General features: G+C 43.5%; 4 protein-coding genes and 2 non-coding genes across 10 annotated transcripts; 5 read left to right on the top strand and 1 right to left on the bottom strand.

Moving 5' to 3' along the window:
* Nucleotides 1-13,001: 13,001 nt before the first annotated feature.
* On the top strand, nt 13,002-13,076 carry trnaa-ugc (transfer RNA alanine (anticodon UGC)). Its single transcript has one exon. It is a non-coding gene; the product is annotated as a tRNA-Ala (tRNA).
* Nucleotides 13,077-15,267: 2,191 nt separating this feature from the next.
* On the top strand, nt 15,268-21,003 carry LOC106565861 (guanine nucleotide-binding protein-like 3). The gene is made up of 15 exons (XM_014133465.3): nt 15,268-15,478; nt 15,695-15,753; nt 16,008-16,148; nt 16,231-16,347; nt 16,430-16,522; nt 16,671-16,806; nt 16,918-17,021; nt 17,203-17,353; nt 17,747-17,834; nt 18,109-18,286; nt 18,393-18,535; nt 18,741-18,877; nt 19,744-19,889; nt 20,158-20,227; nt 20,507-21,003. Exons 1-15 carry the CDS (start codon nt 15,466-15,468, stop codon nt 20,605-20,607), a joined length of 1,677 nt encoding a protein of 558 aa, XP_013988940.2. The 5' UTR covers nt 15,268-15,465; the 3' UTR covers nt 20,608-21,003.
* Nucleotides 17,900-17,975, top strand: LOC123725796 (small nucleolar RNA SNORD69). The gene has a single exon (XR_006758309.1). It is a non-coding gene; the product is annotated as a small nucleolar RNA SNORD69 (small nucleolar RNA).
* A 9,579-nt stretch (nt 21,004-30,582) lies between the features above and the next one.
* On the top strand, nt 30,583-31,777 carry spcs1 (signal peptidase complex subunit 1 homolog (S. cerevisiae)). The gene is given in 4 exon segments (NM_001165262.1): nt 30,583-30,633; nt 31,122-31,181; nt 31,268-31,354; nt 31,559-31,777. Coding segments are annotated over 4 exon segments (309 nt in total). The 5' UTR covers nt 30,583-30,597; the 3' UTR covers nt 31,685-31,777.
* On the bottom strand, nt 31,558-37,979 carry LOC106565859 (serine/threonine-protein kinase Nek4). Of its 4 annotated transcripts, none has more exons than XM_014133462.3 (16): nt 37,674-37,979; nt 37,067-37,333; nt 36,705-36,902; nt 36,462-36,569; nt 36,230-36,384; nt 35,957-36,095; nt 35,130-35,792; nt 34,969-35,016; nt 34,702-34,842; nt 34,441-34,605; nt 34,174-34,243; nt 33,619-33,737; nt 33,432-33,520; nt 33,088-33,296; nt 32,575-32,708; nt 31,558-32,488 (listed from the first exon to the last, which is right to left on the bottom strand). In XM_014133462.3, exons 1-16 carry the CDS (start codon nt 37,758-37,760, stop codon nt 32,390-32,392), a joined length of 2,691 nt encoding a protein of 896 aa, XP_013988937.3. In that variant the 5' UTR covers nt 37,761-37,979; the 3' UTR covers nt 31,558-32,389. The 4 variants fall into 4 exon arrangements, with proteins under 4 accessions (XP_013988937.3, XP_013988935.3, XP_013988936.3 ...); XM_014133460.3 differs by having other exon boundaries at nt 33,432-33,523; XM_014133461.3 differs by having other exon boundaries at nt 33,432-33,523; nt 34,174-34,240; nt 37,674-37,978.
* Nucleotides 37,980-39,389: 1,410 nt separating this feature from the next.
* On the top strand, nt 39,390-111,094 carry LOC106565858 (calcium/calmodulin-dependent protein kinase type 1). Of its 2 annotated transcripts, none has more exons than XM_014133459.3 (12): nt 39,390-39,533; nt 46,470-46,583; nt 94,145-94,276; nt 104,370-104,444; nt 106,532-106,670; nt 107,273-107,399; nt 107,576-107,651; nt 107,869-107,981; nt 108,515-108,593; nt 108,747-108,834; nt 109,014-109,158; nt 109,574-111,094. In XM_014133459.3, exons 2-12 carry the CDS (start codon nt 46,498-46,500, stop codon nt 109,675-109,677), a joined length of 1,164 nt encoding a protein of 387 aa, XP_013988934.1. In that variant the 5' UTR covers nt 39,390-39,533; nt 46,470-46,497; the 3' UTR covers nt 109,678-111,094. The 2 variants fall into 2 exon arrangements, with proteins under 2 accessions (XP_013988934.1, XP_045547723.1); XM_045691767.2 differs by lacking the exon at nt 39,390-39,533 and adding an exon at nt 41,374-41,399.
* The last annotated feature ends 30,464 nt before the right edge of the window (nt 111,095-141,558 follow it).

Consider the following 141,558-nt stretch of genomic DNA (forward strand, 5'->3'; position numbering starts at 1 on the left):
TCTGCTGTTTCCAGCTTCAATAGTCATTTACAACATTAACAATGTCTACACTGTATTTTTGATCAATTCGATGTCATTTTAATGAACAAAAAATGTGCTTTTCTTTCAAAAACAAGGACATTTCTACGTGACCCCAAACCTTCGAACGGTAGTGTAAGTATTCAGACCAATTGCTATGAGACTCTAAATTGAGCTCAGGTGCATCCTGTTTCCATTGATTATCTTTGAGATGTTTCTACAACTTGATTGGACTCCACCTGTGGTAAATTCAATTGATTGGACATGATTTGAAAGTAATTGTCCGTAGAGCTCCGAGACAGGATTGTGTCAAGGCACAGATCTGGGGAAGGGTACCAAAACATTTCTACAGCATTGAAGGTCCCAAAGAACACAGTGGCCTCCATTATTCCTAAATGGAAGAGGTTTGAAACCACCAAGACTCTTCCTAGAGCTGGCCGCCTGGCCAAACTGAGCAATTCCGGGAGGTGACCAAGAACAAGATGGTCCCTCTGACAGAGCTCCAGAGATCCTCTGTGGAGATGGGAGAACCTTCCAGAAGGACAACCACCTCTGCTGTACTCCACCAATCAGGCCTTTAATGTAGAGTGGCCAGACAGAAGCCACTGCTCAGTAAAAGGAACATGACAGCCTGCTTGGAGTTTGCCAAAAGACACGTAAAGGACTCTCAGACCATGAGAAACAAGATTCTCTGTGGTCTGATGAAACTAAGGTTGAACGTTTTGCTCTGAATGCCAAGTGTCACGTCTAGAGGAAACCTGGCACCATCCCTACAGTGAAGCATGGTGGTGGCAGCATCATGCTGTGGGGATGTTTTTTAGCAGCAGGGACTGGGAGACTAGTCAGGATCGGGGAAAGATGAACTAAGCAAAGTAAAGAGTGATCCTTGATGAAAACCCGCTCCAGAGTGCTGAGGACCTCAGACTGGGGCGAAGGTTCACCTTCCAAAAGGACAACGACCCTAAGCACACATCCAAGACAACGCATTAGAGGCTACATGACAAGTCTCTGAATGTCCTTGAGTGGCCCAGCCAAAGCCCAGACTTGAACGCTGATCAAACATCTCTGGAGTGACCTGAAAATAGCTGTGCAGCGACGCTCCCAATGCAAGCTGACAGAGCTTGAGACGATCTGCAGAGAAGAATGGGAGAAACTCCCCAAATACATGTGTGTCAAGCTTGTAGCGTCATACCCAAGAAGACTTGAGGCTGTAATCACTGCCAAAGGTGCTTCAACAAAGTACTGAGTAAATGTTCTGAATACTTATGTAAATGTGATATTTCCTTCTTTTTTTATAAACATTTGCATTTTTGCTTTGTCATTATGGGGTAATGTGTGTAAATTGATGAGGGGAAAAATGATTTAATCAATTTTAGAATAAGGCTGTAACGTAACAAAATGAGGAAAAAGTCAAGGGGTCTGAATACTTTCCAAATGCACTGTATTTGTTGTAATATTTGATCTGGTTTTTGCATTGCTTGTTTTAGAAAAGGCAATACTTTGAACAAGGTTTCATTTTCAATTAACAAAAATGAGAGTTTGTAATCTTGATAAAGGAAAAGTTTGAGGGGCAAAAGCATTAAACCTCTCACTAAAAGCTTCAGAGGGTGAGCTATTCTTAATAATCCACTGGAGAATCAGTTTGGGTTTAAGTACAACTTTTGTATGACTGAAGCTTTTAGTGAGAAGTTTTATGCTTTTGCCCCTCACACTTGTATTAATTATATAAATAAGCAAGTTTAATTTTGTCTGGCTCACAGTTCCAAATAAAGTTAACATTTTTTGCTCATATAATTATAAAAACACGTTTTCTGAAGTAGGTAGCAACTTAAGTAAATATGTAAACGGTGATATGACAAATTAATTAATCAGTGTAATTTTATCATAAATAGACAGGTTTGTACCTCTCAAAATCAAATCAAATCAAATGTATTTATATAGCCCTTCGTACATCAGCTGATATCTCAAAGTGCTGTACAGAAACCCAGCCTAAAACCCCAAACAGCAAGCAATGCATGTGAAAGAAGCACGGTGGCTAGGAAAAACTCCCTAGGAAAAACTCCCTAGAAAGGCCAAAAACCTAGGAAGAAACCTAGAGAGGAACCAGGCTATGAGGGGTGGCCAGTCCTCTTCTGGCTGTGCCGGGTGGATATTATAACAGAACATGGTCAAGATGTTAAAATGTTCATAAATGACCAGCATGGTCAAATAATAATAATCATAGTAGTTGTCGAGGGTGCAACAAGCACGTCCGGTGAACAGGTCAGGGTTCCATAGCCGCAGGCAGAACAGTTGAAACTGGAGCAGCAGCACGGCCAGGTGGACTGGGGACAGCAAGGAGTCATCATGCCAGTTAGTCCTGAGGCATGGTCCTAAGGCTCAGGTCCTCCGAGAGAAAGAAAGAAAGAGAGAATTAGAGAGAGCATATTTAAATTCACACAGGACACCGGATAAGACAAGAGAAATACTCCAGATGTAACAGACTGACCCTAGCCCCCCGACACATAAACTACTGCAGCATAAATACTGGAGGCTGAGACAGGAAGGGTCAGGAGACACTGTGGCCCCATCCGATGAAACCCCCGGACAGGGCCAAACAGGCAGGATATAACCCCACCCACTTTGCCAAAGCACAGCCCCAACACCACTAGAGGGATGTCTCCAACCACCAACTTACCGTCCTAAGACAAGGCCGAGAAATAAATGAACTCATAACAACAAATTAGCCCACAAAGATCTCCGCCACGGCACAACCCCCCCCCCCCCCCCCCCCCTTGGTTGTGCCGTGGCGGAGATCTTTGTGGGCTAATTTGTTGTTATGAGTTCATTTATTTCTTTAGGGATATGAATACCAGGTATGCATACTTCATCATCAGACCATTTTATTGGTAAACTTCAGGGTAATGTAAATGTTGTGTATTTTAACGATCCAATATGTAATCCTTATCATAGTCCAGAGAGCCTAGAGGTGATCTAGATCTTCAATGAGACAGTGCAGGGGTCCAGATTGTGGATTTAAGAGAGAACTAGAATCATTGGCATACATTGACACTTTTGTTTTTAAGCACTGGATTTCTAACCCCTTGATATTATTGTTAGATCGGATTTTAATAGCTATTTTTCGATTGCCATAACAAATATATATATGGAGACAGTGGACAACCTTGTTTAACTCCTCTTGACAGTTCAATACTTTCTGATAAGTAGATTATTTACTATTTTACATATGTGGTTTCTATACATAACTTTAACCCATTGTATAAGACATTCACCAAAATGAAAATAGTCCAGGCATTTATGTATCAATTATATATTATAATCCATAATCATCATTGATTAGATAGCTCTTTTATAAAAACTATTACTGAACAATTTAGAAAAGTTCAAGGTTTGGGCAGGAGTGTTCATTCATAAAGGACCTGTCTGTCCAAGGCTCCTCATCAATATCTGTCTCAAAGCTTCTGTCAAAAGGAAAGAAGGAAATCAATGAAATGATACAGACACTGGTGTGACATCCTCTCTCTTGCAGAGCTGTATAAAAGTAGTTTCACACAATTCGATGAGCAAATCGCTGGTATTAAACACCATTATCACTATGTTCAGAGGGAGATAGTTACAGATGATGAGTTTTCAATTTCACTCCAGATGGGTATTGATTGACAGAGACTAAGAAATGTATATGCACTGCAGAACAGATGATAAATGTCGCTTGACTTAGAATAAGAATCAGTCATTTAATGGACAAGGAAACTCAGGCAATAACTGTGTCAACGATAGTGTGTTTTTCTTTTCTTTTGATCTGGTCAATGGTAATATGACAGAGGGTTGTAATTTCTTAACCACTGACAACCATCATAATGAAAACTGTACCATCAAGAGATGATGTGAAGTCCTCCCGAGTGGGGCAGCGGTTTATTAAGGCATTGCATTGCAGTACTAGAGGTGTTACTACTGACCCGGGTTCATTTCCAGGCTGTGCCACAACCAACTGTGGCCGGGAGTCCCATAGGACGGAGCACAATTGGCCAAGTGTCGTCCGGGTTAGGGGAGGGTTTGGCGGGTAGGGCTTTACTTGGCTCATCGCGCTCTAGCGACTCCTTGTGGTGGGCCGGGTGCCTGCGTGCTGACCCCGGTCGCAAGATGAACGGTGTTTCCTCCTACACATTGGTGCGGCTGGCTTCCGGGTTAAGCTGGTGGGTGTTAAGGAGCGCGGTTAGACAGGTCATGTTTCGAAGGACACATGACTCCACCTTTGCCTCTCCCGAGCCCTTTGGGGAGTTGCAGCGATGAGACAAGATCGAAAGTTGGGGAGAAAAAGGGTGTAAAATACAATTTAAAAAAAAATCGAATAAAAAAATAAATGATGTGATTCATGCATGAGTCAAAAAGGTAGTGCTAACCAGATCCTCTACTGTTTCTGAAAGAATAGTTCAAATAGATGGGGTAGAGAGCACGGGAGAGGAAGGACAAGGGTGAGAACATATGGCACGATGTGAAAAGGACGTTGATAAAAAATTCAGGTCCCTCCATATGACATGAGTTTATATGAAAATGTAATTCAGTTACATTGTTCCAAAATTACACTGACAATTTTGAATTGGGGACAGCAAAACACTTACAAAGCACTTACACTTGTATGAGAAGTCAATTACTCTACAATATGTTTTTCCTTTCAGATGCCCATTGGCTGTTTATAGCAATCAAAAATCCTCACACACTATACTGTTAAGGATTACAGATTCAATTAGAAAAATCCAAAGCATAAATCATCATCATAACAACAAATTATTTTTTACTGTGTTTATACCAACATAATATATCGGCAAAAAAATCCCCTCCACATCCACACCAACCACAACAATGGTTAGATACTCTTAAAGCTGACCTATCAGGCACAACCCATTTATACCTACAACTTTGGAGAGATACAGCAGTTAAATACTAGAGCTATAAAAGCAAACTGTTTACCTGTCCCTTTGACTTTTCACAGGGCTGTGAAGTAGAAAATACTTTTCATGCAAATGTTGACTCTGAATGTTTAATGAGCACATCTATAATACATGGAGATGCACAAGGCAGAGGAGCAGGTGTAGGAGAATCACTGTTCCTTATAACGTTGCACTGGCCACTCTGGTGCAAAACACAGTTCAAGAGGAACGTAAATGTTTCCTGTAGGTCGGATCATGTTGTTTTGCTGATTGTATGGTTTCACATTCCTAGTGTTATATTGATTGCTGTTCCTTTCTTGGGCAGGTTTCTCTTGCAAAAGAGACTATGTGTCTCAATGGGCTTTTTAAATAAAAGTTTACGAGAAAAAAAAAACTTAATTGGGTGGCATTGATCGTTTCCCATTTGGTGATCAGACACTGTTTAAGCATTCTGATTCTGAAGGAATGAGGGTATGTCACGACTCCTACCGAAGGTGGCTCCCCCTCCTGCTCGGGTGGCGCTCGGCGGTCATCGTCACCGGACTACTAGCTGCCACTGATCCCTTATTGTTTCCCCCCTTTCCGTTATTGTTTGCACCTGTTCTGTGTTGGGCTGATTAGCGGGGCTATATTAGCCAGTAGGCCCACCTGCTCTTTGTGTGGGATTGTTACTCTGTAATTTTGCTTGTGTACACGCTGATTGTGTTTTGCTCTAGTGCGTGGTTTTGCGCTGACTGTTTTTGGTCCCCTGTGTTTGCGCTCTGATCGCTGTTGGGGTGGCTTGTGTTTCGCCGTTGTGCTCATTAAAAGCCACTACCCTGTATCGCTGCTTCCTGCGCTTGATTCCTCACCCACTACGTCCAAGCCTTACAGAATCCCACACCACGAATGGAGTCAGCAGGAGCAGCTGCCAACCCCCTTCCCTCGATGGAGGAACGCGTTCTCCATCACACCTCAGTCCTCCATCGGATCGGATCCGCGATGGACCAAATGATGGAGAGGATGGACCAATGGGAGAGGAGTGGTCTCTTCTCTCCACCTCCGGCTCCTCCGACTCAGCCACCTCCTCCTCCCACTGCGTCCGGCTCCGGCGCGCTTCGTCTTGCGCTCCCGAGGGAGTATGATGGAGCGGCGGCTGGGTGCCAGGGATTTCTGCTCCAGCTCGAGCTGTACCTGGCTACCGTGAGACCTGCTCCCTCGGGGGAGGAGAGTGTGAGTGTCCTCGTTTCCTGCCTGACGGGCCGAGCTCTGGAGTGGGCCAACGCAGTCTGGAATGGTCCGGACTCGGCGAGGGATCACTATCCAGAGTTCACCCGCCGCTTTCGGGCCGTGTTCGACCACCCTCCGGAGGGACGAGCAGCGGGTGAGCGGCTGTTCCACCTCAGGCAGCAGACGAAGAGCGCGCAGGACTTCGCGCTGGAGTTCCGGACCTTGGCCGCTGGGGCGGGGTGGAACGACAGGGCCCTGATAGACCATTACAGGTGTATTCTCCAGGCGGACGTCCCCAGGGAGCTAGCTTGTCGGGACACCGCTCTCTCTCTCGACGAGCTTATAGACATGTATATCCGACTGGACAATCTGCTGGCTGCCCGCGGGCGTTCGGAAAGGGTCCTGTCCATTCCACCTCTGTGCACTCCCGCCCCTACTCCTATGGAGTTAGGGGGGGCCGTGCCGAGGGGTACCGGAGGAGGTGGCTCCTCCTGCACCAGCTGTGGTCGGAGAGGACACACGGCCGACCGGTGCTGGAGGAGTCAGTCTGGGAGTCGAGAGGGCAGGCAGAACACTTCTCAGTCACCCCAGGTGAGTCAGCACCAAACTCACCCAGAACCCCCTGTTGGTCACATGTTCATACTAATTTTGTTTTCAGATTTTTCTCCCTCTTCCCAGCATAAGGCGCTAGTCGATTCAGGCGCAGCTGGGAACTTTATGGATCGCGGACTCGCCATCAAACTGGGCATTCCGCTAGTGCCGATAGATCCCCCCTTCCCCGTGCACTCCCTAGATAGCCAGCCATTAGGGTCAAGGTTGGTCAGGGTTGGTCAGGGAGCCCACGGTTCCACTGGACATGGTAACGCAGGGGAATCATAAGGAACGGATTAGTCTCTTCCTTATCGATTCGCCTGCATTTCCGGTGGTGCTGGGGGTTCTCTGGCTGGCTGATCACAATCCCCGGATTTCGTGGAAACAGGGGGTTCCCCAGGAGTGGTCAGAGGAGTGTTCAGGGAGGTGTATAGGAGTTTCCATAGGTGCCACGTCGGTGGAGAGTCCAGACCAGGTTTCCACCATGCGCATTCCCCCCGAATACGCCGATTTGGCGATCGCTTTCTGTAAGAAGAGGACGACCAAATTACCACCTCATCGACAGGGGGATTGTGCGATAGATCTCCAGGTAAACGCTGCGCTTCCCAAGAGTCATGTGTACCCATTGTCACAGGAGGAGACGTTGGCTGTGGAGACATATGTCACAGAATCTCTGGGACAGGGGTACATTCGGCCCTCCATTTCACCCCGTCTCCTCGAGTTTCTTTTTTGTGAAGAAAAAGGAGGGAGGTCTGCGTCCGTGCATTGATTACAGCGGTCTAAATGCTATCACAGTGGGGTTTAGTTACCCGCTACCTCTCATCGCTACGGCGGTGGAATCATTTCACGGAGCAAGATTCTTCACAAAACTGGACCTCAGGAGCGAGTATAACCTGGTGCGTATTAAGGATGGAGACGAGTGGAAAACCGCATTAAGTACCAGATCGGGCCATTATGAGTACCCCGTCATGCCATATGGGTTAAACAATGCTCCAGCCGTCTTTCAATCCTTTGTAGACGAGATTCTCAGGGACCTGCACGGGCAGGGCGTGATTGTCTATATCGATGATATTCTGATATATTCCGCCACCCGCGGAATGGTACGCAAGGTGCTTGGGAGACTGCTGGAGCATGACTTATACGTTAAGGCTGAGAAATGTGTGTTTTCCAAACGAGCCGTTTCCTTCCTAGGTTATCGCATTTCCACCACGGGGGTGGTGATGGAGTGTGACCGCGTTAAGGCCATACGTAATTGGCTGACTCCAACCACGGTGAAGGAGGTGAAGCAGTTCTTAGGGTTTGCCAATTACTACCGGAGGTTTATCTGGGGTTTTGGCCAGGTAGTGGCTCCCATTACCTCACTGCTGAAGGGGGGGCCGGTGCATTTGCGGTGGTCGACTGAGGCGGACAGAGCCTTCAAAAGGTTGAAGGTGCTGTTCACCGAGGCACCCATGTTGGCGCACCCGGACCCCTCTCTAGCATTCATAGTGGAGGTGGACGCATCCGAGGCTGGGGTGGGTGCCATGCTATCACAGCGCTCGGGTACGCCACCAAAACTCCACCCCTGCGCTTTCTTTTCGAAGAAGCTCAGTTCGGTGGAGCGCAACTATGATGTGGGGGACCGGGAGTTGTTAGCGGTGGTAAAAGCCCTGAGGGTGTGGAGACACTGGCTTGAGGGGGCTAAGCACCCCTTTCTCATCTGGACCGACCACCAGAATCTGGAGTATATCCGGGCAGCTAGGAGACTGAATCCGCGTCAGGCAAGGTGGGCCATGTTCTTCACCCGTTTCAGGTTCACTATTTCCTATAAACCAGGCTCCCTGAACACGAGGGCTTACGCGCTGTCCCGTCTCTATGACACTGAGGACCGGCCCATCGATCCTACTCCCATCATTCCAGCTTCTAGGCTGGTGGCACCGGTGGTATGGGAGGTGGACTCGGACATCGAGTGGGCGTTAAGGGTGGAACCTGCACCTTCACAGTGTCTCGCGGGTCGCATGTACGTGCCGCTTGGTGTCCGTGATCAATTGATTTGGTGGGCCCACACACTACCCTCTTCGGGTCATCCTGGTGTGGCGAGGACAGTGCGGGGTCTCAGGGGGAAGTAATGGTGGCCCACCTTGGCTAAGGACGTGAGGTTCTACGTCTCTTCCTGTTCGGTATGCGCCCAGAGTAAGGCTCCTAGGCATCTCCCGAGAGGGAAGTTACAGCCCCTCCCCGTTCCACAATGGCCATGGTCTCACCTGTCAGTGGACTTCCTGAATGATCTCCCCCCGTCTCAGGGGAGCACTACGGTCCTGGTTGTTGTAGATCAGTTTTCGAAGTCCTGCCGTCTCCTCCCTTTGCCCGGTCTCATTACGGCCCTGCAGACTGCGGAGGCCCTATTTACCCATGTCTTCCGGCACTACGGGGTGCCGGAGGACATTGTCTCTGATCAAGGTTCCCAGTTCACGTCCAGGGTATGGAAGGCGTTTATGGAGCGTCTGGGGGTCTCGGTCAGCTTGACCTCCGGTTATCACCCCGAGAGTAATGGGCAGGCGGAAAGGGTGAACCAGGAGGTGGGCAGGTTTCCCCGGCCCGGGGAGTGGGCGAGGTACATTCCATGGGCGGAGTTGGCCCAGAACTCACTTCGTCACTCCTCCACTAACCTGTCACCCTTTCAGTGTGTTTTGGGTTACCAGCCGGTCCTGGCACCATGGCACCAGAGCCAGACCGAGGCTCCTGCGGTGGAGGAGTGGGTGCAGTGCTCCAAGGAGACCTGGAGAGCCGTCCAGGAATCCCTGAAGCAAGCCAGTGGACGGCAGAAGAGGAGTGCTGACCGCCACCACAGTGAGGCCCCCATGTTCATACCGGGGGACAGGGTCTGGCTATCGACCCGGAACCTGCCTCTCCGTTTGCCCTGCCGGAAGCTGGGGCCACAGTGTGTGGGGCCCTTCAAAGTCCTGAGGAGGATAAACGAGGTGTGTTATAGGTTACAACTCCCTTCCTATTACTGTATTAACCCCTCGTTTCATGTGTCTCTCCTCAGGCCGGTGGTAACTGGTCCCCTTCAGGAAGGTGAGGTGCCGGAGGTCCCTCCGCCCCTTCTGGACATTGGGGGGTCCCCAGCGTACACCATACGGGCCATTCTGGACTCGAGACGCCAGGTGAGGGCCCTGCAGTACCTCGTGGACTGGGAGGGGTACGGCCCAGAGGAGAGATGCTGGGTACCGGTGGAGGACGTCTTGGACCCGTCCCTGTTGAGGGATTTCCATCGCCTCCACCCGGATCGCCCTGCGCCTCGCCCTCCGGGTCGCCCTCGAGGCCGGTGTCGGCGCGCTGCGGGAGCCGACACCGGGGGGGGGGGGTACTGTCACGACTCCTACCGAAGGTGGCTCCCCCTCCTGCTCGGGTGTCGCTCGGCGGTCGTCGTCACCGGCCTACTAGCTGCCACTGATCCCTTATTGTTTCCCCCTTTCCGTTATTGTTTGCACCTGTTCTGTGTTGGGCTGATTAGCGGGGCTATATTAGCCAGTAGGCCCGCCTGCTCTTTGTGCGGGATTGTTACTCTGTAATTTTGCTTGTGTACACGCTGATTGTGTTTTTCTCTAGTGCGTGGTTTTGCGCTGACAGTTTTCGGTCCCCTGTGTTTGGGGCACTTTGTTTTGTGAGCGCTCTGATCGCTGTTGGGGTGGCTTGTGTTTTGCCGTTGTGCTCATTAAAAGCCACTACCCTATATCGCTGCTTCCTGTGCTTGATTCCTCACCCACTATGCCCAAGCCTTACAGGGTACTAGTATGTGGCATTCAAACATGTGATTATAAACCCATTTTAAACCAACTCCAGACTACTTCACGGCACGCCCATGTTTAATCCAGTAACACACACGAGAGGTCACACAACACAGAGTGCATGAGCGTCTGATGTAAGCTCTGTGTTCTCCTCTCATGCTCTGGTATGCAACATCTGTGTAGCCCTGCTGGCTCAGAGAAGACAGATGCCGCCAGCTCATTGGCTGCTAATCCTGCCACCGTGAGAGAATGGCAAATCAAGAGGCCATCCCCAAGGCCCAGGAAAATGGATATTGATCCCGAGCCATGCCTAAATGGATTAAATTACAGAGTACTGTTGCTAGCAGCAGGGATGTTGAGGGAGGGCTTGAGAAGGAGGGAGAGAGGCAGGGAGAGGGTTGTGGGGGGGATTGGAGGGTAACTCTACCAAGGCTTTGGCCACCCATGCCTGGCACCGGTAGACAGCTCACTCCCTCTTCTCCCCATAATCAATACTATTATCAATCATTCCCTCTGACTACCTTCTACATGAAAGAAGTCCCTAGAATACTCTCAGTCTCTATAACATGCCAGTCTTCTTGGTCAAGTCAAGTCAAATCAAATCAAAGTTTATTTATCACGTGCGCCGAATACAACAGGTGTAGACCTTAAAGTGAAATGCTTACTTATAGGCTCAAACCAATAGTGCAAAAAAGGTATTAGGTGAACAACAGGTAGGGTAAAGAAATAAAAACAACAATAAAAAGACAGTGAAAAATAACAGTAGCGAGGCTACATACAGACACCGGTTAGTCGGGCTGATTGAGGTAGCATGTACATGTAGATAATGGTAATGGTACATTTGATTCAGACTGAGTGTGAAACTGCGAGGAAGGTATCGACTACATATTGGAGGGAGAATATGCATCACAGACACAGGGGGGACTTGACTAACACCGTGTCAACATTAGTGGGCAAAGCTGTGTGGGAGGAGTCATTCACTAACCTGAAGTCATTAGTCTTCTTGTATGAGCAGTGATCCAGAGTCTTCACTCTTTCTCATTCACACCCTTTTTGTTCATGACCTGAAGAGAAGATGGGGATACGGGTCTGGAGAGGATATCTAACAGAGTGCTTCCCCTGCATGTTCTGAGCTTTAATATTCTGCATAGAAATGTGTCCAATGGCATGACCGGAATATCGAAGAGGAGAGTGTGAAGTAACGGATATTAATAGTAACATCAAGGGATGGCTGTGCTTTCTCAGTAAAATCCATATCTGGATTCGTAATAGCCATGAACAATTGGAAGATATTAAAAGATTTCAGTGTCTTTTTGAGTCCTGGTATTCTTCAGTAGTCATTTTCAATTGCACTTGCAATCCTTTTTGTTTTTAAGAAGCCCTTTTTTGTGTTCAGCTTTGATACCTTTGTACATCAAGGGCACCTCTGTCATACTGTTGGGCCCATAGACTTATGGTTGGGCCCCTATGTTTTAGGACCAGTTTCCCAGACCAAGATTAGGCCTAGTCCTGGATTAAAAATCATTCTCAATGGAAATTCTCTATTGAGATCACTTTTTAGTCCAGTTCTAGGCTTAATTTATTTGTGTCTGGGAAACCAGCCCATAGAGCTTCAGTCACAAACATTCTTCCCCACTCCACTTCATCCCCTTCGGGCAGTGCTCCACTTCATGGCACAATTGAATAATCATAAAGAACCCATTAGATTCCAGATGACACACGGACAACAACACATGCTCGACATATGTAAATGTGAATAAAAATGATGTCCATTTCAGTGCAGTGATGTTCCAATCCCTATGACATTATGAAGAGAATGCATCATGGTTCCTTAATGGGTGCCTGTGTCCATTAGATTGACACTCAAGGACGTCCCACCATGAGTAATACTTAAAGAAAAACTGCTGCTGATCTATGTACAGTACAGTCATGACACAAATATTAATTTTCACAAAGTTTGCTGCTTCAGTGTCTTTAGATATTTTTGTCAGATGCTACTATGGAATACTGAAGTATAATTACAAGCATTTCATAAGTGTCAAAGGCTTTTATTGACAATTACATGAAGTTGATGCAAAGGGTCAATATTTGCAGTGTTGACCCTTCTTTTTCAAGACCTCTGCAATCTGCCCTGGCATGCTGTCAATTAACTTCTGGGCCACATCCTGACTAATGGCAGCCCATTCCTGCATAATCAATGCTTGGAGTTTGTCAGAATTTGTGGGTTTTTGTTTGTCCACCTGCCTCTTGAGGATTGACCACAAGTTCTCAATGGGATTAAGGTCTGGGGAGTTTCCTGGCCCTGGACCCAAAATATTGATGTCTTGTTCCCCGAGCCACTTAGTTATCACTTTTGCCTCATGGCAAGGTGCTCCATCATGTTGGAAAAGGCATTGTTCATCACCAAACTGTTCCTGGATGGTTGGGAGAAGTTGCTCTCGGAGGATGTGTTGGTACCATTCTTTATTCATGGCTGTGTTCTTAGGCCTCCCTGTGGCTCAGTTGGTAGAGCATGGTGTTTGCAACGCCAGGGTTGTGGGTTCAATTCCCACGGGGGGCCAGTACCAAAAAAAAAAATGCATGTAATGAAATGTATGCATTCACTACTGTAAATTGCTCTGGATAAGAGTGTCTGCTAAATGACTAAAATGTAAATGTAGGCAAACTTGTGAGTGAGCCTACTCCCTTGGCTGAGAAGCAACCCCACACATGAATGGTCTCAGGATGCTTTACTGTTGGCATGACACAGGACTGATGGGAGAGCTCACCTTGTCTTCTCCGGACAAGCTTTTTTGAGGATGCCCCAAACAATTGGAAAGGGGATTCATCAGAGAAAATGACTTTACCACAGTCCTCAGCAGTCCAATCCCTGTACCTTTTGCAGAATATCAGTCTGTCCCTAATGTTTTTCCTGGAGAGAAGTGGCTTCTTTGCTGCCCTTCTTGACACCAGGCCATCCTCCAAAAGTCTTCGCCTCACTGTGCGTGCAGATGCGCTCACCCCTGCCTGCTGCCATTCCTGAGCAAGCTCTGTACTGGTGGTGCCCCGATCCTGCAGCTGAATCAACTTTAGGAGATGGTCCTGGCGCTTGCTGGACTTTCTTGGGCGCCCTGAAGCCTTCTTCACAACAATTGAACCGCTCTCCTTGAAGTTCTTCATGATCCGATAAATGGTTGATTTAGGTGCAATCTTACTGGCAGCAATATCCTTGCCTGTGAAGCCCTTTTTGTGCAAAGCAATGAAATGATGACGGCACGTGTTTTCTTGCAGGTAACCATGGATGACAGAGGAAGAACAATGATTCCAAGCACCACCCTCCTTTTGAAGCTTCCAGTCTGTTATTCGAACTCAATCAGCATGACAGAATGATCTCCAGCCTTGTCCTTGTCAACACTCACACCTTGAGAGAATCACTGACATGATGTCAGCTGGTCCTTTTGTGGCAGGGCTGAAATGCAGCGGAAATATTTTGGGGGGATTCAGTTCATTTGCATGGCAAAGAGGGACTTTGCAATTAATTTCAATTCATCTGATCATTCTTCATAACATTCTGGAGTATATGCATATTGCCATCATACAAACTGAGGCAGCAGACTGTGAAAATTAATATTTGTGTCATTCTCAAAACTTTTGGCCACGACTGTATATTGCTTCCCTTGATACAAGTAAATAATTCCGAATTTTTGGGGTACACTGCATGCCAATTCTACATAATTCCATAAAATGTAGGCTACATAATACAGATTGCTCACCAGCACCGATAGGCCAAGATATGTGGACTAAAGTGAAAAGGAATTTCAGAAACTATCGGGAGAGAGTGGAACTTGATAAAAATCCTTCTTGGTTGAAAAGCAGACTACTTCGGCCCTGGGGGTTTTACAGAAAGAGAAAGTAATTAGGGATTATTACATTTAAAAATGGCCTCTTATAGGTTTGGGACCAATCACAATGCTAATGCAACACAAAGCATGATGTAATTGGTAAATGAGTTGCAAAAATCTGACCAATCGGATTTGTATAGCCATTTTACAGCACAGTCAGACTGCATGAAATTTCAATATGCGGTTCCGACTTTTCTGGACTTCTATTTTGGAAGACTAAAGGTCCCAAAGCTTGTGTGGGATTCTTTACTTTACGGACAGTCTCTGGAGTAATAAATAGAGTGACAATGAGTGTAGAGGTGGATCAGATGAGAAATAATATTTCTGGTGTTTGTGATGCCCGCCGTTTGGTGAGACGTAGACACGGTGGAAATAGTGTGACTGAAGATACCCTGTCTGTCTTGTTGAACTTTGATACAGTTTCAGGTTGGGTTACATCAGCTATTCTGTGAAGGCCTTTGTTCCGAACCTGTTGCGGTGCTTTAGTTGCGAAGGATTCGGACATGTTGCAGCAGTGTGTAGAAGAGAGATCCCAAGATGCGAGAAGTGTGCAGGAGGGTATAGCCACAGGGAGTGTGAAGTTGGGGTAGAAAGCGCAGTGTGTCAACTCTGCGGGCACCCATGCAGCTGGGGATCTGAAGTGCCCTCACAGCCCTGTGAGAGAGAGACAGGTTGAGATTGTCAGAGTTTGAGTGGGGCAAAACGTTTCCTAGGCTGATGCATTGAAGAGTAAAGGATAGTCCAAGGGTGAGCGATTTTGACTTGGGAGATAGGGCTCACAAGTGAGTAGGCCTGAAGAGAGAGAGTGTGTAAAGTATGACTTCTTGCGTTTATTGCAAAGGTTATTAATTGTACTGCACTGATGGAAGTTAAATCCTATGAAATAGATGTGGTAGTGGCACCCACCTGAATGAAGTCAAAGTGAGTAAAATACTGCTTTGGCGCCATCTGCTGGGCACAGCTGCAGATGAGCAAAGATGACCAAACCGGAAGCGGAAACGTAAAGGCTAGCTTGTGGTTCCACGTGCAGCAGAATTTTAGTCACAGTGCCAGAACCATAGTCATGCAATGAAGCGCCCAGGTATGTGTAGCTAAAGTCTTTACATTTGGCTTGTACAGTCGTTTTTCTTTATTATTCAGAAATAATATTGTCTTCAGTTGAATATATATATATATATATATATATATATATATATATGTGTGTACATTGCCAGTTAGACTGCCAACACTTAACTAATGACCCATGCTGGCAAGCAAGCCAGCCCGAGACTTTCATGCGTGTTTCATGTTTTTCCAGGGTTAAAGAAAGCAAGTAAACGTGTGTCTTGCTCCAAACGTTACAAAATACAGAAAAAGGTATTGTGAATTGTATTCTTTACTGTCAATACTTAATTATATTTAGGCCACTCCTAACGGTAGCTGTTGCTGTCATGAAGTAGCTAACTAAGTTGGCTAGTTCGGCGGTTTTAAAACCTCCTGCGGCGACCGCCATACGTTACACAATTGTGAAGTAGCTCAGTATATTGTTCTAATAAGCTATGTACTTTTAATTATAGATATACTATATGCGCAAATGAAGTCTTGTCATGATTTATGTCATTTGATTTTAGGTCCGGGAACACAACAGAAAACTAAAAAAAGATGCAAAAAAGAAAGGAGCAGGCAAAAAAGCGAAAAAGGATATTGGAGTTCCCAACAAAGCACCCTTCAAAGAGGATATTCTGAGGGAAGCAGAACAGAGGAGGTTAAAGGTGAGTTTTGTGGTCCTCTCATATTTTAGGTGGCAAAATAATTAGGCCTAGATGAACATGTACTCATCTCTTTCCAACCCAGCTTGAAGAAGAAAAAGAGAAAAAAAAGTTGGCCAAGCAACAACAACGGGCTCAGAAGAGAAAGAAGGAAAACGCTGCCAGTAGTGATGGAGACTGCAAAGTGAAGAAAGCTAGAAAGGTATAGGAAAATGTGAAGGGCATCAAAAATCATGCACTCATGTAGCTTGACAATATTTTAACTCCACATTTTAACTCCACAGGAGTTACCGTCACAGGAGGACCTTGTGAAACAGATGGTGAAACAAAGTGACCCAAGGAATTCAAAAAAGCACTTTTGTTCAGAATTAAACAAGGTAGCTAAGATTAATTGGTATTAGGTGTCCAGGCAAGGAAAGTATAGCCCTTGTCTGGCAGAGTTGCTGTGCAAGACAGAAGCTTTAATAAAGACATGCCCTACCTGAGTGTCCCTATGCATTGATATTCAGTCTATATTTTCTCCAGGTGATCGATGCCTCTGATGTTATAATTGAAGTCCTAGATGCCAGAGATCCCCTTGGCTGCAGGTGTCCACAGCTAGAGGAAGCTGTACTGAAGAGGGTTGGAAACAAGAAGCTACTATTCCTGTTGAACAAAATAGGTAATAATCTTAGGGATAAGTCTTTAATGTCAATTATATGTAGATGTAGTGTTATCTTTATTCAAAAGGTAATTAAACTTAACTATAAAATTAATTTTCCAAATCCTGCAGATCTTGTCCCTAAAGAGAATGTGGAGAAGTGGCTGCAGTGTCTTCAGCTTGAGTTCCCAGCTGTGGCGTTCAAGGCGTCTACACAACTACAGGATAAAACAGTGGTATGGACTATGTACATGCAGTGCCTAAGATTTTAATGGAATTAATTTCACTGACTACTTGGGGAATCCATATTGATGACCAGGTTCGGTCACGCCTGCAGAATGTAGAAAATTGGTCATTACTTTGTAGACTATTTGAATATTGATCATAAATGCTTATACATGTTTTTTTGTTAAACAGCAAGAGAAGAAGGCTAGGTTTGCAACTCTTAATGGAGTAGTAGACCAGACCAAAGGAGTGGCTTGTTATGGCAGCGGCTGTCTTCTCCAGCTCCTGGGAGACTTTGCAAATGGGACAGGGAGAGAGGGCTCAGTAAAAGTGGGCTTAGTCGGTAAGGAAGCTACTCCCCTCACCATTATTTAGACATAAACTGCATCTCCTCTCGTAATTAGTATGGCTCTCAAGTGGTGGTATTAAAGTGTTGTGCTTACGAAATGATGATGATTTGTGTGACCTACTGATGTCTGTGACGACTACTACAACGCTGATCTCATCCATAGCGATCGCAGTGTCCTGTTGTGTACCCTATGTCATATTTTGTCTGATCTGTCTTGTGTTCATTCAGTTTATTTTATCCAATTATATTATCGTACTGTATGCACACATTAGCCTGTCTTATCTGTTATGACAACAAGATTATGAATCTTTTAAGGGTTTATCCTGAACAGTATAAATGCACGTTGTCTATTACTTGAACCACTTATGCTCTCCGATATCCCCTCAGGGTTCCCCAACGTGGGGAAGAGCAGTCTGATCAACAGCCTGAAAGGGATGAGGGCCTGTAATGCAGGAGTCCAGAGAGGGATCACCAGGTGAGTGAAGCTGAACCATTCATGATAGTGATGGGAGTCCATTCTATTCGCAGATGGTGAGGAATTGTATGAAGCATGATGAAGTTGAAGATCTGACAAAACAATGGAGTCTATATTCAATCCAACACTGAGCTTCATACACCTCATCGAGGTCTTACCAATTAGGGCAGAACAGTCCAAAACCCTTGGTCATGCCTGTTCACCTGAATTTGCTCAATGCACAAATGCCACTTGTTGCTTACCATTTAACATACCTCATTTCTGACTCTTGCAGGTGCTTCCAAGATGTCCACATCTCTAAAAATGTCAAGATGATTGACAGCCCAGGGGTAGTGGCGGCCCAGTCTAACCCAAAAGCTGCCATGGCGCTGAGGAGTCTCCAGGTGGAGGACAAGCAGGAGACTGTTCTAGAGGCCGTCAGGACCCTGCTCAAACAGTGCAACAAGCAACAGGTGAAACTGACATCACTGGTGTGAGGAAATGCTTACTGCCAAGTTTGAGATCAAGCCCTAGGTCTGCTGAGCCTACTAATAGTTCATCCTGGACTTTGTGTTTCAGGTAATGCTTCAGTACAATGTTCCAGACTTCAGAAACTCGTTGGAGTTTTTATCCTTTTTTGCCAAGAAACGTGGATTTCTGCAGAAGGGTGGAGTCCCTAACACAGAGCTGGCTGCCTCTACCTTCCTCAGTGATTGGACAGGGTGAGTGTTGTCATGATTTGTCACCAATCAAATTTAAAGTAGGGTGAGGCTAGCATGGAAATGAGGATAATTAACGCAATTCTTGAGTTCAAGTGAAGACTATAATCCAACTCTGATCCCTCTGCTGAGCCAGACTGAGCACTTTGCCTAGAAACTAGAATGAAAGGTATTTTTTTGTAAATACTTAAAATGTTTATCTTTTCAGGGCAAAGCTGAGTTATCACTGCAAAGCCCCTGAGAAGCTAAGCCTTCCCTCATACCTCTCTGAAGACATTGTAACAGAGATGCAGAAGGGCTGGGACTTGGACAAGCTGAGGAAGAGCAACGAGGAGACTCTAAGAAGTGTGTTAATTTAGTATTTTCTCTAATAGAAGAATTTTCTATATTTTACATTTCAGTCATTTAGCAGACGCTCTTATTCATCTAGTCGGCTCGGGGATTTGAACCAGCGACCTTTCGGTTAGTGGGCCAACACTCAACTGCCAGGCTACCTTCCGCCCAGTAATGAATGAGTTTGTTGATGTACACCAGTGTTTCCCAACTCCGATCCTCAAGTACCCCCACCAGCATACCTTTTTGTTGTAACCCCGGACAAAAACCTCATTCTACTTGTCAAGGGCTTGATGATTAGTTGACATGTAGAATCAGGTGAGCTTGTCCAAGGCCACAACAAAAAGATGTACTGGAGGACCAGAGTTGGAAAACCCTGATGTACACTGAGTTTACAAAACATTACAAACACCTGCTCTTTCCATGACAGACTGACCAGGTGAAAGTTATGATCCGTTATTGGTGTCACTTGTTAAATCCACTTCAATCAATGTAGATGAGGGGGAGGAGACAAGTTAAAGAATGTTTACGCCTTGAGACAATTGAGACATGGTTTGCCATTCAGAGGGTGAATGGGCAAGACAAAAGATTTCAATGCTTTTGAACAGGGTATGATGGGTAGCCTGGTTTGAGTGTCAACTGCAAAGCTGCTGGGTTTGTCACAAGTTTCCTGTGTGTATCAAGAATGGTCCACCAGCCAACTTGACACAGTGGTGGGAAGCATTGGGAGTCAACATGGGCCAGCATCCCTGTGGATTGCTTTCAGCAACTTGTAGAGTCCATGCCCTGACAAATTGAGGCTGTTCTGAGTGGAAATGGGTGCAACTCAATGTTTTGTACAGTAAGTGTATGTGATGACTGACCTACTCTCCTCCTAGGTGTAAAGTTCCCAAACCAGGCCAGCAGCATTGTCCTCCTGTCTAAAGGCCCCACTGCCGGAGTGCTGAGTGACAGTGACGTGGTTGAGGACAAACCTGCTCAAGGGCCCACTGAGGAGATGGAGGGTAGCTGTGCGAACCAAGAGGTAGCTGAAAATCTTTACACTTATTTCTCACCTGATAAATCGGATTAAAGTAGGATCAATCTGTTCTAGCATGGAAATGAAGACAAATAACGCAAGTCGAAGTTAATGAAGACATCTAATCCAACTCTGATCCCACTGCTGAGCCGATTGCCTTGTCTGGAATTTACAATCAATGTATAAAATGTCTAAACTATTCTTTTCAGGGAAAATCTGAGCTATTCCTGCAAAGAAATAAAGGCCTTTGTAATGGAATATCTTTTAATTTCAGGATGATGGGGTTGAAGAGGTGTCTGATGCAGATGAAACGGATGAACCACAGATAAAGACACCAGTCACAAGTAAATCAATATTAGAGACCAGCTTCATTCTTGTTATGTTCCTTATTAATATAGGATCAGTCTGTGTGGAAATGAGGATAATTAACGCAATTCTTGAGTTCAAGTGAAGACTTCTAATCCAACTCTGATCCCACTGCTCAGCCAGACTGAGAACCTTGCTTGGAATCTAGAATGAAATGGATGTATTTAATTTTTTCCCTCAGTGAATAGCTTAATTCCTGTTACATTCCCAAACAAGTCTGTCAATATCACTTAACTAATGATTTCTGATCTTTGCAGAAGAACCAGCCAAAGTGAGGTTCCAGGTTCCTGTCCCAGTCAACATTCTCTCCTCAGTGCAGACAGATGATGCCTATGACTTCAACACAGATTTTAAATGAACATCTATGACCTTCTGGCTGTGTTTGACAGGCAGCCCAATTCTGATTTTGTTTTTTCACTAATTGCTCTTTAAACCAATCAGATCAGCTCTGAGAAAAATTTGATGTGATCAGTCAAAATAACAATTGGTGGAAAGAATATTAGATTTGGGCTGCCTGTGTAAACACAGCCTTTGTTTCTCAACGCTCTCATATCTTAACCTTACTAGCTGTACTGGCACCATCTGAAGTTACTGTTTGAAGGCCTGTGTGTGTGGATGTAACCTGTAAAATTAGTTGGTAACAATGTTTTGCCTTTTGAGTAAAGGCCCAGCGGTAAATAGTTTAAGATCTGTCAATGTTCATTGTGAATTATTGTATATAGCCTGAACACAAATAAATTGATCCATATTTTGACTCAAGTTGTGCTTTCTCATTCCAGTTAAAATGGTGATGAATACAACAGCTCAACCCCACATAGGATGTTCAATTTTAGTTTGCCATGGTGTTAGGTTGACTTATCAGGACCAAGACTCAAGGTGGTTGACTGTTTTATTAAGCTGCTATTACAAAATGATGACAATTTGAAAATGTACATTAGTTAGATTAATCCTTTTGTACAAAGTACAGAAATGGTGTAACTTAACACCATGTTTAATACTTTAAATGAAAACCATAGGATTGTGTAAATAAGCTACTTGACGACTATCAAATTCATAACCATTTCAGCTGTTGCACATGTATCGACACTAGTGGTTTGTGTGTATGCCATCCATCCTTAGCGCAAAGGCTTGTCACTAAAATGCAATAGAGATAAAGGATAGTAGGCTTGTATAAAGTTGTGTGGTAGTGGTCCTGATATACAAATTACTTTTTTTATTTAACCAGGTAGGCCAGTTGAGAACAAGTTCTCATTTACAACTGCGACCTGGCCAAGATAAAGCAAAGCAGTGTGACACAGAGTTACACATTGAATAAACAAACGTACAGTCAATAACATAATAGAAAAGTCTATATACAGTGTGTGCAAATGAAGTATGATTATCGAGGTAAGGTAACAAATAGACCGTAGTGGCGAAATAATTACAGTTTAGCAAATAAACATTTGAGTGATAGATGTGCAGAAGATGAATGTGCAAGTAGAGATACTGGGGTGCAAAGGAGAAGGGAAAATACAAATCATATAATATGGGGATGAGGTAGTTGGATGGGCTATGTACAGGTGCAATGATCTGTAAGCTGCTCTGATAGCTGATGCTTAAAGTGGGTGAGGGAGATATGTGTCTCCAGCTTCAGTGATTTTTGCAATTTCTTCCAGTCATTGGCAGCAGAGAACTGGAAGGAAAGGTGGCCAAAGGAGGAATTGGCTTTCGGGGTGACCAGTGAAATATACCTGCTGGAGCGTGTGCTACGGGTAGGTGCTGCTGTGGTAACCAGTAAGCTGAGATAAGGCGGGGCTTTACCTAGCAAAGACTTATAGATAACCTGTAGCCAGTGGGTTTGGCAACTAGTATGAAGCAAGGGCCAACCAACGAGAGCGTACAGGTCACAATGGTGGGTAGTGTATGGGGCTTTGGTGACTATCGGTAGGATAGTCAGTTTTACGAGGGTATGTTTGGCAGCATGAGTGAAGGATGCTTTGTTGCGAAATAGGAAGCCGATTCTAGATTTAATTTTGGATTGGATATGCTTAATATGAGTCTGGAAGGAGAGTTTACAGTCTAACCAGACACCTAGGTATTTGTAGTTGTCCACATATTCTAAGTCAGAACCATCCAGAGTAGTGATGCTAGGCGGGCGGGCAGGTGCGGGCAGCGATCGGTTGAAGAGCATGCATTTAGTTTTACTTGCATTTAAGAGCAGTTGGAAGCCACGGAAGGAGAGTTGTATGGCATTGAAGTTCGTCTGGAGGTTAGTTAACACAGTGTCCAAAGAGGGGCCAGAAGTATACAGAATGGTGTCGTCTGCATAGAGGTGGATCAGAGTATCACCAGCCGCAAGAGCGACATCATTGATGTATACAGAGAAGAGAGTCGGCCCGAGAATTGAACCCTGTGGCACCCCCATAGAGACTGCCTTTTAAAGGATAAGGAGTTAGAGTGCAAGACAACCGTCAGTAACAAAATATTGATCCTTGTTCTAACAGCATCAAAGTGAAGGTCTAAGGAAAATGGTGATCTTGGCAAATTGTCACAGGGGACAGTTCCTGAACACATAGGCACACAATGTATTCAGTCGTCTCAACAGTCTTAAGTAGCTGCATCTGCATTGATGTGAAAATATAAGACAGAAGGAAGGTTACTTGACTATTGAGATGTAGCCCAATGGACTAAAGGAGCCTAGCAATCCTTATAGTCCAAGGACCTTACATGTTCTGTTTAGAGGGCAGATTGGCTTGGCAGCCAAAACAATCAAATACTCAATCTAAACGTAAATAGATTATATATTGCGGTACAGTTCTATAAACATAATGCCCTCTACTTTCAGATCACATCAAACTAATTTCATAAATGCAGAATATACACACACTGTTTAACTGGTTTTAACACAGTTGCTGGCGACAGTATGTTTCTATGACAGTGTTAACACCTTTGTGGCATCCGTTTACACACAGGTGTTCGGAGACGCAGATAGCTAATTCGCACAGGTAGGTAGTCGAATCTGTCTTCAGTCTGTTTTCCGTAAACACGCGCTGTAACATGGATATGGCCGTGTGGGAACCCTAACCCTATAAAGGTGTGTAGTAATTTAACCTTTTGTTTTCTGAAAATGATTTCTTGCTGATATGAAAGGTGCGTTCCTTATGTTTCCAAAACCGTACCACAAGCGATACGTGTTCAAGTTCTGACCGAGCGTTGGGACTTTTGAGAAAAAACCCTGGTCAGAACATACTATCGGTAATAGGTGCGAAGGTAGCTAGCGTTTATGAATGGGTAATTTAAATGTATGTTATGTATGACATTCATTTCTCTCTGCAACATCCTCTTACACCATATGGAACATGCCCTGTCTCTGCCTGAGATAAACAACACCACCGTACAGTAAACAGACATCACTCTGTTTGGAATGTCTTGTATCGTGTTAGGGTTCCTGAGAAGTCACTGGAGGACGGGCAGACGAGCTGTTGTCTGGTCACATCCCTGCGTTAGTCTATTTGTCCCCTGTATGTTTCTGAACTGGGTGGAATTTACCCGTGGGGTCCTGAATATACCTCTTGTCCCGGACTTCTGTGAATGAAGAGGTCCTGAACCATGGTTTGTAATGTTCGTTCCAATGGAGGAGTTTGGCAGCTTTCACAAACTGGGGAGAGTAGCGGTTTCCAGCACCAGTAGCCCCTGAAAATAGAGGAATACTGAATATTTCTATGCAAACAAAGGCCAATAGCTTGCTAGTTTAGAGGAGAATAAACTGTACAGGGCAATGATGATATTCTAACTATAACCTTTATTTGTACTTTTCCATACAATATTACACCACTAAGTGTGCCAGGGCTGTCTGCAGCTCATTGTTAGGGAAACATGGACAGACAGACCATAGTAGTACAGTTCTTACCTAATGTGCCACATGGGGTCGATGCTAGAGTGGTCTTTCTAGAAGACAATGAGCAGGGGAGGTGTGGTGATACTCTGCCAGAGTCTTACTGTACAAGTCTTCCCTGACAATCTTTTTTTTATACAATTAAAGCAAATGAAAACTCAAAGGGAATGCTTTTCAATTGTCTACAATGAATGTGAATGTCTATTTGGATTGATTTAATTGATATACAGTGTAGATTTTTTAGTTCTAAATAATCTCTGGAGTGCTGAGGGAATTCTGCTCCTGAGGCTGTCTGGCTCTGCTGGTGATTAACGGTGCGTTGAGCTCCATTCAGTGTTCCAGTTGGCTGGTGATGTTGTGATGCTTCCACTCCGTCAGGTTGGCTACGATCACCCCAGGATTAAAGGAACACGTGTTGGCCCTCATGCCCAGCTTCTCGATGGCCTTCTTTTTAAAAGCCAATATAGTTGTTCTAAAGGAATACATACATAAGATAATTAAAACATTTACATTATTTGATATGGTACCAAGTACAAATATGAAGGGGGAAAAAATGTTTTCATACCATTATGTAAAATAAGACCCTTTCTGTTCATTAATTTATTATATGGAGGTTTTATTTCCTTTGTGTGTCTTTGTAAAGTCTACAGCTTGATTTGTGTACTTGGTTCCCAGCTCCTCAAACTGTGTCCTTTGTGGATGCAGAATCACTGTCATCTGACAATGCAGCTGCATGCCCTGACTTTAGGCTTGTGTCAAAAAGGTCTTGGATGTCCCCTGCAAATATATCATATTCATATGTCTAGTATTCATTATAATCAAAAGTTTATTGGTTGCATACACAGATTTCCAGGTGCAGAGAAATTATTATGTTACTAGCACCAACAGTGCAGTAGAATGTCACTCAAATATAATAGAAATAGTAAAAAAAATAAAACACAAGAAAATGTATTCACTATCAGGAGAGAGATCATCTTACTGTGACAAACACGATCATTTTCAGTAAAGAGCTACCTTGTACAATGTTGTCATCATCCAAATAAATTGAATTTTCTGCATCTGGTATGAATACTGGCATATAAAATCTGGCAAAGGTCAACTGACTCAAACAAACAAGAGTAGTATTAACAATAGTATGTGTACAGTATTTAGGAATATCAACATCTATAACACTGCTAATACATGTGGTCTGTCTCACCTGGGGATCTTTGGTAATCTTCCCATTGAGAAGCTTGGGCTCAAATATGATGATCTTGTGCTTGACATTGTTAAGCTGAGTTTTACTCATCCACATCCTGGGGATTGAAATGGGCATTAAAAATGCTAAAATCATTCAGCCTCAAACAAACAAGTCTCTGTCATGCTTTTTATTAACAGCATGGCAGAGTTAACGTGTTAATCACTCACATGAGGTGATAAACAGTGTCGTTCATGGTCACAATGTTGAACACGATGTTGGCTTTGTTGTTCTGGTAGACACTGTTCATGGCAGCCACCACAGCTCCCAGTCTCTCCTCTACAGCAGTAATGATCACTGGGATCTCCTCGCCAGTTCTCACAGGGTCCGGTTTGAGCTCAGGAGAGAACTCAGACTCAAAGGGCAGAATCATACCTGGCACTACTGCATCTGTGAGCAGAACAATCAGTTCAATTCACTTCAGTTTAGATCAGGGTGATCTGTAATGCAGTCACTAGTATAAAACAAAACCCAATACAGAATGCAATGCATATAAAACACATTATCCACCAGCACCTTAAATGTTATTTGAATAAAACATAGTGTTGAAGAATTACCCCTCTATCAGTACAGAGGGGAACATTTATCTCTCTTCTAAGGAAGTCATTGAGATTCAGTAGATTCAATTGCACAATTATCAGAAATCTTCCGCCCGTGGTTTGTCTTACTTGTGTTTTGTTAGCGTTACACTATGACTCTGTGTGCATTCATTAGTATGGTGGCTTTTGCTGCCACAAACTGTAATTTACCTTACACAACTTGCCGACTGGCTTGTTCTATGTGTGTGTTGTGAATTGCTTTAACATGCTGCTTTAACATGCTTCTCTGCTAATAATCCTGCAGGGTTTTTTCTTGTTACTTCCCCTGCAGAGTGTAAGAGTATCGTGGTGGGCTTTCCACTACATTGAGACATTAACTTTGGAGTTCCTTAACAGAGTTACTCCATATGGTGCTGTTTTTTTGGCGTAAAACAAAAACACAAATAAATCAAATCCATTACCTGGTTGCTGTTTTTTTGTCTGCCTGTTTTTCCCACAGGGTTCTTCCCCTGTGTTTGCAGAGGTACTGGGTCATTTATCCCTCACCGGGTTCCTATTCCTCCAAGCGGGTCACGACATGGCTCTCCCAGGTGTCATCCCCCTGGGGATCCGCATACCTCGTGTATGCACTGTCTGGGTTTGAGCCACGCGGAGAGGGCGGTGGAGCGCCCTACTGGATGCCTGTTTGTGTGGTTTTCTCAGAACGCCTGCACATTGCGCGATTGGAGGCCATGCCCGAGTGGGTCGGCCAGGCTTGGGCTCAGGCTGGGGACGAGCTCCCTCCCTCAGGAGTGGTGCAGCAGCGAGCTGTTAGTCCCTCTATTGGGCCCAGTACCCCTCCCAGGAAGTGTGGCCGGAGCCATCGCAGGCAGAACCCATCTGTTGCCAGTCCTGGACTGGGCCATGAGTCGGACCGCTGGGACCACCTTGAACAGAGGGCGCATGCCCTGCATCAGGAGGTTGATAGCTTCGATGGCAACAACAGCTGTTCCCTGTTGGCCAGTGATGTTCCTGGGGGAAGATGCTGGCACTGTTCACCACTGTGAGCTGGGCTACCAAGCTGACAGGCCATCAGACGCCACCAGCGGGGTTTCATCGCCCCCAGCGGCTCGAGAGGCTATGAGGAGCCTACTCACATGGGTAGCCACTGCACTAGACATCAACTGGTGGACAGTGATGACTCTCCATCCGTCCCCATCTCTGCTGAGTTCCGCAAAGCCTTGCAGGAGAGCTGGGCCACTGCCAGGGCGGAACCCGCGACTGAAGGCGGGATCCCCCCAGAGTCTTTGATGCAGACTTGAAAGCCACATATGGGTCCCTCTGCTCTCTTGGCCGCCTTACCAACGCAGCCATGCTGATGAAAGGCCTACCTGCAGACTCTGTTTTCCCGGCTGCAGGAGGGCACATAGGAGCTCCTCCGGGAAGTGATGTATGTGTCTCGCCTGCTTTCCCTGCTCCAGAGGGATGTGGCCCGCACCAACGGACGGGCCATGGTGCTGGTGGTTACCTCCTGGTGGCATCTCTGGCTGGTCCAATCCCGTCTGCCAGCTGCTCTCCAGAGCACATTTGCCACTCACCCCATCACCCCAGGGCTGACGTTTGGCCCAGGGGTTAATGACATTCTAGAGCAGACCATTAAGGTTCGTAGGGACCGGGAGACCCTGAGACGGTTCATGCCGCCTCCTCAGGCCCCAGGTCCAAGGCAGATGGACCGTCGCCACCCACCTGCACCCGAACGATGGTGGGGTCCCTCTCCTGCCCCATCGCCTCATGCTAAGAGATGACAGGGGGGAGGGGCACAGCGTGAGGTGAAGCAACAGCCTGTTTTTCCCACAAGGGTCTTCCCCATTTCTTTCAGAGGTACTGGGTCATTTATCCCTCACCAGGTTCCTATTCCTCCAAGCGGGTCACGACATAAGCTCTCCCAGGGTGTCGGACCCCGGCTATGTGGCCTTGTTGGCTTAGCTGAGCTTATGGCTTCCCTTTGTGACAGGTGTGATGGTGTCAACCGTCACCCTCATAGGGACGTGCCTGGGAGACCCAGGTGCTCGGGGCACCAGAGGAGAGGCGGGCCCCAGCAGGACCCCTTGACAGACCCTTCCCCGGCTGCTTCTCCCGGTCTCAAAGTGGGAGGAGGGTGTGCAGTCCCCCTGGATGTTGTCCACATTGCTCGAGGGGTACCGACTCCAATTCCGGTGCCGGCCCCCGTCCTTCAGGGGCCTTCGTGTCACCACGGTGGCTGACCACCTGAAGAAAACCCTGCGGCTGGAGATTTCCTCACTCCTGGAAAATGGGTGCAATCCGCAGGATCGAGACATCAGAACGGCTAGGTGGGTTCTACTCCACTTATGTTGTGGAGACCTGCCACCTTGGGACTGGAGCCTACATCCCCAGGTGGTGCAGCACCTGTGGGACAAGTTTGGGAGGACGCAGATGGACCCGTTTGTCTCCCTGGGCAATACACACTGCCGCCTGTGGTACTCCATGTCGGAGCCACCAGGGCCTCTAGGCTTGGATGCTCTGGCTCACGATTGGCCAGGGCTGGAGCTTACACATTCTCCCCCTTTTCCCCTGATCCAGGCTGTGCTGGTCAGGACCAGGATGGCGGAGCATCGTCTGCTGCTGGTGGCCCCATACTGGCCCAGACGACCCTGGTTCAGCTTTCTCCTGTCCCTGTTGTCTGGGACACCTTGGCAACTGCCCCTGAGACCCGACCTGCTGTTTCAGTCCGGGGGAATACTGTGGCATCCGAGATCGCAACACCTCAGTCTGTGGGCTTGGCAACTGAACAGCACCAATGGTTGATGTTAGGACTACAGGAGGGTGTAAGGAACACCTTGCAGAGCGCAAGGTGACCAGCTACAACCGCGGCATATCAGTTGCGTTGGTGGTTGTTCTGCTCTTGGTGCACTGGTATTGAAGTTGTGCCAAGTCATGCAGGGTGCAGTTTGTCCTCCAATACCTGCAGTCTCGCATGGATGAGTGCTTAGCAGCCTCTGCACTGAGAGGGTATTTGGCTGCCATATCTGCCTGCCATGTGGGGTGAATGGACAGGCCAGTGGGGGCCATCCCTTGGTCTCCAGGTTTATGAAGGGGGTTTGTCACCTGCGTCCAGCTAGGACCCGCTCAATGGTGAGCTGGGATTTGAACCGTTGGGAGTCTGCCTCCCGAAACACCTCTCTATGAAGGTGGTTTTCTTAGTAGCTATTACTTCCATGAAGAGGGTGAGCAGCTCCATGCTTTTTCAGTTCTGAGTGCTACTGGATGGACCCAGGTGGGAGGAGTATATCTCTCCGCCCCAACCCATCATTCCTCCCAAAGGTTTTGTCAGACAGGCATGTGAACATCCCTTTTATCCTGTCTGCTTACGACCCCCCGGCAGTGGCGGGGGAGTCTGGGCCTCCCTCCAGCATGCTGTGTTCTGTGTGGGCACTGGCCACCTATTTGGAGGGGACACGGTCAGTGAGAACAGACCGGATTTTTGTCTGCTATGGTGAGAAGAGTCCTGGGGGGTGGGCTATCAAGCAGAGGCTCTCTCACTGGATCGTGGACACGAATACGACAGCATACCGCCAGGCTGGCAGGCCAGTGCTGGGATCTGTGGTGGCACATTCAACATGAGGTGTGGCTGCATCCTGGGCTCTACTGAGAGGAGTGCCCCTCGCTGATATCTGTGCTACGGCCCGCTGGGCTTCCTCTTGCATCTTTGCAAGGTACTATCGGATAATGTGGCATCTCCCTCTGCGGTTGGTTGTCTGGCCAGGTCCCTCTAGCACCGACTAAATCTGGTATGGGTATACCAATATATTGGAGTGATCCAATATAGTGAAACATAACGAAGTTAACAAAACACACTCCAATCCTCTACGGTGCTAGTGTCGCGGTTATGGGGTCTATATATAGGGGTGGAACCCAGCCTGTGACACAGGTGTACACGGGAGTGAATCTGTAAATCCTCACTTTGGATGTGGAGTGATACCAATATATTGGAGTGATCCATATAGCTCACATAACCGTGGTTACATACGTAACCTTCACTCTCCTTTGTTATCCTGCACATAACGTACAAATGATGTAAAATGTTATAATGATCCATACAGAAAACGAAGTACTTTGATTTATATAGTGATTTAACCACCGTCCCCACAAATAAGCACAATAACAAACCCGATGGTTACGCTATGATTTCTCAACCAAGTCAAATCGTTTCTTATTAAAACAACATAGACATACAATCTGGGGTAAAGGAAAGTGTGAGTATATGTTCTGTAACGTTTAACAATGACAAAAACATACAAAAACAATTCAAATCAAAAGCGAAGTGCCAACTCAACATCAACAAGTATGTCGCCTGTTAACTTGAATGGCCATAGTTGCCTACCTATTTGCCTGTATTTAAATCGCAAAGTCTACTGTAGGATAATCATAAATTACAATGGAGTTCACAACCACAACATCACTTTGACTTGTATAAGTATTTAGATATTTTTAAGTCGTTGAAGGGGTGGGATAACTTAGTAAGAGGACGAGAAGTAGTAACATTGTGTAGCTGCACAAGTCGCGCGCAGTTCTGATGCGCTTGAATGTATCAACAGTCTGGGGTCCTTCGAAATAGTACGTATGCTTTTTGAAACCGGAAGTCTAACCAGACAAATTGAAGGATTTTTCTTCTTTCATCTGATTATCCAACGTAGCAAGATGTTGTCAATATTCAACTCCATTCCAACACACATGGTAAGAGTTTGAATTATTAGTGAACTCTCCGACTGTTACAAATAGCTACCAATTTAAAAACGTTAGCCTGCTGCTACAAATATCAAGGTAACGTAGCTAGCTAACTTGCCAAGTGGTAATTGGCAACTTTCTAGCGAGCAACACAAGTTAGTTAGACCGATTCAGTAATCATATTGAACATGGTTAAGACAAACGTTATGATAATTAGCTAGCTCTTCATCACAACCATAAATCCATTTCATATTAATTGTTTGGATGCTAGCCAGCTAGATGCCCATATGGCACCTCTATGAACCTGTCGTAACCAAATGGATAAATGCATCCTCAATAACAAAGCTTAGATATAATATAAACAACCCTCTTTAAGTCACCACTTCGGATGAACCTTCCTGATTTGTTTTGATTATTGACACTTCAGATATTAGTTTTCCAGTTGTGATCAACCATCTACCAGTCCTTCCTCAAAAATAAAACGTGTGATGTTACAGGATTATAAAGGACAGAAACTGGCGGAGCAGATCTTCCAAGGAATCATACTTGTCTCAGCGGTGAGTGGCCTGTCAAACATACCTAATAAAATTGACTTCATATGTGTTGTTTTTACACTAGGCTAACCCCTTATATTACCCTCCAGGTGATTGGATTTGCTTACGGCCTCATCATTGAACAGTTTGGGTGGACTGTGTACATAGTGTTAGGAGGTTTCGCTGTGTCTTGTTTGGTGAGTTAAGTTTCATTCCATCCTCCTTGTATATGTTTATTAGACTTTTTTTTTCTTCAGTTGTGCCAAGCAGAAAATAATGTTGCACTTGTGCAAATAGTGCACCCACAGACCCACGTTGACTCCAATCTGCTTTTACAGGACCCAAACTAACTTCTGATTTACATCTCACAATCTCTCCCTCACTACCACCTTCTGTCTCAGCTGACCCTGCCCCCCTGGCCCATGTACAGACAGAACCCCCTCTCCTGGCAGCCAGCCCTACCAGAGACTATGGGAGAAACCCAGCAAAAGCCTCAGGAGAATCTGAAGAAGAAGAAGCACAAGTAGCTCATGAATGTTTGCCCAAGACACGTTTTGTAACTGAAAGCAACCATCATTGTTTGTCTGTACAATAAATACTTGTTTGAAGGACCAAGGGAAGGAAGTTTAAAGGAAGCCTTTGTTAACAGGGAATTTTCAATCAGTGGTGGAATGTCTCATGTGAAACTAATTTCTGCTACTATAGCTACTTTGTTGATTTCACACATTTTGATGTTGTCCCAACTGTTTAATCATGTGGATAAATCAAAAAACAATTCAAAGTCAGAGGGGTTGGAAATATCTACACTACAGTACTTCTACATCCTGCAACTTTTATATTATACAATCAGCAAATTATGGATTTCCTATGTAGTATTTATAGGTACACCTCGTTTCACTAGTTTGCATTCTAAATATTAACTCATTTTATTAGTATTTTGCTACAATAATCTACCTATCTGACAGGTGGACACAGTAACAGAAGACTCAAATTCATTGCATATTGTAACCTGTATGGAAAATTAGAAGACACGGCTGTGTGCGAAGAAAGAAAAGAAAACATTACAACCATGTCTAGCTAAAAAGGACTATCATGGATGCCATGTATTTTCTACATTTGCTTTTAAAGTGAGGTATAAAAATAGTCTACATGTACATAGAAATGGAGATATGATTGTCTATACAAAAAGTATTACATTGCTTGTGTGTAAATGCATTTTTGATTAGCTGATCCTAACCCTTGAAAGAAACGTCCTCAAAGAATTTTAGCTGCCGCACCATCAACGCATATGACTGGTACTTGTCCTCTCCCATCTGCTTCCGAAGACACAGCTGTGTGCGAAGAAAGAAAAGAAAACAGATTACAACCATGCCTAGCTAAAAAGGACTGTATCATGGATGTCATTTTCAATCCTAACCTCTCGTTTGTCCTCGTCATCGTCCTCCATAATGTCCAGGACTCTGTCCAACAGCTTCACCCCAAGTCCCTTCACCACATCTGTTTTCAGGTGCTCAATGGCTCTGCGGATCTTTGCCGGTCCAGATGTGGTGCCTTGTAAGAGGTGGGTTGAATACAAAAAACATAAGTTTCACAGAAATCCATTTATTCCTCCATTAGAAATACATGGATTTCTCACTGATAAGCCAGATCATGTCGACAGAGCAATTTTGCATTGAAACATGCACGTATGTAGACACCAGATAGAATTTACAAGGGCAGAGTTTGTCCTGGGTATACTTTTTTTTTTTTTCCTCCAAAAGCACTACACAGCTGATTTAAATAACCAACTCATCATCAAGCTTTGACTATTTGAATAAGCTGTGTAGTGCTAGGGAAAAAAACAATATGTGCATCCAGGGAGGCTGCAGGACCTAGTTTGGGCAACCCTGTGCTAGGGAAGCTCAGAGAGATTGTTTTGGCTGAGACTTACCAGTGGATAATTCACTGAAGTGGAACTCCTGCTCCTCTTTAGCTTTCCCATGCAGCATCAGGGTGTCCCTATACTTCCTGTTCAGCTTAAACTCAGCTAGTGGAGTAGATCTAACACCATCCAGCTCACTAACAGTATCTCTGCCATCCATTCGCAATGTCTGGGTCATCATCTGAACCAGGTCCTGCATATCACTGGATTCACTCTTTCTGCAATGTAAAAAGAGAAGAAAATAACAATGTCAGATTTAAATGTGAACATTACCAGCAACACAAAGGGGGTAATGTGCTTCTATGGGTGTGGTGTGGCACTGCTCCCAAAGAGCCACAATAAATTGCTTTTACCCCTCTTTGCAGTCCCCTTCTGAGTGATCTGTTGAGCTGGTGGAGGAGCTGCATTCGTCCTCGTCTGATGGGCGCCCCAAAAACCTGTCCTGCTACAGGAACACACACCACTGTTATAGACTGAAGCCATATTTTGAACTTTTAGCTTACTGAAACAGTAAGACAATGGAGATGAACCTATATTTACCTGGTTGGTTTCCTTTCCCATTTCAGATACAGAGCGAGTGACAGTGGGGTTCTGGGACTCTGGCTGCTTATTATGTAAAGAGGCAACATCATAAGACGCCCTTCTTTCTGCATTGACAACTGTGGGAAAGAAGAATACTACAGTGAGCAATAGTAAGCAAAGCTACCGCTTTATTGTTCAAATAGGCAGACAATACTAGACAAAATGTCCCTTGCTAATTCCTTCTGGTCCCATGGTCATATGAAATATTGACAACAGAGGTCGGAGGAGTAGCCTGGGGGTTAGGAGCATTAGGCCAGTAAACGGAAGGTTGCTGGATTCAATCCCCGAGCCGACAAGGTACAAATATGTCGTTCTGCCCTTGAGCAAGGCAATTAACCCTAATTGCTCAAGGATCGATGTCAATACTGGCTGATCCCCTGGCTGTGACCACACTCTGAGGGTGTCTCAGGGGGAGTGGGATATGCAACAACAACAAAAAAACATTTCACAACTCACACTTGTACATACAGTGAAACAGGATTATATAAGTGCCCCCTAATTATTATTATTTACTTGGTTGGCTGGGGTTCTGCTGGGACTGCCTCAGTCTTCTCCTCTCCCTGGCTGTCAGAGGACGCTCCTGCTAGCAGTAGAGATGTTATTAATGTTACCTGCCTATGTAACTACTGTGTAAATACACAGTATTAGGGGCACTTGTGAGTGGGACCAACACAACACACAATACACTTCTTCACAATATACATTCCATACCTCAAGACAGTTTTTTTGTGTGCAGTAACACTAATCTACCTTGTTAATTGTTTAATCTATTTAGCTCACCGGTGGCAGTGGAGTGTTGCCGTCCTTGGAGGAGCTAATGGTTATGAAGGAAGTTGTGATGGCCCTCTTCTTATCTGTGTTTGTCCTGCTTTTCTTCTTCACCTCCACTACCAGTGCATTAACAGGAGGAGGCGGCAGAGGTCTAGGAGCTGCTACTTTATTCCACTGTAGAAGAACATGCAAGGGATGGGGAGTCTTTTGTTACAAAGTACAGTTTGATAGCCCAAAGCCATGATAAAAAGTTCCTGACACTGTCCTCACCTTGTCCTGATCACTCTGTATCCGCCCCCTGTCCCTTTGTCTATGTTGGCAGGAGACAGAGGGTTCAGAGGAGGAGGGGGTACACAGAGGGGGCGTGTCCTGCTCTGGGACTGGGGGGAGGGGCTCCACATGACAGGGTGCCTACATACACCAATAAAACATAAACCAGTGTCAATGACCTCTAAAATATTGTGATATCTCAATAATGTCTGGAGTCTGGTAGAGTAGACTATGCATGATCAAACACAGGTAAAATCATGTTCTTACCACAGGAGGAAGGGGCTCTAAGAGCTTTTCTGTGGATACCAAGCTCTCCTTTAAAGACAATAACGCAGAGAGGCTTACTCTCATTCACCAAATTAATACCGTATGTGCACTGTGTGCAGCACATGATAGTATCATTCCCCATCCACAAGCCAGGCACTTACTTTGACAACGGCAGTATGTTTGTGTGCAGGAACCTCCTTGAGAAGATTCCTGGTGTCATCCTTGTTCTCTATATTTACTTCAAAGGTCTGTCCAGTGGATTCCACTTTGAGTTGTCCTGCAGACCTGAACTCAGACAAACTGGGAGAAACACCCAGACATATACTATGTCCAGTAGCTGGGCTCTCAATGACCACATCCTTGAGTAGCTCCATTGTGTCATCTTTATCGTCTGTGTTCACAGTTCTCTCTACAGAGGTTCTGACTCTGTCTCTGGTCTTTGGGGCGCCCTGCATTACAGGTGCTTTGGTGGTCTTGCTCTCCTCTTCCCTGGTACTGACACTTGATAGCAGCCTGCGCGGAGGAGACAGAAAGGGGGGGGGATCCGGATTCCCTCCCCTCTGCTCCTCCACAGACCTCTGACAAAGAGCGTCATTATCTGCCCTGGCGTTGGACACGGTCTGGGGAGGATCCCCTCTCTGGGTGTTTGTCTCCTCTTCCTGTGTCTGGAGATCAATGTCAATGTTACTGATGGTTGCCAAGGACACACCAGTGGTGTTGAGAATGTCTGGTGTAGGGGATTTGGTTGTTAGATGTGTCTGGGGTGGGGTGTCCTGTGTGATTCCATTGCGTCCTTTGTGCTCCTGTGTGTTGATCTCTTCCTTCTATGAATGATAACAAAAAACAGAACAAACACACCACAATTTAAAAAATCAAGACACTCGTGGGACTTGATGAGCATTGTTTTTACTTCATGGCCGCTCTATAAAAAAAAAATATAGATGTTATAAACTGTATTTTAGTGCTGTTCTGTTAGCTGTTAACTCACCCTTTTCCCTCTGGTGTTTGGGTCTGGCTGGGGACATTGTGGGGGGCGCTCAGGCCTTGGCTGAGATGAAACCACAGATGCTGCACTATTGGGTCTGCGACTGCCACCAACCGCTTTCTTTCTGGACTTGGCAGTTTTCCTGGAGTGAATCAAACAAACAAGGCATCCAAGATGAGATCAATCCAACACACTTAATTTACTTACTCTTGGTTCAACATACATAGACGAGAGAGAGAGTACTAGCCAGGTACTACAACAGATGATGCCACCTACTCTTTGGTGGCCTCTAAAAACATGGCGATTTGTCGTTTGATGTAGGGCTGACGTAGGATGAGTTTGACATCAGGTCTGTCCTCTGGTCTCTTACACAGCATGCTCTTTATCAGAGCTCCCAGCTGTGGGTCATACTTACTCGGCATCTGAGGCAGCTGGAAAAACATAGATCAATTAATCTAGTAGCAGACAAATAATCTGTCATAATTTGGGCAAGATGTAAGGGACTGACCTTTCCCTCTACAATGCGGTAAACGAGTGAGTTCATGTCCTTGGCATTGAAGGCATGTTTCAGGGTGGTCATCTCGTACACACAGCAGCCCAGCGCCCACACGTCAGACTGGGAATAAAAGGAGGGTTGAGTTAGCCTAGTGCACACAACAGCGTCTACCTCCTCAGATTCCTTCTGGCTCAACATAACTGGTACTTCAACAGTGATGATCTCAAGCATGGATCTACTGTATACACACAGTACCTTGTGGTTGTAGGGTTTGTTGGAAAACAGCTCCGGGCTCATGTAGTACGGTGTTCCTATTAGAGTGCTGGCCATGTCGTTCTGATTCTCCAGAACCCGGGCAATGCCAAGGTCTCCTACTTTAATGATGTTAGTCTTGGTCAGGAAGATATTCTGGGTCTTTAGGTCCCGGTGCAAGATATGCTCCTCATGTAGATACTACAATTCAACAGAGAACATGGTGTTGTCAATGTAACTCTCCTGTAAGTAAGCCTCGGCCTCTGCCAAAGGTAATGGCTGGGGGCAGAGCAGATGTTGCAGCATATCAATCAATCTGTATATAATATCTCAGCTATGATTTGATTAAATGCACTTTAATATACCTGGAGGGCCATAGCTATCTGGACGAACCACTCCACCACCTGCCTTTCAGGCAGGAGGTCCCCCTTTTGTTGCTTGAGTCTATGGTAGAGGTCGCCTCCCTCGCAGAAGCCCATGGCGATGTAGAGTTGGCAGTCTTCTCCTTCCCACGACTCCCTGTATGTCACGATGTTTGGGTGTCGTAGTCGCGAGAGAAGCTGAGCCTCCTGTTCCGCGGCTCGCCGCTCACGTTTCGAGGACGTGGTCAAGTTCAACTTCTTTATGACGTACTAAAAAAAAATAGAAAAAACGGGTTCGACATTTGCTGCACTATGCGAACATTCTGTCTAGATGCATTAGTGGCGAACATTCTGTCTAGACAGTTTTGTCACAAATGCGTCTAGACAGAATGTTCACCACAAATGCGGCAGTTATTTATTTCTAAATGGCAAACATTATTCGTAGATCCCTTAGTATTGGCAATATCAAAGTTGGTTGGTTAGCTTAGCTAGCTACTTGCTAACTTGTAATGTCCAAGATTCATGAAAGGGAAGAAATGTATCAGAGTCGACCAAACAAAGCTATTATAACATTATTGAAAGCCTGTTTTGAAGTGGATTGTTGGATTACCTGTTTACGGTCTGTTTTGTGTTTCACCAGATTCACCTCTCCATAACTCCCCTTTCCAACAACTCTGATAAACATGTAATTATTCATGACTTCAAATCGTCCAATCTTTGTAAATATTATCCCGAATTCAAAGGGTATAATCTAACTACTTAAATGAAGAAAACCTGTGAATATCTCCCATTTTCTGGACATAATAAATCCAGATATCTACCTTACTTTGCGCAGGCTAATGAACAACAAGACGATTGACAAAACAGGAAATCATCAGTAGCTTTTTCGTCACTAGGCAACTGGTACATCAACGTCGACGTTTGTTTGACGGGTGTACCACAGATAGAACAATGATACAGATATTTCACTGGATGTATAAATATGAAGCATCCGTTTGGCGTTTCCACTCACTACCAAATATGGTAGTGAGAGGAAGCCCACTGGCGGGTAGTGGGAGAAGATGGAACGATATGGATTTTGGCCTACATTCTGCACATTTTCTCATCGATGAAACATTTGATCTCAATACACTTTTCTACTCCCAAAACTAGACTATGTTATGAACTGAGTGGACTAAGTTTTGTAGACTTTAGCCTTTACCAACGTTTTTACAAATCGTGTTGTTTAGGAGTGCAAAGTCGAATTAAGTTATTGCACACGCGCATTTCACAGAGTAGGCGTTCCTTAAAGGAAATATGCAGATGTTGCTAGAACGGGCCAATGGGATCTCGCTAGCTCGTGCTTGGCTTCCCACCTTGCTTGTTCTGCCCACTATGACTCTTCTGTTCCCATTGGAAATGACAGGCTGCGGTCTATCTTGGTTTAGTTATTAAAAAAAATCACATATATGATTAGGGTCGAAAATGTGGTGGCAGTTGTTGTATGGAAGTGTTCCCCGGATATTGCACAACGTTTTTTGTGTGCATCTACCTTTCACACATTATTTTATAGCTCAATGCTGTCTGCCTTTCACACATCACTGATTTCTATTGCAATTGCATCGATATTCAGAAAATGCTTAATTACAAATAGTATTGCTTATAGTCATGCTCCCAACCTGTATTCAATTGCCTATATCGAGTCCCTATAATGTCGTGCATAAAGTCTCATGAATGAATGGGGATTTGTATTTGAGAGGGATGGAAAATAATGAGTCATCAATGAGGTAACGCCACTATCATATCATCCACGAGAGGGCAGTTGATTCTAACAAAGTTGGTGGTGCAGTTTGTTTGATTGTCATCTGGCTTTAGTCATTGACAACTTATGTTGTCTATTCTTCTCACCCTGACATTGTGTATAGCCTATGGCGACAATACAGATAGGCATATTGAATAAAATTCCAGTGGGAATGGATGTAGCCTACTTCTACGACATGTCATCATTGTAACACATGTCCTATCTAATGAAATATTAATTTGTTGGATGTCTTTAGTAGGCTTTATATAGCCTGTCTATCTATAGCCTAACGATTTATCTAATCATCTGGGACAACTTACCCGTCCAGATAGCCTTTTCGATTGCTACGTTTACCATTCTATTTAAATGAACATAATAACAAAAAAATGAATGGTGAAAGTAAAGATGTGTCCTTGGACGAAGAAGACACCGTTCATGACGGAATGCCAAGCAAATATAATAAACCAATTATGAAGCAGCTTGCTTACCTGTGTGCCACAAACAGGTTGTTGATTGGATGATTGACAAGAATGGTCGGCCCCTTGTGTGTTGGCCACTCCCTCCGCTCTTTGCCTGACGTCAGGAGAGTGCTGATTGGGGTGTCGAATCCAGTTTTTCGGCGAACGCCGTGAGTCTAAATTGGAGAAGCAGTGAAGAAAGAATCGACCTTTGAGATCGTGCAATTTACAGGTATGAGTCTCTGTCATGTTGATTGTAACATTGTGTGGACAAAATGAAAATTATTGACATAATCGAGATGTATTCGCTATATGGAAACATGCCCTAAACGCGAGAATAGTTGACATTTCTGGTCAGTTTGAAATGTTAAACTATAGCCTAAATAGTTTATTAAGTTTATAAATATAGTTTCTTAATAGTTGAAATTAATAATGTATGGAAAGTAATAGTGTAACGCAGCTGGTTGACATCACAGAATGAAACCGGGTTATGACTCTGCCGGAGAGACAGACAGTGCCCGTCATATGGAATGTTCATTCATAATATGCATGCTAATGTATTACATTAATATTAATAATGCCCAGATACTGAAGGGCATATTTGTTTATGGCACTCTGTGTATTTCTCAGTGGATATCAGAGGGACTGATGGAGTGTGTGGAAACCAATAGAACAAAGATAAACTGAAAGCAGTGTTTCATTTCCCATCAAAGTTATTATTCACATTTGAGCATGTGTTATACTTATTGTACTTTTTGTACATATGTGTTTAGTGCCTTACTGAACTGGAATGCTTGAGGTATTTTGTATTTTCCTCTCAGTCTCTTTTCTCTCTCTCTCTCTATCTCAACTTTGAGTGTTAATATTTTTTTTTAGAGTCAATGATATTCACACACACACACACACACACACACACACACACACACAGACACGACACACACACACAGACACGACACACACACATACACCATCGCTTTCTTTCCACATGCCAGCTCGGAAGGAGAAGGCGGCTTATCAATTAATAAGCTCATTTTGAAAGGGATTTGCTTAGTGTCCTGGACACCGGTGCCCCAGATGAGCGTGTGGTTCAGATCAGGATGTTATCATGACAAGGAGAATGTGATATCTGTGTACGGACAGTGAGATGTTACTGTAACACAGAGACACTCATGTGGCAGCTCTCAATGTGGATTTATCAGTAAGGATAGCCAATGTGTTCTTGACTTCTTGTCATAGGGGGTAAAGTTAAGTCAATAGGCCAAACATATAAAGGTGTGTTAACTACAGTGGATAAAAGCGACTAGGGACACACCATGTATTTGCTCAAGGCTTGTCTGGAATTACTGTTAGGCTAGAGCGATTTTTGAAAACTTATAGCATAATGATTGCCATAAGTATTGACTTTTATAATTGACCATGTTTTTAACCTGATTTGTTTTATTTTTGTTATGTCATACTTAGTTGCATTGTTCCTATGCGCACCTCTGTCCCTGTTCTCTGTTGGGGGCCAATATCATGCACACACTCACACATACACATAAACATACACATACACACACATCCCTGCTGCCTTTTGGCATTCTCTGCCATGCTCATATGACAGCTATGCTGCTAGGATAGTCCAGTCTAACTAGCTGTGTGTGATCAGGATATGATCCCTATCACTAAGTGAATGATGACATTATACAATAAAGATAGATAAGCTGGAGGATTTTTATAGACAGATTGTACTCAGTATGAGCTTCAGAGAAATGGCCAGGATGTTTTTAATTTTCCATTGCATGTTACTGAGGGCTTATTAAGCAAGAGGGCTTGCCAATGGGTCTCCCCACTTCCTTTGTGTCTGTGTGTGTACGTGTGACAGTGTGTTGATGTGCGTGCGTGTGGCTGTCACTATGTTTGTGTCTGTGCGTGTACGTGTGACTCTGTGTGTATGTGTGGTTGGAGCACATCTAAAAAGGGACCCCTTATCTCTTTTGCTGCAAGCCTGTGAGGTCACAGGTTTCAGAAACTCTCAGTTTGTCAAACTGCCTTCTCATACGTCAGCACTTTTCTGTATGTGTGTTTCTTCTGTCCACTGCGCAGCAATGGGAAACCAGTGAGTACAGTGCTTCTCTCAATAAGCTTAACAACGGCGAATGCTGCATGTCAAATAGCTCTTAGGAATGTGGTTATATCTTTTTATCCACAAAGCCTGCACAATCCTGTTGCCTCCCGGATATGTCGCTGGGCGTCTTGACGTTTCCTGATGAATGCAAACGATCTAATCAAACAGCAAAGCTTGTTTCTCTCAGAACATTGTTGGGAGCTCTACCTGCATGTGGTCCTCTTCAACTTCCCTTTATAACTTCTCCTATCTGCTCCTGTCCGCTCTTATGCAAGTCTCAAGCCCTACTGTTTTTATCTAAAATAATCCTTGTTTGTTTTAAGACAGTTATCCCTTGCTCTTTTGGAACTTTTTTTATTGATTTTTGTCCCTTTTGAGAGCTCAACTTCAGCTCTATAAGCCTGAATAGGTTAATATGTACATTGTATTGTGGGTCTTGGATAAATCTACAATTGTCTGTGTTCATTGGCTTGTCCTCTGTCCTGTTCAACTGAGTTGCAAATGTCTCAAGCATTTTGGAGCATATGCATATGCTGATACTGTATACCATAGCTGAGGAAGTAGGGGTGCTGTAAGTGCTGCAGCACCCCCTGATAAAATGAAATAATGTTTTCTAAATTATATAATTACTCCTGTCTGAACACTGACTGAATTTGGGCAGCACACGCTCCAAATAGCGAACAACTTGTTACCATGCGGCCATAGAAATATAATCCATAGAACCTGGCTAGCACATAACGTTCTGAGAGCCGTATAATTATTAGAGCTGGGTGAGAGCGTGATTGTCCTTTGATTATTTTGCATAAAACATTCCCATAACGTTTTCTACAGGTTTCCTCATGGTTTTATTTAAAGTAATGTTCTCAAACTGTTCAGATAACGTTAGCAAACAACGTTCTTCTGTGGGAATTTCAGTACAGCATAACGTTTCTTCGTGGTTCTATTTAAAGTCATGTTCTCAGAACATTGAGAAACAACATTCTTCTGTGGGAATTCAAGTACTTTAGCATAACATTTTCTACCGGTTTCCTCATGGTTCAATTTAAAGTCCTGTTCTAAGAACATTAAGAAAACTTTCCATAAAAAAAACATAAGAAAACATTAGTAACGTTCTTGAATGTTATTTAAAAACATATACATTCTGTTCTCAGCAACAACAAAACTCTCTCTATCGTCTATCTTGTTAAGTGTGTTCAGGTGTGTTGGCCGCGTCCACAAATTGGCCACACCTGATCTTAATGAGTGCTTATTTCCTTTGAAATTAGGGTCTGTTTGAACACACAAAAATTAACAGCTTGGTATGGGTTAAAAAAACAACAACATTGCACGCTAGCTCCATCCTGGTGGCGCAGTGGCCTAATTCCATGGATAAAGAGCAGAAGATCATAGGTTTGAATATCACTGACGCCATGCCACAATAAAAAAACAAAATGCATTATAAATGCTTAAGCAAATGTATTTATATCTAATTTCTAATGTGTTCTGTGTTCAAAACAGTTAACCCAAACTAGATGGCAGTGTTATTAAAAGTCTTATTTAAACATGTTCTCAGAATGTTATTTAATTACCTTCAAATAACCTATAATTTCTGTTATCAGAATGTTAAGAAAATGTCCTAGGAAAACTTTCAGGGAACCATAGAAAAACATTCTCAGAACCTCCCTGCAACCTAAAAATGTACATTCCAAAAACGGGCAACATTTTCACTTCTGTTCTCAGAACGTAAAAAAAAAAGGTTCGTTTTAAAGGTCAGGAAACGTATGGCTTCGTTCCCAGAACCAATGGGAAACCAAAAATGTACGTTCCCACAATTTCCAAGGAACCAAATATGCTAGCTGGGAAGGGTTTTGGAACCTCACCCTGGTAATTTAATTGGTAAATGGGTATGATCCAAATGGCTGTCAGTCCTGACTTGAATGGGTTCTATGGATTCTATTTCTATGGATTCAATTTCTCTTTGCACTGTCAGTGAATAGCTAAAGGCCTTTTGCAAATGTCATAATACAATAGCGGGAAATACCTTTGTAAAGCAAATGGCTGCTGCTAAAACGAGAACACTAATTTGTCAGTAGAAGCTACCATTTATTTTGTCAGCACCTCGGACGAACAGCACTTTTTTCCCCCAAAGTAGCTCAGGCCTATGTTGAGACCATCACCAGTACGGTGAGAAGCCTAGGCTACCCGTATTCATGCTATCTTCATCATTGGGTGAGTCAATGTCACTTGAAAGTTGATTTAGTAGCTTACTCTTGCCTATAATATTTATATATTTCCTCCTATTATTGTACAATCTGTGCGTCTCTCTTATTTTTATTGGCCCTGAGTCAGGTCAAGGCCAAGGCCCAGTTTGGCAAAAACACAAAGTTAAATTAATCTCAGAACCATTGGATCCTATGGTTCTAACAATGAACTTAGCTTAAGATGTTTTTGGGAAACCAGTCCCAGGGCGATTTTATTTATTTGTTTTTGACAGTGTCAGAGTAGCCACTCATTTTGGTCCTTTGTGTAGTATTAACAAATATTCTGATAATGTCTCCTAAATGATGTAGAATTGCATGAAATGCGTTTATAAAAGGCCACAGATTTCTCCCCCATTTGTGTAAATCCTAAAAAGGTTTCTCCGTAACTGTATGCCACTAGGCAAATGAAATGATAGAATGTGTTATTATAACAGGAAAAAAATAAACAACAGCACTTCCAACTCAAAACATCTTCTTGCGGCTAAGCTGTATATTGTATTGTATAAAACCCATCTATTTTGCCAGTACAGTGGATAAACATATTATAATACATTACATCGACACACTTAGACTTTAACAGTGGTTATGGTAGAGGTACAATATAAGAAGACACCCTTTAATAGAGAAATTATAATCCATGCCATTGCCAACTTTAACAGCTTTGATCTTTCTGATAAACATTGCTCTTGGCCTGTATCTCTTTGCAGTGCACCTGTGTCAACTAAGGGCCCATAACACAGACACTCAGAGAGCATATAGGCTAGGGCTGCATCAATACTTTCCTCTCTGCTTACTTTCCTTCGTCTGCTCTGATCTATAATAAATGGACAAGTTTTAAGCGAAAATACCCTTGTATATTTCCACCATGTTACTCTCAGCTATCCCGTCTTCTCAGCTCAGTGCAGACTAGGAAGAGGAGAGCAGAGGAAGCCACTAGACTGTTGAGATGCTGCACATGCTACCAGACCAGAAATGCCCAGAAGACTTGTGTTGCTAATGAGAGTAACTGACAGGGCTCTCTCTTTCTCTGTCACACATTTGACTAGACTTCCTCTTACTGCTTCCCCAAGCAGATTGCTTTCTATACGGGTCTATGATGTCTATTTCTAATTTCAGTTCCTTTTATTTGTGTAGCTTTCACTATCCATGTTTTTTCCATCCACAATTTTTATGCGAGTAAAGTAATACCATATCAAAATCACAGCAGCTGTGATAGAAACAGGTTGTTTCGGTACAATTCTATAAATGCCAATAGATAATTTGTTCATTTGAGATCTTTTTGTGTCGCAAAAATGAATTATGCATGAAATATTGATATAAAAACCATCCTATCGAAGTAAACTTTCACTCACACGATGATATGGTGTGTGGTCCTCCCACGACGACTCGGGAAACCATGCAGTTTATTAGGCTATAGATTAAATAATTTATGATGAATTTACCAGGGTGGTGAAAGTGCAAGGTGATCTTGATGCTCCTTTCCAATAAATATTGAGGGTCTTATTCTGGTGACATGATGATTGATGCTTGACTGCTGGTTGACAAATACAAATATTATCCATAATAATCTCATCATGTAGACTAGCCTACCTGCACAGCCTACCTGTACTGTATCTGCGAGCTGTTGGCTAGAGCTCACGTGCCAAGACCAGAGTAGGCATGTTTAATATTTAATGCAATAGTTTTTGTGACAAAACTATCGGTAGAGTTAAAAATGCGATGGAAAAACATTGAACTTTTAATTTTGATTACAATGTTTTAGCTAAGTGCTTAATACACTCTTGGCAATAAATCTCTTCCATCCGCGCAGACCTGGTGGCGTAGCAGGAAATTTAAGTCACTGGCAACCAAGAGGTTGTGAGCTCAAATCCCAGATGAGGTGGGTCCCAAGTGTGCTCACAGTGAAGAATTTAACCCAAAAAATACTTTTGACTAAAAGTATTAAGTTCACTCAACAAATCCTTAAATGCAAATGTGTCAGTTTCACTTGCTATACTAAGTTGAAATAACTTTAGATTAACTTAACTCAATATTAGATTTAGATTGTTCCCTGCTGCGTTAAAATCCAAACTTTTTAAAGTTGACTCAACCATTTTTTTTTTACAGTGCAGAAAGATTCTATCTGTGAGGACTAATTATAGTAACACAGAAATTGTATAATGTTTGACCTAGTTGTGGTTGTTTTATTGGTTGAATCATAACTACATCTACTATCCACAATGTTTTGGTTTAAAAGTATGCATTGCTATGCACCTGCAAAACTAGTCTCTGTTACTTCTCTTTGGTGTTAGGACTGGTAAGAATAGCAATGCGAGATGTTGAAGGGAAGCTTAAGTTTTGTTGATTCAGGATGATATGAGGTAAAGGAAGAATAGGACTGACAACCCTTGTCACCTGAAGCAGTTTGTAGAAGTTTGTCTGTTCTGTGTGAAATATTTATGGTTTTAAGTGCCTGACTCACCTTATCAAACTTAGTTTCCAGGTAGGTCTAACACAATTGTGTGTCAAACTAAAAAATGTCCAAAAGATGTCCAGTCCAGTGACTTTGTCCGTCATCCCTTATCTCTTTGTCTTTAAATCCTTTCAGTGTGACCCTGTAAAACAACACATTTCACTGCACCTATCCGGTGTATGTGACAATAAAGCATATATTTTACATTTTATTCTCTATCTTATTCTCAAACACAAAGAACTCTAATCGTTTCAATATCAACTCATACCTAGACAAATATTTGGGTATGCAACTATTCAGAAAGAGTGTGTCTTGTCTTAACAGTTTTTTCCCGTTGTTTAAACAATCAGTTTCTCTCCTCTTCTCCAGTATTGTAGCCGACCGACAGAAAAGAAAGATGCTTTTGGGTGATGATGGACATTCCTGGAAGAAGAAAACATCAGATGTGAAGGAAAACTACGACTTCAAGGAGATCCTGGGGACGTAAGTGCTGAAATCATATCTCATTTTGTTGTTGACAATATGGTTCAAGAGTGTCTGAGCCTTTTACAATCCCTCTCCTCATGATGAGAACACCCTGAAGAGTTCAGCAGTGTTATTCATATGCAGGCTACAGAACTTTAACTACAGAGGGACATTTGCAAGTGTTTTCTGTACCTGTACTTATTGAATTTGTATGTTTGACATGGATTGACTTGACTACCTCTTTAGGTATAATGGTCTTGTTTAATGCAGGCCACAGTGGACAGTATGTGGGTAGAAAGTGATTGGGGGATATCCTCTTCGCGTAAAGCCCTTAGATCAGGAATCTAGCTTGGTGATATGCCCATGGGTGGTCATCTACTAGCCTATTGTGAAAATTGGCCATGGTTTTAGATTACATTGTTTAGTTGTGTGTGCGAGTGCGTTCGTGTGCAAGTGCATGTGTGTGCGTGCGTCCGTGCGTGCGTTCGTGTGTGGGTACGTGTGTACATGCTTGCGTGCACATGCGTGTGAATGTGTGTGTGTATTTGTGTCTGTCTAGGCTCTTATGTCTCTTTTGTACATTTCTGTCTGGTCCAGTTGATAATGCATTCTAACAGCAGCTCTGGGGTATATATGCTGTATGATAGAACTTGCCTTGCTCCGAGCAGTGCTTTGGCGCGTCACACGTAATTTCACTGAATTATAAATGGCCCGGGGGATTTTACACTTCTGATTTTTATATTTAGCTTTTTATGCAGTTTCCAGAGTGTGTTGTGTTTCATGTCTTTGTGATTATAGTGGAAATTACGGTAATGGTGTGCTAGATATTCTGTACCACATTAAGTATGAAAGTGCAAGCTAAAATAGAGATTGTTTTTTACAGAGCTGGCATCAGCTGTTCTATTTTGACATACAGTGCCTTCAGAAAGTATTCACACACATTGACTTGTTCCACATTTAGTTATGTTACATCCTGAATTTAAAATGGATTAAACTGAGATTTTGTGTCACTGGCCTACACATAATACCCCATAATGTCAAAGTGGAATTATGTTTTTAGAAAAGAATACAAAATAAAAAGTTGAAATGTGTTGAGTCAATGAATATTCAACCCCTTTGTTATGGCAAGCCTAAATAAGTTCAGGAGTGAACATTTGCTTAACAAGTTACATAATAACTATAACATAATAACATATTACATAATAACTAATAACTGTGCAATAATGGTGTTTAACATGATTTTTGAATGACTACCTTATGTCTGTACCCCACACATACCTGTAAGGTGTCTCAGTCAAGCAATGAATTTCAACCGCAAATTCAACCACAAAGACCAGGGAGGTTTTCCAATGCCTCACAATGAAGGGCTCCCATATTGGTAGATCGGTACAAAAAATGGAGACATTGAATAAACCTTTGAGCATGGGGAAGTTATTAATTACACTTTGGATGGTGCGTCACTACAAAGATGCAGGCCTCTCTCCTAACTCAGTTGCCGGAGAGGAAGGAAACCATCCCCACAGTGACCGTATGTACATATCCCAACCAGAAGCCATAGATTACAGGCAACATCTGCACCGAGCTAAAGGCTAGAGCTGCTGCTTTTAAAGAGCAGGACACTAATCCGGACCCTTATAAGAAATCCCGCTATGCCCTCAGACTAACCATCAAACAGGCAAAGCGTCAATACAGGACTAAGATTGAGTCCTACTACACAGGCTCTGACGCTAGTCGGATGTGGCAGGGCTTGAACGTTATTACGGACTACAAAGGGAAACCCAGCCACGAGCTGCCCAGTGACGCGACACTACCAGACGAGCTAAATGCCTTTTATGCTCGCTTCGAGGCAAGCAACACCGAAGCATGCATGAGAGCACCAGCTGTTGCAGACAACTGTGTGATCACGCTCTCCATAGCCAATGTGAGCAAGACCTTTAAACAGGTCAACATTCACAAAGCCGCAGGGCTAGATGGATTACCAGGGCGTGTACTCAAAGCATGCGTGGACCAACTGGCAAGTGTCTTCACTGACATTTTCAACCTCTCCCTGACCTAGTCTGTAATACCTACATGTTTCAAACAGACCACCATAGTCCCTGTGCCCAAGAAAGCAAAGGTAACCTGCCTAAATGATTACCGCCCCGTAGCACTCACATCGGAAGCCATGAAGTGCTTTGAAAGGCTGGTCATGGCTCACATCAACACCATCATGAAGGAAACCCTAGACCCACTCTAATTTGCATACCGCCCCAACAGATCCACAGATGATGCAATCTCAATCACACTCCACACTGTCCTTTCCCTCCTGGACAAAAGGAACACCTATGTGGGAATGCTGTTCATTGACTACAGCTCAGCATTCAACACCATAGTACCCACAAAGCTCATAACTAAGCTAAGGACCCTAGGACAAAACACCTCCCTCTGCAACTGGATCCTGGACTTCCTGATGGGCCACCCCCAGGTGGTAAGGGTAGGCAACAACACATCTGCCACGCTGATCCTCAACACTGGGTTCCCTCAGGGGTGCATGCTTAGTCCCCTCCTTTACTCCCTGATCAGCCACGACTGTGTGGCCAGGCACGACTCCAACACCATCATTAAGTTTGCTGACGACAAAACAGTGGTAGGCCTGATCAACGACAACGATGAGACAGCCTATAGGGAGGAGGTCAGAGACCTGGCAGTATGGTGCCAGGACAACAACCTCTCCCTCAATGTGAGCAAGACAAAGGAGCTTATCGTGAACTATACGAAAAGGAGGGCTGAACAGGCCCCCATTAACATCAACAGGGCTGAAGTGGAGCGGGTCGAGAGTTTTCATGTTCCTTGGTGTCCAAATCACCAATGAACTATCATGGTCCAAACACACCAAGACAGTCGGGAAGAGGGCACGACAAAACCTGTTCCCCCTCAGGAGACTGAAAAGGTTTGTCATGGATCCCCAGATCCTCAAAAAGTTCTATAGCTGCACAATCGAGAACATCCAGACCGGTTGCATCTCCTCCTGGTATTGCAGCTGCTTGGCATCTAAACGTAAGGCACTACAGAGGGTAGTGCGTACGGCCCAGTACATCACTGGGGCCAGCCAAGCTTCCTGACATCCAGGACCTATATACTAGGCGGTGTCAGAGGAAGGCCCAAAAAATTGTCAAAGACTCCAGTCACCCAAGTCATAGACTTCTCTCTCTACTACTGCACGGCAAGCGGTACCAGAGCGCCAAGTCCAGGACCAAAAGGCTCCTTAACCTGTTGGGGATAGGGGGCAGTATTTGCACGGCCGGATAAAAAATGTCCCCGATTTAATCTGGTCACTACTCCTGTCCAGTAACTAGAATATGCATATAATTGTTTGATTTGGATAGAAAACACCCTAAAGTTTCTAAAACTGTTTGAATGGTGTCTGTGAGTATAACAGAAATCATTTGGCAGGCCAAAACCTGAGAAGATTCCAAACAGGAAGCGCTCTCTCTGACCATTTCATGGCCTTCTTGATCATCTCTAACCAAAACAGGGGATCTCTGGCATAACGTGACATTTTCTAACGCTCCCATAGGCTCTCAGAAGGCGCCAGAACGATGAATGGTGGCTTTGCAGGCCATGGCTGAAATACATTAGCGCATTTGGATAGTGGTCGATCTGAGGACAATGAGACTGGAGGCGCGTGCACGAGCCGACACCATGTTTACTTTCTTTCTCTTTGAACGAAAACAACGACTCCCGGTCGGAATATTATCGCTTTTTTACGATAAAAATAGCATAAAAAATGATTTTAAACAGCGGTTGACATGCTTCGAAGTACGGTAATGGACTATTTTGAATTTTTTTGTCACGAAACGCGTCGGGCGTGTCACCCTTCCTTACCCTTCGGATAGTGTCTTGAACGCACAAACAAAACGCCGCTATTTGGATATAACTATGGATTATTTGGAACCAAACCAACATTTGTTATTGAAGTAGAAGTCCTGGGAGTGCATTCTGACGAAGAACAGCAAAGGTAATCAAACTTTTCTAATAGTAAATCGGAGTTTGGTGAGTACCACACTTGGTGGGTGTCAAAATAGCTAGCCTGTGATGGCCGGGCTATCTACTCAGAATATTGCACAATGTGCTTTCACCGAAAAGCTTAAAATCGGACATAGCGAGTGCATAAAGGAGTTCTGTATCTATAATTCTTAAAATAATTGTTATGTTTTTTGTGAACGTTTATCGTGAGTAATTTAGTAAATTCACCGGAAGCTGGTTTTTGATATAAATATGAACTTGATTGAACAAGACATGCATGTATTGTATAACATAATGTCCTAGGATTGTCATCTGATGAAGATCATCAAAGGTTAGTGCTGCATTTAGCTGTGGTTTGGGTTTATGTGACATTATATGCTAGCTTGAAAAATGGGTGTCTGATTATTTCTGGCTGGGTACTCTGCTGACATAATCTAATGTTTTGCTTTCGTTGTAAAGCCTTTTTGAAATCGGACAGTGTGGTTGGATTAACGAGAGTCTTGTCTTTAAAATGGTGTAAAATAGTCATATGTTTGAGAAATTGAATTGTCTCATTGTCTCATTGTCCCCTGCCAAAAATAATCACACAGCCATTTTCAAAGCAAGCATATATGTCACAAAAACCAAAACCACAGCTAAATGCAGCACTAACCTTTGATGATCTTCATCAGATGACACTCCTAGGACATTGTTATACAATACATGCATGTTTTGTTCAATCAAGTTCATATTTATATCAAAAACCAGCTTTTTACATTAGCATGTGATGTTCAGAACTAGCATACCCACCGCAAACTTCTGGTGAATTTACAAAATTACTCACGATAAACGTTGACAAAAAACATAACAATTATTTTAAGAATTATAGATACAGAAGTCCTTTATGCAGATTTTAAATGAGCTTTTCGGCGAAAACACATTTTGCAATATTCTGAGTACATAGCCCGGCCATCATGGCTAGCTAATTTGACACCCACCAAGTTTGGCCCTCACCAAACTCAGATTTACTATAAGAAAAATTGGATTACCTTTGCTGTTCTTCGTCAGAATGCACTCCCAGGACTTCTACTTCAACAACAATGTTGTTTTGGTTCCAAATAATCCATAGTTATATTGAAATTCCTCCGTTTTGTTTGTGCGTTCAGGTCACAATCCAAGGGTGACGCGCGAGCGCATCTCGTGACAAAAAAAATGCAAAATATTCCATTACCGTACTTAGAAGCATGTCAACCGCTGTTTAAAATCAATTTTTATGCTATTTTTCTCGTAAAATAGCGATAATATTCCAACCGGGTGACGTTGTATTCATTCAAAGGCTGAAAGAAAAAAATGGAGTCGTCTCGTGGACGCGCATCTCCAGTGTCACTGTTCCCAGCCTGACCACACACAAATACTCCTGCTGTTTTTCGCCCAGAGACTGCAGACACCCCATTACACTTTCTGGCGCCTTCTGAGAGCCAATGGAAGCCTTAGAAAATGTCACGTTACAGTACAGATGCTGTATTTCTGATAGAGATGCCACAGAAGGAGAACAAATTGTCAGATAGGGCACTTCCTGTATGAAATCTTCTCAGGTTTTGGCCTGCCATATGAGTTATGTTATACTCACAGACACCATTCAAACAGTTTTAGAAACTTTAGAGTGTTTTCTGTCCAAATCTACTTATATGCATATTCTAGTTTCTCGGCAGGAGTAGTAACCAGATTAAATCGGGTACGTTTTTTATCCGGCCGTGAAAATACTGCCCCATCCCAAACAGGTTAATTCTATTTCTTGAACTGCATTGTTGGTTAAGGGCTTGTAAGTAAGCATTTCACGGTAAGGTCTACACCTGTTGTATTTGGCGCATGTGACAAATAAAATTTGATTTGATTTGAAACCGCTCAGGGATTTCACCATGAGGCCAATGGTGACTTTAAAACAGTTAGAGTTGTGATAGGAGAAAACTGAGGATGGATCAACAACATTGTAGTTACTCCACAATATTAACCTAAATGAAAAGAAGGGAGCCTGTACAGAATAAAAATATTCCAAAACATGCATGTGCCAAAATGCAAACTCCTTCCGTTTGAGTTATGTTATAAGTAAAACAAATTTGCAAAGAAATTAACTTCATGTCCTGAATACAAATCGTTATGTTTGGGGCTAATCCAACACATCACGGAGTACCACTCTTCATATTTTCAAGCATGGTGGTGGCTGCATCATGTTATGAGTGTGCTTGTCATTGGCAAGGACTAGGTCGTTTTTAGGATAAAAATAAATGGAATAGAGCTAAGCACAGGCAAAATCCTAGAGGAAAACCTGGTTCATTCTGCTTTCCAGACACTGGTAGAAAAATTCACCTTTCAGCAGGACAATAACCTAAAACACAAGGCCGAATATCCACTGGAGTTGGTTACCAAGATGACATTGAATGTTCCTTAGTGGCCTAGTTACAGTTTTGACTTAAATCGGCTTGGAAATCTATGACAAGACTTGAAAATGGCTGTCTACTAATGATCAACAACCAACTTGACAGAGCTTGAATAATAAAATAAGACTAATGTGAAAATAATGTACAATCTAGGTGTGCAAAGCTCTTAGAGACTCACCCAGAGAGACTCACAGCTGTAATCACTGCCAAAGGTGGTTCTAACATGTATTGACAAAATGTTGATTTTTTTTTTTTTTTTTTTTTTTTTTCACTTTGTCATTATGGGATATTGTATGTAGAAAAAAATTATTTTATCAATTTTGAATTCAGGCTGTAAAATAACAAAATGGGGAATAAGTCAAGGGGTATGAATACTAGAGGAGAACATTTGAGAATATACTGAGAACATACTGGAGGAGAACATGGAGGAGAACATTTATCCTAATAATAGTAATAATAATAACAATTATTATTTAATTTATTTGTATTTATTTTTTATTCTTCAGTGATGTTGTTTGCCTGCTCAGTGTGTCGACGTGTCCACTGACCCCTGACCCAGGAAGCAGTTAACAGAGGGGCTCTGGTGCCCTTTCCCTGAGAGCATGGATGAGAGAGACCGACAGGAACCAGAAGTTACAGGAGAGACAAACTATATCCATGCAGGAGCCAGTTCTAGTGAGGAACTTTACATTATTAAGAAGGCCTTGCAGTATAGTGTCAAGTGAGATAAAATGATAAATATTATATCCATATCTTCGCTTAGGTCAGGTCATTGGTAAAGAGGAATGAAAGGTTGAGAGAGACTAAATGTCTAGCATGTACAAGAAGCAGACAGAGAGAAGAGCCAGGAGTTTGCATGAGATACATGCAGGGGGCCAGCTGTAGCTCCATCAGAGTAGTGCCTGTGTCAGTGCTAGTTGTAGCTTCATGAAGCCATTCCTTTGAACCACTCTGTGTTTAGGTTCGAGGGGGTCTGCCTTCTACACCAAAGCGTTGACTAATCCAGTCGACAGGGCCTTTCAACAGGGTCTACTCTCTTCATTTAGCCCTGAGTGGTGGATAGATAGGTGGCTCTGTTCCTCCTCACAATACCAATGATGAGAATATTGTTCCCTGTTTGTTTGTGTGTGTGTGTGTGATGTAAGGAGGGTTTTATGTCTTACAATGTTAAAAAGAAATTGACATAAATGAGTGGTTAACAGATACATACCCTAATGGTCAGAGTGTGCTGGTTATTTCTTTAACATTTAGGTCAGGGGATTTCACGCTCAATTCCCCAGTAGTAGGCGTTGTAAGGAACTATATTGTGATGCTCTTTGGTTCTCAGGTATTTGTCTCTGGCCCAGCCTGTCTTCAGACTGCTGACTACTCTGTTCTGATCTCTTCCTGGTGCCTGGATAATGGAATCAGGCTAAACCTATTGTCCAGTGGAGGTGTTTAAAAGGCTTTTGTGTACCAAACAGTGCTATTCTCTCACCAACTATTCCCCAAGCTCTTAGGGAGGCTCTCAAACTAACACCTGTCTTTGCGTGCATTTGAAGTGAATTTACCTGGGATTATGTTGTCTCTATGCTGCCTGTCTCTTGACATTTTTTGTTATTACTTTACGTTCATAGCTTCTGTCAGTTCTGGCTTGAGCCTACTCTATTTTGTGCAAAGAGTAAAACATTTTATTTTATTTTAAATGTAACCTTTATTTAACTAGCCAAGTCAGTTAAGAACAAATTATTAGTTACAGTAACACTTAGCAATTAACTCTTTCAATGATACAGGATGTTTATCTAAGGTGCGCTTACATTAGACACACATACATTATATAAAGTGCCCGTTAAGTACACACATGGATTATTGTTAGTGAGGATTTAAACATCATCCATAACACGCTTTACATAATGTAGCCCAATGATACCTTGTGTTCCCCAGGCTCCTGTGTTGGTGTATGTATAAGCCAGTCTGTATTTGATTGGGATAAACCTACCGCAGTGCTTGTCTCATTCCTATCATTGTGATGTTTGTCAAACATTTTGGTAAACCACCTTTTCTCTCAGATCGCTTTGTTAGGAATGTGTTCCCCCATATCCCATGTTCTGCCAGTTGTGTTGTCCACACCTGTTTATGGAAAGATCACCGGATCACCACATCGCTCAGCTGCAAGTTCACCGTTGGCTGGTTGTCTTGGCAACAGGAGGAGACACTTTCCATATGGACTCTAACAGTCACTATGGAAACAACGTCTTTATCTGCTATTAATAATCCTGGCCTGTGAATGTGTGAGCATTGTGAGGGGCGATTAAGTCCCCTCATTGTATACACTGTTGTATGTGGGAGCAGAGCTAAATTCCTGGATCCTCCCTCTCTGACATTCTGTCACGAATAGGCCTTATGAGGGAAGAATCTGTGTGGTGTGTGTGTGTGTGTGTGTCTGTTCATGTGTGGAGTTCACCATGTAGTCCCCTGTTCACACGACTCCCATCCCACCCTCCACCCCCTCATGCCATCTCTTCGTAGCAGATGTTCTCTGATCACGGCCTAAACTTGTGTCCTCGCCTGTGTTTTCATCTTATTCAGCTCTACTCCACAGCACAATAGGACCTTGAGCATGGCTGAGGTGCACCCATGACCAGCTCTGAAACCAGATTGCACAGCGGAGAAGGTGCGTTGGGATTCGAAATGGTCGGTAATCTGTTTGTTGACTTGGCTTTCGAAGACCTTAGAAAGACAGGGTAGGATAGATATAGGTCTGTAGCAGCTTGGGTCAAGAGTGTCCCCCCCTTTGAAGAGGGGGATGACCGCAGCTGCTTTCCAATCTTTGGGAATCTCAGATGACACGAAAGAGAGGTTGAACAGGCTAGTAATAGGGGTTGCAACAATTTCGGCAGATAATTTTAGAAAGAAAGGGTCCCAATTCTCTAGCCCGGCTGATTTGTATGGGTCCAGATTGTGCAGCTCTTTCAGAACATCAGCTGACTGGATTTGGGAGAAGGAGAAATAGGGAAGGCTTGGGCGAGTAGCTGTGGGGGGTGCAGTGCTATTGACCACGGTAGGGGTAGGCAGGTGGAAGCATTGCCAGCCGTAGAAAAATGCTTATTGAAATTCTCAATTATAGTGGATTTATCGGTGGTGACAGAGTTTCCTATCCTCAGTGCAGTGGGCAGCTGGGAGGAGGTGTTCTTTTTCAAAAAAGTGTCCCAGAACTTTTTTGAGTTTGTGTTGCAGGAAGCAAATTTCTGCTTGAAAAAGCTAGCCTTGGCTTTTCTAACTGCCTGTGTATATTGGTTTCTAACTTCCCTGAAAAGTTGCATATCACGAGGGCTGTTCGATGCTAATGCAGAACGCCACAGGATGTTTTTGTGTTGGTTAAGGGCAGTCAGGTCTGGAGAGAACCAAGGGCTATATCTGTTCCTGGTTCTACATTTCCTGAATGGGGCATGCTTATTTAAGATGGTGAGGAAGGCATTTAAAAAAAATAACCAGGCATCCTCTACTGATGGGATGAGGTCAATATCCTTCCAGGATACCCGGGCCAGGTTGATTAGAAAGGCTTGCTCGCTGAAGTGTTTCAGGGAGCGTTTGACAGTGATGAGTGGAGGTCGTTTGACGGCTGACCCATTACGGATGCAGGTAATGAGGAATCGCTGAGATCTTGGTTGAAAACAGCAGAGGTGTATTTAGAGGGCTAGTTGGTTAGGATGATATCTATGAGGGTGCCCGTGTTAACAGCTTTGGGGTGGTACCTGGTAGGTTCATTGATAATTTGTGTGAGATTGAGGGCATCAAGCTTAGATTGTAGGATGGGTGGGGTGTTAGGCATGTCCCAGTTTAGGTCACCTAGCAGCACGAGCTCTGAAGATAGATGGGGGGCAATCAGTTCACATATGGTGTCCAGAGCACAGCTGGGGGCAGAGGGTGGTCTATAGCAGGCGGCAACGGTGAGAGACTTGTTTTTAGAGAGGTGGATCTTTAAAAGTAGAAGTTCAAATTGTTTGGGTACAGACCTGGATAGTAGGACAGAACTCTGCAGGCTATCTCTGCAGTAGATTGCAACACCGCCCCCTTTGGCCGTTCTATGTTGTCTGAAAATGTTGTAGTTAGGGATGAAGATTTCAGAGTTTTTGGTGGTCTTCCTAAGCCAGGATTCAGACACGGCTAGGACATCCGGGTTGGCACAGTGTGCTAAAGCAGTGAATAAAACACATTTATTGAGGAGGCTTCTAATGTTAACCTCTTACATCTAGACGTTCCGCTAGCAGAACACCTGCTCCAATATCCAATGATAGGCGTGGCGCGAATTATAAATTCCAGAAAAATACAAAATCTTCAATTTTTCAAACATATGACTATTTTACAGCATTTTAAAGACAAGACTCTCCTTTATCTAACCACACTGTCCGATTTCAAAAAGGCTTTACAGCGAAAGCAAAACATTAGATTATGTCAGCAGAGTACCCAGCCAGAAATAATCAGACACCCATTTTTCAAGCTAGCATATAATGTCACAAAAAACAAAACCACAGCTAAATGCAGCACTAACCTTTGATGATCTTCATCAGATGACAACCCTAGGACATTATGTTATACAATACATGCATGTTTTGTTCAATCAAGTTCATATTTATATCAAAAACCAGCTTTTTACATTAGCATGTGACGTTCAGAACTAGCATTCCCACCGAACACTTCCGGTGAATTTACTAAATTACTCACGATAAACGTTCACAAAAAACATAACAATTATTTTAAGAATTATAGATACAGAACTCCTTTGTGCAATCGAGGTGTCCGATTTTAAAATAGCTTTTCGGTGAAAGCACATTTTGCAATATTCTGAGTACATAGCCCGGCATCACGGGCTAGCTATTTAGACACCCAGCAAGTTTAGCCTTCACCAAAGTCAGATTTACTATTAGAAAAGTTTGATTACCTTTGCTGTTCTTCGTCAGAATGCACTCCCAGGACTGCTACTTCAATAACAACTGTTGGTTTGGTTCAAAATAATCCATTGTTATATCCAAATAGCGGCGTTTTGTTCGTGCGTTCATGACGCATTTCGTCATGAAATTGCATAAAAATCGAAATATTCCATTACCGTACTTCGAAGCATGTCAACCGCTGTTTAAAATCAATTTTTATGCAATTTTTCTCGTAAAAAAGCGATAATATTCCGACCGGGAGCGGTGGTTTTCGTTCAAAGATAAAACATGGAGTCCACTCGTGCACGAGCCTGAGTCTCACAGTACTGTGACCAGCCACTATCCAAACGCGCTACTTTTTTTCAGCCAGAGCCTGCAAAGCCACGATTCAGCTTTTTGCCACCTTCTGAGAGCCCATGGGAGCCGTAGGAAGTGTCACGTAACAGCAGAGATCCCCTGTAATGGATAGAGATAATCAAGGCCAAGAAATTGTCAGACAGGGCACTTCCTGCATGGAATCTTCTCAGGTTTTGGCCTGCCAAATGAGTTCTGTTATACTCACAGACACCATTCAAACAGTTTTAGAAACGTTGGAGTGTTTTCTATCCAAAGCTAATAATTATATGCATATTCTAGTTTCTGGGCAGGAGTAATAATCAGATTAAATCGGGTAAGTTTTTTATCCGGCCGTGAAAATACTGCCCCCTAGCCATAACAGGTTAATATGCAAACCAAGGCTATTACGGTTACAGAAGTCATCAAAAGAGAGTGCCTATGGAATAGCAGTGGAGCTAGGCACTGCAGGGCCTGGATTCACCTCTACATCACCAGAGGAACAGAGGAGGAGTAGGATAAGGGTACGGCTAAAAGATATGAGAATTGGTCGTCTATGACGTCCAGAATAGAGAGTAAAAGGAGCAGGTTTCTGGGGGCGATAAAATAGCTTTTAGGTATAATGTACAGACAAAGGTAAGGTAGGATGTGAATACAGTGGAGGTAAACCTAGGCATTGAGTGATGATGAGAGAGATATTGTCTCTAGAAACATCATTGAAACCAGGTGATGTCATAGCATGTGTGGGTGGTGGAACTGAAAGGTTGGATAAGGTATAATGAGCAGGGCTAGAGGCTCTACAGTGAAATAAGGCAATAAACACTAACCAGAACAGTAATGGACAAGGCATATTGACATTAAGGAGAGGCATGCTTAGCCGAGTGATCATCAGGGGCCAGAGAGATTCAGACAGCTAGCCGGGTCATAGGTAGCAAGCTGGCAGAAGATGGAGGGAGGTCTGTTTTAGCCACCTCATGCGTTTCCGTCTGTAGATTAGTGGGGTTCCGTGTGGTAGAGGGGACCAATCCAGTTGGCAAAATAGTTGTAGTGGCCCAAGAAATTGTCCGGTAGACCTATTCAGATAGCAGCTGATAAGACAGCTAACGATTAGCGGGCCGCAGATGGGTGTTCAGGTTACGTCGCGACGGAGGAGCCAAGTTGGATAACTCCCTTGGGCAGATAACGTCGGTAGTCCAGTCGTGGAGGTCCGGTGGGGCTCCACATCGGCAGTAAAACGGGTCCGGATAGGTGATTGTAGCCCAGGAGTGGCTGATGGAACTCTTCAGCTGGCTAGCTTTTGAAATAATTGATGTTTGCTCTGGGACCGACGTTAGCCAATAGTCACTCGGATAGCAGCTAGCTAGCTGCAAGATCCAGGTGTAAATCTCCAGAGCTTGCGATAGAAATCCGGGGATATGGAGAGAAAAATTGTTTCGGTATGCTCTGGTCTGAGTCGCGTTGTACAAAACTGGCGATAGCTAATCGAGCAAAGGGATAGCTGATGACCGCCAACCGTGGTTAGCTGAATACTAACGCTAGCTTCTGGCTAGCTACTGGCTAGCTTCTGGCTAGCTTCTGTTGTGGATTTCAGATTTGAGGTGAATAATACTTTTTTTTTTTAATTGGAGAGGCTGGTTGCAGGGGAGTGTTTTGAAATTGAGTTTTTAGAAAAAAAGATATAAAAAGATTTGCGAAGAAAATAAGTAAATATATATACACACGGAACACGACAAGACGAGGACAAAGGACGTCTGACTGCTATGCCATCTTGGGTTAAGAATAATGAATATGTGACTTCATGTAGTGAGTTTTTGAAGGTGACTTTTTCATAGACACATTGAAGAATACCTTTTTTGGGCTATGCGCCCTATGATAAACATCCCAGACTGTTGCTATCATTGTGTGTGTGTGTGTGTGTGTCCTGCTGCTGCATGTGTTTCTGTAATTAGAACAGATCTGGATTAATGATGCACACACAGTCAACATCACTGCCACTGCAATCAACTCAAATCCTCTCCCCCTCACTATGTTCATCTCTTTCTCTTAACCTTTCTTCCGTGCTCCTTATCTTAATTGTTTTCTTTGCTGTTGTTTCTTTATCTGTCCTTCCATCTATGTCCTCAGCTTTTATCGCTCTTTCATCTTCCCCAAACACAGCTTTATTTTAGCTCATATCCCTAGCTGCCTCTTAACTATCCTATTTGAAATCCAGCTCCATTTTGGCTCTCTTCTCCCCAAGTGCCTCATAATCAGTAGCAGTTTTCACACTGGGGTTTCTATGCCACTGGGCCTTGGAGTGTGTTGTGAAGCTGAAATGGGAGCTCCACTGTGCAGGCTGATGGGGGCAGTGAAACATAAAAACACATATTGATCATTTCCATAGCTGACAGACAGACTGTATGTAGGGTGAAATAGACAAGTATGATAGGCAAGTGTTCAATGGAAACAGAAGCACACTAACACACATACATACACGTGCACACAAAAAATAACTGGGAATGTTTAGAGCCCCCTGGCAATTTTACAAAGAGGAATATTTGACTACACCTTGAGCAAATTTGATTAGTTAATCGCCATTTTAATTTGTTGGCAGAATGTCTTGGTTGATTATGTTTTTGACATGTGTTGATATTTTAATAGCCGTGTATCTTTCATTGTTGTTATTGCTTTACTATTTATCAGTCTATTGCTCACACTGGGCCCACTGACTACATAGCACTTCCTAACCAGCATCACTCTCCTTGCTTAGATTGTACTGTGTAATAGTGGTTCTCTTTTAAAAGTCCATAGCTGTGTCCAGGGAACAGGGCAATCCTGGGTGTGTTCCAACACTCTCAGTGACCTTTGGGTAGACTGGGGTTTCTCAACAAACTGTTCATACTGTACAACTGCATTTGCCACTGCCATTTTGACTTCTAAATGGCCTAGTAATACATTGCAAGGACAGTCCGGGCCCCGGCAGTAAGCACAGGCCTCTAGAGGAAAATACTTTACAGCCCTTCAATACAGTTATTATGTGCAATCCCAGAATGCCTTGCAAAGCAGGGAAAGGGGGTGTGGGATGAGGAGAGGGGAAAGAGGAGAGGAGAGGGGGAGGTGGGGAAAGCACTGGAATAATCTAAAATCAATAGCGCTAATGGATCAACGTTCCCCAGTGTTGACGTTTAATGGTGGCCCAGTGTGCTCTGTCTCTCACTGGCTGCTATTTCTGGGATTGTTTCTGTGTGTCTGTGTCTGTGTCGTGTGTGTGTGTGTGTGTGTGTGTGTGTGTGTGTGTGTGTGTGTGTGTGTGTGTGTGTGTGTGTGTGAGAGAGAGAGTAAGGCTCTGAGAAAAGCCTGTAGGCTCTGAGAAATGCCTGAGAACACCAGCTCAGCATATTGTGCCTGTTATGGACACGGACAGATATGGGGACATTGTTTCCTCAATACCTTCATAATACAGGCTGCATATTAAATCAATAACATGTGTTTATTGTTTTGTTGCAGTATTTGGTTGAAGTGGAATTAAGTCCATAGCTATTTTTCATTTCCTAGTCAGGGCCAGTGATCTGCCTGTTCTCTTGGACACAGGGCAGTTGTCCCACTGGACCTCTTCAACAGGCCACTTCAGAGCTCAGAGACCTCAGAATGATGGATCAACCAGGTCTTTGAAATAGGGAAACTCTGGGCTCTGCTCCTCCTCCTGTCTTTCTGAGATGTCCTACATTATTCTTATCGCTTCATTTACATTTACGTTTACATTTACGTCATTTAGCAGACGCTCTTATCCAGAGCGACTTACAAATTGGTGCATTCACCTTATGATATCCAGTGGAACAACCACTTTACAATAGTACATCTATATCTTTCTTTTTTGGGGGGGGGGGGGGGGGGGGGGGTAGAAGGATTACTTTATCCTGTCCCAGGTATTCCTTAAAGAGGTGGGGTTTCAGGTGTCTCCGGAAGGTGGAGATTTGACTCCGCTGTCCTGGCGTCGTGAGGGAGCTTGTTCCACCATTGGGATGCCAGAGCAGCGAACAGTTTTGACTGGGCTGAGCGGGAACTGTGCTTCCGCAGAGGTAGGGAGGCGAGCAGGCCAGAGGTGGATGAACGCAGTGCCCTTCTTTGGGTGTAGGGACTGATCAGAGCCTGAAGGTACGGAGGTGCCGTTCCCCTCACAGCTCCGTAGGCAAGCACCATGGTCTTGTAGCAGATGCGAGCTTCAACTGGAAGCCAGTAGAGTGTGCGGAGGAGCGGGGTGACGTGCGAGAACTTGGGAAGGTTGAACACCAGACGGGCTGCGGCGTTCTGGATGAGTTGTAAGGGTTTAATGGCACAGGCAGGGAGCCCCGCCAGCAGCGAGTTGCAGTAATCCAGACGGGAGATGACAAGTGCCTGGATTAGGACCTGCGCCGCTTCCTGTGTAAGGCAGGGTCGTACTCTGCGAATGTTGTAGAGCATGAACCTACAGGATTGGGTCACCGCCTTGATGTTAGCTGAGAACGACAGGGTGTTGTCCAGGGTCACGCCAAGGCACTTAGCACTCTGGGAGGAGGACACAATGGAGTGCCCTCTTCCCACTCCTCCCACTCATCTTCGGAAAACACAACGCGATGTGTTGTAAAGTATCCAACCCGTTTTCCAGCAGAAAAAAATGGTGGATTTACTATAAACTCCAGTGGATTTACTATAGGATTGGACTTTCTCATTTCATTTAAACCCCCCCCCCCCCACTTAAAAATAAAACACCAAAATATATCCTGTACTGCATTCATGTACCATACTCACCTTTCCATCTACCACATGATACAAACCAACATCACAATACCCAAAACAATACCCACTTCTACAACCGTATATCCAAAACATCTTCCCCAGCTATACAGACAACCCCCAACACACCATATCTCCTGAAACATCTCCACACATTTTTATTATTCTATAGTACTCAAACTCAACCCTAAGGAGCGCAGAGACCATCCCATTAAACAATAGTAAAGGGTCTGTTATCCCCCCACCTTTGACCCTGTTCCTCCTTGTTAGCCAAAAAGCTAACTTCGCCTGAGCAAACAGAAAATTCAACAAAACACATTTGGCCTTCTCCTTAATCGAATACCTGTATCCCATTATAAACATCCCAACAGTAAAAACCACCCCCAACCCCTCACACAGACATTCCAACAGAGACATTAATGACATTAACCTGGTGCACACAGAAAACACATGAATCACAGTTTCTTTCATTACACAGAAAGGACACCCCTCCCCGATTCCCGGTTCAACCCGTGCCAACCAGCTGTTAGTGGCCAGGGCTCCATGAAGAACCCTCCACTGGAGGTCCCCTGACCTCTTTGGTACTGGGGTTTTGTAGAGCCCCCTCCATCTAAAACCCACCATACTCTCCGCCCCACATACCCCCTGACACTGATGTGCCTTCACTCCTATTAGGCTCCTAATGTTCCTAACCTTAACGCAGAGGTTGTAGAGGGCTTTACCTCCCACCCCTTCAAACTCCCCCAGGCTCGGAGTGTTAAAATCTAACAAGTTCTCCAGAGCCCCTTGCCAGTCTCCAGTCTCTGCCGTCACCTGTAGTGGCGGAAACATTGGTGGCCCCTCCCCCTTTGGCCGCTCAAACACCCCCCTTACCGGCTCAGATAGTGCCTCCTGGACCTCCTCCAGGAATCTCTCCAGCAGCCTAAGAGACGTTATTCCTGTTTGTTGTGCCAAGACCTCCGGGGTTTTCCCCCCCTCCTCTCCCAGCAGTCTCAGGTCACCCAGCCTTTGTAAACCCGCCGCCATCAGTTGCCTCTGCAGGGTGGCCGACTGAACCGATCTCAAAGGGATGGCTGGGTTGTTGAAGATAGGCTCCTCCCACACCCACAGCCCAGGCTCCACACCCCCTTCTCGTGTGGGCCTTAGCAGCTGCCAGGCCCTCAGCACTGCAGAGTAAAAATCTGAGAGACCTGCTGTACTCAGCCTCTCCAGCTTCATGAGGAACAGCTGCCGGTCCAACCCTAATCCGCCAGCTCTCCTCAGCAGCACGCATGCTGGTTCCCTCCAGCCAACATCAGTATGGTACAGCAGTCTCTGCACCGCCTTTAGCCGGAAAGCAGCTATCCTGCTCTCCAGTTCCACCAGGCCCTGTCGCCCTTCGTGGACGGTCATGTACAACACTGCTGCCCTCAGCCAGTGATGGCCCGACCAGAAAAAGTCCCCCAGCTTGCGTTGCAGGTCTGCGAGCAGACCGGAGGGGGGGTTGAGGACAGCCAGTTTATGTCACAGGGAAGATGCCACTAGGTTGTTGATTATCAGCACCCTCCCTCTATATGACACTTGGGACAGGAGCCACCTCCACCTGGCCAGTCTTGACACCACTGCCTGTGACAGCCCCTCCCAGTTCTTCCTTACCCACTTCTCCGAGCCCAGGTACACCCCCAACACGTTAAGCCCTTCACAACCCCACTGCAAACCCCCTGGAAGCAGAGGAGGGGCCCTAACCCCCCATGCCTCACATAACAGAGCTTTGCTCTTGCCCCAGTTCACCTTAGCTGAAGAAGCTCCCTCGTACACCTTCAGACTAGTCTCTAGTGCCTGCATATCCTGACCATCACAGAAACATCTGCATATGCTGACACTGCTATGCCTGTCACCACATCCTGTCCAGCACACTCCCTGCAGTGTCCTGCACAGCAGTCCCAAAAAAGGCTCAATGGCTAGTGTGTATAGCTGCCCATATAGAGGGCATCCTTGTCTAATGCCCCGTCTCACCCAGACTGGCCTACTGAGCCCCCCTCCCACCTTGACCATACATGACGACCCAGCATACAACAGCTTCACGCAGGTCAAAAAACTCTTCCCAAACCCAAACACAGACATCACATTAAACAGATACTCATGGTCCACTCTATCAAAAGCCTTCTCTTGATCTAAAGAGACCAGTCCAAGGTTCACATTAGAACCTCTCGACAAGTCCAACATGTCCCTAATTAACAACAGGTTGTCCGTGATTGAGCGTCCCAGTACACAATATGTTTGGTCCTTATGTACTATCGAGTCTAAATGGGACTTCAGTCTGTTAGAGAGGACCTTGGCAAATATCTTGTAGTCCGCACAGAGTAATGCCACAGGCCTCCAGTTCTTAAGTTCACACAAGTCCCCTTTTTTGGGCAGGAGAGTCAGAGCCGCCCGACGGCAGCTCATCGGCAACTCTCCTACCCCAACGCATTCACGCAACACGCAAAATAAATCCTGTCCAATTATTCCCCAGAATTTTTTGGAAAACTCCACTGGGAGTGCATCGACCCCCAGTGCACGACCGGGGCACGTCTGGGTTACAGCCTCTGCCAGTTCATGGGACAACAGAAGAATGTCCATTTCATCCCTCTGTGCCAGAGAGAGCTTAGGGAGTCCTGTGAACAAGACCTGAGCACACATAGGTTCACACACTTCTGCCCTATACAACTCAGTATAAAACTCCACAGTCCGCTCCCGCATCTCCCCCACCACAGAGGTCACCCGCCCATCAGACAGTCGTAGACAATGCATACCCTTGGCTTCACCGCTCTGTCTTTCCAAACCAAAGAAGAAGGAGCTGGAAGCATCCATCTCCTTGAGCATGGAGAATCTAGCTCTTACAAGTGCTCCCTTTGCTTTAACCTGGAAAAAACACCCAGGTCCCTCCGTAATTCAGCTAAATTAGCCTGAAGGCCTACATTGCCTTGCACCACCATCTCTACCGATCAAGTCGGGCTGCACTCACCCTAGCCCCAAAAACCTTCACCCATGTATACTGTCTTGTGTTGGGATGTTTAGTTCTCCAAACATCCACTAGATCGAACTGATTAACCTCTATGGGCTAGGTGGGACGCAAGCGTCCCACCCGTGGTGCACTCCATCAACAGCAGGTGCATTTCAAGAGCGGCAAATTTGAATCCAAATAAATGTCAAAATTCCAATTTTTCAAACATACAACTATTTTACACCCTTTGAAAGATAAACATCTCCTTAATCTAACCACGTTTTACGATTTCAAAAAGGTTTTACAGCGAAAGCATAAATTTAGAGTATGTTAGGACAGTACATTTACAAGAGTTGTGTGTAATGTTTTGTCAATTCAAAGACAGGGTCACCAAAACCATAAAACCAGCTAAAATGATGCACTAACCTTTTACAATCTCCATCAGATGACACTCCTAGGACATTATGTTAGACAATGCATGCATTTTTAGTTCTATCAAGTTCATATTTATATCCAAAAACAGCGTTTTACTATGGCATTGATGTTGAGGAAATCGTTTCCCTCCAATAACCGGCAGTCAAGTCAGCACCACAAATTAAATAATTAAAATTAGAAAACATTGGTAAAATATTATATTGTCATTTAAAGAATTATAGATTTACATCTCTTGAACGCAATCAACTTGCCAGATTTAAAAATAACCTTACTGGGAAATCACACTTTGCAATAATCTGAGCACTGCGCCCAGAAAAATACGCGTTGCGATACAGACTAGCCGTCATGTTGGGGAGATCTAAAATCGAAAATACTATGTAAATAATCCATTACCTTTGATTCTCTTCATCAGATGTCACTTCCAGGTATCACAGGTCCATAACGAATGTAGTTTTGTTCAAAAAAGCTCATCATTTATGTCCAAAAATCTCCGTCTTGTTAGCACATGATCTAAGCCCGCCGGACTTCACTTCATGAACGAGGGGAAAAAATATATTTACGTTCGTTCAAACATGTCAAACGTTGTATAGTATAAATCATTAGGGCCTTTTTTAACCAGAACATGAATAATATTCAAGGTGGACGAATGCATTCTCTTTTATAACGTATTGGAACGAGGGTACCCAACATGAACTCGCGCGCCAGGTGTCTAATGGGCCATCATCGTTCCATGGCTCTTGTTCGGTCAGATCTCCCTCCAGAAGACTCAAAACACTTTGTAAAGGCTGGTGACATCTAGTGGAAGCAATAGGAAGTGCCAAAATATTCCTCAGCCCCTGTGTTTTTCAATGGCATAGGTTTAAATGTAATACAACACATCAGGTATCCACTTCCTGTCAGAAAATGTCTCAGGGTTTTGCCTGCCAAATGAGTTCTGTTATACTCACAGACACCATTCAAACAGTTTTAGAAACTTTAGGGTGTTTTCTATCCATATATAATAAGTATATGCATATTCTAGTTACTGGGTAGGATTAGTAACCAGATTAAATCGGGTACATTTTTTTATCCAGCCGTGCAAATACTGCCCCCTAGCCCTAACAGGTTAATGATGTCCCTTAACACTCCCACCGACACTAAATGAGGATCTTCCCCATTTCTGTCTTTTGTCAAATCCATTGTACAGTTCCAGTCCCCTCTGACCACCCCTCTGACCACCAGCGTCTCCTCAGGCGCTACCTGTGAGAGTTCCTGTCTAAGACTCCCAAATAGAACCCCCCTCTCTCTCCCTGTATTAGGCGCATACACATTTCAGTCGGCCACATTTCAGTCGACTGGTTCAGTCGGCCACATTTATAAAGACAAAACCCATGTTGTTAATTTCTGCTTTTACAACAAGCAGCCTACCCTTACACACCTCCTTTGAGGAGCACATTTTTACAGACAGACCCAGTGCAAAAAGGACTGCCGCCCCTGCACAAAAATTTGTCCCATGGCTCAACACACTTGCCCCTTTCCACCAGAGTCCCCAATCGACTTCATTCAACACATCACTATCTCCTGCAGAAACATCACCTGAACTTTTTTTTGTTTTACATATTCACCCAACACACTCCTCTTTCCCGCATCTCTGGCGCCATTTATATTGAGCGAGCCTACCCAATGAGTCTCCATAAGAAGTGGGAGAAAAGCCAGCAAAGAAAGAGGTCAATAGCAAAGCTCAAAAAGCCCCAGTGTCAAGAAAGAAAATATACATCTAAACAGTGTCTGAAGGTAAACCTTTATGCACTGTTGTGAACCACTTCCTCAACATATACCATTTCCTGGGTGAGAGGACACCATGCCCCTCATTTTTCATAGCATGTTGTACTGATCTTACAAACTTTCTCGGATCAGAAAAAAACCCTCAAGATGAACTTTTTTCCCCTTGGTCTCATTCAGGAACCTTGTCAGTTCTCTCAATGTGTACTTTGACCCCTCTGCTTGACTGGCTGTCAGCTCCGGGCCCATTGAAGAGGAGTCTGAAAAAACTACCAAATATTATTTCCAAGCTAAACAGCTAATGCACTGGCAAACAAACAACAGAAACCTGAAAACACCATCCAACCTGGAACTGAGCGAGTAATGTTTAGTCTGAAGCTACTTTTAAAGCCAAGAAGAAAAATACATTACAATTACACATTATACTTCATAATGACTGAATTCTAAGTTAAGGCTACCAAGCTTGCTAGGACAGAACACAGATTGTACATACAGTTGAAGTCGGAAGTTTACATACACTTAGGTTGTAGTCATTAAAACTCGTTTTTCAACCACTCCACAAATTTCTTGTTAACAAACTATAGTTTTGGACATCAAATTTCTTGTTAGCAAGTCGTTTAGGACATCTACTTAGTGCATGACAGAAGTCATTTTTCCAACAATTGTTTACAGACAGATTATTTCACTTATAATTCACTGTATCACAATTCCAGTGGGTCAGAAGTTAACATACACTAAGTTGCCTGTGCCTTTAAACAGCTTGGAAAATTCCAGAAAATGATGTCATGGCTTTAGAAGCTTCTGATATGCTAATTGACATCATTTCAGTCAATTGGAGGTGTGCCTGTGGATGTATTTCAAGGCCTACCTTCAAATGCAGTGCCTCTTTGCTTGACATCATGGGAAAATCTAAAGAAATCAGACAAGACCTTAGAAAAAAAATAGTTTCAAGTCTGGTTCATCCTTGGGAGCAATTTCCAAATGCCTGAAGTTTGCACGTTCATCTGTACAAACAATAGTAAGCAAGTATAAACACCATGGGATCACGTAGCCGACATTCCGCTCAGGAAGGAGACACATTCTGTCTCCTAGAGATGAACGTACTTTGGTGTGAAAAGTGCAAATAAATCCCAGAATAACAGCAAAGGACCTTGTGAAGATGCTGGAGGGAACGGATACAAAAGTATTTAAATCCACAGTAAACGAGTCTTATATTGACATAACCTGAAAGGCTGCTCAGCAAGGAAGAAGCCATTGCTCCAAAACTACCATAAAAAAGCCAGACTACGGTTTGCAACTGCACATGGGGACAAAGATCGTAAGATCGTACTTGTTGGAGAAATGTCCTCTGGTCTGATGAAACAAAAATAGAAGTGTTTGGCCATAATGACCATTGTTATGTTTGGAGGAAAAAGGGGGAGGCATGCAAGCCGAAGAACACCATCCCAACCGTGAAGCACGAGGGTGGCAGCATCATGTTGTGTGGGTGCTTTGCTGCAGGAGGGACTGGTGCACTTCACAAAATAGATGGCATCATGAGGAGGAAGATTATGTGGATATATTGAAGCAACATCTCAAGGAAATTAAAGCTTGGTCACAAATGGGTCTTCCAAATGAACAATGACCCTAAGCATACTTCCAAAGTTGTGGCAAAATGGCTTAAGGACAACAAAGTCAAGGTATTAGAGTGGCCATCACAAAGCCCTGACCTCAATCCTATAGAAAATTTGTGCGAGCAAGGAGGCCTACAAACCTGACTCAGTTACAGCCGGCGCTGTCAGGAGGAATGGGCCAAACTTCACCCAACTTATTGTGGGAAGCTTGTGGAAGGCTACCCGAAACGTTTAACCCAAGTTAAATAATTTAAAGGCAGCCTTGTGTAGTATGAGAGTGTATGAAAACTTATGACCCACTGGGAATGTGATGAAAGAAATAAAAGCTGAAATAAATCATTCTCCCTACTATTATTCTGACATTTCACATTCTTAAAATAAATTGGTGATCCTAACTGACCTAAGACAGAGAATTTTGTATTACGATTAAATGAAATTGTGAAAAACTGAGTTTAAATGTATTTGGCTGAGGTGTATGTAAACTTCCGACTTTGTCTGTATTAGACTGCATCTTCAATTAGCACTGAGGTGTGGATTGAGAGATGTCAAAGTCCTTGAGCCCAACAATGGCAGGAGAGTTTCACAGCCAGGAGAGTTTCACAGCCTACCTGGATGTAAAAAATTATAAGGCAAAAACCTGAGAAGAGTACAAAAATAACCTCCTTATGGAAAATCAAGAGCTACTTCTTGCTGTCTATTATAAAAATGGGAACAAAAGCAACTTAATCTTCCACGCAGACCATCCCCTTGCATGGCGCAGTGCTATATTTACACACTACCAATCTGTTAAGAGGGGGGTGTTAGTGATGGAAACTCAGGATATTAGACAACGATGACTCTGAGTCAGCCAATGTTAACCTGTACAATTCTGAAACAGTAATGGTACAGGGCAACCACATTGAGGACTTTCACATAATCAAAGAGAGTTCAGCAGGATAAGCTCTCTCTTGAGATAGATACCCCTACCTCGAGCGTGTCAGATCAGACCTCATTATACAATCCCACAGACGAGCAACCCCAAGTGGAAAGTCAACCTCCCAGCACAGAGTACTACTCCCTCATTGAAATGAAGGATAAATTCAACCAGACCCGGAGAGCTGGAGGTGGAGAGACATAACTGCACTCTAGAATGTGGTGAGACAACATCAACAGGAGAAAGAGCAGGAGCAGGAGAAGAACAGAGCATTAGAGGAAAGGATCAGACTGATGGAGGAAAGGGTGAGGGGGATGGTGTGTGACAGAGAACCACCCATTAGAGAGCTGACCACCCCCACAGAGAAGCCAGCAGAACAGCTCACCTCAGCCCCTGACCATAACCTCGACATCACAACAGGGCAGATAAATGAAGAACCCCAAGCCCAGGGGATCCTACCCCCTCTGAAACCCCTGTCAGCCACCCTGATAGTCCTCCCCCCCCCCCCCACACCCACTGAGGACATACACAAGCCACAGATTGTTCTCCTTATGGACACAAACGGGAAATATATACAAGAAAATAAACGTTTTCCCAAATACACAGTGTCTAATCTCTGGTGTCCAAACACCCAGCTCGCCCTAGATCTTCTGTCTGAGAACCAACTAGGGTCACCCAGCCACATAATAATACACACAGGCACAAAAGACCTGAGAGCACAGCAGGAAAGGGTAGCCACAGCACTCAAGGGACTGATTGATTAAAAAACCTTCTACTTTCCCCAATGGTTATCTCCACCCTGCTACCACGAAAATACTTCTACCCTGCTACCATACAGCAGGTAAACGCAAGTATTTCCTATGACTGTGCCTCAAAACCAAATGTTTACCTTGCCCACCACTCCACCCTAGACTTGAACAGCCTTTATGACGAGGTCCACCTATACAAGGCAGCAGTGCCCACCTTCGCCTGGACCCTAAAGGGCATTACCCTCATCCGCAGGCACACCACCTCACACAAGAGGAACAGATCAATAGACACCCCCCCACCCACCAACCAACCAACATAGAGTACCCACATCCAGACCACAGCGCCACATCCACCCCCCCAACCAATTAATCCCCCCCCAAGTCAACCATGCCCCATTTAGGCCCCCTCAGATCAGACCTATACCCTTCCACCCCATTCCCCCCACTCCCGCAAAGAGGGCCTCAACATGAAAGACACACACACACACACACACACACACACACACACACACACACACACACACACACACACACACACACACACACACACACACACACCTAGGCCGGGAGCAGGCAAACAGGCCCACGCCAATGGCATGTACCAGATGCTCAGCTCACACTTACTGGTCTGAGGCCAAACCAAATGACTAACAACATTGGACACTTTATGGAACACAACACCTTCACATTTTAGTCATTTAGCAGACACTCTTATCCAGAGCAACTTACTGTAGTGAATGCATACATTTCATACAATTTCATACATTTTTTTTTGTTGTGCTGGCCCCCTGTAGGAAACGAACCCACAACCCTGGCGTTGCAAACACCATGCTCTACCAACTGAGCTACAGGGAAGGCTACTATGTCATCCTGGAATATCCAAGGCCTGAAGTCATCTGCCTTTGGCCTAAAGAGCAGGAACCTGGACTTCACCAATGAAATCAGAAATACAGACATTGTCATCCTACAAGAAACATGGTATAGAAGAGATGGACACACTGCTTGCCCTCTAGGTTACAGAGAGCTGGTAGTCCCATCCACCAAACTACCAGGTGTGAAACAGGGAAGGGACTTGGTGGGTATGCTAATGTGGTATAGAGCAGACCTAACTCCCTGTATTAAATTCATCAAAACAGGTACATTTTAGATTTTGCTAGAATTTCTAAAGGAAATGATCTCAACAGAGAAAAATGTCATCCTGTGTGTTACCTATATCCCCCACTAGAATCCCCATACTTTAATGAACACAGCTTTTCCATCCTGGAGGGGGAAATCAATCATTTTCAGGCCTAGGGACATGTACAAGTCTGTGGCGACCTAAATGCCAGAACTGGACAAGAACCAGATACCCTCAGCACATGGTGACAAACACCTACCTGGAGGTGACAGCATTCCCTCCCCCATATGCCCCCCCCCCAGGCACAACTACGACAAAATAACCAACAAAAACGGGTCACAACTCCTGCAGCTCTGTCGCATGCTTGGTATTTACATAGTAAATGGTAGGCTTTGAGGGGACTCTTATGGTAGGTATACTTTTAGCTCATCTCTTGGCAGTAGTACTGTAGACTGCTTCATCACTGACTTCGAACCAGAGTCTCTCAGAGCGTTCACAGTCAGCTCACTGACACCCCTATCAGATCACAGCAAAATCACAGTCTACTTGAACAGAGCAATGCTCAATCATGAGGCATCAAAGCTAAAGGAACTGAATAATATTAAGACATTCTATAGATGGAAGGAAAGTAGTGTGGAAACCTACCAAAAAACAATTAGACAACAACAAATTCAATGCCTTTTAGAAAATGTCCACTGTAATAGTGAAGGTGTAAACTTGCCAGTAGAAAACCTAAACAATATATTTGACCTGTCAGCTTCCCTATCAAATCTAAAAATCTCAAACAGAAAAACGAAGAAAATTAACAACAATGACAAATAGTTTGATGAAGAATGCAAAACCTAAGAAAAAAATGTAGAATCCTATACAACCAAAAACATAGAGACCAAGAAAACCTGAGCCTATGCCTTCACTATTTTTAATCACTAAGACAATACAGAAATACAGTGAGGGAAAAAAGTATTTGATCCCCTGCTGATTTTGTACATTTGCCCACTGACAAAGAAATGATCAGTCTATAATTTTAATGGTAGGTTTATTTGAACAGTGAGTGACAGAATAACAACAAAACAATCCAGAAAAACATGTCAAAAATGTTATAAAAGGATTTGCATTTTAATGAGGGAAATAAGTATTTGACCCCTCTGCAAAACATGACTTAGTACTTGGTGGCAAAACCCTTGTTGGATTCTGTTTCTCACTGTTCAACTAAACCTACCATTAAAATGATAGACTGATAATTTCTTTGTCAGTGGGCAAACGTACAAAATCAGCAGGGGATCAAATACTTTTTTCCCTCACTGAACACTACGGAAATTGAAGGAACAGCAAGTCAGAAATCAGCTCAGTGTAATTGAAGAATCCATAGACTCTAACGACTTCTGGGAAAATTGGAAAACACTAAATAAACAACAACACGAAGAGTTATCTATCCAAAATGGAGATGTATGAGCAAACCACTTCTACAATCTTTTGGGACCTATATCAAAGAACAAACAGCAAAAACATATAGTTACTCAAATACAAATCTTAGAAGAAACTATTAAGGACTACCAGAACCCACTGGATTCTCCAATTACATTGAATGAACTACAGGACAAAATACAAACCCTCCAACCCAAAAAGGCCCGTGGTGTTGATGGTATCCTCAATGAAATTATAAAGTATCGCCCACCAGACCACCCAGGGCAGGGGGACGCTGCGTCCCACCACTCCGCCGTGACCCGTGGCGCGATACTCCTCAAGCCTCAATTTTTCAAACATATGACTATTTTACACCATTTTAAAGACAAGACTCTCGTTAATCTAACCACACTGTCCGATTTCAAAAAGGCTTTACAACGAAAGCAAAACATTAGATTATGTCAGCAGAGCACCCAGCCAGAAATAATCAGACACCCATTTTTCAAGCTAGCATATAATGTCACATAAACCCAAACCACAGCTAAATGTAGCACTAACCTTTGATGATCTTCATCAGATGACAACCCTAGGACATTATGTTATACAATACATGCATGTTTTGTTCAATCAAGTTCATATTTATATCAAAACCCAGCTTTTTACATTAGCATGTGACTAGCATATGACTAGCATTCCCACCGAACACTGCCGGTGAATTTACTAAATTACTCACGATAAACGTTCACAAAAAACATAACAATTATTTTAAGAATTATAGATACAGAACTCCTCTATGCACTCGATATGTCCGATTTTAAAATAGCTTTTCGGTGAAAGCACATTTTGCAATATTCTAAGTAGATAGCCCGGCATCACAGGGCTAGCTATTTAGACACCCAGCAAGTTTAGCATTCACCAAAGTCAGATTTACTATAAGAAAATGTTTATTACCTTTGCTGTCTTCGTCAGAATGCACTCCCAGGACTTCTACTTCAATAACAAATGTTGGTTTGGTCCCAAATAATCCATTGTTATATCCAAATAGCGGCGTTTTGTTCGTGCGTTCAAGACACTATCCGAAAGGGTAAATAAGGGTTACGAGCATGGCGCATTTCGTGACAAAAAAATTCAAAATATTCCATTACCGTACTTCGAAGCATGTCAACCGCTGTTTAAAATCAATTTTTATGCCATTTTTCTCGTAAAAAAGCGATAATATTCCGACCGGGAAATCTTTTTTTATTACAAAGAGAGTGAAAGTAAAAGCATGCTATCCCCTCCTGCACGAGCCTCAGTCTAATGGTCCTCTGATAGAGCACTTGCGAAACGCGCTAATGTGTTTCAGCCTGGGGATGGAATTACATCGTTCAGCTTTTTGCCGCCTTCTGAGAGCCCATGGGAGCCGTAGGAAGTGTCACGTCATGCCAGAGATCCCCTGTATTTGTTAGAGATGATCAAGGAGGGCAAGAAATTGTCAGACAGGCCACTTCCTGTAAGGAATCTTCTCAGGTTTTGGCCTGCCAAATGAGTTCTGTTATACTCACAGACACCATTCAAACAGTTTTAGAAACTTCAGGGTGTTTTCTATCCAAAGCCAATAATTATATGCATATTCTAGTTACTGGGCAGGAGTAGTAACCAGATTAAATCGGGTACGTTTTTTATCCGGCCGTGCAAATACTACCCCCTAGCCCCAACAGGTTAAACTCTTTAACATCATCCTTGGCTCTGGCATCTTCCCCAATATTTGGAACCAAGGACTTATCACCCGAATCCACAACAGTGGAGACAAATTTGACCCCAATATCTTATGTGTCAACAGCAACCTTGGGAAAATCATCTGAATTATCATTAACAGCAGACTCGTACATTTCCTCAGTGAAAAAAATGTACTGAGGAAATGTCAAATTGGCTTTTTACCAAATTACCGTACGACAGACCACATATTTACCCTGCATACTCAAATTGACAAACAAACAAACCAAAACAAAGGTAGTCTTCTCATGCTTTGTTGATTTTAAAAAAGCTTTTGACTCAATTTGGCATGAGGGTCTGCTATACAAATTGATGGAAAGTGGGGTTGGGGGAAAAACATCTGACATCATAAAATCCATGTACACAAACAACAAGTGTGCAGTTAAAATTGGCAAAAAACACATTTCTTTCAACAGGGCTGTGGGGTGAGACAGGGATGCAGCTTAAGCCCCACCCTCTTCAACACATATATAAATGAATTGGCGAGGGCACTAGAACAGCCTGCAGCACCCGGCCTCACCCTACTAGAATCTGAAATCAAATGTCTATTGTTTGCTGCTGATCTGGTGCTTCAGTCCCCAACCAAGGAGGGCCTACAGCAGCACCTAGATCTTCTGCACATATTCTGTCAGACCTGGGCCCTGACAGTAAATCTCAGTAAGACAAAAATAATGGTGTTCCAAAAAAGGTCCAGTTGCCAGGACCACAAATACAAATTCCATCTAGACACCATTGCCCTAGAGCACACAAAAAACTATACATGCCTCGGCCTAAACATCAGCGCCACAGGTAACTTCCACAAAGCTGTGAACGAGCTGAAAGACAAGGCAAGAAGGGCCTTCTATGCCATCAAAAGGAACATAAAATTTGACGTACCAATTAGAATCTGTCAAAAAATACTTGAATCAGTTATAGAATCTATTGCCCTTTATCGTTGTGAGGTCTGGGATCCGCTCACCAAAAATATCCTCCGTGTACAACGTAAAACACCAAATAATGCATGCAGAGCAGAATTAGGCCGATACCCGCTAATGATCAAAATCTAGAAAAGAGCCGTTAAATTCTACAACCACCTAAAAGGAAGTGATTCCCAAACCTTCCATAACAAAGCCATCACCTACAAAGAGATTAACCTGGAGAAGAATCCCCTAAGAAAGCTGGTCCTGGGGCTCTGTTCACAAACACAAACAGGCCCCACAGAGCCCAAGGACATCAACACAATTCGACCCAAACAAGTCATGAGAAAACAAAAAGATAATTACTTGACACATTGGAAATAATTAACAAAGAAACTGCGGAGACTATAATGCTATTTGGCCCTAAACAGAGAGTACACAGTGGCAGAATACCTGACCACTGTGACTGACACCATATATTGTGATAATGTTTACTGTTAATTTGTATTGTTGGAGAGCGAGGGAGAGATGCCCTTTTAGTGTAAGAGCTGTTTGAAAAGACTGCCTGAAATTTCTGCCTGTTTTGACCTTCCATGGTGACATCACTATGTAGTAAATTAGTTAGTAGACCAATAAGAGTGTTCCAAATCATCTCTCCCAATAACAGCAACTTTTCAGTTTTACCCTCCCCACTAAACCACTCCCAGACAGTCCTAGCACAATTCTTGTTTGTGAAATTGCTCTTTGCTAAGAAGCCATTCTTTTACCATTGTAATTTAAAACAATCAAGCAAGTTACTTATTGTTACCCATACATTGTTACCCAGATAGAAATGGTTGCATTGGACCTTTAATAGTAAGTCAACATACTTTTTTAACCTCAAAACAATCCTAGCCCTCCTTTCATAGGTACAGCAGTTGTAGTCTTTCTCCCTGGAGGTACTCTAGGCAAGTCTGGAGAGGCAAGGGAGCAGCTGTCTCTCCCAGCATGGGTAAAACACAGGGAGGTGTCTCACTCCATCAATTATTCAGCCTCCCCCTCGCTCCCCTCTAACCACCATACTCACTCCCTTAGCCTCCCTCCATAGATCAACCCTCCATACCCCTCCATACTGAACCCCACATTTCCCCCACCCACATATTTCCATCTCTGCTTGGGAAAAAGTTCAGGTCCCCACAATGAAAGTAACAGTACACTGACCCTCTTTTGAGTGTGCCCATGTAGGCCCCTAACCATCTGTAGGTCTGTACCAATTCTTTGTGAACAAATTAGTCTTTCCCCTCTCCAGAGACACTCTCCAGAGGACAAACACAATCAAGCATGAGAGTCCATCTCCCTGTTCATGGCACCATGTCTTTAGCCCTCCCTCTGTTCAACCACCCCACTGTCCCTCAGCTCTGCTCCATACATTTCTTCCATCTGTCCAGCTCTTTATCCCACCAGCTCCCCCATCTGTCTGGCTCTCTGTTCTACCACATCCTGACTTATCTATCATCCCTCTATCCCATAGGTCTCCACGACAGTGTTCCCTCTGTCCTCTACAGCTCAGGCTGTGGGTTCAGTGTGCTGACACAGCTCTCTGTGCTGCATGTCTGAGTTACTGGCCAAGCCAGGAGAACATAACCCCTATCTATCCTGAGCCAGCTCAGACAGCACTGTGATTTACTGTACTGGAACCTATAGAGAGCTATCCTCTCTCCCTGCCCTCGATCTCTAACTCTCTCTTTTTCGCATTCCTCTTATCTTGTCTATTCTCTCTTCTGCTCACTTAAACACACACACACCCACACACACACACACACACACACACACACACACACACCCACACACACACACACACACACACACACACACACACACACACACACACACACACACACACACACACACACACACACACACACACACACACACACACACACAGGCACACATTCACATGCATGCACTGGTTGCATCACTGCCTGGTATGGCAACTGCTCGGCCTCCGACCGCAAGGCACTACAGAAGGTAGTGCGTACGGCCCAGTACATCACTGGGGCCAAGCTTCCTGCCATCCAGGACCTCTATACCAAGCGGTGTGAGAGGAAGGCCCCAAAAATTGTCAAAGTCTCCAGCCACCCTAGTCATAGACTGTTCTCTCTGCTACCACACGTCAAGCGGTACCGGACTGCCACGTCTTGGTCCAAGAGGCTTCTAAACAGCTTCTATCCCCAAACCATAAGACTACTGAACATCTAATCAAATGTCTACCCAGACTACTTGCATTGCCCCTCCCCTTTCACGCTGCCTCTACTCTCTGTTATTATCTATGCACACGTCACTTTAATAACTCTACCCACATGTATATATTACTTCAATTACCTCGACTAACCGGTGCCCCCGCACATTGACTCTGTACCGGTACCCCCTGTATATAGCCTCGCTATTGTTATTTTACTGCTGCTCTTTAATTATTTGTTACTCTATTTCTTATTTTTTTTAGGTATTTTTCTTAAAACTGCATTGTTGGTTTAAGGGCTTGTGAGTAAGCATTTCACTGTAAGGTCTACACCTGTTGTATTCATCGCATGTGACAAGTACAATTTGATTTGACACACACAAATTTGATATACTGTATCTTCTCCCTTGTTTCTCTACCACTATCTTAATATTTCCCCATTTCTTTTCTCTTTTCATCTCATCTTTTCTTCCTGGTTTTTGTGCGTCTCATTATAATTTGCCTAATCATTAGAGAAAATAATGCACATATGCAAAACCACAGCAAGTACTTCAGCTTCGACTCAATCTGTTTGCATTAGCTGTTGACTGCATCACATTTGGTTTACAGATGACTAACATTTGATAGAGAGAAAGGGAAATGGAGTGTGAGAGAAATGGAGAGAGAGAAACTGAGAAAGGGTGATAGAAATAGTCACTTGTGCACATGAGAGAGGGATGTGCTAGAAAGTAGGAGAGGGTTGGATAAGTGAGAGAGAGAAGGAGAAAGGATGAGTGCAGATACCTTGGTTGTTTACTGTGGCCCAAGGCAGCTCCTCCTGTTAGTGACATGTTTTGGTAACAGGAGGATTCTGAGGGAGAAACCTGCACATGCACACTGCAGTGACTGTATGGGACCTGTTGTTGTGGCTTCAGAGAATTACTAATGACACCATTGCATGCAAGCAGTGGGTCATGTTTAGGTTAAATAAAGAAGTCAAGTCAAGCGCTCATCTGTCCTATGAGAGGAAACCAGTAACCCCTATCTATCCCGAGCCAGCTCAGACAGCACTGTAATTTACTGTACCGGACCCTGCAGACAGTTGGCCCAGCTCCTCTATCCTCTCTCCCTGCTCTCTCTTTTTCTCTTTCTCCTTATCTTGTCTTCTCTCTCTTCTGCTCTCTTTCTTAAGAGCACACACACACGCACACACACACACACACACACACACACACACACACACACACACACACACACACACACACACACACACACACACACACACACACACACACACACACACACACACACACACACACACATTTTGGTAACAGGGGGATTTTGAGAGAGAAACCAGCTGTATGGGGCCTGTTGTTGTGTCTTGTGGCTTCAGAGAATCACTAATGACACCATTGCATGAAAGCAGTGGCTCATGTTTAGTTTAAATAAAGAGGTCCTGTCAACCAGTCATCTGCCTGTGAGAGGAACCCAGTACCAATTTAGCCTCACCTTATGAAAGTACGATTGGAACTATATATATATATAATATATATATATATATATATAAAAAAAAAATATTATCTCCGCTAGCTCAATGCCATTTATATTTGTTTTGTTATTTGTTGTTGGGGAGGTTACAGGTTACAGGTTACAGGTGCATTTCATGTACCCATAGGCTGCCACTCAAAAGAAGAAAAAAAATCATTAAGAAATACATACAGAGTTGAATAATACAAAGTTGAATAACAAATTTAGTATTAACAGGAAAAGAAAACAAAAAAGAAGTGGGCCTGCACCCCCAACCTCCTACTCCATTCCCCCTACCCCACACAGTCAACATGTCTCCATCTAACCCCCCACTCCTGGAAACCATGTCCCCCCCAGAAACTAGGGTTGCTCGTCAGTCACCCACCTGAGGCATATTGCTTTGCCATTCATCTGCCGCCATCACCTCATGTTTCAACATGATAATGCACTGCCCTATGTCGCAAGGATCTGTACAAAATTGCTGGAAGCTGAAAATATCCCACTTCTTCCATTGTCTGCATACTCACCACTTCCCCATTGAGCATGTTTGGGATGCTCTGGATCAACATGTACAACAGAGTGTTTCAGTTCCCGCCAATATCCAGAAACTTCGCACAGCTATTGAAGAGGAGTGGGACAACATTCCACAGGCCACAACCAACAGCCTGATAAATTCTATGCGAAGGAAATGTATTGCACTGCATGAGGCAAATGGTGGTCACACCAGATACTGACTGCTTTTCTGATCCATACCCGTACCTTTTTTTAAGGTATCTGTAACCAATCCGTAGATCAGGGCCTAATTAATTCATTTGAATTGAGTGATTTCCTTATATGAACTGTAACTCAGTAAAATCTTTGACATTTTTGCATGTTGAATTTTTATATCACTTGTTAAATCCACTGCAATCAGAACGAGATTGGTTAAAGGATGTTAAAGTGTAACTGACAGCATTTTAACTACTTTGCAGACAATCATAATATCAGTAAAACATATTAAATTCCCAGTTTATGCTTCAAAACTAACTTTCTAAAATGTTTCAAAAATAGGTTATTATTCACTCAAAATGTAAGGCATTGTTGGGAGAATAGATGGATGCAGTTCAATGCATAATTAACCTCTACAGGATCGGTGTCGCCCCCCCCCCCCCCTTCTTCAAGGCAAAACTGCTCTATCTCCTTAAAGTTGGATGGGTTCTGCTGGTGTACAGCAATCTTTAAGTCATACCACAGATTCTCAATTGGATTGAGGTCTGGGCTTTGACTAGGCCATTCCAAGACATTTAAATGTTCTTAAACTAGTCAAGTGTTGCTTTAGCAGTATGTTTAGGGTCATTGTCCTGCTGGAAGGTGAACCTCTGTCCCAGTCTCAAATCTCTGGAAGACTGAAGCAGGTTTCCCTCAAGAATTTCCCTGTATTTAGCACCATCCATCATTCCTTAAATTCTGACCAATTTCCCAGTCCTTGCTGATGAAAAACATCCCCCAGCATGATGCTGCCACTACAATGCTTCACTGGGGGATGGGATTCTCGGGGTGATGAGAGGTGTTGGGTTTACGCCAGACATAGCGTTTTGTTTGATGGCCAAAAAGCTCAGTTTTAGTCTCATCTGACCAGAGTACCTTCTTCTATATGTTTGGAGAGTCTCCCACATGCCTTTTGGGGAACACCAAACGTGTTTGCTTATTTTTTTCTTTAAGCAATGGCTTTTTTTCTGGCCACTCTTCCGTAAAGCCCAGCTCTGTAGAGATACTCCGCTGTGGAGGTTTGCAGCTCCTTCAGGGTTATCTTTGGTCTCTTTGTTGCCTCCTTGCCTGGTCCGTGAGTTTCGGTGGGCGGCCCTCTCTTGGCAGGTTTGTTGTGGTGTATTATTCCTTCCATTTTTTAATAATGGATTTAATGGTGCTCTGTGGGATGTTCAAAGTTTTGGATATTTTTTTATAACCCAACCCTGATCTGTACTTCTCCACAACTTTGTCCCTGACCTGTTTGGAGAGCTCCTTGGTCTTCATAGTGCTGCTTGCTTGGTGGTGCCCCTTGCTTAGTAGTGTTGCAGACTCTGGGGCCTTTCAGAGCAGGTGTAAAAGTACTGAGATCATGTGAGAGATCATGTGACTCTTAGATTGCACACAGGTGGACTTTATTTAACGAATTATGTAATTGGTTGCACCAGATCTTATTTAGGGGCTTCATAGCAAAGGGGGTGAATACATATGCACCCACCACTTTTTCGTTTTAAATTAAAATTTTAATTTTGGAAATAAGTGATTTTCAATTCACTTCACCAATTTGGACTATTTTGTGTATGTCCATTACATGCAATCCAAATAAAAATCCATTTAAATTACAGGTTGTAATGCAACAAAATAGGAAAAATGCCAAGGGGGATGAATACTTTTGCAAGGTACTGTATCTGATAAGGGCAGAAAGCTTAAATTCTTGTTAATCTAACTGCTCTGTCGAATTTACAGTAGCTATTACAGTGAAATAATTCCATGCTATTGTTTGAAGAGAGTACAGAGTTATGAACTTGAAAATGTATCAATAAACGAATTAGGCACTTTTGGGCAGACTTGATACAACATTTTGAACAGAAATGCAATGGTTTATTGGATCAGTCTAAAACTTTGCACATACGCTGCTGCTATCTACTGGTAAAAATCGAAATTGTGCCTAACCTGGAATAATACATTGTGACCTTTCTCTTGCATTTCAAAGATTGTTTTTTTCTCTGTATTATCTTTCACCAGATCTAATGTGTTATATTCTCCTAAATTAATTTCACATTTCCACAAACTTCAAAGTGTTTCCTTTAAAATGGTATCAAGAATATACATATCCTTGCTTCAGGTCTTGAGCTACAGGCAGTTAGATTTGGGTATGTCATTTTAGGTGAAAAAAGGGTTTGATCCTTAACTTAATTCACCAATACATTTCTTGTTAGTCCAAAAAAATCAGCTGGCCTGGTACATTGTTTGCTACTGCCACCCATTCGGGATGCACCGTTTCAGTTTCAATGACTCAATATTTTGAACAAAAACGGATGACTGTAACTAAGACTGTGATTGTCAATACAGTCAAACTAGCAAGGGCACTTATCACAAGTCAGTCATAACGTGGCTAATAGGCTAGCGCACTTGTGTTAAACACAAGGTGCGTGGGCCGAATAGGACACACATGCGAGTATAAATGCATCAACAGTTGAGTCATCTACTTTCTGAAATTACAGCCTGATGTGCATGCATCGGTGAATTGAACTTCAATTTCACTGCTTTCTTGTGCTCCTTTTACAGCAGGCAGCAGAGAGAAAGTGTACAGACACATGCCACAGTCCTAGCTAGGCTACTAAAATGTTGCAGTCTGGCTTTGGTTTTTAAAGCTTGACAATGAATAACCAAAAAACTAAACCTGCAACAAAACATCATGCAAAAGAGAAACATGTAGACCTATTACAGCAACATTTGCTGTAACAGGCCTACAAGCAGGCAAGTTCCAATTCAGTTGTCAAGCCGTGGGTTAGGACAAGCATGCATTGGTAGGCAAGCTGCAGAAGGATGAGTAAGCTACTTTTCCCCATCTTTTATCAGTGCAATTTTGACGGCCTACTAGTTGAATATGTTTGAGAGGGTTTATCTAATGTTCCCTCCTTAGATTTTAGCTCATCTTGCTCTGGCTAGCATTGGTTGTTGATCTGGTTGTTGTTGATGTACATAGGCAACTGAGGGAGAGATGTAAGAGGACTCCCGTGGTATTTACATATTTGCAGAAATCCATTCAGGTATATTTTGTGGCTTTTGGCGAATGCTTTCTAATGATCTAAAGTCATTCTGTTGCAACTGCCTGTAAACACACAGTCCAGTTCAAAGTGCATGATGGCAGGCCCATTTGGCAAATGGCTTATTTGCATATAGGCCTACTGTATCTCTGATTGGCTATGGTACACTGGTCTGCGTAGACGCCGGTCCTGGACTGGACAGATGGTTTTTATTCGGTTTTATTTATCGCAGGGTCTATAAATTGTTCAAACGCGTGGCAGCTTTCAGACTCTATATTGCTATAGAATGTTCCAAAAAGCCTTACTATACGTCATTCCCAAACATTCTATGAATTTATGTAAACTTGAAAATGATGATATCTAGGTGCTCGCTTGTCAGAAAATGTAAAATCTTTATATGAACAGATTTGAATATGATTTAATGTTGCTAAAATGCTGTCAGTTCCACTTTAAGCCTTGAGACAATTGAGACATGACATGGATTGTGTATGTGTGCCATTCATAGGGTGAATGGGCAAGACAAAGATTTAAGTGCCTTTGAAAGAGGTATGGTAGTAGGTGCCAGGCACACTGGTTTGTGTCAGGAACTGCAACACTGCTGGGTTTTTCACACTCAACAGTTTCCTGTGTATATCAAGAATGGTCCACCACCCTAAGGACATCCAGGGAACTTGACACAACTGTGGGAAGCATTGGAGTCAACATTGGCCAGCATCCCTGTGGAATGCTTTTGGCACCTTGTAGAGTCCATGCCCTGACAAATTGAGGCTGTTCTGAGGGCAAAAGGAGGAAAGGGGTGCAACTCCATATAAGGAAGGTGCTCCAAATGTTTGGTATACTCAGTGTAAGTCTTGAAATCTCACTATCGATTTTATCCCAATAGCCAGAAGGGGGAGACAAGTGAGGCTCAATGTCAATCTGTCTCATTTATTGATTTAAGTATTACGCTTTCATGTCATTTTAATGTGCCTGGAGAATTCAATTCACAGTGTCTTTTAAGCCTTTTAACTTGATTATCTGACACTGGTCCCCTAACTCCATGCTATCAACTCCCAGGATGTAATCTTTCTGTGGGCACATCAGTCGCTAATGGGCCTACCACCACCACCATAGATCTCTCTTTACTTTGATGTCCACCAGCGAAAGCATGGGAAGGATCAGTCAGGAGAGCAGTGTTTTGAGGAATGCTTTGTGAGTTCTGACTAACTGCCCCCTGATACTTTTCATGCTAGCGGGAGGAAAGGGCTTTTTGGTATCAATTTACTCACAGGTTGTATGTCACTATTTACAAGAACGGTGGTAAGCATGAATACTGTAACATGCAAAGCTTTTACAAATATCAGTTTTTGGATGTATCAGTTTGGACATATCAGTGTACTTCAAGTCTATGAAGGTTTTAATAAAAGCTGTAAAGTGCAACCCAAAGTAGAATGTCTCTGTGTTTTTTGTGTCAGGAGAACAAATGGCTCACTAGAGACATGGACAGCAGTTCAGCAGCGTACATTAACCACCGGCAGCTCTGTCCTGACCCACTTCTATTAGTATCAACCCTGCATAATTGCAGCACAGCACAGGATAGCCTGCAGTGTCTGGGCCACACACACCTGGTGTTTGTCCCTCTTACATAAGACCATCTGCTTTTAACCACTACTGAGACAGGGGTTCATGACTGATGGCCAAATATGCCAGACACTCAGTAACACACAAGGCACTTTGGACAGCTACTATAGGAAAGATGCTAACTGAGTGTTTATCAAAGAGTCTGTTTAGGTAACCTTCTGTATGTTGAACCTTTTAGGGGTTTGTGGTAGTCTGGGACATGCACTATTCTATTAGGTTCTTACTCTTTCAGTGATACGGCTCCTTGGCTTTGTTGGGTCATGATGGTACTTTGCTTTTTCTCCAGATTAGGATGACTCATGCTAAATAAATGGACATGAGGATGATTTTCTCACTTGCCAAATAGGAAAAAAGTAATCCCTCTGTATTTAGCTCAGTAAGAGTTAGTGAAAGTCTGCTTTATCACTTATCAGCACATGAGTTCCTTTGGCTGAACCTTTCTGTTCCAGTAGCTTCCACACTATATGTGACTACCTCTCCCAGCTGTGTTTGTGTGCTTGTCAGATCATAACAGATTCTTCTTCACAGAGCTTTTGAGGAAAAGTATCCTGCTTCTGAAGAAGGCTCATGCCTAAACTTGGTCAGCCTTTTCTCTAATAACACATCTTTATTTTTAGCCCAGTTTCCTGTATGAAACCACTCAAGGCTGGCACAAATGTGAGCATTTCTGTCCGCCTGGGTTTACTTTCATCTTTGTTAAAGTGTTAAGTAGTCAAGCACATAAAATGTGAGTTTCCCATTCCTCTCCATTTCTCTGCCACCCTAGGTGTCCGCGCCCCTTATTATTTTGTCCCACTCTCTCCTCTGTCTCAGAGAACTAGTGGTGACTCCATCACAGAGTAGGCCCTAGAGCCACACAGCCTCAGCCAATCATACACAAGATGCAATGGGAATTGTGAGAAACAAGCGGAACAAATGTCCCTTTGACATCAAGTCATGAATTCCATGGACGTTCCAGTTAAGTGTGCTTATTGGCCTTTATTGTCGTCATATTACTGTGTGCACTACGTAGAGTGTCCTGAGAGGAGTATGAGAGAAGTAATACTAGGAAAGAGAGGACAGAGGGGAATATTAGTGGACATGGAAACACTATCATAAGGGGATAGGGAGTAAAAATGGAGAATGAGGGGTGGAGGGGGATTCAGAGAAAAGGAGAGTGAGGGGTTGTCCTCCCTCTTCTGGCCAGGCCTGCTGTTGTCACAGTAATACCAGTCTGTAATCAGTTATCATAGATGATGCTGGCCCAATGGAGAAAAGGAGGAGGATAGGATGGAGGGATGAAAAAACAGCGAAAATTAATGTGAGAGTGAAAGAGATGGAAGAAAGAGATCAGGAGAGGGAAAGAAGGTAGAGATGTCAAGGGGAGAGAGTGTGTGAGAGAGCAGGGAGGAGATGTAGCTCCTTTGATCAGTCTTGCAGAGCGGCGGAGGATAGGATCGAGGGATGAGAGGATTGGAGGGAGGAGAGAAAGCAGGGGAATGAGAGTGGTCTCTTTAATGAGCTCACCGGGACCATTGTTTCTATCAGGCAGGTTTGCATGTTATCAAAGGTGCTGAGGGAAGTTTGGAATGTCCACATCAGTATGGCTATAGCAGGGGTGCCAGACAGTGGGTTTCTGCTCTGTCGTCACTGGCTTATGCAAGAACAGACTGGCTCCCCGGGCTAGCTGAGAGCCATCTGAGTGACCCTGAGGGGGATTAGCACTACACAGAGAACTGTCATTCACACTATATGCTGTTACTCATAATGTTAGACAGAGCTCTATCAGGGTTCTCTTCAAGAAGCGTTTGTAGTCACGGCTGTCATTTTGCACGCAAATGGTCCAACATTTTGCCAGTGTGCTCTTGGAGTTGTTTTTTGACACGCGCTATCAATGGCTTTTAGGCAAGAACTCAAACTGTCATATCATAGCATTGTTAATGGTGTTGAAAAGAGGAATGAAGGATTTCATCACTCGTTTTTTATTCAAAGTAGAGAGAGAGCTGACCTTTCCTTCGCCTTGCTTCATTTGGCTCATATGTTCTTGTTTCCTACCTGCTTGACCAAGAGTCTAAGTGGTACAGATGGCTCAGTTGTTGCATGATACAGAAAACACCAGGCCCATGTTCAGCAGGCAGGAAATAAGACCAAAGGCCCAAGATGGTGTATTCCTATCTGTTTGCCTCACTATGGGGGAGCTCTGTGTTTGCTTCCCAGAATCTTACACACCAGCAGAGACTGCTTTCATTTTAGCCTGGTACTGCTTTATATGACCTTTATTTCTGCCACACGACAACACTCTAATGAGTGTGTGTGGATGGGTGTTTGCCTGTGTGTGTGTTTGTTTTGTATGAGTGTGTACACCTTTTTTTGTGTGCTTGTGTGTGGGAGAGTGTGTTAGGCTTTGAATTCCTTTGATGCACAGCAAAGTCGTTAAAATATGAGGCAGAGAGAGCAAACCACACTCACAGGGGGTTGCTATTAGCAATGGAATCTAAGCAACACCAAGTCTTTATTTTAAGCGCTATTTGCAGATGGGGAAAATGTTCTAAAAATCTTCCACTGCCAGAGATTTAATGGCTCGATTATTCCAATGTTTGTTTTTTGTTTCATATAGAGCAGATACCCTTTGCTTGTCAGCGTTAATGTGTCGTAAGATCAGATAGGACAAGTGTTTTAACTTCCCCGGTTTGGCAATAACAAAGCTCTGTGCACTTTCTGGCCAGTACATAGTGTTTTAGTGTATGTCTGCTTGATTCACCTTGTTTTATTGGTGCATAATAAAGTTGCATTGGTGTATAATAAAGTTTTATTGGTAGATAATAAGGTCTTGTATGACATCATGACTGCGTGATTACTTGTGAACAACATACTCTGCAACTCTCTGATAACACTAGTCAGTCCTCCTGAACCTGAAGTTTGCATACAAACTATAGCATACTGTTTGCCTTTACAAACAGTATGCTATAGTTTACATGTAGCTTATATACAGTTTGCATAAGGAGTGTGAAGTGATGAATTATACATGCACTGTATAATGGCTGTATATCGTAGGATACACTGTGTGCATTAGAGCTGGTAGTGTGTATGTGGTGTAGACCTATGTGTGGATAGGCGCTAGCTCCATGCATTACAGTATGTGTGGTGTACGAGAGGACTGGTGCTAGCCCAATGTGTACAGCAGGATGTGTGTCAGTGTCCTGTGGCTACACTCATCCAGGCCTGCCTGCCTGGTGCAGATGGAGAGCTGATTGGATTTCTACTGTAATTGTGTCTCGGAGGTGCCTGAGCAGTGAGGCCTGAAGCCTGAGGCAGCAGTATGGTCACTGTGGCTGCAGCTAGCCTACATGCTGTTCCCTCAAAGTCATATCCTGGGTGCTGCCTGCCTGGGACTAGTGTATACAGTAAATACTCTCCAAGTCTATGGGTTAGATTTAGTACACTTAGATTTATAGAAAAAAGCTTGAACTTTGTCCTCTGTGTCTACAAGACAAAGACGATCAACCTCTATTGAGTCAACTTGTTTTAGAGGAAATCCAATTGTAAAAGTTATTTGTAATCCAATTGTAAACGTTTCAGAGGACAATCATACACTCTTTCGCTGGCCCTTAGTGTATTTTTAACTCTCTCCCTTAAGGACCCTGCCTGGCCACAGAATGAATTTGGCATTGCTTATGAAAGCCTTTGATTCAAACAGTGAGGATCTTAAGGCTCCGTTGGGACACTAGACTGTCAGCATAGTGACAGACTGTCTTAAGAAGCTCTGAAGCAAAATGTTGATTTAAGAGATGGACTGTTAAGGGACAGTTGGCTGTTAAAATAACTTTCTGCTAGGATGCTTGACTATGTGAACAATTGGCTGTTTTAACTGTTGATTGACTTAAATACTAAACCTTTTGGTATTATTATTAGTATAGTTGACTGTTTGGACTGTTTGACTACACTCTTAGTAAAAAGGGTTCCAAAAGGGTTATTCAGCTGTCCTCATATGAGAACTGTTTCTGGTTCCAGGTAGAACCATTTTTGGTTCCAGGTAGAATTATTTTGAGTTCCATGTAGAACCCTCTGTGGAAAGGGTTTTACATGGAACCCAAAAGGGTTCTACCTGGAACCAAAAACGGTTCTTCAAGAGTGTAGTATCATAGTCTGTATAGAAGAGCACAAAGCTGTGTACGGTTGCAATAGGAGAGTGTTTGGATAGTGTCTAGCTGTGTACTGTTGCGATAGCTGTGTGTTTGGATAGTGTCTAAGCTGTGTACTGTTGCGATAGCTGTGTGTTTGGATAGTGTCTAAGCTGTGTACTGTTGCGATAGCTGTGTGTTTGGATAGTGTCTAAGCTGTGTACTGTTGCGATAGGAGGGTGTTTGGATAGTGTCTAGCTGTGTACTGTTGCGATAGCTGTGTGTTTGGATAGTGTCTAAGCTGTGTACTGTTGCGATAGGTGTGTGTTTGGATAGTGTCTATGTGAGTGTATCTTAGAGGAGGCTCTGTCTGCTGGTATTAGTAATATGTTGGGACTGTTTGGTGTTGGATAATGTCAGGGCCAGGCGTCTTCCCCGACCTGTGTCTCTTGGTGATGATAGGAACATCCTGTTAGGATCAGCTCAGTAAATTACCACCCCCCGGCTCTGCTCCATCCCAGCCAAAACCCACAGCACAGCACGTCACTGAACCAAAACCACTCGCCCTGTTCCTAATAAATATTAAGAAGACTGCATAGTATATTTTCTTAACGTCCCTCAAGATGTCAAGGGGATTTCTTCAGCATTAGTCAGAAGGATATATGTTGTTTGTTATGAAAAAGCTGGAGGTGATTTAAAGCCTCCAAGATGTTTTATAAGGCATCATTATCAGTCAAACATCTAAATGTATTGTAGAGCATGTTTACTGTCTGTTATCACGTATCTTCTGTAAATACAGCAGGTCTGTGAAAACAGGACACATTGGCACGTGACAGGATGTGGTACTGTCATGTTTGATTATACCCTGACAATAGAGCAAGCTAATCCTGAAACAGACTTGCAAGGTTATGAGTTCATCATTATCATCATCCATCATTGTTATTATCATGGGTCTTTTTTGGGAGAATGTTTGAACTCTGCCATTGCACTCTCTGACATTTCTAGTCTGGTCTTTCTGGAGGCAGTTTCAGAGTTCAGAATTGCATTTGCTACAGATTCTAGAGTGGAATTTGAACTGGTGACCTCCCCACCCTCTGCTGCAGGGCTGGATTTGGGCCCAGAGTCACAATGACCAGTATAGAGCCATGTTTCCTAATGGTGAACTGTGGCCAGCAGTGGCGTGTATTCATGGAGGCAAAGGGAAGCCAGGTTTCCCCCAAAAATGTACCAAGATTTAAAAAAATATATATTTAGTCTCTCTGTGTTTTACAATTTTCCTTTAATTATCAAGAGGCTGAATGTATCTCACCAGAGAAATCATCCGAGTGAAACAGCGCTCCTCTGTCTCAGGATGTGTAGGCCATCTATCTGATGCTGTCTGGTCAAAAAGAGTATGACATTGTTACTGCCCGTAGCATTGATTGCAAAGGAAGCCAGCAAACATTTGGCTTCTCTTGATTACAAAAAAATAAAAAAATAGCCAATCGGCGTTCAGCTAAACTGAGTGAGCTCAACTGTGAATGGTCCTGGTGCACCAAAAACAAAAGTGTCAAGGGAAGCCAGTTTGGATTTGGCTTCACACCAATCACAAGCCAAACGTCATTTACAGATAAAAAAAAACTTGAATTGTTGCATCTCATTGTGTCGTTGTCCTCCGGTGGCTAGCTATCTAAAACCGTCCCATTCCTAAATTAGCCATGGATGGAGATAGGGATTTGGACTTGTGGTTTTACTTAATTCTATTTACTGGTCAATGATTAAAACAGTGATTCTGATCTAACCATAAATTCATACATTGTGCTCCTGACCTGAGCGGATAGAAGTTCAAAATGTAGCTAGATGTGGTATGATAATGTTTACTAGCTGGCCAAGTGCATCATTGCGCATGAAAGGAAGTTAGGCTAGTGAGCTAGAATTTTAGCCAGGTAGCCTAGGACAACAAAAACTTAAAGCGTGTACTGTATGACAGAGTCATGAAAGAGATGATGATGGCATTGGCGTTTTTGGGTGAGACAACTTTTTTTTTTAAACTTGCCGCGCGCCACACACACACACACACACACACACACACACACACACACACACACACACACACACACAGACAGAGATCATATTTAGCACATGTTGATTAGTCTAAATAGTTTTTGGTATCTTAGTTCTCACTGTATTAGACTAAGCATAGGTGATTTTATTATATTGAACAATTGAAGTTGAATTGGTGCTGGAATAATGAATGCAGCTCCTGTTTTCTATGCAACTTGTGGTAACTCTCCGTGTTTCTAAATCAATAGTTTAGTTTAGTAGTCTGAAAATGTTGAAAACATTAACTTGCTTGACCATGCTGTAGGTCAGGGTTACCCAACTGACGGCCGAAAATATGTTTTTTTCATTGTAGGACATAAAAGACTGTAGAAATCAACTCCAAGTGATTTAATTTAAGAAATTTCCAAGGATTCCCACGCATAATAGAGAGACACGTGATCGTATACAAATGTAAGCAAGGTTTGAAATTATGATGTTTTAGTCAAGTATTATATCTGTTTGGGCTTTTTACGGTCAATTTGCAGTCTACAAATTATTTATAATTATGTTCCCGCCCCCCTGACCATCCACTCAACAAAAAATTGTCCCGCGGCTGAATCTATATAGTTGATGATCCTGTAGGTCATGTAACTGTTTTTTTGTGGACTTCACCGGACAGATGTTGCTCTCCAGTTTTGGGATGAAACAAAGGTGCGGTTGAATTTATTCTGCCACTGTGCATTCTTATTGTCTCGGCCTTAGGCTTATATATGACAGTGTCACGGGATATGAACTAACAGGTTATAGAGCAAACAACGCAATTATCACAACACATATGTTGTAATGTGGCTTTCTTTTCTGGCTTGGCTTCTTCAGGGATTTTACCCAGACACCGCTACTGGTGACCAGTCCCCTTGGGTCGTAGCTGGGTTGAGACAAGAAACATGGTTCTATTTAGTGAGTCACAAGGATACTAAAACGTTCTGTTTCCACAGTGATTTAGATGAGATAATATGTTTACAATTTGTCTTAGCAAGAGCAGGAAGAACACTTAACAACAACAACCATATACCAAATTCAAGACTTTGCACGACATTGAGGAATTACCATTGAAAAAACGGTTTTGTCCAAGTGACAATTTATAGAAGATTTGTCTCTTTTGTTTTCTTGCGTGTTGTTGGTGTGTTTCTACTGAAATAACCCGGTGAGCACAATCATTCCCATTGTGGTTTAAGGTCAGTGATTGGCTTGACTCCTGAATGTTAAGCGTTTGATGCTGTTTTGCAGGGTTATAAATAGCATGCAAACGTTTTTTTTTCTTTCAGTCCTTTCAAATGAATGAACCAGTCCCGAGGGTCAAAACACAAATCTAACACATCCTTTGTTGTCGTTACGTGTAACACCTGTGCCCATGTGTACCAAACACACAAACAATAACACGTGTTGTCCAACATCCATTATGTCCTACTTTAATTCCAGGAAGTCAGAATCAGATGGAGCAGGCTGACCACAATAACCCCTCAGTTCCATTTCAGGTGTGCCTGAGAGCATGCGTCATCATTATCCAAAGCCAAACATATGCCTGGCCTTTGGAATTTGATCACCTATATTGGAAAAGTCAAATTTAATGTCATTTTAGTAAAACATTTTTATTCTCTGACTGTGTATTGCACCTACGGCTTGCCATTAGTGAAGAAGAGGCTTCCACCATTTTGTTACGCAGCGTCTTCTCTGAGACCCTGGCATGGTGCCATCATGCCATGCCTTGTCTTACTGTAGATTATGTTTGTATAAAACCTGCCCTCTGAGGCTTAAGGCTCAGCCATGTCCATGTCCTGCACACAGCTACCAGCAACCTAGAGAGAGATAAGACTGAGTGAGGCTGGGGACTGTTACCACTGCATAACACACACATATGTACACAAACCACGCACATGCACACATACGTCCTCAGACATGTACGCAAGTTACAACACTTGAGGAAATAAGCCAACCCATATGCTCCCAGTCCAAAGTCCAGTTTCCTCAGTATTCATTTAGAGGATAAATAAATAAAACTAAAAGTGAAACTTGTTTGATGTAGGCCACTTCATAAAATCTAGAATGTTCCAAAATTACGTGAGCTACCCCTGTAGAGTTGCTTCTGGTTCATATACTTTAATAAGGAGTTTTTCCTTGCCATTGTTACAGTACCTCTGCTTGCTCTTTTGGAGTGTTTGTCCTGGGTTATTAATAAAAATGATTGCAGAAGAAAATACATGTGATTGGCAGTCTGTGTTGTCTTTGGCTGACCTGTCTTGTTTTTGTTTCAGGGGGGCTTTCTCCGAGGTGGTCCTAGCAGAAGAGAAGAGGACCCAGAAACTGGTGGCCATCAAATGCATCCCTAAGAAAGCCCTGGAGGGCAAAGAGAACAGCATTGAGAATGAGATTGCTGTCCTACACAAGTGAGTGACACACACACTCACACACACACACCCACCTGTTGCTCATCGATTTTAGGGGAGGAGGAGATTTAACTCTGAGTCAGATAGTGACTACAATTGCGGTAATGACAGTCTGGTTAAAATACCTAACTTTAAAACAGGGGAATTACGTACCAAGCCGGAAACACACGGAACTCGAGGGGCCTAAGCTATTTATAGTGCTCTTGTTGCCTAGGTTACAGGAGACACATAGGCCTAGTGAATATACAGGGATCCTTCTAGAGTTGAGGATTGGAGTGCGAGAGGGAGAGAGTGAGACAAAAAGAGAGAGAGACAGAAAGAGAAAGAAAGAGACATACATAGACCGTAGTTTAAACTACTAAAAGTAAAAATAAGCCAACATTTCTTTGAGTAGTGTTAGAGGATGTCACTACTGCCCCCAGGACAGAGCTGCTTAGTCACCAAAAGTTGCATCAGATAGCAAGGAGGTAGTTAGAAGACAATATCAGTGATCAAGATTGTGGATGTAGTTAACATCATTGTAGAAGTCCGCGGGTAGTTACTATCAGTGTGAAGGGTTATGGATACAGTTATCTGTTGAGAGAGAGAGAGAGAGAGAACCTTTTATAGAGGGGCTGTGCCACTAACCTTCCTTACTGTATTGTACTGAGAGAGAGTTTTTATTTCACCTTTATTTAACCAGGTAGGCTAGTTGAGAACAAGTTCTCATTTGGAACTGCGACCTGGCCAAGATAAAGCATACAGTCAATAATACAGTAGAACAAAAGAAAACAAAAAGTCTATATACAGTGCAAATTAGGTAAGTTAAGGCAATAAATAGGCAATGGTGGCGAAGTAATTACAATATAGCAATTAAACACTGGAATGATAGATGTGCAGAAGATGAATGTGCAAGTAGAGATACTGGGGTGCAAAGGAGCAAGATAAATAAATAAATAAATACAGTATGGGGATGAGGTAGGTAGATAGATGGGCTGTATGAAGCGAGGGCCAACCAACGAGAGCGTACAGGTCGCAATGGTGGGTAGTGTATGGGGCTTTGGTGACAAAACGTATGGCACTGTGATAGACTGCATCCAGTTTGTTGAGTAGAGTGTTGGAGGCTATTTTATAGATGACATCATGAAGTCGAGGATCGGTAGAATGGTCAGTTTTCCGAGGGTATGTTTGGCAGCGTGAGTGAAGGATGTTTTATTGCGATATAGGAAGCCGATTCTAGATTTAATTTTGGATTGGAGATGCTTAATGTGAGTCTGGAAGGAGAGTTTACAGTCTAACCAGTGTGGTGGCTAATTTCCGCATTACCAAATGAGGAGTTACAAACACACCAGTCCGAGTTAAACTACATCTTTAATACTTAATTAAGATACTTTTGCAAAAGTTCTTGACCCCCAATAATGCACTCTCTAGAATGAATCATTGAATGAGGTGATTACAGAATGGCTACAGGGATCTTTTATAGCAACGATACCCCCTTCAACGTACATTGACAAACCACAGATACTTAGTAACAGTTCACAAAGGTTAAGTTTTGTATGACAGATATCAATAAAACACATCACACAGTAACTGCTATGTCAACAGGATTAATGGTATAGCCCAGTATCTGGTCTCCTTAGAACCGTCCCTCCCTGGTACGGTATTGAACAGAACTATTTCATCCAATGGCATATATCAATTGTCAACTCTAGATACTCCCATCTCAAGCAAACCCCCTCTTGACCCCACTCCTGGACAGGCTCACTGGGGGGAGTGAGCCTCTAGGCCATATATTATCACAGGATAAGTGTGAGATCTAAGAGAGGACATACAAGGGTCCATTTACTGCCATAATCCTCCCCACAATAAAGAAAAGGAGGGAGTGACTTGCTCACAGACATTGTGGAGACAAGTCATTGGTTCCCCATTAATCACGCATCCCTTCACATGGTTTAAGAAATAGGTAAAGACACATTCCCATGACGACAAGTCTGACCTCTCCCCTCTCTGGGCCCCAAGTGTCTGAGCCCCAGCTAAGGTAGACATGCAACTGAAAAGACACCAGAGTCCAATGGACACTTTCTAATGACAAGTACCTCAAATAAGCGTATTATACTAATAAAACATCTTAATTATCTATGTTACCCAACTAATTCTGATTCGTCCACGACACCAGACACCCAGGTATTTGTAGTTGACCACGTATTCTAAGTCAGAGCCGTCCAGAGTAGTGATGCTGGACGGGCGAGCAGGTGCGGGCAGTGATCGATTGAATAGCATGCATTTAGTTTTACTTGCGTTTAAGAGAAGTTGGAGGCCACGGAAGGAGAGTTGTATGGCATTGAAGCTCGTCTGGAGGTTAGTTAACACAGTGTCCAAAGAGGGGCCAGAAGTATACAGAATGGTGTCGTCTGAGTAGAGGTGGATCAGAGAATCACCAGCAGCAAGAGCAACGTCATTGATGTATACAGAGAAGAGAGTCGGCCCGAGAATTGAACCCTGTGGCACACCCATAGAGACTGCCAGAGATCCGGACAACAGGCCCTCCGATTTGACACACTGAACTCTATCAGAGTTGTAGTTGGTAAACCAGGCGAGGCAATCATTTGAGAAACCAAGGCTGTTGAGTCTGCCAATAAGAATGTGGTGATTGACAGAGTCGAAAGCCTTGGCCAGGTTGATGAATACGGCTGCACAGTAATGTCTCTTATCGATGGCGCTTACGATGTCGTTTAGGACCTTGAGCGTGGCTGAGGTGCACCCATGACCAGCTCTGAAACCAGATTGCATAGCGGAGAAGGTACGGTGGGATTCGAAATGGTCAGTAATCTGTTTGTTAACTTAGCTTTCGAGGACCTTAGAAAGACAGAGTAGGAAAAATATAGGTCTGTAGCAGTTTGGGTCTACAGTGTCCCCCCCTTTGAAGAGGGGGATGACCGCAGCAGCTTTCCAATCTTTGAGAATCTCAAGCGATACGAAAGAGAGGTTGAACAGGCTAGTAATAGGGGTTGCAACAATTTCGGCAGATAATTTTAGAAAGAGAGGGTCCAGATTGTTTAGCCCGGCTGATTTGTATGGATCCAGATTTTGCAGCTCTTTCAGAACATCAGTTATCTGGATTTGGGTGAAGGAGAAATGGTGGGGGCTTTGGCGGGTTGCTGTGGAGGGTGCCGGGCAGTTGACCGGGGTAGGGGTTGCCAGGTGGAAAGCATGGACAGCCGTAGAAAAATGCTTATTGAAATTCTCAATTATTGTGGATTTATCGGTGGTAACAGTGTTTCCTAGCTTCAGAGCAGTGGGCAGCTGGGAGGAGGTGCTCTTATTCTCCATGGACTTTACAGTGTCCCAGAACTTTTTTGAGTTAGTTCTACAGGATGCAAATTTCTGTTTGAAAAAGCTAGCCTTAGCTTTTCTAACTGACTGTGTATATTTGTTCCTAACTTCCCTGAAAAGTTGCATATCACGGGGGGCTATTCGATGCTAATGCAGGATGCCACGGGATGTTTTTGTGCTGATCAAGGGCAGACAGGTCTGGATTGAACCAAGGACTATATCTATTCCTAGTTCAAATTGTTTGAGTGGGGCATGCTTGTTTAAGATGGCGAGGAAGGCACTTTTAAAAAATAGCCAGGCATCATTTATTGACGGGATGCGGTCAATTTCATTCCAGGATACTAGGCACTGCAGGATCTGGATTAACCTCCAGATCACCAGAGGAACAGAGGAGAAGTAGGATAAAGGCTATACGAACTGGCCGTCTAGCACGTTCCGAACAGAGAGTAAAAGGAGCAGGTTTCTGGACACGATGGTATAGATTCAAGGCATAGTGTACAGACAACGGTAAGGTAGGATGGTAGTACATTGGAGGTAAACCTAGTCATTGACTAATGATGAGAGAGATATAGTCTCTGGAGACGTTTAAACCAGGTGATGTCATCGCATATGTAGGAGGTGGAACAACATGGTTGGTTAAGGCATATTGAGCAGGGCTAGAGGTTCTACAGTGAAATAAGACAGTAATCACTAACCATGCCAGTAATGGACGAGGCATATTTATATTAGAGAGAGGCATGCGTAGCCAAGTGAACATATGGGTCCAGTGAGTGGTTGGGCTGACTGGGGACACGGCGATTCAGACAGTTAGCAGGCCGGGGCTAAACAAGCTAGCAGTTAGCAGACCGGAGCTGGCAAGCAAGCAGTTAGCAAGCAAGCAGTTGGCCGACCGGGGCTAGCAGTTAGCAGACCGGGGCAGGCAAGCTAGCAGTTAGCAGACCGGGGCAGGCAAGCTAGCAGTTAACAGACTGGAGCTAGCAAGTTAGCCTTTTGGGGACATCGCGATGGGGGTAAGTCTGTTTTTGCCTCTTTGTGTGGTGACGTCGATAGAACAGTCATGGAATTAGTAGGGTTCCAAGTAGCTCTAGGTAGCTAGTAGGCTGCGGTTAGCCGAATGGGCCTTCAGCGGACATCGCGCCTGAGGGCCCTGTTGGAATCCTCGGGCAGATTATGTCAGTATTCCAGTCGTAGAGGATCGGCGGGGTTCTGTGCCCCGTACCGGCAGAAGAAGGGGTCTGGATATTGTAGCCCAGGAGTGGGCTTCGGTGGTAGCACAGGAGCCCTGGCCAGGCTAGCTTCAGGCTAATTGGTGCTTGCTCCGGGATGGAAATGCTAGCCAGGAGTAGTCACCCTGGATTGCGGTTAGCTCGTTGCGAAGATCCAGATGAAAATGTTCAGAGTTTGCGGTAGGAATCCGGGGATATGGGGGGAAGAAAAAAAAGAAATAATAGGTCCGTTATGCTCTGGTTTGAGTCACGTTGTTCAAACTGGCAAGAGCTTTCCGAGCTAAAGGTTAGCTGATGAGCGCTAGCAATGGTTTGCTGACAGATAACTGGTAGGTAGTTAGCTGGCAAGCTTCAGTTGAGGGATTCCAGATCCGAAGTGAATAGAAATACTTTAGAAAAGAAAAACAGATCCACGCCACATTGGGTGAGGCGGGTTGCAGGAGAGTATTTAGAAGTTGAGGTTTCGGAATATATTTTAAAAAGATATGCGAAGAAAAATATGTTAAAAGATATATACATGGGACACGACAGGACAAAGACATCTGACTGCTACGCCATCTTGGATTGCAAAGATCATAGCTTTCACCTGGTCAGTCTGTCATGGAAAGAGCTAGTGTTCATAATGTTTTGTGAAAATGATTATAATGCCCTTTTTGTGTAAGATATGTAGCCTAATATAGTGTACTGTACTGTATCCCCCAGAGTACTGCATGAAACCATTAGTCAGCCCCTGTATGGAGCAATTCATTACCTCTGCTCACTCTCTCCACTCAATAAAACATACTTTACTGAGAGCATAATGAAATCAAAGGGCTTTTATAATCTCCCTCTTGTCTCAGCTGGATCACTGCCAATGACAAAGTGTTGTGTTTTCCCCCAGACAACAGTGTTTCAGAAAGGGCATAGTTACACACGTGATACTAGATTAATACTGCGGTGCGATTCCATGTTTGATCTGGCCTCTCTCTGAGCCGCGTCAGTGTGACAAGTGTCTGTCATTAATGGGGTGCTGTTCGTCTCTCTGATTGTCTGGCTATCTGTTGGTCAGTATCAATACGACTCCTATACACTGAGTGTACAAAACATTAGGAATCAGTGTAGATGAAGGGGAGGAGGCATGTTAAAGAAAGATTTGTAAATCTTGAGACATTTGAGACATGGATTGTGTATGTGTTTCATTCAAAGGGTGAATGGGCACGACAAAATATTTAAGTGCCTTTGAACAGGGTATGGTAGTACGTACCAGATTCACCGGTTTGTGTCAAGAACTGCTACGCTGCTGGGTTTATCACACTCCACATTTTCCCTTGTGTGTCAAAAATGGTCCACCACCCAAAGTACATCCAGCCAACTTGACATAATTGTGGGAATCATTGGACTCAACATGGGCCAGTAGTTACCCGTCTGCTTAAATTCCATGGGAAGAATGACTAATGTTGGCTCTCCCTGTGAGTGTCAGTTGCTGCTATACTGAAGACTTAGGCCATTTTTTCTTTTTTTTCTTCATTTAACCATTATTTAACGAGGCAAGTCAGTTAACAACAAATTCCTATTTAAAATGAGGGCCTACCCCAGCCAAACCGGGGCGATGCTGGGCAATTGTGCGCCGCCCTATGGGACTCCCAATCATGGCCAGATGTGATGCAGCCTGGATTCGAACCAGAGACTGCAGGGACGCCTCTTGCACTGAGATGCAGTGCCTTCACCTAATATCATTCTTTATGAGCAGGTCTTCTCAAAATTTTGTGACACAGATGGATGAATTATTGGTAGTTTAAGGGGAAAGCAATGTATTCTACCTGTGCTGTGCAATGCTAATTTGGTGTAGAGAGAGAGAGAGACCTAGAGATAGAGTAGGAGCTACTCTTGCAGTCATAGGAGGACCTTGTGTCAGAGCATTGTTAGCTTTCTACCCCTTGAATGGTTCTGCACTCCTGCAGAGCTAAAACCAAAGATAGAAAAATGGCAGTGAAGAAGATGTGTCAGTGTTCTGTAAGGTGAGGAGTGTCTAAGAGAGATTGAGAGATTGTGTGTGTTTGTAGGCGAGCATGGGGCTGATGGTAGAAAACCGCCTCCAAAGCAGTGAATCACCACGCCAATGACTGTCAGGGCCGACGGAATACACTGCTCAACCAATTAGAGTCTGACCACTCTTGATAAAACTCTAGCTCCAGGTAACTAATATTACCTTTTTAATATATATATTTTTTACTTTTTCATATAGTGCTCCCTATGAAGTTAATTTATATACAAAAATTATCAAAATGATCTGAGAGAAAATTGAAATGCTATTTTTAACAATCACACGTTGTCAAGAAAAAGACAGTTCTGTATTTCTCATGGTAACGTAGATTGAGTATACAAAATATTAGGAACAGCTTCCTAATATTGAGTTGCACCACCCACTTTTGCCCTGAGAACAGCCTCAATTCGTCGGGCATGGGCTCTACAAGGTGTCGAAAGCGTTCCACAGGGATCCCGGTCCATGTCAATTCCAATTCATCCCACAGTTTTGTCAAGTTGGTTGGATGTCCTTTGGGTGGTGGACCTAGGGCTGTTGTGGTGACCCTATTAACACCACACCGGCAGTCACGAGTCATGAAGGCAGTCAAATTCCACGTGACCATTTAGCCACGGTAATTAGGCTCCTCCAAGCTCTGATGTTGCTGCTGGTCATTAGTAGCCTACCAAACTTGCTAACTGCCTGGTGCTCAGCACTCTATTGTCCCTCTAATCACTCTGATATAAATGCAAATGTTATCGAAAATCGAATCAAATACTTCATGAGAGCCCATGAGCTCATCTTGGGCAACATTTCTATAGGCTATGCAATTGCGCGAGAAAACAGAGTGATGGCCTCTACAAAAAATAGGTTCCCATCAGCTTTCTATAGACTAGGCCTACTATTTTTATTTCTCAACTTTCCTAATATTAAGCACATTGTTTACCTTTACAACAGGACTACCTGGCTGGCATGAAAATGAACTACAGGAAAGCATCCTCCATTCGCTATTAAAGTGCATAGATCACATGTATTTTTTCCCACTGCCCCTGTTTCGAGACAGCTCCATGATAATGGTCCATTCTAAATCAAAACAAATTTCACACATATATTATTAGGTATATGTAAAGAAAAGATTAAATCAAGAATAGTCTGATGGGTGTCAATATTATCCTATCAATTGTGAATTATATATTGTCACTTGTGAATGATGCCCAGCATAAGAAACTTCCTTTTTTTGGGGCGACTTTTTCAAATCATAGTCACACACCTCATGTAGCCTAGCCCATAGGCCTATGTGTTTTTATAAGGTTTGTATCACAACTGAAGTGGCCAAATAACTTCTTAAAATTAAGCACATTAATACGCTTTACATGGGGTTTAGAGCCTAACTGTCACGCCCTGACCTAAGAGAGACGGTTTATTTCTCAATTTTTTTAGGTCAGGGTGTGGGGTGGGCATTCTATGTTTTTTATTTCTATGTTTTGGCCAGGTATGGTTTCCAATCAGAGGCAGCTGCCTATCGTTGTCTCTGATTGGGAACCATACTTAGGCAGCCCTTTTCCCTCCTTGAGTTGTAGGATCTTAATTTTGTACTGCTCGGTAAGCCTGCAAGACGTGACGGTCGTTTACCTTTGTTTATTATTTTGTTTAAGTGTTCTGATTTAAAATAAATATCAAGATGAACACATACCACGCTGCACCTTGGTCTACTCCTTTGGACAATCGTTACACTAACTGGTATACATAAGCAGCACGTGAGTTTGAAGTTTGGGGAAGATCATTTTCACCATAAAAATAAATGCACCTTTATAATTAAAACATTACATGCAAAATCGCATTTGCAGTCACTTTTGATAATGGTGTTTTCCCGTTAATGGCACATTTGCGCTTATAGCCTACTGCCATGTGCATATTGTAGCGCTTCTAATGTGAAGAAATAGCCTAATAGTTTATCAACATTTTAAGCTAAACATTCTGATTTCTTGCGTCAGCCACATTGCGTAAAAAAATATTTTGGGATGCAAGTGGTTGTATTAATTTGGGATCTATTGCACCCCACAACTGTCCCAGACTATGTTTGGAATCTTTTTTTTCTTGCACAGAACAGAATAGGTCAACTTTTGTACTGTAGGGGATAGTAGATCGCTGTTCGTTAGGCCTATTCATCTTGTTGGCTGATGAAAAGTAAATGTGGACAGTTCTTCCAATATCTTCAATATGCACCTCGGAATTGGATAAGGACACGCGCAGTTGCATCCCTGATGTGTCTGTCTTCACTTGTAGCCTGTGAGAAAGACCTGATCACGTGATGAAGAGCCATGTGAGTGAGAGGTGCTTTGGATTGCGCAGCAATCAGGAAGAAGGGAACAACGCTGCACTCGAGGCCGCAAAAGGCATGGATTCTTTTTAGGGTGCATTACGGCCACAAAGGGGAGGCTGCTGTGAAATTCGAGGCATTATCAAGTGCTTGCTAAATTGTGAATGAGAGACTATTGAAGTGTGTACAGCCTGCAAAAAAAGCAGAGCTCATACCTTTCAAGCAACTTTTTTCAAATCATCATTAGAGTCTCATCATGCAGCCTTACAATGTATTAAAAATCAAAACATATAGCCCAATGTTTGTACAACAACTAAAGTTACATTAAAACTCTAAATTAAGTATATAGGACTGCCTACTTATTTGTTGACCGCTCAACACAGAATAGTTGCATGTGCGCACTCCCTCAAATCGTTTGGAGAAAATATTTATATTTTATTCAGCTTTGTTCAATTGTATTCTTCATACTATAAAATAATGCCACGGAATTCAAAGCAAATCTTGTCTGCTAAATGGACTAGGGTAGCCCACAGCCATTTGGCATAGCCACATCAGGACCTAACATAAGGACAACTCAGAGAATGCTATTCTTTTCTTCTGAAATAGATTACATTTTCTTCATATCATGCTTCTTTAGACCTGTCTAAATTAAATAATGGATTTATTGTGATGGTGTAGGCTATATTATATGGATTTATTAGACTAAAATGTAGATGTCCCAAGGTCTGCATCAGTGGCTTGTATGCTATGTGTGGAAGCCAGGAGATGCTAAATGTGATAATGCTAATAAACGCTCATTTACCGTGAGACCGACAGTTATTTGCTTGACAATCACCGGCTGATGAAATTTTGTGACTGCCACAGCCCTAGGTGGACCATTCTTGATACGCACAGGAAACTATTGAGCTTGAAAAACCCAGCAGTATTTAAGTTCTTGACACAAACCGGCACCTACTACGATAACCCGTTCAAATGCACTTAAATCTTTTGTCTTGCCCATTCACCCTCTGAATGGCACACGTACACAATCCATGTCTCAAGGCTTAAAAATCATTATTTAACCTGTCTCCTCCCCTTCATCTACACTGATTTGAAGTGGATTTATCAAGTGACATCAATAAGGGATCATAGCTTTCACCTGGATTCACTTGGTCAGTCTAGGTCATGGTAAGAGCAGGTGTTCATAATGTTTTGTGTTTGTGACTATGACTCTAAAGTTCTTTCCCTCTCTAGGTTAAAACATGCCAACATTGTTTCCCTGGAGGACATCTTTGAGAGTAAAACCCACCTCTACTTGATTATGCAGCTGTGAGTGACCATCCTGCTGTCTTTATTTTGTCCTTCTTTCTGTTATCTCTCTCTGTTCTCCAATTCTACCCACGTCAACACTTTCTGTCCCCAAATCAACTCACTCTCTGCAGCCTTCAGTTTAAAAACTTTCCGGATTATGCCTCTGCAATGTGTGTTTGTGTGTGTGTTTCAGGCTCCCTGCCTGTGCTGTCTCCCACGCACAGTGTCATTCTCCATTAATTACTCTCTGAGCTCAGGGTCCTTCTGTTCACTGATCTCAAGAGAAGCCCCCCTCCCTCCCACACACATACAGACATACACTCACAGCATTGTGCCTGCTGACAACCACTGGGGAATATGCCCTCACACAGTAACTTTGCTCTCAACCACCCATCTCTCTTCCTGAAATGTCAGAAGGTGTGGAGCAAGTTAGAGACAGAGAGAAAGGGAGGAGAGAGAGAGGTTTTTTTGAAAACAGTCGGTGGTGTGATGACAGAGGGATGTTGTGTTCACTTTAGCAACACTGCCGTAAGGGCAGTCAGATTTAACCAAAGAACAGTTGGGGGTTTGCACACATAACAATCCCCCCCCCCCCCTCTCTCTCTCTCTCTCTCTCTCTCTTTCTCTCTCTCCTCCCCAGCTTGACAGGGCTTTAGCTTGTTGTTAGTGCTGAATCATAGAGAGCAGTGGTGGGTACATCTAGGAAGAAGAGATGCCTCCACCTAGTGGTGATGGAGGCTAATACCAGGTTGAAGTTAGTTAAAGCAGGTTGAAGTTAGACGACATATAATCAAATCAAATTTTATTGGTCACATACACATAGTTAGCAGATGTTATTGCGAGAGTTTCGAAATGCTTATGCTTCTAGATCCGACAGTGCAGCAGTGTCTAACAGGTAATATCTAACAATTCCACAACAAAACCTAATATCTAACAAATTCCACAACAAAATCAAATATCTAACGAATTCCACAACGAAACGTAACACACACAATCTAGTAAAGGGATGGGATAAGAATATATAAGTATACAATATATGGATGAGCAGTGACCGAGCGGCTAAGATGCAATAGATAGTAAAGAATAGATAGTGACGGATACAGTATATACATATGAGATGAGTAATGCGAAATATGTAAACATTCTTGAAGTAGCATTATTAAAGTGACGAGTGTTTCATTTGTTAAAGTGGCCAATGATATCAAGTCTGTAGGTGGGCAGCCGCCTCCCTGTAGCAATTAGACGGCAATATGTAGCAGTTAGATGACCATATGTTGCAGTTAGATGGCCATATGTAGCAGTTAGATGGCCATATGTAGCAGTTAGATGACCATATGTTGCAGTTAGATGGCCATATGTTGCAGTTAGATGGCCATATGTAGCAGTTAAATGGCCATATGTAGCAGTTAGATGGCCATATGTAGCAGTTAGATGGCCATATGTAGCAGTTAGATGGCCATATGTAGCAGTTAGATGGCCATATGTAGCAGTTAGATGGCCATATGTAGCAGTTAGATGGCCATATGTAGCAGTTAGATGGCCATATGTAGCAGTTAGATGGAACCATATGTAGCAGTTAGATGGCCATATGTAGCAGTTAGATGGCCATATGTAGCAGTTAAATGGCCATATGTAGCAGTTAGATGGCCATATGTAGCAGTTAGATGGCCATATGTAGCAGTTAGATGGCCATATGTAGCAGTTAAATGGCCATATGTAGCAGTTAAATGGCCATATGTAGCAGTTAGATGGCCATATGTAGCAGTTAGATGGCCATATGTAGCAGTTAGATGGCCATATGTAGCAGTTAGATGGCCATATGTAGCAGTTAGATGGCCATATGTAGCAGTTAAATGGCCATATGTAGCAGTTAGATGGCCATATGTAGCAGTTAGATGGCCATATGTAGCAGTTAGATGGCCATATGTAGCAGTTAAATGGCCATATGTAGCAGTTAGATGGCCATATGTAGCAGTTAGATGGCCATATGTAGCAGTTAGATGGCCATATGTAGCAGTTAGATGGCCATATGTAGCAGTTAAATGGCCATATGTAGCAGTTAGATGGCCATATGTATATCAAAATCGTTCCTCTTCTCTATCCAGGGTGTCTGGTGGGGAGCTGTTTGATAGGATTGTGGAGAAGGGATTTTACACAGAGAAAGATGCCAGCAAGCTCATTCAGCAGATCCTGGATGCTGTCAAATACCTCCATGACATGGGCATCGTACACCGCGACCTGAAGGTGAGCCTGAGTCAAGGGTCAGGTGGTGAGGACGATATTTAGGTGGGCATTTAGGGGCTCCAGAGTGGCGCAGCGGTCTAAGGCACTGCATCTCAGTGCTAGAGGCATCACTACAGACCCTGGTTTGATTCCAGGCTGTATCACAACCGGCCCTGATTGGGAGTAAGGGAAGGACAAAGGGCATGAAAGATGAGATTTCAGAGTCTTAAACAATGGAGTCCTTTACCTTCTCGTTTCAGTCCAATGACTGAATAGTCACAAGACTGGATGAGTGATAGGTATCCCCACTATGAAAACTGCAATGTTGAATTTTCACCATTGTACCTTTTAGTAATTAGTGTATTACTAATTACAAGAGGTTAAAGGGTGACCTTGTAGTATGGAAAATGTTTGTTTCCTACTCTAGTGTTTTGTCCCAAGTATTCTGCAGTGCCTGCAAATTAGATTAATTAACTATAATTTGTTTACAGGCAGTTCAGCAGAGTGTAAACTGATTGATCATTAGTTTGGATAACTAATTATTTCCCCAGTGTGTGTGCGTGTGCATGTGTGTGTTAAATGTTTGTGACAATAAAGTTGTTTGATTTCTCTGTCTTTCCCAGCCGGAGAACCTTCTGTACGACAGTATGGAGGAGGACTCTAAGATCATGATCAGTGACTTTGGCCTGTCCAAGATCGAGGGATCTGGAAGTGTCATGTCCACAGCCTGCGGAACACCAGGATACGTGGGTAAGGAGGACTCGCACTGATCAGTGCATGCCGTGTGTGTGTGTGTCTTTATCTATGTGTCAAGAGCATGTCTTTTCTATGATTTGAGTCTGTTTGAGAGCAAGCACACACACAGTGATCATGTCAGACTACATGTGTAATGATGCTGATGAAAACACTGCTCTGATGTCTTGCAGCCCCTGAAGTGTTGGCCCAGAAACCCTACAGCAAGGCGGTGGACTGCTGGTCTATTGGGGTCATCGCCTACATCCTGTGAGTTATGGGCTTGGACTGACTCTTTAACTGTAGTCTTTCTCCTACCAGTCTTAAAACATAATTTCTGCGTTACATTTCTTTCCACTACATTGTTTTCAACAATCAACTCATACCAGATCAATGATAACTTCATGGATGCATTTTGAAGTATGAAAACACTACAACAGGTCTCCTAACTCTCCCGTGATACCTTTACGCTCTTATTCTGACACAGTTTGTGTGGATACCCTCCGTTCTATGACGAGAATGACGCCAAGCTCTTTGAGCAGATCCTGAAGGCTGACTATGAGTTTGACTCTCCGTACTGGGACGATATCTCTGACTCAGGTACAGTAATCCTCTCCTTTCTCTGCTCCCTGAAGAGAGAAACAAAACCTGGACACTACAGCATAGTGCAATACCATTGTATAACATTATGTTGCCATTATTAGTTCCCCTTGTCAGCAGTTTCATATTAATGGAAATTACTCCCTAGCTCTAGGGTTTGTTATGCTTTGAGTGTCTGCCAAGCTGTCAGTGTGTATGGGATTAACCATAAGACACTCACTGGCCATAGAACAATCACTGAGGCCCTGTGAGATCACAATTTCTTAGTCCTGTAGGGAGTTTCTGAAGTCAGGTCAAAGGCATGTGGACAGTTTTTCTTTTTACTGTCAGTCTGGACAGTGTTTCTGCTGCAGTGAAGCTTCTTGTACTGTAGTAACCTGGGAGCTAGTCTATTTCTACTTTAGCTACCTTTTTGTCATCTGTAAGTAGCATTATTAGTTACTGTATATCTCATGTAAATTAAGAAAAAAGGCATTGTTTTTGGGTGAAATATGTGAGTTGTAAATGTGTGTCTGTTCATGTGTTGTTTTCAGCCAAAGACTTCATAGTTCACTTGATGGAGAAGGACCCCAGGATACGCTACACATGTGACCAGGCTCTGCAGCACCCCTGGTAGTGTACGCCATATTCTCCTTCACACACACACATGCATGCACATAACACAACTTTATCATAATCTACTACATTTTTGCTATTGTCTAGTTTTCACCTGTTCTTGTGACAACCAGCTGAACTTGTCCCCTCATGTCTTTCTCTGTCCCTCAGGATCGCTGGTGACACAGCTCTAGATAAGAACATCCATGAGTCTGTCAGTGCCCAGATCAAGAAGAACTTTGCCAAGAGCAAGTGGAGGGTGAGTTACTTTTTCTGTGCACCTGGCCTTCTTCAAAATGCAAAGACATTTTTGCTTTGTTTGATATATAAGTAGAATCCTACAGCATTCAGCTGTCTGTTATTGTCAGTACAGTTTTCTATGGCAGTTATTATGTATCACTTTTAAATATTCTGATTTGAATGTGTTCCCTCCTGCAGCAAGCGTTTAACGCCACTGCAGTGGTGCGTCACATGAGGCGTTTGCAGCTGGGCACCAGTCAGGAGGGCCCCAGCCAGGCCACCCTGCCCAGCCCCCTCCGAGCCCACCTGCTGCCCGAGGCCACAGAGACAGAGCACACCACCGGTCAGTGGGGCAAACCTCCGTCACACCACACAAGTTAGGACTAAGTGTAGCAAAACATAATTTAATAACTGGAGACACGACATGATATTGTGAATGCCCCATCCCCCCCCAAAAAATACTTAATTTAGCTGCTCTGTTTTGTTCATCCCCAGTATGTCTTGTTGCTATGTACAGTATGTTGTTAGTGAATAACAAGTCCCTTTCACAGCGTATTAGGCTCAGGCTTACGTACTTCTCCAACACAATCAGTTACACTGTCTCACTCATTAACACTTTGATATGTAATCCTTGTCTAATGCCCAATAGGGGACTGTTTGAAATAAGCTAATAAGAGGCAGATTTATAGTGTAGATAGAAGCGTCCTGAGTTTTCAGATTTCTGTGTGCTGATCATCCACTCTCACTCTGTGTTCCAGAGTCTCCGTGCGAGGGATGCTGCTCCCAGAGTGCTGATGGGGGGGCTGAGCGCGACCCCCTCTCCAACTGCACCTACCGCTGCCATCCAACCAGTCTGGTCTGATCCCTGCCCACCAATGGCTTTCCCATTTATTTACCTCTGGACACCAGCGAACTCCCTATTCTGGCCAGGAATACAGAGTTGTTCCAGTGCCCTGCCAACAGGGGGGGCAGGCGGGTTATGAATTCAGGTTGGGGAGGAGGGACTTGATGCCAACAAGAGGAGGTAATTTGAACGGATTGGGGGAGATGAGGAGAACAAAGAGGAGGAGAGGTGTGGAGCCCAGAGTAATCCTGGGTATTATTTTTTGAGGTGCGGGACAAACTGTTTACTCGTCCTTTTAAAATGTGTGTCTGCTTTTTACATCTCTGCATTTATGTACATGCTGTTTTCTATATTAATTATCCTTCCCCTTTGACAACTTCTAGAAAGAGAATCCACTAATGATATCTGCATGGTCAGAAGACAGGTCCCTGCCTATTGGAAACATGTGTTTTATCGCATGAAAGGTCTATTGCACAATCATGTATGGTGGTAACCATTGTGTTATAGTTCATGTACTGCAGATACACATCTTTATGACGATAATAAGTTTAGCCCCTCAGAATTATAATTGTATGGCTTTGTTGTATTTTATATTTGTATAAATGTAGCCTTACAATACACAGATGCATTCACCTAATACCACTGCTGGAGAATCCATGTGGGAATACTCCATCTATTGGACTATATATTAGTTCTTTTTTTTCTCAGCATGTTTGTGCTTCACCACTGTAAGTTTGTGGTTTTGCTCCCCAGGCTTGTAACAGAACAAGGCTTTCAGATTTTAACTACTTCAGCACAGGGACGTCTTCTCTATGCCTTTAGGACAATGTCAAAGGTTTATTTTCTGGTAGCTTTTACAAATTTAAAGATACACCTATATCTCTGTACAGTTAATGCAGCATTAGAGGCGATTTCATTTCTATCATTGTATTGTTGTATATATTTCATTGTGGTAATTGAATCATTAAAATAGACTTTTCTCTTCTGTCTAGATCTCTTTCCCAGTTGAGAAGTGTAATACCTCATGGGAGATAGACTTACATACACAGCCATTCCTCTATGTAGTAAGAATAGGTCTCAGTTAACCCACAGTTTTTACTCCTTGATGTTTCTTAAAAGCCACAGTCTTCCCTATGGGGGGAATATGATCCAGTTGATAAAGCTGCTCAAAACTTAATCCATTATAGATATTACTGTAAGACCATGGAGAATGAAATGAGGTCCGGCCTTTCCTGAACTCAATGCAGGGTGTGGGCGTTTTTTAACTGAAGACACATTTGTAAGTGTAGATACTTATCTGACCATGTAGATACTACTAATGTTCCCACTTTGACTACTCTTCCATGGATCTTACCTCCATTCATATGTTGGTTGTTTTCCGAGCCAATGTATCTATACAGAGAGAATTTGAATTAAAGAATGTAAGTATACATCTCATTGTCTCACCTCATCATTTCTTCTATCTCACTCATCTTAAGGTCATTTAGATCTAAAAGAGAAAGCAGGATTTTTTTATTAGAGGACTTTACTCTAAAAAAACTAATTCCTCAGTTCAGTTCATGTTCTTTCCATCATCTTCATACATTTACTGTACACAGCACTAGCTTACAATAGAACAAATTTGACATATTATACTCGCATTTTGATTAATGAACACATAGTCACTTAATTATCTGATGAGAAGGGTACAATGTGCTTCCATCACCAGGACAGTCCAGTCCAGTGGGTTGTAGCTCCTACTGTAAGTAAGATTTAGGGCTTTCTTACTTTCGTTCCAATAGCCAAGTGAACAAGACTTGGAAGTGTGGCAACGCGAGACTAGAGGGGAGAGGGACGTGATCTTATCCTCTCTGAGGCTAGTGGGAGGAGCTATAGGAGGACGGGCTCATTGTACTGGCTAGAATGGAATGGTATCAAACATGGAAACACGTTTTACTTCAATCCATTAATTTCATTCCAGCCCTTACAATGAGCCCGTCTTCCTATAGCTCCTCCCACCAGCCTCCTATGTGTCCTTACTCCCTCTAGCTAGTTCCACGCAAAGGCATTGACTCTACAGACCTTCTTGCCATAGCCTGCATTGCATTTAAAGCTAATTGATTGACATATTTGCCTTTGCGTTTCCTGTTTCAGTGGCTTTTGTGTACTGTGCTGGTCTAAATGCTGATCATTGACTGTGCTGTTCCCCTTATTGATATTGAGCTGTGATTGTTGTTTCTTACAGTCAAAATGTAGACCTTTTGATTCAGTGTTTCTGTCAATGTTGTGTACTCAGCAGTCTACTCTACACAATTCCCCATCGGTTATCTTTCAAAGAGCCATTCATTAAACTGATAGTAGAGCTATTTTCATAACCAAGAAATGACTTCAAATAAAATTAGCATGGGTGTTAGCGGCTTATCACTAAAAAGGAGGCAACATTTGGTTTCCTGAGCTGAGATTATCAATGAGATAGACTATATGTTGAGGTCTTCCAGATAAAGTGGAGGTGAACCAGGACAGGGACTAATGACTGTGCCTCTTTCTGCTCAGTGATGTTATTATATAGTGTGTGCGAATTAAAAGAGGCTAACTCTTCTCCAACCCTTGCTTTCCCCTTGAATGAGTCTTTTGATTATATTGCACATTTTTGTTTACTTTGTTAAACTAAAGTAATAGTGAGTGGCATTTGTGAAAGACATTTAACATGTTTAAGTGTAGCCTGTCCAATGATTGCATGGTGTGATTCAAAATGTGTGGGGGAGGATAAAACATGTATTGTATAAACACAGCACTTATTGTAAGCTATACACATAAAATAGCCGCCTTTATTCTGTAATCTTCATTCCAACAGTTTTATTTTAGGTAAATTATATTCACCAAATCGGACACTTGACATGTGGACAGGGACAAGGGCAGTGCAAGTTGTCATATCTGTTCAAGTCTGAGTAACAGTAACAATTGATTATTGGCTTTATCTTGTATTTGATATCCACACATCTGTTTGGATAGTGAAGTAGTTTGTGATGCAGTGAAAATTTCCCTAGAGTGTGTGAACACTAGTGGTCTTTTAGAGAGGATTCTATCTACATATGACAAGAAGACATTCTATCCTTACCTAAAGTGGAAAACATTCTATATGCAAAAAGTATGAGAAGGGCTTACACTGGATCTGAGAAGCTGACGATTGTTTGATAGCTGATGGTTATTTAATGAGCTTACAGTGCCTTGCAAAAGTATTCACCCCCCTTGGAGTTTTTCCTATTTTGTTGCATTACAACCTGTAATTTAAATTGATTTAATTTGGATTTCATGTAATGGACATACACAAAATAGTACAAATTGGTGAAGTGAAATGAAAAAAAAATGACTTGTTTCAAAAAAACATATGGAAGAAGGTACTCTGGTCAGGTGAGACTAAAATTTTGCTTTTTGGCCATCAAGGAAAATGCTATGTCTGGCGCAAACCCAACACCTCTCATCACCCCTAGAACACCATCCAGTGACAGTGAAGCAGGGTGGTGGCGGCATCATGCTGTGGGGATGAAACTGGTCAGAATTGAAGGAATGATGGATGGTGCTAAATATAGGGCAATTCTTGAGGGAAACCTTTCACTCTTCCAGAGATTTGAGACTGGGACGGAGGTTCACCTTCCAGCAGGACAATGACCCTCAGCATACTGCTGAAGCAACACTTGAGTGGTTTAAGGGGATACATTTAAATGTCTTGGAATGGCCTAGTCAAAGCCCAAACCTCAATCCAATTGAGAATCTGTGGTATGACTTAAAGATTGCTGTACACCAGCAGAACCCATCCAACTTGAAGGAGCTGGAGCAGTTTTGCCTTGAAGAATGGACACAAATCCCAGTGGCTAGATGTGCCAAGCTTATAGAGACATACCCCAAGAAACTTGCAGCTGTAATTGCTGCGAAAGGTGACTCTACAAAGTATTGACTTTGACGCTCAAGTTTTCTGTTTTTTTTGTCTTATTTCTTGTTTGTTTCACAAGAAAAATATTTAGCATCTTCAAAGTGGTAGGCATGTTGTGTAAATCAAATAATACAAACCCACCCAAAATCTATTTTCCTTCCAGGTTGTAAGGCAACAAAATAGGAAAAATGCCAAGGGGGGTGAATACTCCCGCAAGCCGCTGTACACATTGACATTTGCTTACTCCAATTTAACAATCTGAAAAAATCCTTTGATAAGAAAAGTATATTAAGTTGTATCATCTATTCTTGACATTTTTTTTAGAAGTAAATTGTATAAATGAATATTTGTAAGCATATACAGTTTAAGTCGGAAGTTTACAAACACTTAGGTTGGAGTCATTAAAACTCGTTTTTCAACCACTCCACAAATTTCTTGTCAACAAACTATAGTTTTGGCAAGTCGGTTAGGACATCTACTTTGTGCATGACACAAGTAATTTTTCCAACAATTGTTTTCAGACAGATTATTTCACTCGTTCACAATTCCAGTGGGTCAGAAGTTTACATACACGAAGTTGACTGTGCCTTTAAACATCTTGGAAATTTCCAGAAAATGATGTAATGGCTTTAGAAGCTACTGATAGGCTAATTGACATAATTTGAGTCAAAAAATTGTAGACCTCCACGTCTGGTTCATCCTTGGGAGCAATTTCCAAATGCCTGAAGGTACCACATTTGTCTGTACAAACAATAGTACGCAAGTATAAACACTAGTGGGACCACGCAGCCATCATACCGCTCAGGAGACCCGTTCTGTCTCCTAGAGTTGAACGTACTTTGTTGCGAAAAGCGCAAATCAATCCCAGAACAACAGCAAAGGACCCTGTGAAGATGCTGGAGGAAACAGGTACAAAAGTATCTATATCCACAGTAAAACAAGTCCTATATCGACATAACCTGAAAGGCCGCTCAGCAAGGAAGAAGCCACTGCTCCAAAACCGCCATAAAAAAAATCCAGACTACGGTTTGCAACTGCACATGGGGAAAAAGATCGTACTTTTTGGAGAAATGTCCTCTGGTCTGAAGAAATAAAAATAGAAGTGTTTGGCCATAATGACCATTCTTATGTTTGGAGGAAAAAGGGGGAGGCTTGCAAGCCGAAGAACACCATCCCAGCCGTGAAGCATGGGGGTGGCAGCATCATGTTGTGGGGGTGCAATGCTGCAGGAGGGACTGGTGCACTTCACAAAATAAATGGCATTGAGGAAGGAAAATTATGTGGAAATATTGAAGCAACATCTCAAGACATCAGTCAGGAAGTTAAAGCTTGGTCACAAATGGGTCTTCCAAATGGACAATGATCCCAAGCATACTTCCAAAGTTGTGGCAAAATGGTTTAAGGACAACAAAGTCAAGGTATTGGAGTGGCCATCACAAAGAAAATTTGTGGGCAGAACTGAAAAAGTGTATGCTGGCAAGAAGGCCTACAAACCTGACTCAGTTACACTAGCTCTGTCAGGAGTAATGGACCATAATTCACCCAACTTTTTGTGGGAAGCTTGTGGAAGGCCACCTAAAACGTTTGACCCAATTTAAACAATTTAAAGGCAAAGCTACCAAATACTAACTTCTGACCCACTGGGAATGTGATGAAAGAAATAAAAGCTGAAATAAATAATTCTCTACTATTATTCTGACATTTCACATTCTTAAAATAAAGTGGTGATCCTATCTGACCTAAGACAGGGAATTTTTACTAAGATTAAATGTCAGGAATTGTAAAAAACTGAGTTTAAATGTATTTGGCTGAGGTGTATGTAACCTTCCGACTTCATCTGTACCTAATATTGTGTTTTGCAAAAGCTACAGTACTAATGTATGGATGCAATGCATCATGAGTTATTGAGTTAACTATGGAGTATTGTTAAGTATCAAAGCCAATGATTTGTACTTTGAACACATTTGCAAATGGATGGTATATTAAAACTTCTCTGTCTATACATTATGTGTCTGACTGTCCTGCCTTATAGCCTCTTGAGCCCTTGAAGCCCAGCTTGATACTCACGCTGTGTCCTAAGAGTCTGATATGATGATTTCGTTGCAGACAAACTGCACCAGGATACTCAATTCATACATGAAATCGTGAAAAGTTCCACTCACTCTGGTGTTGAGTAGGGACTTAGTGGTTTGGATGTCTGGATTTCCTGCATAACCAGCCATGTAACTTTCCCTAAGATGTTAGTGGTTTATACCCCACTAACCCCAGCCTTCTGAAAGTAATCTCTCCTCCCTTTAGAAGAGATGGAGAGACTTGGTGGCTTGGATGAAAACCCTAGATAAATGTCAGCAATGTGATAAGTGTCTGCGGCCGGGCTGGGAAGCTGAATCAGAAGGAAGGAGGAAGGAAAGTGAGAGGGAGTGGGGTGTGGTAACTCTCAGCAAAATCAAATGACCATTCAGCAAATCAATTCAATTTCAGATAATGTAAAGTGCTCAATGGCAACCTGCAAAGACAAATATTGGATAGAACCAAAGAGTGGTACACCATCCATTTCTGACCCATCCACTTTCTGTGTGGTCTCACCCTCAACATCCAGCTCTGCCTACCATCATTCCCCCTCTGCATATTTCCACTCTCTCCTTCATCATCTACATAGTCCCTCTCTATATTTTCAATCAGTCTAATTGTCCTGGTAATACCACATAATTCCTACCCTGTGTGTTCTCTCCTGAGTGAGACCACTAGACTCCTGCTTTCTATCTGCAGTAGTATCCCCCTGCCTTAGTTCACCACAGCCTCATTTACCCAGCATTCCTCTTGTCTGGGGGAGAGAGATTGACAATGAGAGAGACTGAGAGGAAGAGAGAAAACAGAGGCCACTTCACCCAGTAGTATCCAGCTGCAGCCCTGCAACAACCTGTGACTAAAACTAGCCTGTCACTAAAACCAATACTATCGCCACCTACTGGCTGTGGTGAATCCTACCACATACACGTGATCTCCTTTTCTTTCCCAGATTCCTTTCTTTGCTTCCTTTCCTTTCCTCCTTTCCTAGCGTCCTTTACTTTCCTCCTTTTTTAGATCCCTTTCCTAGCTTTCCTTTCCACTCAACTAGCCATGGTTCTTTCCCTACCACATACATGTGAACTCTTCCTTTTCTTTCCTAGATTCCTTTCCTCTCCCCCGTTCCTTTCCTCCTTTCATAGATCCCTTTCTTTTCCTTCTTTCCTAGCTTCCTTCCCTCTTTCCTAGATAATTCCATCCTTTCCTAGCTCCATTTTTCTGGCTTCCTTTCCTTAAACATTTCCTTTCCTCATTGTATATCCTATATTCCTTTCCTCCTTTCCCAGAACCTTCCTTTGCTCCCCCAGCTTCCTTTCCTCCTTTCCTTGCTTCTTTTCCTTCTTCCTTTCATTTCCTCCTTTTCTTTCCTATATTCCTTTCCTCACTCCCTTTTCCTACATTATTTCCTAGCTACCTTTCTTTTCCTACTTTCTTAGCTTACTTTACTTTCGTAGCCTACTTTCCTCCTTTCCTAGATTCCTTTCCTTCCATGCCTCCCTTTCCTCGCCTCAATCCCTATTTCCCTTTCCTTATTTCCTTTCCTATCTAATTTCCTAGCTCCCTATCCTTATTCATTTAATTTCTTCTTATTTTTTAGATTCCTTTCCTCCTTTTTCCACATTTCCTAGCTTCCTTTCTTTTCCTCCTTTCCTAGGATTTGCCATGGCCCGTAGAGAGGAAAAGAAAGGGAGATAGGGAAGGGAGCTAGGAAAGAAGGAGTGGAATGGAAAGAAGATAAAGAAAGGGAGATAGGGAATGAGGAAAGGAAATGGAATGAGGAAAAGAATGGGAGTTAGGGAAGGAAAGGAAGCTAGAAAAGGAGGATAGAAGCTAGGACAAGAGGAAATAAATGGAAGCTAGCAAAGGAGGAAAAGAAAGGGAGCTAGGACAGAAGGAAAAGAAAGAGAGTGAGGAAAGGAGGAAAGGAATCTAGGAAAGAAAAGGAGGAAAGGGGAAAAAAATAAGGAAAGTAAGCTAGGAAAGGAGCAGAGGAAAAGGTAGTAAGGAAAGAAAGGAAGGAATTTAAGAAAGGAGGAAATTAAGCTGGTAAAGGAGGAAAAGAAGCTCCGAAAGGAGGAATGGAATCTAGGAAAGTAAAGGAGAAGTTCACATGTATGTGGCAGGGATGAACCACGGCCAGTAGAGAGGAAAGGAAGTTAGGAAAGGAGGAAAGGAAGCTAGGAAATAAGTAAAGGAAAGGGAACTAGGAAGGAGGAAATGAAAGGGAGCAAGGATAGTAGGAAAGGAGTCTAGGAAAGAAAAGGAGGTTAACATGTATATGGCAGGGATTAACCATGGCCAGTAGAGAGGATAGGAAAGTTAGAAGGAAAATAAGTTAGGAAAGGAGTAAAGGAAAGGGAGCGACAAAAGGAGGAAAGGAATCTAGGAAAGAAAAGGAGAAGTTCACATGTACAGTATGTGGTAGGGATTAACCACGGCCAGTAGATGGCGATAGTATTGGTTTTAGTGACAGGCTGATTTTTGTGACAGGCTAGTTTTAGTCACAGAATGCTGCGTGGCTACAGCTGGATGCATCTCCCTTCACTATCTCAAGTCTTCAGCCACCCAGTAGGGACAACAAAATTAAAGTTCCCATCCAAGCCCCTACTTGGGGCCCAATTCAATTGTCTATTATATTGACAAGATAGACAACAGGCCATAGAGATACAGATACAGGACTCATCTTTGTATCTGTGCAAGTATAGCATCTGTGTCACACCCTGATCTGTTTCCCCTGTCTTGTGCTTGTCTCCACCCCCCACCAGGTGTCTCCCATTTGTCCCCGTTATGTCCTGTGTATTTATACCAGTGTTTTCTGTTTGTCTTTTGCCAGATCATCTTGTCCCGTCAAGACTTACCAGCGTGTTTTTTCCGTTTTCCAGTCTGTCTAGTGCCTGTTTTCTAGTCTTCTCGGTTCTGACCGCCGTTCTGTACCTCTTTCACTCTGCATTGGATTACTGACCTCTGCCTGCCCTCGACCTACCCTGGCCTGTCCCCTTGTATAATAAATATTATGAGAACTGTACCATCCACCTCCTGTGTCTTCATCTGGGTCATCCTGAGTCGTGATAGTATGAACTGGCCATGACTGACCCAACAGACTCGGACTAGCTCTGCAACACTGTCTCCTCACAAGGAGCCACCATTGGAAGACCAAAGGAGTTGCTACAGAACCTTATGGAAGGATTCCACACCGTGGCAGAACGCCATGACCAAACCTTCCACACCTTACTGGAGCAATTCTGCTGGCTATATAATAGGCAGCCAGCCACAACGGTACCCACCCAGACTCTCAGTAACCCCGCTACTAGCGGTCCTTCTCCCCTTCCTACCCCGGTTCTCCGACAACCCCACTCGAAGATAGCGTATCTTATAACGCTGATGTCTGGGAGGGCGCTCACCTGGGCTACGGCGGTGTGGGAGCAACAAACTTCCGTGTGCCATAATCTGGAGGCATTCGTGGCAGAGGTAAGGAAGAGGTTAGATTCTCCAATGTCCGGGAGAGAAGCGGCTCGGAAGCTACTATAACTGAATCAGGATTCCCGTAGTGTAGCTGACTACGTGGTAGACTTTCGCACGTTGGCCGCCGAGAATGCCTGGAATCTGGTGTCCCTTTTCGACACCTTCCTTCGTGGATTATCGGAGAGGATTAAAGACGAGCTCGCAGCCCGGGAGCTACCCATGGACCTCGACTCCCTCATAGTCCTGACCATAAAGATTGATGAGCAATTACGAAAATGCAGGAGGGAGAGGAAGTCTGTTCCCGACCACCCTCGCTTGTCCTCGGTTTTTCCCTCGCCCCCGAAAAATCCCGGAAGTCCCCGACTCCTACATTCCCGAGAGAATCTGAAGTTACCCGAGCTCCATCCAGGCCTTTGCTCTCTCCACCGTTCTCGCGGAGTATCAGGACCTCCGGGAGGTTTTCAACAAGGCCCGCATTCTGATCATTCTGCCTGCCCTGATCCTGACTGCTGTTCAGTACCTCTTTGACTCTGCCCTGGATTACTGACCTCTGCCTGTCTCCTTGTGTAATAAATATTATGAGAACTGTACTATCCGCCTCCTGTGTCTGCATCTGGGTCATATCCTGATACATGATAGTCTGTGACAGCATTGGCAGTGCCATTGAGGCTATTTTAAAGTAGACTAATTTCTTAATCTTCATTGGCTGATCGCTCACAACTAATAGGTATACCCACCCAGTTGATTACTTTAAAATGGTGGAAGCCCTCAATGGCAATATCCATGCTTAAAAGGGTTATATCCATGTTGAGCCACTATCTATCTCTATGACAGACAGAACTCTGATATAAAGTCATTTTTTCAAAGTTGCTGAAATGCCATGTGCGTCCTCACATAATTACAGTTGAAGTCGGAAGTTTACATACACCATAGCCAAATTAATTTAAATTCCGTTTTTCACAATTCCTGACATTTAATCTAGGATCACCACTTTATTTTAAGAAAGTGAAATGTCAGAATAATAGTAGAGAACTATTTATTTCAGCTTTTATTTCTTTCATCACATTTCCAGTGGGTCAGAAGTTTACATGCTACCAAATACTAATTGAGTGTATTGCCTTTATATTGCTTAACTTGGGTCAAACGTTTCGGGTAGCCTTCCACAAGCTTCCCACAATAAGTTGGGTGAATTTTGGGCCATTCCTCCTGACAGAGCTGGTGTAACTGAGTCAGGTTTGTAGGCCTCCTTGCTCGCACACTTTTCCAATTCTGCCCACCAATTTTCTATAGGATTGAGGTCAGCGCTTTGTGTTGGCCTCTCCAATACCTTAACTTTGTTGTCCTTAAGCCATTTTGCCACAACTTTGGAAGTATGCTTGGGGTCATTGTCCATTTGGAAGACCCATTTGCGACCAAGCTTTAACTTCCTGATTGATATCTTGAGATGTTGCTTCAATATATCCACATACTTTTCCTCCCTCATGATGCCATCTATTTTGTGAAGTGCACCAGTCCGTCCTGCAGCAATGCACCCCCACAACATGATGCTGCCACCTCCGTGCTTTACGGTTGGGATGGTGTTCTTCAGCTTGCAAGCCTCCCCCTTTTTCCTCCAAACATAAGAATGGTCATTATGGCGAAACAGTTCTATTTTTGTTTCATCAGACCAGAGGACATTTCTCCAAAAAGTACAATCTTTGTCCGCATGTGCAGTTGCAAAGCATAGTCTGGATTTTTATGGCGGTTTTGGAGTAGTGGCGTCTTCCTTGCAGAGCGGCCTTTCAGGTTATGTCAATATAGGACTTGTTTTACTGTGGATAAAAGATAATTTTGTACCCGTTTCCTCCAGCATCATCACAAGGTCCTTCGCTGTTGTTCTGGGATTGATTTGCGCTTTTCGCACCAAAGTACGTCCATCTCTAGGAGACAGAACGTGTCTCCTTCCTGAGCAGTATGATGGCTGAGGGGACCCATGGTCTTTATACTTGCATACTATTGTTTGTACAGATGAACGTGGTACCTTCAGGCATTTGGAAATTGCTCCCAAGGATGAACCAGACTTGTGGAGGTCTACAATTATTTTCCTGAGGTTTTGGCTGATTTCTTTAGATTTTCCCATGATGTCAAGCAAAGAGGCACTGAGTTTGAAGGTAGGCCTTGAAATACATCCAAGATGTTTAAAGGCACAGTCAACTTAGTGACCCACTGGAATTGTGATCGAGTGAATGATAAGTGAAATAATCTGTCTGTAAACAATTGTTGGAAAAATTACTTGTGTCATGCACAAAGTAGATGTCCTAACCGACTTGCCAAAAACTCTAGTTTGTTAACAAGAAATTTGTGTAGTGGTTGAAAAACAAGTTTTAATGACTCCAACCTAAGTGTATGTAAACTTCCGACTTCAACTGTATATCAGTGCATTCACAACAACATAACCATCACGAAACCTCTATTCGATCAAATAATCCTCACGTAGCAAATTAGCAATTACATTTTTTGTTGACCAAATTCGACACTCATTGACCTCCATACAAATATTCCTCACTTTGTGGGCTTATTTTTAGGACAGATTTTGGGCTGAGTAAAACCTTTCCCTTCGCCTCTTGGTTTACTGGAAATGGAGGGCCCCATTCACATCGACAGGGCTGTATTGGAGCAGGTTGAGAGCTTCAAGTTCCTCTGTGTCTTCCACCGCCAAGCCATCACTGGCTCCTAATGGGAAATCCACAAAAATATAACTGTGCCTAGTATTGTTTTCATCGGGCACAGAATCAAGCATTAACTTGCACAGGAAACCCTCCTCTTTGCTGTCTCTTTCACACACATGCACACAAACACTTTCACACTCTTTATACACACTGCTTCTACTCTGTTGATTATCTATCCTTATTGCCTAGTCACTTTTACCTCCCTGTAAATATTACCTCATTTAGGTAGGCCTCGTGGTCCCGTGTGGCTCAGTTGGTAGAGCATGGTGTTTGCAACGCCAGGGTTGTGGGTTCGATTCCCACAGGGGCCAGTACGGGGAAGAAAGAAAATGTATGAAATGTATGCATTCACTACTGTAAGTCGCTCTGGATAAGAGCGTCTGCTAAATGACTAAAATGTAAATTTACCTCAACTATGTTGTACCCTGCACATTGACTTGGTACCACTACTCCTTTTACATAGTAATAAAATAACGATAATTAAACTATCAGATTTTTTGTTCTTACTTATAACTGCATTGTTGCGAAAAAAGGCTCATAAGTAAGCATTTCACAGTAAAGTCTACACCTGTTGTATTCAGTGCATGTGACAAATACAATTTAAATTACTTTAAACTGCATGAGAGCTGTCAAATCCACAAGTGGCTCCCTGCACTATATCTAAAGCAGACATTGCCATTGGCTGCACAGAGTCCCATTAAGAGAAATCCCATGCAGCCTTGTTAACAGCACTGGAATTTGAGATGTAATTTACACCTTGCTTAGGTTGATAGAAATCCTAATTATTTCATTTGAGTGTCATTATTTCTTAGCCTACACTTTCTTGTTCTGAACTTCTAATGTGAGTGGGACGGGTGTTGAGTGGACGGGTGTGGCAGCTGCTCACCGATTTGACAGCTCCAATGCAGTTCCACCTCCAACACTGCCAAAACATCAGCTATGCAGGTGTCGGCTGTTGGCAATCGCCAGTTTAACACTTGATTTGATTGATTCTAGGTCTAGGACTCTACGATCTCTCAATTGTTCTTTAATACATTGTACAGCAATAACCCTAGCTGTAAGTAACCCTAACCCTAGCTTCATGTCCACATCCTGGTTCAACCCTGACCCTAGCCTCAACTCTAACCACACCAAGTATGGCTCCCCTACCTCCGAATTCCCAATTTAACCTGTGGATATCAAATCAAATTTATTCATAAAGCCCTTCTTACATCAGCTGATATCTCAAAGTGCTGTACAGAAACCCAGTCTAAAACCACAAACTGCAAGCAATGCAGGTGTAGAAGCACGGTGGCTAGGAAAAACTCCCTAGAAAAGGCCAGAACCTAGGAAGAAACCTAGAGAGGAACCAGGCTATGAGGGGTGGCCAGTCCTCTTCTGGGTGTGCTGGGAGGAGATTAGAACAGAACATGGCCAAGATGTTCAAATGTTCATAGATGACCAGCAGGGTCAAATAATAATAATCACAGTGGTTGTCGAGGGTGCAACAGGTCAGCACCTCAGGAGTAAATGTCAGTTGGCTTTTCATAGCCGATCATTCAGAGTATCTCTACCGCTCCTGCTGTCTCTAGGGAGTTGAAAACAGCAGGTCTGGGACAGGTAGCACGTCCGGTGAACAGGTCAGGGTTCCATAGCCGCAGGCAGAACAGTTGAAACTGGATATCCAGTTACAACTTCCTCTTGAATCTTCTACTCTCCAGACAGAAACTTGTGGTTGGGGTTTTGGAGTGACGGGATCAATTTTAAGGCCCTCAGCTCCCTCTCTTGATCTTTGGTTAGTAGAGACTTAGGACCTCTTCTAACAGGAAGGCTTTATCACTTGTGTGTGAGCCAAGTCCTAGGAGAAAGTTGACATTAATAAGCCTGTTTTGTTTCACCTGCTGACCTGATGGACTGAGGATTTGACCTTTGAACTCTCCAACATCTGTAAGTCTGATATAAACTCTGACCAATGACTCATCACTCAAGCACAAGGTCAAGCCCTGGGGATATGAGTATGTATTACAAGGTCATTTGAGTGGATTTGGAACCTTGTGGGAAAATGAGCCTAGGTACCAGTCTCAAAACAAACCTGATCTATTATTTGCCTCATTCAAATGTTATAATTAGAAACTGTTACTGTTCAATATCCAAGGTTATCTTGCTCAGCGTACATATGTCAAAGTGCTGAGTCTGGAGTGTATTGGACTAAATTAAATATTTGGTGCACACACACACACACTGTCATTCTCACGTCCTATACGGCTGTCGTCAGGACCCAATTGTGTCCGTGTCTGTCAGTGTTGCTGGGAGTTACTTGTGCCCGCTGTGTCAATCAGCACCTTCTCCATTCTCTTTCTTTTTACTTGTTCTACCTATACCACTACCATATTAACGGACCATAACTGTAAATGACCCTAAATACCCAAATGTGTTGTTACTTCACTGACACACCAATCAAAAATCTTTTGCTTATTTTAAATAGAAAGGTTATAAAAGACACATAGCAGAAGTCACAGGGTTAGAGCTGTGTCACCGTGCAGTCACGTCACCTCAATTCCCCAGGTACTATAAAGTCACCACAAGGTCCAATGTGTGTTCACAGAGGTGTTGAATAGGACAGGGTCATGTTTTGGCTGAACTTGTAATTCACTGACACACACATTCAGATATCTGAGCCTAGGTCTTTCACAATAAGATCACACACAATAAGATCACTGACGTGAGATCACTGACTCAAAGACATGCCTACTCATCTCAGTTAGCCTAGGAGTTTCTATTTTGACGAGTCCATAGAGATTGATGGTTTATTATTTTCTATGCTTGAAATGTTAGACCACAGAGTTTAAAACCTTGTTTTGTTAGCTTTGTTATATTAGCAAACACTGAAGCAGGTGGAATCAGTTTGGTTTCACTATATTGTGCTCTATACTCTCAAAAGCTCACGTTTAACAAGGTCTAGAAACGTAATGTTCAAACCATGTGTTATCAATGATTGTGACCAGGGCCTGGTTTCCCGATAGCATTTAGGCTTACAAGTGTTTTAACATGCATCGTTCCTACAACGGCTGAAGATGGAACATGAGTTTCCCAAAACACCACGCAAAAAGTTGTTTATAGGTGTGTTGTTAGAGCATATGTTGATACTGATAGGATCGAAAGAAAGTCAGCTCTGCTATCGGATCAGCTTCCTTCATTAAAATCTTACCTTAACATTAGATTTATACCACAATGCTGACGATGGCTCAGCTCCTAGAGAGATATTACCACCTACGGTTGCAAATGTTGAGGCGGCTTATTCTAATGCTTACTCAATAAAAATACATAATTGCTAAAATGATAATGTCTAGCCTATGAAATATATTGCAAAAAATTACAGACAGTAGCCTACAAGTATCAAAATAGAACTCGACTGAACATTAAATCTATTTCAAAATGATTGAAATAGGCCCATAGCCTAGGCCTACTGTATTTATATTGTGATACAGACATCTTGGTTTTAATTTTAAGCATTTTATTATATGTCGCTTGTTTGTATCAATGGCAAAGACACTGGCAACTTTGTATTTGTAGTCAACTTTGTCAGAAGTTCTCAGTGGTCACACAGAAACAGATAAACCATGTGATTATATCTTTAGCGGAAAAAAAGTGCATAAAGTGACGCGGGAGGGCAAAAAAAGCATCTAACAACACCCTTAGCTGTTCTACGAGTGGTCTGAGGCAGGCGTTAGATTAAGCTTTTTCAAGTGCAACATTAATAACGATGGTTTTGGGAAACAGTTTGGAGATTTAACGATGATCCTACGAAGGTTCTAATAATGAACATAGCCTTAAGATTTGTTTTGGGAAACCGGGTCCAGATCCTTACACTAGAGACACTGTGTATGAAGAGCATGGCAGGTTGTAATAATGATTATAGTAGTAGAGCTGAATGAAGTCTTCTCGTTACACTCCAGCTCCCCTCACCTCCATGGGGCATCTGATTCCAGATCTCGCAATGAAGGGTGTTTCAAGGTGCCAGAGGATCAGTGAAAACAGAAAATCTTGCTCATTAATAAATGTGCCTCCAGACCAAAAACTATTTGGACGTCTGAGAACACTGAGGCCAATGTTGGATTGAAAAATAAATCCAGAACTTTTAGAAGCGGGTTTAGGGAGTAGGAAAAATGTGTGAACTGTCGGTTGCCTGCCTGTTATTATGAGCATGTCTACACATTTATCTTTCAGCCTGCTTGCATTCTAGTCTATTTGTGTCTGTCTGCAGGCTGATGTCTGTTTGTAAATCTAACAGCAACCATCTATCAGTCTACATGTTGCCTTTGAAATAGATAGATGTGACACTGGTGGGAGAGAGAGAGACAGCACAAGATAATGGGTTATTTTTACACGTTCAGGGGTCTGTGTCCCATCAGAGTAGATCAAACCCTGCAAGACACTTGACATACAATTAGCATGTATTACTGACAGGTTTGATACCTTACTCTTCATGAAAACTGTTAGGAATTATTACAAAACTCTCCCATACACAGGCAGACAGCCCAGATCTCCCAAGTGAGTCTGTCAGAAATGGAGGGAAAAAAGGAGAGGTTATGAAGAGAGGATGGAAAGAGAGCGAAAGAAAGAGAATTATGAATGAGTGGTTTTTCCACACCCGTAGTCTTGAATCTTTAGAATGTGATTCTTCTCAGAATGCTTCCACCGGAACAATGGATCAAAGGGCCAGAGAGAGAGAATGGAATTTCAGGGCCATGGGTTGTTTGAGTTCATCGGGGCACTGTGTACACAACAGGGACACCTCATTGACTGGACAAGTTGGGTTATACACACTGTATACAGTACACACACACAAACACATTTAGCTATAACAAATATAATTACTTATAACACTTTAGTCTTGACATGATGTTTCCTCTGAGACCAACACAAACACAGTAACAAACAAACAGTCAGTCATTTACATTCACATCCATCTTCATTTACGATATGTGTTTAAATAACCCTATCCCAAACAGAATCCTTCCTTTACCTTGTCTTCACATTGTTCTGTATCTATAGGCCATTCAGACCTTTTTCTTGGGGAACTTTTATGGTTGATATAGAGAGGGGAAAGGGAGTTTCCCAGACCCTAACCGATCAGCATTCACAAAGGCAGGCGAGACAGACGGCCCGCTGTTTGTGAGTGTGTATGTGTATGTGAACGCGCGATCGAGAGAGTGTGTGCGTGAGTGAGGTCCTCTGGGTTTTATGTCTGGGATGGGAAAAGAGAGGTGCTGCTGCCAACCGTCCTGTGAAAGAGTATTTATGTGGTGTTCAGGACTCATTAACACCCAGAAATTCTGGGAGAGCTACAGAGGAGCTGCATATAATAGCACATTGTGTGTGTGTGTGTGTGTGTGTGTGTGTGTTTAGAATATAAAGTAGGTTTCTCAATGTTTCTCTAGGACATTTCTACTTTATGTAATCAAAATTGATCACTGATGAAGTGGTTGTTTTAATCATTCTTAACCATGTTTCCTGTTTTCTAATGCGCCAGATGGCCAGGTCTTAATCACAAATTACAAATCCGTTGTTGACAATGGTCTGAATAAAAAGTTGAACAGGCATTGTAGATTTTATTTGCACCTTTTTTTATTTAACTAGGCAAGTCAGTTAAGAACAAATTCTTACCCTACCCTAGTCAACAGCCCTGCACCTCCCACAGCAACTTGCCCAAACTGCTACATTCCTATATCTATCCTACCCTGCCTTTCAAAGGTCTTGGAAAGCCAAGTTAACAAAACAGATCACTGACCATTTCGAATCCCACTGTGCCTTCTCTGCTATGCAATCTGGTTTCCGAGCTGGTCATGGGTGCACCTCAGCCACGCTCAAGGTCCTAAACAATATAATAACCTCCATCGATAAGAGACAATACTGTGCAGCTGTATTCATAGACCTGGCCAAGGCTTTCGACTCTGTCAATCACCACATTCTTATTGGCAGACTCAACAGCCTTGGTTTCTCAAATGACTGCCTCGCCTGGTTCACCAACTACTTCTCAGACAGAGTTCAGTGTGTCAGATTGGAGGGCCTGTTGTCCAGACCTCTGGCAGTCTCTATGGGGTTGCCACAGGGTTAGATTCTCGGCTCTTGCTGCTGGTGATTCTCTGATCTACCTCTACGCAGACGACACCATTCTGTATACTTCTGGTCCTTCTTTGGACATCGTGTTAACTAACCTCCAACTGCTCTTAAATGCAAGTAAAACTAAATGCATGCTCATCAACCGATCGCTACCAGCACCTGCCCGCCCGTCCAGCATCACTACTCTGGACGGTTCTGACTTTGAATATGCGGACATCTACAAATACCTAGGTGTCTGGTTAGACTGTAAACTCTCCTTCCAGACTCACATTAAGCATCTCCAATCCAAAATTAAATCTAGAATCGGCTTCCTATTTCGCAACAAAGCATCCTTCACTCATTCTGCCAAACATACCCTAGTAAAACTGACTATTCTACCGATCCTCGACTTCGGCGAGGAATAGCCTCCAACACTCTACTCAGCAAATTGGACGCAGTCTATCACAGTGCCATCCGTTTTGTCACCAAAGCCCCATATACTTCCCACCACTGCGACCTGTATGGTCTCGTTGGCTGGCCCTCGCTTCATATTCGTCACCAAACCCACTGGCTCCAGGTCATCTATAAGTCTTTGCTAGGTAAAGCCCCGCCTTATCTCAGCTCACTCGTCACCATAGCAGCACCCACCCGTAGCATACGCTCCAGCAGGTATATTTCACTGGTCACCCTGAAAGCCAATTCCTCCTTTGGCTGCCTTTCCTTCCAGTTCTCTGCTGCCAATGACTGGAACGAATTGTCAAAATCACTGAAGCTGGAGACTCATATTTCCCTCACTAACTTGAAGCACCAGCTGTCAGAGCAGCTCACAGATCACTGCACCTGTACGTAGCCCATCTGTAAATAGCCCATGCAACTGCCTCATCCCCATACTGTTATTTTTTTGTTGTTGCTCCTTTGCACCCCAGTATCTCTACTTGCACATTCATCTTCTGCACATCTATCACTCCAGTCTATCACTCCAGTGTTTAATTGCTAAATTGTAATTCTTTCGCCACTGTGGCCTATTTATTGCCTTACCTCCCTTATCTTACCTCACTGTATATAGACTTTTTTCTATTGTGTTATTGACTGTATGTTTTGTTTATTCCATGTGTAACTGTGTTGTTGTTTGTGTCGCACTGCTTTGCTTTATCTTGGCCAGGTCACAGTTGTACATTTGAACTTGTTCTCAACTAGCCTACCTGGTTAAATAAAGGTGAAATAAACATTTTTTTTTTTTTAAATAAGAAATTCTTATTTACAATGACGGCCTACACCGACCAAACCTGGACGATGCTAGGCCAAATGTGCACCGCTCTATGGGACTTCCAATCACAGCCAGTTGTGATACAGCCTGGATTCAAACCAGGGTGTCTGTAGTGTCGCCTCTAGCACTGAGATGTAGTGCCTTAGACCACTGCGCCACTCGGGAGCCCGATTAGTAGATTTAATTGATGGACTAATACACATTTGAGTCAATAAATAAGGCAGAGTGCCAGAATGTTGGGAAAGAGCACATGGTCAGGAGTTCAGTGTCTCCGGTCAGAGTCCCATGTCTCCTCTTTGGCTCAAGCTCTGCTCTGGCCTTCTGGGTCCACAGTCCAGCAGATCTGATTGCCATTACCTCACCAGCCTGGCCAGGGTGAATGACAGTTGGCTGACATTAGGCTGAGAAACTGTGACGTGGTGAGGTTGGACCCAGGTGCAGAGAAGAGACCAGAAGAGGAATCAGTGGTTAAGGATAAACATAAATACCTTAATGATAAACAGTAGCCGTAGGATCACAGTACACTAGAGAAAAAAAGAAAACTCACTCAGGAAACAAAACACACATGGTAAACAATTCAAGCTTCTGCAAAGGACAACAGAAAACACACAGGGAAATCATAATGAGTAAATAGGACACACCCGAGTGTCGTTAATGTCTCTAGGACGGTCTCTGCTGCCCTTTGGTGACAAGTGGAACCATGACAGTACCCCCATTTCACCACCAAGCATGATACGCAACTCTAAACATTATTAAGGGATAAGTGTACTTCGGACCTGAACATGTGTTTTGTTTGATTATGCTCTTGATCAGACAGAGTCCTCTGCACAGTGTGTGATGATTGGTAAGATATTGTAACAGCAACAGTGAGTTTGTTTTGATTTGCGTTGCTGGCATTCACACCAGGCCTGAGATATACGCCATTAGTGGTTGATGAGGTGTCGATGAAAGCCCAGAGGAAGAAAAGGATTGGACATTGAGCTGAACAATAGTAATCAGGAATGACACTGTCCAAAATCCAAAGGCTTTTTGGTCTGTGCTATGAAAACATGAGCAGCACAATATCTCATGAGCTCTATAAACAACTGGGTTGGAGGATATGGGAACGTAAACATAATTTGTCCCTAGTCAGCAAATAGATTTAAATCACAATTATGCACGGCTAACAACAAACACATAAAGTCATGTTCCTTCTGCTTATGCGGTGGCCTCTGCCAGTGGCAGAGAAAAGAAGTCAGAAGAGAGCAGTAAAATCGAGGGAAGAGGGAGGGAAGGAAGAGGGTGGATGGAAGGAGGTCAATGAAGTGTTGGGAGAATGCTGAGTTAATCATGTCAACATGGGACTGTTCGATAATTGGACAGAAATCAGAGACGGAAAAGGGGAAACTTCTGCACTCTCACAGTACACTAACTCTTACACACAGATGAATGGGTACACGTGTAAGCAAAACAGTACATAACTATATTTGAAGCAATTGCTACAATACAGACTGTGCTTTAGAAGTAATTACCATCTCTATCATAGCCTTAACCCATCACAATCAAGTTCTCTCCATCATTGTACATAAAACTACTCCACAGCAGCCAGTAGCTTTGTTTGGATATCTCCCACAAACGACACTCCTCATTGTGAGGGATGGTTGCTGCGGAACAGAGAACCTCTTGTGTAATCTTCTGCGTCATCTTAAGAGTTTAGGTGGATACACTACAAAATGGAAATGGATGCCATCTGCAAAATCTTATTGGCTCAAGTTAATGTTAGGGATCCTTTTGAGCAAGTGATTAATACTAACAAAACAATCAATACCAAAAACAACATTTGAATGTAAAGTACACAAACAAATAAAAACAAATCAATGCACCCGACCAATACCTCTCAATATTTTCAACATCCAATAATGTGCTGAGATGTGAAACACTCACATTACAGACCAGTCATCTGTATAAAATATCTCCCCCTCTCCCAACAGGAGGGCTGTTGTGGCATTGCACTCGACCATCCCTTCATTAGGACTTTCATTAGTAGAGTGTGTTGTCCTTAACACTGCCTGCAGCTCACCATTTAACATGCAGCCAGCTTCACTTTCCTTGGGAGTGCAGTGCTTTTATTGTCTACAGGAGAGACAACTGGGAGCCTGAAGGTGTACTGTTTAGTCAAAGTCCAAAGAACACAAACATTTTTACATTTTAGTCATTGAGAGTTAGTTAAGATACTTCAAAGAGGTAGAGTTTCAGATGTTTTTGAAAGATGGTCAGGGACTTCACTGTCCTGACTTTAGGGGGAAGCTTGTTCCACCTTTGGGGTGCCAGGACAGAGAAGAGCTTTGACTGGGCTGAGTGGGAGCTGACCTCCCCGTAGTGGTGGGAGAGCCAAGAGATCACAGGTGGCTCGGGTTGGGTTGTAGGGTTTGAGCATAGCCTGAAGGTAAGGAGGTGCAGTTCACCTTGCTGCTCTGTAGGCAAGCACCAGGGTTTTGAAGATGATGCAAGCTTCGACTGGAAGCCATTGGAGTTTGCGGAGGAGCGGGATGACATGGGAGAATTTAGGATGGTTGAACACCAGGTGGGCTGCGACATTCTAGATAAATTGCAGGGGTTTGGTTGCACAAGTGGGGATCCCGGTCCAAAGAGTTGGTGTCTAGACGGGAGAAGACAAGTGCTTGGATTAGGACCTGCGCTGCTTCCTGTGTGAGGAAAGGTCATACCCTACAGATGTTGTAGAGCATGAACTTGCAGGAGCGAGTCACTGCTTTGATGTTCGCAGAGAACAACAGGGTGTTGTCTAGGGTCATGCCAAGGTTATTTGCACTCTGGGAGGGGAACACCGTGGAGTTGTCAACCGTGATGAAGAAGTCTTGGAGCAGGCAGGCCTTTCCCGGGAGGAAGAGCAGCCACATTTTGTCAAGGTTGAAGAGTAGTTGAGTGCCATCCACATAGCAATGATAGGAAAGACCATGTGAGGATATAACAGAGCTGAGTGACTTTGTGTAAAGAGAAAAGAGGAGAGGGCCTAGAACCGAGCCCTGGGGGACACCAGTAGTGAGAGCATGTGGTACAGATGCAGATCCTGTCCACTCTGTAGCGGTATTGTTAGAGAGTGGTAAAGATAAAGATTTTGATAGGGTGCCAGACAGGTATTAACCCTTGCCTAAAGAAAAATAGTAGGAGAGTGTACCACTACCACACACACACCAGCAGAAGAGACTGCCTAGAGTTTAGCCTGTTTGCCAGATATCTTTTCTCTCCTCTGGCTAAGACACACCATATAAAACACACATCACAGCACAGGGGTAACCCAACCAATAATCCCTCATACAATAATAATGGTAGAGCAATTTAACGGCAACTTCATAGAAACAATTCACAAGAAAGAACCCAGAGAGAGAGAGAGAGACTTTCTTTACTGAAACTTTATCATTTCATAAAAATAAAAATAAAAACTCACCCCCCCCTTAAAAATAAAACACCAAAATATATGTACTGCATACATGTACCATACTCACCTTTCCATTTACCACATGATACAAACCAACATCACAATACCCACTTCTACAACCGTATATCCAAAACATCTTCCCCAGCTATACAGACAGCCCCCCCAACACACCTTATCTCCTGAAACATCTCCACACTTTTTATCATTCTATAGTACTCAAACTCAACCCTAAGGCGCGCAGAGACCATCCCATTAAACAATAGTAAAGGGTCTGTTATCCCCCCACCTTTGACCCTGTTCCTCCTTGTTAGCCAAATAGCTAACTTCGCCTGAGCAAACAGAAAATTCAACAAAACACATTTAGACTTCTCCTTAATGGAATACCTGTATCCCATTATAAACACCCCAACAGTAAAAACCACCCCCAACTTCTCACACAGACATTCCAACAGAGACATTACTGGAATTAACCTGGTGCACACAGAAAACACATGAATCACAGTTTCTTTCATTACACAGAAAGGACACCCCTGCCCGATTCCTGGTTCAACCCGTGCCAACCAGCTGTTAGTGGCCAGGGCTCCATGAAGAACCCTCCACTGGAGGTCCCCTGATCTCTTTGGTGCTGGGGGTATGTAGAGTCCCCTCCATACTCTCCGCCCCACATACCCCCTGCCACTGATGTGCCTTCACTCCTGTTAGGCTCCTAATGTTCCTAACCTTAACACAGAGGTTGTAGAGGGCTTTACCTCCCACCCCTTCAAACTCCCCCAGGCTCGGAGTGTTAAAATCTAACAAGTCCTCAGACAGTGCCTCCTGGACCTCCTCCAGGAATCTCTCCAGCAGCCTAAGAGGAGTTATTCCTGTTTGTTGTGCCAAGACTTCCGGGGTTTTCCACCCTTCCTCTCCCAGCAGTCTCAGGTCACCCAGCCTTTGTAAACCCGCTGCCATCAGTTGCCTCTGCAGGATGGCCGACGGAACCGATCTCAAAGGGATGGCTGGGTTGTTGAAGACAGGTTCCTCCCATACCCACAGCCCAGGCTCCACACACCCTTCTCGTGTGGGCCTTAGCAGCTGCCAGGCCCTCAGTACTGCAGAGTAAAAATCTGAGAGACCTGCTGTACTCAGCCTCTCCAGCTTCATGAGGAACAGCTGCCGGTCCAACCCTAATCCACCAGCTCTCCTCAGCAGCGCGCATGCTAGTTCCCTCCAGCCAACATCAGTATGGTACAGCAGTCTCTGCACCGTCTTTAGCCGGAAAGCAGCCATCCTGCTCTCCAGTTCCACCAGGCCCTGTCCTCCTTCGTGGACGGTCATGTACAACACTGCCGCCCTCAGCCAGTGATCGCCCGACCAGAAAAAGTCCACCAGCTTGCGTTGCAGGTCTGCGAGCAAACCGGCGGGGGGTTGAGGACAGCCAGTTTATGCCACAGGGAAGATGCCACCAGGATGTTGATTATCAGCACCCTCCCTCTATATGACACTTGGGACAGGAGCCACCTCCACCTGGCCAGTCTTGACACCACTGCCTGTGACAGCCCCTCCCAGTTCTTCCTGACCCACTTCTCCGAGCCCAGGTACACCCCCAACACTTTAAGTCCTTCACAACCCCACTGCAAACCCCCTGGAAGCAGAGGAGGGACCCTATCCCCCCATAACAGAGCTTTGCTCTTGCCCCAGTTCACCTTAGCTGAAGAAGCTCCCTCGTACACCTTCAGACTAAGTCTCTAGTGCCTGCATATCCTGACCATCACAGAAACGTCATATGCATATGCTGACACTGCTATGCCTGTCACCACATCCATGCCTGTCCAGCACACTCCCTGCAGTCTCCTGCGTAGCAGTCCCAAAAAAAGGCTCAATGGCTAATGTGTATAACTGCCCAGATACAGGGCATCCTTGTCTAATGCCCCATCTCACCCAGACTGGCCTACTGAGCCACCCTCCCACCTTGACCATACATGATGCCCCAGCATACAACAGCTTCACACAGGTAAAAAAAAACTCTTTCCAAACATCACATTAAACAGATACTCATGGTCCACTCTATCAAAAGCCTTCTCTTGATCTAAAGAGACCAGTCCAAAGTTCACATTAAAACCTCGACAAGTCCAACATGTCCCTGATTAAGAACAAGTTGTCCGTGATTGAACGTCCCGGTACACAATATGTTTGGTCCTTATGTACTATCGAGTCCAAATGGGACTTCAGTCTGTTAGAGAGGACCCTGGCAAATATCTTGTAGTCCGCACAGAGTAATGCCACAGGCCTCCAGTTCTTAAGTTCACACAAGTCCCCTTTTTTGGGCAGGACGCATTCACGTAACACGCAAAAGAATTCCTGTCCAATTATTCCCCAGAATTTTTTATAAAACTCCACTGGGAGTCCATCGACCCCCAGTGCACGACCGGGGGACATCTGGGTTATGGCCTCTGCCAGTTCATGGGACAACAGAGGAATGTCCATTTCATCCCTCTGTGCCAGAGAGAGCTTAAGGAGTCCTGTAAACAAGACCTGAGCACACATAGGTTTACACACTTCTGCCCTATACAACTTAGTATAAAACTCCACAGTCCGCTCCCGCATCTCCCCCACCACAGAGGTCACCCGCCCATCAGACAGCTGTAGACAATGCATACCCTTGGCTTCACTGCTCTGTCTTTCCAAACCAAACAAGAAGGAGCTGGGAACATCCATCTCCTTGAGCATGGAGAACCTAGCTCTTACAAGTGCTCCCTTTGCTTTAACCTGGAAAAAACTACCCAGGTCCCAACGTAATTCAGCTAAATTAGCCTGAAGGCCTACATTGCCTTGCCCCACCATCTCTACCTCCATCTCACTAATACAATGCTCTAGTTCCCCCAATACTCTCCTAGCCTCTGAGGATGAGAGAGCTGTGTACTGTTGACAGAAAAGCCGAATTTGGACTTTCCCCACATCCCACCATTGACTCAGAGACTCATACTCCTCTCTTCGCTGCCCCCACCTTTCCCAAAAGGTCTGGAAACCTGAGCAAAAACTGGCATCTTGTAAGAGCTTTACATTGAACTTCCAATAGGATGCCTGCCAGGGCCCTGGTGAAATAGACAGTCGAGCCATGGTTATGTGGTGATCCGAAAACCCCACCGGGAGAATGGTTGCGCCCAACAGACTTTTGCTCTGATTCCTAGACATGTAAAACCGATCAAGTCGGGCTGCACTCACCCTAGCCCCAAAAACCTTCACCCATGTATACTGTCTTGTGTTGGGATGTTTAGTTCTCCAAACATCCACTTGGTCGAACTGATTAATGATGTCCCTTAATACTCCCACCGACACTGAATGAGGCTCTTCCTCATTTCTGTCTTTTGTAAAATCCATTGTACAGTTCCAGTCGCCTCCGACCACCAGTGTCTCCTCAGGTGCTACCTGTGAGAGTTCCTGACTAAGACTCCCAAATAGAACCCCTCTCTCTCTCCCTGTATTAAGGCGCATACACATTTATAAAATACAAAACCCATGTTGTTAATTTCTGCTTTAACAATAAGCAGCCTACCCTTACACACCTCCTTTGAGGAGAACATTTTTACAGACTGACCCGGTGCAAAAAGGATTGCCACCCCTGCACTGAGATTTGTCCCATGGCTCAACGCACTTGCCCCTTTCCACCAGAGTTCCCAATCGACTTCATTCAACACATCACTATGTGTCTCCTGCAGAAACAACACATACTTTTTTTTGTTTTACATATTCACCCAACACACTCCTCTTTCCCGCATCTCTGGCGCCATTTATATTGAGCGAACCTACCCAAAGAGTCTCCATAAGAAGTGGGAGAAAAGCCAGCAAAGAAAGAGACCAATAGCAAAGCTCAAAATGCCCGTGTCAGAAAGAAAATATACATCTAAACAGTGTCTGAAGGTAAACCTTTATGCACTGTTGTGACCCACTTCCTCAACCTAAACCGTTTCCTGGGTGAGAGGACACCATGCCCCTCATTTTTCATAGCATGTTGTACTGATCTTACAAACTTTCTCAGATCAGAAAAAAAGCCTCAAGATTAACTTTTTTCCCTTTGGTCTCATTCAGGAACCTTGTCAGTTCTCGCAACGTGTACTTAGACCCCTCTGCTTGACTGGCTGTCATCTCCAGGCCAATTGAAGAGGAGTCTGAAAAAAGAAACTCCTCATCCTCTTCCTCAGACTCACTTTCCTCCTCATCTCTATCTCCCATCATGACCACCTGCCCTTCCTCTCTGGTCAGGGCATCCCCCACAGCAACAGGCAAAGTTTCCATGGTGGGTGCCTTTGACCACACCCCTTTTCCTTTTCTGCTTGACACCCTCCTCCTCCCCCCTAGTCTCTTACACTTCCCCACTATACAATCCTCATCCACTAGCATAACCTTACTAGACCCAGCTTCATCTACACCACCCTCCATAGCATGACTAGGCCCAGCATCATCTACACCACCCTCCATAGCATAACTAAACCCAGCCTCCGCTACCCCACCATCTCTAGCCTGACTAGACCCAGCCTCAGCTATCCCACCATCCATAGCCTGACTAGACCCAGCCTCAGCTATCCCACCATCCATAGCCTGACTAGACCCAGCCTCAGCTATCCCACCATCCATAGCCTGACTAGACCCAGCCTCAGCTATCCCACCATCCATAGCCTGACTAGACCCAGCCTCAGCTATCCCACCATCCATAGCCTGACTAGACCCAGCCTCAGCTATCCCACCATCCATAGCCTGACTAGACCCAGCCTCAGCTATCCCACCATCCATAGCCTGACTAGACCCAGCCTCAGCTACCCCACCATCTCTAGCCTGACTAGACCCAGCCTCAGCTACCCCACCATCTCTAGCCTGACTAGACCCAGCCTCCGCTACCCCACCATCTCTAGCCTGACTAGGCCCAGCCTCATCTACACCACCATCTCTGGCATGACTAGGCCCAGCCTCATCTACACCACCATCTCTGGCATGACTAGGCCCAGCCTCATCTACACCACCATCTCTGGCATGACTAGACCCAGCCTCATCTACACCACCATCTCTGGCATGACTAGGCCCAGCCTCATCTACACCACCATCCCTGGCATGACTAGGCCCAGCCTCATCTACACCACCATCCCTGGCATGACTAGGCCCAGCCTCTGCTATCTGCAACTTATTACCCCCTGCACATTGACCTCGATTTCCTCCACTGGCGCTTGTACCCTCACCTTGCCTACGGCCTTTATGTGGGCACGCAAAGCTCTTATGCCCCAAATCCCCACACTCAAAACACTGTAGACTATCTGTACTGGCAAACCCTGCATAGAACCCCTCCCCATGCCTCACTTTAAAATGCACATTTAGCTGTTGCTCATTGTTATTCAGAAACAAACACTTACCTCCAGAACGAAACAACGTGCTTAACGGCATCTGCCTGAAAACCTGCCGACAGTACACGAAAACCGCTAGCAAATTTACCAAAACAACTCAGCTCTTTCCTGATTTGATCATCCGTAATAAACGGAGGCAAATATTTAACTACCACTCTTGTCAAAGGGGTAGAGAGAGGTGAAACTGGCACCAACACATCCCTTACACATATTCCACTAGCAATTAGCCTACCAACCAAATTTGCTCTTTTCATGAACACAACCACAGCTTTGTTCATTCTAGAAGCAGAATGTATAAATTCAGCTCCTACCTGTTCACCGAATGCGAACAGAACCTCCTCCACCTTAACTCCATTCTCAGGAACACACCTGAATCCATGCCGTATCGACAGCGTCTCCTCCGCGCTAGGCTGAGAAGCCATCGGGCACACCACACCTTCCAAACCCCAGGAAACTTACTTACTTAAAAAAACTGTGGATACCGCTAAAACAAATATTAGAGAGAGAGAGAGAGAGAGAGAGAGAGAGGAGACTTAGCTGTTGACTTCAGGCTTGCAGTTGCACTGTCTGTCCGTCTGATGGTTTGTTTGTATGTCAAACCTTTGCACCAATGTTGCTACTAATCTATGCGATCAATAACTGGTGCGTTCCCAAAAGATAACAACCACGATCTAGAGCGGTAACACCGATGATCGAGTTAAACACTTTACAAACTAAGCACGCAGAAAATAACCAAGACTTCTGCAGCATTGCACACCACAATCAAACTGCCACGCCAAACGACAGCTGCCTCCCAGAGAGCCGGAAGAGCTATCTTTATTTCCTCCTTTCTGACTGCTGATGTGCTCTTAAAGTGGCAGTGCACAGTAAAGGCTCCATGCAGGATTTTGCTACAACGCCACCTAGTAGAAGCGACCTGCCAGGTAGGATGAAATCAGGAGTCTGCAGAGCCTGAGACACCCAACCCTGAGAGGGTTGAGAGGAAGATCTAATGGTTCCCGGTGTCAAAGACAGACACAGAAAGACACACACACACACACACATACATGCACTCATGCACAAATGGTGGACAAAAGTCCTCAACCCCCCTGTCAATAACCATGGTCCTCAACCCCCCCAGTCATAGACAGCCTCACACCTGCTTAATAACCTCCCATTTATTATATCCTGTTTCTGAACAAATATACTGAACAAAAATATAAACACAACATGTAAAGTATTGGACCCATGTTTCATGAGCTGAAATAAAAGATCCCAGAAATGTCCATACGCACAAAAAACATATTTATCTAAAATGTTTTGCACAAATTTGTTTAAATCCCTGTTACTGAGTGTTTCTCCTTTGCCAAGATAATCCATCCACTGACAGGTGTGGCATATCAAGAAGCTGATTAAACAGCATGACCATTATACAGGTGTACCTTGGGCTGGGGCCATTAAAAGGCAACTATAAAATTTGCAGTTTTGTCACACAACGCAATGCCACAGATGTCTCAAGTTTTGAGGGAGCATGAAATTGGCATGCTGACTGCAAGAATGTCCACCAGAGCTGTTGCCAGATAATTAATGTTCATTTCTTTACCAACGCTGTTTTCGAAAATTCTGCAATACATCCAAACGGACTCACAACCGCAGACCATGTGTAACCACGCCAACCCAGGACCTCCATATCCGGCTTCTTCACCTGTGGGATCGTCTGAGACTAGCCACCCAGACAGCTGATGAAACTGAGGAGTATTTCTGTCTGTAATAAAGCCTTTTTTTGTGGGGGGGGGGGGACTCATTCTGATTGGCTGGGTCTGGCTCCCCAGTAAATCCCAGGCCCACCCATGGCTGCGCCCCTACCCAGTTATGTGAAATCCATAGATTAGAGCCTAATGAATTTATATAAATTGACTGATTTCCTTATAAAAACTGTAACTTGGTAAAATTATTGAAATTGTTGCATGTTGCGTTTATATTTTTGTTCAGTATAGCTACATTGATCAGTAGAGCATTCACTGAATATAACGCTGAAGTCTGCTTCTTGTCTCTTTGTCTGGTAAAAATGCCCATGAATCCCTCTGTTTGTACAGCTTGATGTCAGAGCCAGTGAAAATATTGAGCACTTGGTTACATGAACTTCCCCCTCCTAGCTCCAATTGTGGTGCTCCTCTGAAGTTTAGCCGACATTAATTACAGTTCTTCTCAATTGCTTGAGCACATTTGTCCAAACATAATTCACTTTTTCAAAACAATTAACACACAGCCCCAAACTGACACACGTTGCCCAAAATGACACATTTAATTTGCAAAATGCATTAAGACTCTGAAAACATTAAATACATGACACAAAATCAATTACCTCCATCAAAACATGAAACTTGTTATCTAATGAAAAGTTTTTTCAGTCAGTCATTACACAATGGCCCAATAAATACTAACTACAACTATCAATATACCCTAACATGGTTAACCCTCTTTAATTTTGTCTGTGCCATTTGTTGATACTACAGTATAATTATAGTATGCACCATAAAAGCCAAGTAAACATATTATCACAGCATAGGCTGTATTATTTTTTTCCTAAAATTATTTTACCAAAGATGACCAATACGGAAAGAATGTCACTCAAGAGCATGAATATTCAGAAACAGAAGGTTTTATTTGACCTTTTTCCAGTTTAGCAGAGCTGAACTACACTATCCTCCTCTATGCACCCCTCTACCTGTCCTCTACCTGTCCTCTACCTGTCCTCTACCTGTCCTCTACCTGTCCCTTGCCCGTCTCCTCAGCCTCTTACTTGGTCCATTCTTGCAAACAACAACGAAGAGGTGACCTCTTTTATGCATGAATAAGGACTGATTGCTGATTGAACAATTGTGCAAAGAGGTTTTGCACATGTGCAGAAGAGGTTCACATTCATGGGAGTAATTTGTATCAGCTGTGACCAAATGTTTTAATTTGGTTTCTCATGATTTACTCAACTGAGTTTTGCGTCTTCTGTAGAGAGTTGTGTTTACTGTTTTGCAAAAATGTGCTTAGCAATTACATGGTGTGTGAAAGTGAACTGTTGTGCTCATTAGGTTATGGTGGAGATCAAGTGGACCCCAGTTTATTAAAAGTGTCTTAGCAATTGAGAAAAACTTGTACTCTGAACAGTTTTAATTGTAGAACCTTGGAAAGCAAGGAAAGCAAGGGTATTTTTACATGTGCTGTACATGGACCTTCACAATACAGAACAACACACACAAAGATAATATACAATATGATCTATAGTGAAAACATTCCTGATGCTGAGTGTACTGTATATAGGTATTTTGGGTAGTAATCTGACAGATGTTATATAAAACGGGAAGGGATGAGTGCTGAGAAAACAACCGGCATGAGTCATTTTCCAATGCAGGACTGAACTGAGCTGACCTGTGCTGCTCCCTCCCTCCATGTCAATAGCTATCACACAAGTTCACGGTGTATTTTACTGTTCTGTGCTGAGCATACCAACACCAATGTGTTTGGGTCTGTGTGTCTGAGACTGGTGTGTACTTTGAAGGTGTGTACTGTGCCAGAGTTCTCTATGACTGTCCCAGATGTGAGCGTGTGTGTTTCTCTATGAG

This window comes from Salmo salar, chromosome 12 (assembly GCF_965601325.2).
Source record: "Salmo salar chromosome 12, fSalSal1, whole genome shotgun sequence".
NCBI classification, from domain to species: Eukaryota; Metazoa; Chordata; class Actinopteri; order Salmoniformes; family Salmonidae; genus Salmo; species Salmo salar.

What these genes read in the sequence shown, in the direction of transcription:
- LOC106565861 (XM_014133465.3), top strand. An exon ending in GTTACAAAATACAGAAAAAG is followed by an intron (nt 15,754 to 16,007) that starts GTATTGTGAATT and finishes ATTTGATTTTAG; the next exon opens with GTCCGGGAACACAACAGAAA. An exon ending in ATTCCTGTTGAACAAAATAG is followed by an intron (nt 16,807 to 16,917) that starts GTAATAATCTTA and finishes CAAATCCTGCAG; the next exon opens with ATCTTGTCCCTAAAGAGAAT.
- LOC106565859 (XM_014133460.3), bottom strand. Translation starts at nt 37,760, where the DNA reads ATGAATAATTACATGTTTATCAGAGTTGTTGGAAAGGGGAGTTATGGA. An exon ending in AACATACTGCCGTTGTCAAA is followed by an intron (nt 35,017 to 35,129) that starts GTAAGTGCCTGG and finishes TTGTCTTTAAAG; the next exon opens with GAGAGCTTGGTATCCACAGA. An exon ending in TAGAGCCCCTTCCTCCTGTG is followed by an intron (nt 34,843 to 34,968) that starts GTAAGAACATGA and finishes TGGTGTATGTAG; the next exon opens with GCACCCTGTCATGTGGAGCC.
- LOC106565858 (XM_045691767.2), top strand. An exon ending in CAGGCTCTGCAGCACCCCTG is followed by an intron (nt 108,594 to 108,746) that starts GTAGTGTACGCC and finishes TCTGTCCCTCAG; the next exon opens with GATCGCTGGTGACACAGCTC. An exon ending in AGAGACAGAGCACACCACCG is followed by an intron (nt 109,159 to 109,573) that starts GTCAGTGGGGCA and finishes TCTGTGTTCCAG; the next exon opens with AGTCTCCGTGCGAGGGATGC.